Source organism: Gastrolobium bilobum, unplaced genomic scaffold (assembly GCF_033153095.1).
Source record: "Gastrolobium bilobum isolate Gb01-03AN ecotype WA unplaced genomic scaffold, APGP_CSIRO_Gbil_v1 utg382, whole genome shotgun sequence".
NCBI lineage: Eukaryota > Viridiplantae > Streptophyta > Magnoliopsida > Fabales > Fabaceae > Gastrolobium > Gastrolobium bilobum.
Genome location: NW_026897362.1, coordinates 84,857 through 228,294, shown reverse-complemented (window position 1 = coordinate 228,294; position 143,438 = coordinate 84,857). Strand labels below are relative to the sequence as shown.

The window sequence follows — 143,438 nt, the reverse complement described above, 5'->3', positions numbered from 1 at the left end:
AAGTGTATTGTTATTATGCATGTTGACATAAGATGGTAAAACACACATAACATGTGTACTAAATATTGTTTTTACCAATATCGTGTTGGCACGACATAAATTTAAAATTGAGTCGATCCAAATATGAATTTCTCATATCGCATCAATGAATCGTGTTGAAAATTATCGTCTCAAGTGCAGGCGAAAATGGTGTTAAGAAAAATATGAAAGATTGTAAACTTTTTTTATTTAACAAATGCTAAGCATGATATAAAACTATTTTCAACATCATTTTTTTATGTAAAAATATTTTTTTTTCTAATTAAAATAAGCGTTCCCTAACAAACGCTAAATAGGCTTTCAGGCCGACCAATTTTTTTAAAGATATATGACCCTAAAAAAAGGCTTATATCATCATCATGTACACACACCAAACTCATGCCTTATATTTGAGAGAGAGTCCAGGTTCGTTTTAAGGTAAAGTATAACAGTAATCTACTTTCTTTGTCCATTGCTGAGATGCCCTAGATATTTTAACTATGTCTAAGGCCCATTACAAGCTTTTGGGATTCCCACAAAAATTTATAGGCATGTTATATCATTATGGATCAATAGATTGTGCTTGCACGCATTTGAATACTGTTCACACTTTGTTTATAAACCCCAGACTCAAAGAATTTGCCAAAAATGTTGACCCTGAGGATAAAGTATTTGAGTTATGTTTATCCTATTATACATGAGATAAATAATTTTCCTATACACACAAAAAAGAATTGAGTTTCACCATTTTTTTTCTCTCTTCTCTTGTTTGTGGGTCTCACTTATAATTTTATTTTTATAACATGAGATAAATATTTTCCTACAACATAAGAAAAATATTTCTCAAAATATTTACGGTGCAAAGACAAATAGATTGTACTGTTTGTATGAGCTTTTTTTTTCTTTAAAATCTGTTTTTTTTTAGAAAAAAAATTTCAATTTTTTTATTTATTATAAAGCCTGTTTGGATGTTTGCTTAAAAAAAAGTATAAGTCTCAAAAATAAAAATAAATTTTTTTTTTAATCTACAAATTTTAGTGTATAAAAAAGCTGAAGTGAAAAGTTAAATATTTTTAAAAAAATATAAATAACTTTAACTTTTGTAAAAATCACTTCTAAAATAAAATAAAATGTATAAAAAATTATTTTTTATAAGTCAATTCAAAGTCAAAATATCACAAAAAAAATACTTGAAGAATGAGTGGGTTTCGGTAAGCAAGTATTGGGGGAACTAGCTACTTAAGCCATTATACGGTTATTATGGATATATTATGCAAATATTGCAAATAGCATGAATTGACCAAACTCCGTTTTGAAATTGTGGCAGCCTTGTAGGTCAATAATTTCAGGTGGAATTACGTTGGATGCACGTTTATAAAGTTTTGAGCTTAAATAATCTTTTACTTTAGTCCTTGTGGAATATTGCGTTGTGCGAAGCTTTGTCAACCACTTTTGACATTGAAGCAATAACTATTTTTAGTGGAACATGTTTATTAAGTGCCTGAAGGGCTTGGCGTTAGAGGATTGGAGTTTGTAGAAAAATAGGTGTACAGTGTACTATTCCATCTTTTAAGTGGGCTCGGACCTTATGAGATGATTTTGGATCTTTTTTTAGCACATTTTTGTGCTTCAATGAGTATACAGCACAGTGGGTATTTCAACAAAAACTTTTTTTTAAGAGTATATTCATATTTTTCGACTGAATGATGGACGTTATCGGTTTAAATTATGTGTTAGTTAAAGAAGATTACATAAGAAAAATGGTGTTAAGAAAAATTCTTCAAGAGGTGCAGTTCCCGGATAATTTAGTTAGTATTATTATGGCTGCAATTTCTAATGCTAATTTCAATGTCCTCTGGAATGGAGAGATGTCTAAAGAATTTCAACCTTCAAGAGGAGTCCGGCAAGGTGATCCTCTCTCTCCTTATGTTTTTGTTATTGCAATAGAAAAGCTCAGCCATATTATCAACGCTGCAGTTCAAGGTAACCTTTGGAAACCAATCCATGCTGGAAAAGGAGGGCCTGCTATTTCCCATTTGATGTTTGCTAACGACTTAATTCTTTTTGTTGAAGCCTCTATAGATCAAATCCAAATTATTCTCAAGTGTTTGCAACTGTTTGGTGATATCTCGGGAGAAAGAGTGAATCAACAGAAGACTAGTATTTTCTTCTCCAAAAATACTCCAGACAATGTAGCAGTTGAGATCACCAATGCTTTTGGGTTTAAGAGGGTGCGCAATGTAGGGAGACATTTAGGGGTATGGATGAAACATGACAAAGTGTCTAAGGAAGCATATGCTAATATTGTTGAAAAGGTTCATAGTAAGTTGACTGGCTGGCAATCAAAGTGCCTATCTCAAGCTGGTAGGATCACCCTTGCTCAGTCTGTTCTGTCGGCTATTCCTTTCTTTCAAATGCAATGTGATAAAATCCCAAGATCAATCTGTCATGAAATTGAAAAGTTGCAGAGAGGTTTCATTTGGGAAGACACATAGGAGAAAAAAAAAGATGCATCTTGTGAGCTGGGAGATTATTACAAAACCGAAGACAGAAGGAGGTTTGGGTTTGAAAAAGTTAATATTCATGAATGATGCTTTTGTAGGGAAGCTTGCTTGGGATATCTTTGCTAATCCAGATAAATTCTGGGTTCATTTTATTAGAGCTAAATATACTGGTCAGAATAGAGGGAATACTTTATTTAGCTGCAAAAATGGTGATTCTAGATTGTGGAAATACATATGCTCAATATGGAAAAAATTAGAAAATCACCTCAACTGGGAGATTGGGAATGGAACTGGGATTTCTTTTTGGAAGGATAAATCGATTCAAGATGGAAACAGGCTTATGGACATGACTACAGCCCCAATTCCATGGGAGGAAAGCAATAAAAAGCTTATTGAATATGTTGATGATCAGGGTAATTGGAACATTCAACTTCTTGATCGTCGTTGGCTTCCTTCTGATATTGTGTTATCAATTAGAAGCATTTTACCTCCCAATGAGCAGGATGGAGAAGATTATATGCGTTGGAATTTAAATAACTCAAATCAGATTTCATTAAAAAGCATTTATCAGACCCTTGCAGGTAACGTTTCTGATCCTCATGGTAATTCAGAGATTTGGAAAAAGGTTTGGAGATGGGAAGGTCCCCAAGTTGTTAGATTGTTCTTGTGGAAAGTTCTTCATAACAGATTGCCAACAAAAGATAGATTGAGCTCCTTTGATATAGGCCAATCTTCTTGTCCAATTTGTTTAGATGAAGCCGAAACCTCTCTACATTTGCTTAGGGACTGTGTGAAGATTAAAAGGCTTTGGACTGAATTAGTACCAATCAGATTTGGTAGTTATTTTTTTACTGATGATCTTCATGTTTGGCTGGAAAAAAATTTATCTTGTATGGACAAGTTTACAAACAATATCCCTTGGCGTATTGTGTTTGGAACCACATGCTGGTTGGCTTGGAGATGGAGGAATGATTTAGTTTTTAGCAACTCTGTTTCTTCTCATTTCTATAAGAAGAACACAGTTATTAGTACAGCTGAAGAATCCAATTTGGCTTTTCAATTTGCCTCTTGTCATCAATTAGTCAAATACAAAGCAGAAATTTTCATTAGCTGGAAACCACCAGAAGAGTATTGGATTAAATTAAATACTGATGGAGCTGCTAGAACATCTCAAGGTTTAGCAGCTTGTGGTGGAATTGCTAGAAATCAAGAGGGTCACTGGCTTAAAGGTTTCTCATACAGTATTAGAAATTGCAATGCTCTAAATGCCGAACTGTGGAGAATTCTTAAAGGTTTGGAGATGGCTTGGGAGTAAGGCTGGAAAAATTTAATTGTTGAATCCGATTCAACATCTGCAATCACCATTCTTTCTAGAAAGGGTGTTGCAGCCCGTGAGTCCCATTTGGTGGCTCGAATACGGACTTGGTTCCAAAAAGATTGGAGAATTTAGCTTGTCCATACTTACAGAGAAGGAAATCATGTTGCTGACTGGCTGGCTAATTACCCTCTGGACAATCCTATTGTTCCTAATATGTCTATTTTCTGTTTTCCCCCTTTTCAGATTCAGTCTGTTTTTATTGCTGATTTAGCTTCTGTTTGTAGGGCTCGAACAGTGTCTGTTTTGTAGTTTCTCTGCTGGGTTTTCTTCTCAGCGTACCAAAAAAAAAAAATTACATAAGAATAAAAGTCAACATATATGAGTGAAATTCATGAGATAAGAGTTTAGCTACCGATATGTCAAATTATGGACCCTTCAAATTGTATGTGAATTTAAATTGTGTGCTTTAATTATCTATTTGAACATCGTATTTTACAAGCAATTTTTGGGGGCGTTTTATTGTTAAAGTTATGGTAAAATCATTTTTCTCATGTGTGTTCATCAGATTTCAACACATCATAATTCACAGTTCCTACATTGCCCAACTACCGTCAGTGTTGAGTATACTCATCACAGTTCCTACATTTTCCAGTTCTTTTTTCTATTTCTTTTCTTAAAAATAAAATAAAATAAGAGTTAAATGTAATAGCAATTGCAGTGTTTTAAAAAATTAAATTCTTATTTCATGAAAACTGAGTGGAAAAAAAAAATGAAAGTTTCAAGTAAAAGTATAAATTTAAATGTTAAATTATGACGATTTTTACAGTAAAACACCCCACGTTAAATTCCTAATGATACGATTTGTTCTTTAAAATAAAGTTGACAGCAATTTAGTCTTTTAATAACAGAAAGTCAAATTAATTTATTTATTTTTTATAATGGTCATTGGGGTGTCTTTAATGGAACCTCTGATTTAAGGACAAAATTAATATAAATTATCCATAAAATGCTTTAGCCTGGAGACATGTTTGTATATCCTGCTTATGTAACTATGGAAACTGTATGGTATTTTAAAATGGAACCATGCTTCTCTCCATTTTAATCAACTTGCCTCTTGCTGGCGAAACATGGAAATAGGTAAGCGTGAATCGAGTGATAAACGAATCAGGAGTTTTTACCTCGTAGAGATCTGGGTTTATATGTACAAAATTAGTTGTTGGAACCGGACTTAAACTTGTATAAGAGCTTGTTTAATAAAAAGGTCTCGTGGCTCCGATTCAAAAGCTCAGCCTTAGAGATTCTTAGGCTGACCTATTAAACTAACTTTATTTTTATTGTATATTTTCTGTACTATTCATAATAGTCCTCTCTGTCTCCTCAATCCATTTCACATCTTCTTATCGGTTAAACACACTTTTTGAATGCTTTTGCTTTATATTATGTTGTTTGAATATATATTGAATTTATGAATCTTTGTGGAATTATTACTGCTATGGGTCGTATATTCTGTTTGAATAAAAAAAATTGTCTTATTTTTTTTAAAACAGGCTAAATCAGATTTTTATTTTTTATAAATAAGACAGGCCACTTGCCGATAATTATATTCATAATAAATAACAGACAAAGTCGAGCTAATACATTTAAATACAAATTTAATCTTTTAAGTCCAAAGTCAAATTTGACTCCGCCCGTTATCATCCCTAAAAATAGGGGCATTTCCTAAGGTTAATAAGGCTTTGGCCTTGCCATCGCTTAGGTTTAAAGTTATGAAATAAGAAGAGGATTAAATAAAAGGCATTTTATCGCTTACCAAAAAAAAAAGCATTTTGTCTAATGACATGCTGACAACAACTTCCTAACATTATTAAGATCAAAACTAAATAGCTACATAAATTTGAACAGTGGTGGGTGGGTTTCGTATGATTTCCATTAGCAAGAAATTGTCAACGTTATGGTTGATCTCTCATTTTTATAATATAGCAGTATGTTTCAAAAATAAAATAATAAAGGAGGTGTGGGCAGCTGGCAGCTGCCTTAACAAATTTTTTTATAAAAAAAAAAACTCTATTTATAAATATTTACAACTGTCTCATTTAATGTTGTTATTATAAGATTCAGAGACCTAATTATAAAATTCGATAATTATTAAATATAAATTTTCTTAAATATGAAAATTTGATTAGAAATTTTTAAAATAAAAAGTATTGATTTCAAAAAGAAGTTAACCTATTAAGACGTGTAGCATAATTTAACCTAAAATTCACCATATAAATTTAGTCAAACTAATTTGCTTATTACTGGTCAGGTGCAAAGATTAAAGTTATATCATTCTATTTGACCACGTTTTACCAATAGTTTGAATTCCTATTAGAAATTGCAAGTTATAACCTTTCAAGGCACATAAAAATGAAAAAGAAAGAAAGTAGTACAATAACTATTATTATTTGTTATTTTTAAAAAAATTATACAGTCTATGCTATTTGATTGCATGACTTGTTAACCAGTATAAGACAAATAAAAAATAATCATTAACAACTACGACTTCATGTGTTATAATAATAATAATACCAATTGAGTGACCTTCATCGGATACCACCTTCTCCCAATACGAAATCATAAAATAATCATAACTTGCAAGACATTGGCGAGGAGATAGACTTTACTTTAGATTCCAGTTTTTTCGATCACTATAATATAACAAATCAAAGCAAATTTACAAACGGTGCCCCCACCTTAACTCACACTCAATATTTTTCTTTTCCTACAAAAAAAAATATTTTTTAAATAAAAGTCCTCCACTCCCAACCTTTTTTTTTCCTTTTTTTATTTATTATTCCACCCTCTCTACGTTGACTCGAATACCAAACCCACAACCCCGGCTGCGTTCTCCTGCATCGCGGCATGAATCGTGTGCCTGTGCTCCCCTTCGTACGTCACGATCAACATCGCCGGATCATCCGGTGCACGCTCCACGTGTTTCCTCGCTGGGCACCCTCTCACCGTACTGCACTTATAATAGCCTCTGATTGAAAATAAAAAAAATTAAAATAAGATCAACGTCAGTGAACAAGTCTTTCACCAAAGTCAACACGATCAACGGTTACAAACATATCAATCATCAAAATCACTCACCGTGGGTACGGCGATCCCTTGATAGGTTTCTGACCGTATTTTCGCCACGAGTACTCGTCGGCAGGTATATCGGCGATCTTCGAACTAATCGCCGGCACTCTCACAGTCTTCTTCATCCGATTTTTCCTGAACACAAATTAAAAAGTGTTATTTTTATTTAATTCAAAAATAAAAAAATAAATGAACTATAATGCATTGATGCACGCACTGGTGTTTGCTAAAATGCGCTGGGGGTGCGGATGCGCTATATTAATGAGAAGTCAACAGTCAAAGCAATCAAAAGAGGATCAAAGTACCTAATGGTAATAATTCACTTGGTTGATTGGAACATGTACTTGATTTGGGAGTGAATTTTTTCACGTCAACAAGTAATCGTGTGGTAATATTATTTAATCATAACACTAATTTAAAAATTATATATTTTTTCCTCTTATTTCATCGTCACTTTTTCAGACAAGAAGATTAACTTCCATTCGATTTAATATTATTTTTGAAAAGAATTTAAAAAGTAAATTTTAAATCTGACCTTAATCAAATAAGTCAAGAAAGGATGAAACAATTTAATATTAAAAAAATAAAACCAAAGGAAGGTTCAGTTTGGCAAAGTTTGAATTTCTCTCAGTCTTCTTTGTTAGACAGCGATTTCTAAAAACTCGCGTCTCGACAAAGGCATCATTAGACACACAAGAACCCTATGTTGTTTTGTCACTGTCACGCGTGCTTTTCCCCATTTAATGCATTTTAACTGCACCACTACCAAAATCGTTGACTCCCAAACACGGCCTAGCCCCACCCACCCACCCACCCACGCGACAGTGTCACGTGATTAGTTGAAAAAACAAAAATATCTTCTAACAGTTCAACAATTTATTTTTATTTTTTTTACATTATTATTATTAATTTTTTAAGCCCAGGAGTCAACAACTCGTAATGATGGGAAAATATTGAGAAATTATGATTCGGTGAAGCGCGCTGTACCTTCTCTTGATGCAGTGGCACTTGCTGGAGCCGGAGATGTTGTCGGAGTGAGCTCGATGGTCGTGGCACCTTTTCTTGAACGGCGCCGATGACAGCGGAGGTTTTCCGCCGGACGCTGCCGGCGCTGCCGACTGCGTCAGGAAGATCGACGATCCCTGCTTGCCGTTGGAGACACTGCCGTCTCCGGTGATGGCGGAGGACATGAAAGATGAATTCGAGGAGACGCTGAACGTCTCCTTCGAGAACTCGAGCTCCATTGATTTGGCATTAGAGCTCAAGATGTGATTATTAGGCTTCGTGAAATCGAGCGTCAAGCTCTGCGGCTGCGCAGGGACGAAGCTCGCCGGAGCGGGGTGGACGGCCACCGGCGCCGGAGAAGTGAACTGCGGCGGCGGAGATATGTTCAACGCTTGCAGTTGCGGCAGCGGAGGGAGGGAGGAGGATGAGGTAGTGGTAGGCGAAGAAGAGGAGCGGTGAACCGGTGCTCGCCTGAACCGGGCGTGACCGGTTCGGTTTAGCAAGGAGATGAGTTTTTTGAACTTTAAAACGGTGCCGTCTGTGAGGTCTGTGTTTAAGTGAGTTGGTTGATGGGAGAGGATTCGGATCAGGTGCTCCATGCCATTGAGGCCTTCCGATGCAGCCTCTTGTATGGCCTTTTGCTCGTCGAGTTTCGGGAACACCATGAGTTCCACGGCCATTTTTTTCGGAGAAATTAAGGTTAACGTGAATAGAAACTCAGAATGTCATGAGAAGAAGGAGGAATATGATTTGTGATTGAAGAGAAGCGGTTTTGGAAGTGTAAACGGTTGAGGGGTGGGGTTAGATATATGGTGGTGAGGGTGACCGGATGACCGGGTAAGAGAGTGTGAACATTATGTCAATGTGAGTTTTTTTTTTTTTTTTTTCTTTCTTTAATACGAGAGGGGTGAGATTCTCGACTTTACTTACCATCATGATTTGCGTGACATTATTTTAATTTTATTGGTATTTTTTAACACCTCGATAATTTAAGTAAAAGAAGAAATAATATTTTCATAAACTACTATTGAACATGTATTAATGTTAGAGCAAGTAAGCTTTATAATATACTTACATAGTTTGCCACTTTGTAATTTTAGAATTAAATGAAAATTAATGATATAAATGAGGGGCAATAGAGTACTTTCTGTTCTATGGAAGGGACTACTAATGGACTTGGTCTTCAGTCTATTTTCTGTTCTTTCATGACAAATTTCTCGAAGGGTTATGAGTTACGACGGTTGACAAATCTAGAACATCTCGTTGAAAAGGAGAAAGGAGTTTCTATTTCAAAGTTTTTTATTTTTTATTTTTTTTTAGTTTCCACAAAATGAGTGCTTTACAATTGTTCTTGTTAGTTGTTATTATTATTTTTCATTCAAGGATATTAACAAGATTTTAAAAATTATTTTAACTTTTCTTGTGAGGTAATTAGATTCTCGCACCTAAAGCTGGCTGGTTGAGATCATTGCTACAATTTTTATTCAAGCAATGTTAAATACCTAAACATTTGTACCAAATTAACTTTTAAAGTAATACAAATGTAAGAAAAAATAATATTATTTAGAATTCAATATAACTTATTTTTTCAGAAATTATCTTTATGTAATAATACCTTTTTTCAAAAAACATGATGGTCGCAGAGAAAGAGAATTATAAATCCAGGAGACCTTTACCTGCAATTTTACGGGTTTGAATTCTTGAGACCCACCTGGTAAAGAAACTTACCTGACGACTAACTTCATCTTGTGGAATTAGTCTCCCTGCTAAGTCAAAGAAGAAAAAATAGTATATATTTTTCATTTTCTGTCCATCTAAAACATTTTAACTATTAACAATTAAATAGAATATTAGATTTAAAAAAATGATTTTTTTTTTTTTTTTTTTTTTTGGGTAGATAAAGACATGTTATTTAAATGGGAAAAAGAAATACCCAAAAACCTGTTATCAGCACTTACGTTTTCCATATATCAATGGTAAGTAATAGAGTAACTTTTGATGATTAATAAGATCACAATCACTTGCTGTTGACTTTTCCATAGTATAAACAATGGCAAATCATATATATATTTAAAGGAGGGTTATATTTATAAATTTTTTATTTATAAATTTATAAATTATACCTGGTAAGACTTCATTCAAAATTCAATAATATATTACCAGTAAGATATACTATAATTTGTAATAGTTTATAAATATAACATTTCAAATATAATTAAATGAGATGTATATACACAATTAATGAAAAGATTATTCTGACTTAATTTGCACGTAATAATCACTATATAATATATCTGCGAAAGAAGCCCATTATATAGCACTTGCGCACAACCATCATAAGATTGGTTTAACTCAAATAAAACATAAACCAATATTTCTACTTCATTTAAGAGTCAAAAAAAAAAAACGATTCCCCAGTCTATTACACTGCATTTGATACACTATCATTAGTTTGAGACAAATCTTAAGAAAAAGTACATACCTTGAAAATAAATTTTTCAATGAAAATAATTGAAACAATACAGCTTCATATAAATTTAATAGACTATATTCAAATTAACAAGTTATGAACATGCTTTTCAATATTTTAAATATGTATTTCAAATAGACCATGGCAAGTGTATGTTGAAAACAAACTTTGCAGGCCAGAAACAGGGTTCCCATTCTGACTTTTTTTTTTTAATGTATTGTCTGTAATTCTTCCTAATTAAAATTAAAATAATGAAGATGAAAAAAATCAAACATTTGCAGAGTTGTGAATAAAACCTCGTGCGCATACAAAATATATTAAGGATAATCTAACTTTTTATGACCATGCTTATCCGGCTTTATAAATAGTCAAATTCAATTATATATCAAGAGCGTTATCAATGACATTGCCATCAAGGAAACCATTCATGCATACTTTTTCTTTTACCTATATATTATAACTGAACATTAAGCAGACATGAAATAATAAACAAGTTAGAGTTGCTTTTTTTATTTGTTTCTTCTAGAAAAACTAGGGATAACTTAGAGTTTGAAATGCATTGGTGATATTTTAAACAAGCTGATTTCGTATCACGCGATATATTTTATATGTGTCAATTCTTCTAGACAGGGTAATTTAATAAAAAGTAAAAATATACCAACTATAAATCACAAATCAACATTTCATTCTTTTGCACTTTTTTCTGTCAGTTTTACCATACTAGATATTCGATTTGGTATCAATAGGATATGCATATCCTGGAATATCTAATACGTTAAAACTGATAGAAAAAAAATAAAAATAATAAACATGCGATTTAATTAATACTTATTCTATGTTCAAAATCATATGACGACGTATGAATACAGGATTAGATGATAGTGTGAATTTAAAAAAAAAAAAAAAAAAAATCTAAGAGTCATGTAAATTTTTTATTTTTTTTTTGCTGATAAAATATAAATCATAAAAAAAAACACCTAATACATGATTACAAGTACTCTTGGTTAATAAAATAAATAAATAGTTAAACTAAGGCAATGACTCCTCGAAAAAGACAAAATGTGTGATTACATAGAGCTAATTTGAACCAGGAAAGCAAGCACGAAAAATGGTGGGTAGTCTCGTTCACATGGCAATTGGAGATGAATCTTTTGTTATTTTAATCTGGTCCTCTATGTTTGACTAAATTTTATATTTTTAAATTTTAAAACTTATTTTTTTATTCACAGACCGTAACAGCTAGCACCAATTGTTTCGGGCATTGGGAATGAATCCTCTTATTTATATGGGTTCATTTAATCTTATGTTACATGAGAGATCTTCTCTCATGTTGTAGAGATACATATGGTGGGGTCCGCCATTTAAAGAAAAAAGAAAAAGAAAAAAAAGAAGTGTCATGATTTTCGATGAGTGTGTAGGAGATAAAACTACTCTTATGTTGCATAAGAGTAGTTTTTCCCTATTTATATATATATATATATGATTTGATATCATCAGGTAAAGCGAAAGATTAATAGTTGATAAACAAATAAATGATTCTCTTTTTCCCACCTTGTATTTTAATATGGATATTTTTTATCTTTTTCACAATTGATTTATTTTAATAAATCATAAAAGTTTATGGGCTGCTAATAGCCTATTCCGTTATTTAAATTAGAGAACCTAAAAGCAGAAGCAAGAAGGCGCAATTTGCTACCGACAGCACTCAGACCAGGAACCAAAACTTTTATGAATAAATGGATATAAATGTTAGTGTACCCAAAAATAATGGATATAAATGTTTATTGTATTATTTAACAATAAAAATAAAATATGAGTTCTATTTATCCATTTCATTTTTTCTTTTACAGTCTTTTTTTTCTTTTGGTAAAATTCAGTCTTTAAAATTAGTGTATATATATAGTATACTTTATGTAGGCAGTAACACTGTTAATATAGTTGAAAAAATTATCAAATTTTTATTATTAAAAAAACTTCTATTGCAATGACGGTTTTATTCAATAATTTACATTAAAAATTGTAAAGAGAAATTAATTTATAAAAATGATAAGAATGATTGGGCTGATGCATTGCATTCAACTCTTAGATAGTGCATTTGTTTGAACGAAAGAAAGTACTTACGCTATATTTATTCAAATATTTTTTACTTTCTTTACCAAATTTTCTATCTAACAAGTTATAACTTACAAACTTTCAAGTAGTATCTTTCCTTCTTTTTTTGACTGGAAAGTAGTGATTATTATTATACATTAAGAGATAGAAATGGTAATTAATTACCCCTTAGTCTTAAATTGTGAGTACCTTAACTAGAAATATAAAAGGGTTTGTCTATTCTTATGTTATAGGAGAAAGAGCAAGAGCATATCTTATGTTTAGGGGTGTAAATGGGCTGGGTTGGGTTGGGTTGGGCTTTGGTCTTTTTGGCCCAAACCTACGTCAAAAAAAATTCAGTCTATCTGACCTACTGGTCTATTAAAGGCTTTATTTGTAGGCCAAGCCCGACCCATTTTTAAAAATAAGAAAGTCTGACATAGCCTACAGGCCTTGTAGGCCTCCCACTGTAGATACTAAGAAAAAAAATAATTGTATAGAGCAAATAAAGTTCCATTCATGCATGTACTAGTACTTCTCATAAGAAAAAATGACAAACAATAAAAAGTCAACATAATACCACAGCCCTAGAATGTATATCATAGAGGAATAGAGTCAAAGAAATGGAGAAAATAAGAAAAATACAATTACCGGATGTTGAAATTAAGTTTACAAGATAATGTCATTTATCTAAAAATCTTTAAACCACCATCGAGACAAGGGAAATAAGAGTATTATTGAAAGATCTTCATCAGTAACATCATAATCCAGCAAGGTACCCATTACTCCATGTTATTAAGCTGCAACAACATGTAAAATTTGGAGACATTAGACAAGTTTTCCTTTCATAAAATAAAATAGCACAAAAAGTAAGAGATATTGGTATTTGGTACTTTGTGTCTTTGACACATAAAATAAATATTATTTTATTATTTTATTTTAATAAATTAAATAGGCCAGCCTACAATGCTGTAGGCCGGACTTGACAAAATTGGCCATGACCTATTTGTTAAAAAAACTTTTTTATAAGCCTAAGCCTACTCTACTTTTCTAAAAGGTCGGGCTGGGCCGGGATCAATGTAGGCCGGGCTGAGCCAGTCTGGCCCATTTACACCCCTACTTATGCTAAGACACAAAATGATGGGATCTACCACTAAAAAAGAAAAAAGAAAAGAAAAGAAAATAGCAGCACACTTATCGAAATGTCTATGACATATGATAGTAGTCTTCTACAACATGAGACTATTATTTCCCAATATAAAATAGTAGAAAGACATAGGTTTTCACATTTTGGCTAGAATGAATTGAGGAGCCATAAATTTTTCTCTTCTCCGCGGGTAGTAGTTCAAGGATTTCAAATAACAAATAATTCTTACATATTCCAAGTACATTCCTAAAAAAACAGATTATTTTAAAAACTTAGTTGATAATACGAGCATATGAAAATTTCCATCAAACTGCATAGGTGAAACTGGCAACAATTGATAACAAGTGGGTCATGAGTCATTTTTAGATAAGAATTTCTCATTCTTCGTGAACTCTTAAATTTGCATAAATACACTCTAGATCAACATAACTCTATATTTTATCACTCAGTATTTTTAGATTTTTAAATTCCACCCCCACAGGGTCAATATGAAATAAGGAGCATTTCAAGGAATATTATTATGTATAATTATATAGTTTGACTTGAGCATGTGAACTTTTAGGTGAGAGAATAAATCCTGCAAAATCTCTCAAATAACTCTTTTATGATCTGTATATCGCGGAGAACGTTGTATTTTAATCATTCACTTGTTCCAAATCCAAATTTATTAGTCGACAATATTATCTTTCTATTGAAGTCCACATTCATAAATTGGTAAAAAAAGTACACCACGCGATATTAGGGGCTTAGCCAAATAAAATAATTAAAGCTTATCTTAAGGATTAGTCTTTATATTTATATTCTATGGAATAGTCTTTATCATATGCACAATAACATGAATCAAATACGATTAATAAACACAGAAAGTCAACATTATTGTGTCTGCCCGTGAATATATATGTGGTTCATAAAGTTTTGTGTTTGTTTATTACAAAGGCATTGTTTCGTAATTTGAAAAATACATATATAGTTGCTTTTAAACGTTGACATTGGAGGATAATTATTCTATGTTTTCTCCTATGATAAAAAAGAGAGAGACATGGGTAATAGCGCACGGTGTCATATAATAAATTATGTAATACTTCATTTAAAAATCTACAATTCACAATAAATCTTATTTTGGGCATACAAGTACTTTATTTTTAAAAAAAAAATATTTATTATTTTTTAAGTTTACCAAATATTATGTAATTGCATAGCCATAAGATAAACTTTTAAATTGCATATTGTATTTTATATAAATATATTATATTTATTTTTTACCACACATATTATAATCATTAAAAAAAAATTGGACTGATGTTTATCGAAGTTGTGTCATTTCGAGTGTGTCGTAAAATTCACCTTAAAGCGAAAATGGCTACAATCTTTTATTGATTATTCGGTTAATTTATGCCACTAAACAACATTACAAAGGATATGATTGATGATTTGATTCCTTCTTCTTCTGTCTTTTTTTTTTTAATTAGGATTTGATTCCTATTTTCGTATAATTTGGAGAATAAAAACAAATATCAACTTCTATGCGGTGTTTAAGAGGACCCCTTATTCTTTAATGCAATTCCTGAGTTATCCTGTTACGTTTTCAAGATTCTTAAAAATCACATCAGAATCTCAGGCACAAAGTCTAACTTAGTTGTTATTTAAAATAACAATAATTAATCGATAGGATCTTCCGTTTTGTATTTGTCGTTTGTCCACCTCAACATAAAAGTAAATGTTTGAGATATTTTAGAATTGTTCTATGAACTTGACCTAAATGATTCATAATTAACTAAGGAACATTATTTATTGTGCACTAGGTAATTAAGTATTGGTATTGGACCCTTTGCAAGTTGCAACTCCAAGCATGATGAAGATTCCACATCTATATTTGTTTTTTCTATAAAAATCAATTGGTGAATACTTATGTGAATAAAGCACTAAGGTTAAACAAATGAAAGTTGTTAAATAGTAAAGTTAATGAGCATGAATTGCCACTAAAGGGGTCCGTAAACTCAGCTGTCAAAATGGCCAACAAAAAATATAAATTATTTTGTTTAACACTGTTTTGGCATCTTAATTTTAATGATTAATACATAAATGATTGTGGTTGCAATCTCAAATTAGGTGACTCGAGTGTTCCTTTGTTTATGCTTATTTTTTAGTTCTTTTTCTACGGATGAATGTTTGGCTAGTACTTGGGAATCAATTGCAACGGTGATGGCATTTTTTTACCGGGAAATTGTGTATATTGTGTCATTTAAAGTAAAATGATTGTGTTTTGGTATATATTTAGTAATTTTTTATATTCTCTTAAGAAAAAAAAATTATGGATAAGAGAAAAGATAAAAAAATTATCAAAATACAATCGTTTTATTTTAAATGACATAATATTATGTTATTTAATATGTCAAATATTATATATATATTATTTTCGTTTGTATTGTAATTAATTTGCTGAAAGAGAATCTTGGGGTCAGTTAAGTATAATTTTTTTTTTCTCAATATATATAGGGAAGAAAGGACAAAAAAAATATAGGAGAAATTTTAAAAGACAAAATTGTATACGTAGTTATATAATTATATTTAGCGAATAATAACTAGTGGGCAGGCACATCTTAAATCCCAAGAGTACTGCATTGTCTTTCAACATCTTAAATTTCTTATTATTGGTGGCTGAATTTTAATTTAAAGTACAGTCAAAGTTGTGTTGTAATTCCTTGAGTTACAAACTTACAATTTGTGAGTTTAATAAAGGGCAATATTTTGTTCCAACTTCCAAAGGCTATATTCTTATCAAGCAATACGATAAAGTTTCTTCTGATGCACATCTATGATAATCACATTGTTCTCTTTTTTTTCTCTCTCCTAATAAACTGAGTATAAAACAAATATTCTTACTTGAGAAAATAGGAAATAATTTAAGGGAAAATATTTTCTCTTTTGAAAAGAGAAAAAATTTCTCATGTTAGTGACTCATAACATAAGTGGGTCCCACCTTAAATTTTTTTTTCTCCACTATTTTGTGGGCCTCACTTATATTATGAGTCACTAACATGAAAAAAAAATTCTCCTTTAAAAAGAGAAAATGTGTTCACATAATTTAATGATTTATATTATAGTTTATCATAACTCTTTATAAAAGCGTTTATTAGGTGAGATGAATGTTTATGCTAAAATTTTTTACAAAAAAAATGAGAGGGTAACGAGGATCAAACTCATGATATAATACTTTGATATCAAATAAAAAATTAATTCAATTCAAAAATTTAAATTATTAAATAAATATTTTTTAAATAATTTATATTATACTCTAAGAAAAATAATAATTAATGAAATTATGGTATATAACTTTTTTTTCTATCTCATTCGCTTGGAAATGGAGGCCCAAACGAAGTACAGAGGTAAAAAAAATCATTTAATATTTGTTAGAGTACTACTGAATACTATGTGTACATTTGTTTGGATTTTGGAATGAATCATTACTTTTTCCTTTTTTCATTCGTTTGGAAACGTACTACTGATTCATTGAATACTATGTGTACGTTCAGACGTTAAAAAAAATCATTTAATATTTGTTTTTTTTTTTTTTAAATACCGTAATATTTGTTTTTTTAATACGAAATCTAATGGTACTTCATTAATTTATTTTTTTTTGAATTTTTCATATTATAAAGGAATAAGTTATTTTACTTATTTTTTTTTTATGTCTTGCCTACCACTCTTTAATATTGTTAGATCATAATCTCAAGTACCCTCATCATTTCTCTCTCTTACTATTCTGATTTAACGGTATTGGGAAGTGATAGGTAAAGGTAAGCAGAAAAAATAATAGGTAAAATAACTTATTCCTATTATAAATAAGAGTTTAGTGTTTGTCATCTAAAAAGATGATACTTTTAGGGCCCATTTGGATGGATTTTTTTCTCTTTAAAAATTGTTTTTTTTTTATAGAAAAAAAACACTTTTAAGAAAAAGTCTATTTGAATGCCTGCAAAACAGAAGTCGTAAAAAAAGTTAAAAATCCATTTTTTCTATAAGATAAAAACTTTAGCTTATAAAAAAAGTAAAAGCCAAACGCCAAATATTTTTTTAAAATATCAAATATTTTTAAAAAATCTAAATAACTTTAACTTTTGTAAAAATACTTTTAAAATAAGAAAGACATAAAAAAAACTTTTTTGGGAAGGCCATCTAAATGGGGCCTTAGACAAATGTAATATGTTTTTTAATTTTAAATTATAAAACTTTTTTTTTTTTGTAATAAAATTATAAAACTTTTCCTTTCTCTCTCTTCTCCCATAATTTATTCTTTTATCTCTCTTAAAGGTATGTCTCCTGAAAAAGAACACACATTTTTCCCTATAAATAAAAGAATAGTTAAGTCTCTTTTTGTTCTAAGTGTTAACTCATCTAAGACATAAATAGTTTTTTTTGCAATTAGACTATAGCGTCATTTTTTTTTTATAAATCACAAGTAGGGATGTGCATGAGTCGAACCGAACCAAATTAGTTTAAATGGTTCGGTTCGGAATCGGTTCGGGTCGACCCTCTTTTGAAAAGAAAAAAATTTAAAAATTTTAAAAATAAAGTTAAAAAAATCAAATTGGTTCAGTTTGAAAACGGTTCGGTTCGGTTCTTAAACTGTTTATAAAACCAGTTCGGTTTATGAACTGATTTTTAAAAACCGGTTATTTTAAGGGTGGTTCGGTTCGGTTCATGATTTGGTTAAGTTTTTTTGGTTATTTTGCACATCCCTAATCACAAGCATTTTTTTCGGTAGACAATTCTGTTAGAGGCAGATGCAAAAATGAAGGCTTAAAACTTCTCCAAAAGATAATACTATAAAAAATTGAATCCACGCTCTCATCTCCACCTGTTCATCTCCCATGTGCCATCATTTTGTTTCTATAGTATCATCTTATATAATAGAAAGTATCCATTAGAACTAAATACCAAAAGAAAAAGAAAAAGATGTGTTAATTTTAAAAGGGTTTTACTAATCTCCTTCCACAGAAGATAGTTATCTTATGTGGTAGAGAGAGAATGGGTGGGTCTCACCATTACAAGAAAAAAAAGAAAAAAGTGGGGTGCGAAAATCGAAGTGAGAGAAAATGATATAAGTTACCTTATGTAAAAGGAGAGTAATATTTCCCTTTTTAAAATGAGATAACCGTCTAATTTACATTCTTAATGACGGTTATCCTATGAATGGTTTTTTTGGTTTTATTGTATCTTCTGTCAAAAAGGATTTTCTTTGTTACCAACTTACTTTTATTTTATGGGAAATCATGTTCTCCGACAATAGGATAGCAAAAAAATTTCTTGCACAATTTCGTTTTTTGTGTCAATTAATTTTTTTTCTAATATAAAATGTGAGACTCACATTTAATTTATCTCTATTTTTATTCTCTCATGTTGTCATGCCACTTAAGAAAACATCAACCCTTATTTTGTTTATTGGTAATATTGTTGGATGGTTACATGGGCTTTGGGCTTTCTTGTTTAAACTTTGAAGCCGTGTTTTTCCTTTTGGTCAAAGTTGCTTCCAGAATTTTAACGAGGCCCAAACATGACCAGAAGCCTTGCAGGATTGTTATGCTGGAAAATACGACACGTTCAAATCGTAGCCCTAGCTTCAATACCTAGAAAGTAGAAACACACACATATGCAAGGTTTAAGCCCAACAATTTGAATCTTGGGCTCTCAATGATTTCCCAGGGCCTAGCTCGTTTATTTTACAAACATTTACTTGTTTATTCTTTTTTTTTTTCTTTTTAATTTATAAGAAGGGTGAGTTTGCACTCATGATCATTTAATCATAATTTCTAATATCATATGCAAAACAAATTCAATCTAAAGCTTAAGTTTTTAAGTAATATCAACATTAATAATTTTATGGTTCGCTTTTTCTACAGTCAATGTAGATAACTTATCTACAGTGAACCTAAAACGACGTTGTTTTGAGACGGAAATCAAGATATTTTTATAATTATAATTTATTTCAGGGTTATAATAGTCTTTTTCATTATAACTTTTTAATTTTTCAACTTAAAACGACGTCGTTTTGGGAGTGAATGTAGATAACATATCTACATTCACTTTAGAAACTTTAAAGCCTAATTTTATATTAGAGAAAAGATATACTTACAACTTGTTTTTCATTTACAAACTCTTATAATCATATCTTAACCATTGTTTTTTGTCAATCTGACGGTTATAATTTATTGAGAAATAATAATTAATTAATAATATAACCCAATAAATTATAACCATTAAATTGACGGAAATCAACGGTTAAAACGTAATTGTAAAAGGTTGCAAACGAAAATAGGTGATAAGTATAACCTTCATCTCTATATTATTATCTGTAAAATATATTTTTCTACCTCTCATTTAATTCATTCTACAACATACTACAAATAAGATAGCTTTCGAGACACAAGATTAAGCTGTAATGATTTTGAGTTATCGATTTCATGCTTAAATTGTCATTAGAGACTCGTTTAAATAATATCATGTTGTGGGCATCTCATTGAACTTTGAAGCAATCACATGGTGATGATGACTCCACAATCCCATTTAACCACTTCATCACTTGCTTAAAAGGTAAGTCTTAGCAGAGCCACAACCCCACGAGCTCGGCCTCTAGTCACTTCCTTTCCTCTTTTTCATCACTTGGCCATAAACAATTTGTTTTCGTTTACCAAATGATTTAGGAATGATTGACACCTAAATCTTAAGTATAAAGATTGATAAGGTTTAAATCCAAAAGTCTTTTATAAATTTAATAGTACACAGTTTTCTAAGTCCAGTTACTTCAAAGACAAGTAATAAGAAAGTCTTATAAATTTCTTAATTATAACATTGTTAGTTTAAATACACGTAAGTTAGGAGCAAACTTTCGGTGTCACCGTTGCACGTACCATTTTCTTTCAAAGTTTGTCACTTGTATTTATTTTCTTATTTTTCTTTTTTTTATCCCACTTTCATCTTCTCTTTTTTTGTGATTGGTCTTTTCTATTGAATAAATGGTACCACCGTGGCACTTTGAAAATTTTTGTAAGTTAGCCTGGTATCATATGGTCGCAATAAAATAAAAAAGCAGAGTGATAAGGTTGTTTAATTTCACCTTCCCTAATGAATTAAATCAATTAAGAGGGAGATTATTTGATTAACTTGAATATTTAATCGATTAAATCTTTAAGTCAACCATTTTTGTCAGTTTTAACCATTTAATCGATTAAATCTTCAAGTTAATCGATTAAAGATGGGTAGATTGGTAGATAGTTTCGAATAAGGGTCAAAATGGTTATTAATTAATTAATGAAGGGTAAAAGGGTCAAAAGAACCATGTTTCGTAGATGATTTTTGTTTAAATTTTGGAGAAATTAAAGGTAATAATCTAATGATAGGTTATTCTATCTATCTATTTTTTTTTTTGTCTATTTTTGCCTACTACTCTAAAATATTATATATCAGAATCTCGAGAAAAGAGAGAAAGATAAATATTAGTTAAGATTATGATATAATTGTATTTTCGAATGATAGGTAGAAAAAAATAATATGCAGAATAACCTATTCCAATAATCTATTATCCATGTTTGGTAGAAGATTTCTGAAATTTTATTTGGAAATGTGATTTCTCTGAGATTTTATTTTGTGAACAAAATTCAACTAAGAACATCATCCAACAATACCACTCACCCACGGTGGTATCAATCTTATTAAAATCGGTCCGGTCATTAATCCGATCGAGATATCGAGTCACTGGGTTACTGGTTCAACCAATGGGTCACTGGTTCAGCCGCATGACCCGGTAATTATTTACAATTTTATAATTTATATTAAAAAATTATAAATATGCTCAAATATTTTAAAAAAAATGATAAAAATATCAAATATTTTAATACAAAAAATAATAAAAATAATAAAAAATATTAATTTCAAATATTTTAATAAAAAATCAAACAAAAATATAATGATCGTGATACGGTGCTTTAGGTTCAGAAAACGACATCTCTAACTATAAATTAATTCAACATTAATATTAGTGTTGTAGGTACATAACTTATGTAAGTCAATAATAAAAAAATATATTCAAATTTGACTATTATGATTTTTTTTGAAAAAAAACAAAAATTTGGATTATTTTTTTTTGGAACCGGGCCGGGTCACCGGTTAACTGATCGGGTTATCGATTTTTATGAAAACCGGCCAGGTCGATCCGATTTTAAGACTATGGGTGGTATTATTGAATTCTGGAAAAAAATGAAAAATTTAACACATTTTTAGTAATATTTTCAATCAATCAAACATAAAATCATAAAAATTGATTCAACTTTCAGGAAATATTTTGATCTACGAAATAATTTTTTTATAACACTTTCAAAAAAAATTAATTTCTCACCATATTATGAGCGATCGTGATTTCCGAATAAAAATATTCTCACTCCTAAACAAATCATGATGGAATACTCGAAGTGAAAAAAAAAATGCCGAATTTGTACGGAAATGAGGATCCATTTCAAGTTTTCCCCACCACCACGATGTACAGACGTTGGTGCGTTCAAATAAATAAACACCAAACCAAACACAACCGTCTCTCACCCATAACCAAACAAAGACCTATTTATTTAATTTTCTCTTTTTTAGGGTAATAAAACTCTTGTTAAATAAAATCGATGTTGCTTGATTCGACACTTAACCAGGGGAGAAAATAACGCTCGCGTTGCGTTTACACTTTTAGATCTCAAAGACGCTGCAACCACCACCACCGTACCCGAAACGAAACACACCGAACCAGAGAGAGCGAGAGAGAGAGAGAAGACGAATCGTTTTGGAATCTATAGCCAACACGGCCTTGTCTCGAATGACATCCGTCTACGACGTCGTCTCATACCTCTAGCCAATCCTCAATCAAGGTTCTTCTTCTTTCTTCCCTCCAAACGCTGAGCTCTTGCTTATTTATTTATCATCGAATTTTTAATTTATTGATATTTTGCTTTTCTAATCGGATTGTTATGATGCGTTTAGCTGTTGCGGTCTTGCGGATATAGAATTGAATTTTGAAAAATCTTCTAACATAACACACGAGCACATTGCTTTTTTTAATTGATTTTTGCGGCTATGAATATTTTCATTTTTTGTTTTTGGATTGTAATTACCTTGTTAATGATTGTAACTGTGTCAAATTTGATTTGATTGGTTTGTTTTAGTTAGGTACGGTATAAGAGGAGGATCTGAATGGTGGCCAGGATTTGTGCGTGGTGATTTCCGTGGTTACAGTGGGTAGCAAAAACGGAGTGGATCGGAGAATGGAACGGAGCAAGAGCCGGACCGATCTACTCGCAGCTGGCAAAAAAAGGGTACCTGATTTTTACATTATGAATTTCAATTCTTGCTTGGTTAAAAGTGTGTATGTGTGTGTGTTCATATATATATATATTCTGAAGGAGAATTAGCTGCATCTCTTATGTTTCAAGAATCAGTTTTTTGTAGCTGGATTTGTTGGGATATTTAAGTATGATGAGTCTCATATTGGTTGATAATGACTTAAGTGAAGTGTATATAAGTGGAGGTACCCATGAACTCAATATCTTAAGGTTTTGGGTTGAGACATGGTATCGTACCCACTTGATATAATGGTGTAGCCTTAGCCCATTACTTTCCCTGGACCCACCTGACAGGATTTTGGTTCCAATTAGAATTAGTAATTGGATCCTGTGGTGTGTGCGGTGCACTTTAGATAGTAAAGTGCAGAGTTGAGAACAGTTAATTGAGAAAATCATCAGCTTAGTGTTTTATAACATACAAACATCTACATAACAAATCATAGATGTATGAGAATCTACTCGCTTAATTTTCTCATCAGATGGTTACCACATGCATTTTAAACTCTAAACTACACGACTCTCTTTAGAGGATTCAAATCCACCTAACAAAATAGTGCAAGATACTGAACCTTGTAGCATTCACCTGTTCCTTTTCTTTTTAGGAAGCTGATGTGTAGACTGGATTGGAATTTTTTTTAATGGTTCAGAAATTATATCATTTTATCTTTCTCTTCCTATTTGATTCCTTTTACTATTCGGTCTCGATGTATATGTGGTGTACAGTTATTAATTTTGATTCTCATGTTTTTGTTAGCTCCAACAATTCCGTCAGAAGAAGGACAGTAAAGGTGGTAGTAGCCGTGGAAAATCATCAAAAAAATCTGGTAAACCTCAGCTACCTGAGTCTGATGCTGATGCAGCAAGTAGTACCTCTGTATCAACTGGATCATCTCAGGTTACTGATGGAAACGTTGAATCTGACCATGACTCCAATGTGGTTATCACAGAATCATTAGAGTCCCAGTCTTTGGCAAACTCGTTAGCTTCTGACAGTATTGATCCTTCTGTTGACTCATCTTCGGTGGCCATTACATATGATACAGGCAATGAAACTGAATTGGATTCTAATACTACGTCAGCACTTCAGCTTGATGGGGTCCGTGAGAATGATTCTAGTTTGTCTGCCCAAGATCAAGGGGAAATTGCTCAGGATGTTGGTTCTGATGTGGCAAAGGATGTTTCTATGAGAACTTCAGATAGCCTGGGTCCTGAAGGTCGAACAACATATGATCATGCATCTGCACTTGCCATTTTGTACCCACCTGCTTCTGTCTCAACTGCAGTGGGTGATTCTGTTTTAGTTGAAAGAGAGGGTGAAAAGAGGGAAGAACCGTTGCTTTTATCTGAGGATATTCCCAATACATCTGTGATGGAAACAAGGGAAGATCAGGTAACAGATTTAGGTTGTGCTCTCTCTCTTTCTCTCTCTGTCCTACTCTTTCTCATTCTCCCTCCTTTAATTTAATGTTATACACTTATGTTTAGGTATTAGGGTATTAATTGCGCAGGCTGTGAAAACTGATATATGCATTTGATTTATAATTTATATTCTCATTTGTTGCTGGGTAGGGGCAATGCAGGAAGCTGATGGTTTGGATATGAAGAAATCTTGTCAAAGCACTGATGCAATTATTGATGGTCAAAAGGAACTTCCTCTGTTCAAGGTTGGTGAGAGTGATCAGTCTCTTTCAGTAATTGCTTTGGAGAAGACTAGAATTGGGGAGGAGGTATCTCATGAAGCGGAACAACTAGGCAAGTCAGTTGAATTATTCTCCTCTCTCGAGGACATTGTGTCAGATAAGCTTTCGGGTGCTGATGAAGGCCAGGGAGATGATATTGCAACTGCTGGGCCTTCTTTGAAAAATCTGGGCAGAGAAACATTACTGGATTCATCTTACGAAGAAATGCTTGTTCAGTCTAATCAAGAACAGATTAGTAAAGGGGTTCTGAGTGGACAGGATGGAGGGCTCCAGGAGGGGCTTAACCAGCAATGCACTACTGTTGGATCTGCAGTTGAGGAACCAACTCAGGAGTTGTTAATGGGAGCTCGTGAGGTTGATTCAGCCAGACCATTGGATTTCTCTCCCATTTTTGATGCAAGCTCAGTTAATCTCCTGCAGCTGGCTGAAATTGTCAAGGGGCTTAATGAAGAAGAGTATCAATTTCTGCTCAACGCAAGAGGACCAGTTTCTGATGCTCCAGATCATGACTTAGAAGCATTTAAGAGACTCAAAGAAGAATTGTTTCTTGCAAATATAATGAAAAATATATTCAACATTCAACTAGCTGAACAACTGGAGCTACAACTAGAGTCTGATAATCAGCGTTACCAGTTGATTGACAAACTATCTCAGCTCCATGCTACTCATAATGAAGTTAATGAGAAGAATCAACACCTTACTGAAGAACTTGCTAATTGCCGTGTTGAACTAGATGATATTTCTAGCAAGAGTGTAGAACTACATAACCAATGTAATACTGCCATGGCAGAGGTTGAAGCTCTTTCTGCCAGAGTAGTTGAGCTGCAGATTAGTTTTGAAATATCTCAAAAAGATTCATCAGATCTATGCACAGAGTTGGCTGAATGCAGAGGCTTGATCTCAAGTTTACAGGTTGAAAGGAAGGGCATGAATGAATCTCTTGATTTGGTGATTGCTGAGAAAAATCAACTTTTGGAGGAGAAGGAATTTCATCTATGTGAAAGTAAGAAGCTGGCATCTGAATTAGCTGACTTCAAGAGTTCAATGGAAGGAGTAAAGGTTGAAAGTTCCAACCTAACTGAAAGGATCTCTTTGGTGACTGAAGAGAGGAATAAGATCAAAGCAGAAACTGAGCATCTCTTGCATGAGATTGATAGGCTATCATTAGATTTGGTTGAAAATAAAGATTTGGTGGCAAGTCTAAAGGCAGAAAATTCCAACTTAAATGGGAACCTTGCATTGTCTGCTGATAAGATTAAAAATCTCGAAGACGAGAATCAACCAGTTGTTCTTGAGAATCAAATACTCTCTTCTCTAATTGTTTCCCTACAAGAGGAGTTATCTATAGAAAAAGGGGAACGGATGAGGTTTGAAGGTGACCTTAAAGAAGCCACAATGCGCTTGGAACAACTTTCCAAGGAAAATGTATTTCTCAATAGCACTTTGGATGAGCATAAGGCTGAGATAGAAGAAATGGGGAAAAAATACACTCAACCTCTATCTAACCTAGGAAATCAAGCACATGTTGCATGTGAACAAAGTAAGGGCCTTGAAATTGCAATTACCAATGAGTATGTGCATATGGATCAGGAGCCAGGCGAAGGTGCACTAGGGGGACCACCTGTGAATATACTTGAACACGAAATCTTTGATGATTCTCTTGGGTTTGTTTCATTGAAGACTTGCTTGGATGAGGTGGAGACAGTTTTGGTGAAGCTTGAAAAGGCAATTGATGAGTTGCATTCTCAATCAGTATCCTATGGCAGGTCTGGTGAAAAAGTTTCTTCGCCTGTGGTATCAAAATTGATACAGGCTTTTGAATCAAAAGTATATGAGGATGAGCATGAGGTAGAGGTAAGGGATTCCAGTGAAGTTCAGTCACCATCAAATGCAACCAAAGAGCAAATTGGAAACTTGAGAAAATTGCTTTCAAAGTGGAAGCTGGAAGTTCAGAGTGCGGGTGCATTGTTCAACAAGGAGAGAGATTGTAGGAAAATTGATGATGCAAAGTACAGTGATCTCAAGGACCAGTTTGAAGAATTGAAGCACCATTGTTCAGATTTGGAAGCATCCAACATTGAACTTACGGTTCAATATGAAACTGCAAAGCAACTTCTGCGTGACATTCAGGAAAAGAAATGTCATCTTGAGGAATTCTGTGAAGCTTTAAAGCAGGAAGATATCCATCTCAAAGCCAAAAATAGTGAACTTTATGAAAAGCTTGGACATTGTCAGTTAAAAATTGGTGAATTGCATACTGAAATGTATGATGTGAAACAAAGTTCAAATGAGATGGCTGCTGTTATTGGAAGTCAACTGGAAAATTTGCAGAAGGAGGTGACAGAGAGGGCAATGCTACTTGAACAAGGCTGGAATACTACTATTGCTGATATTGTTGGGTTAGTTGGGAAGCTGAATGAATCAGTTGGGGAAACTTTGTATTCAACCATCTCTTCTGACACTCATGATAGCTTGGATATCAGTCATAAGTTAGAAGTTTCTGTTAATGCAGCCACCGAAATGATTTTTGATCTTCGGAAGAAACTTGAAGCTACTTATTCAGAACATGAAATAATCTGTACGTCATATAAAGAAGTGAATTCGAAATGTGATGATCTGCTTGGGAGGAATGAATTGGCTGTTGGTGTATTGCATAAGATTTACAGTGACCTGAGGAAACTTGTGCTCATTAACGGTGGCTTTATGGATGAAGATAAGGTAGATGTTCAAAGTGAGGCACTGCCTGATCTACTGAACTATAATAGCTATCAGACCATCCTGAAACATGTAGAATATTTATTGAATGAAAAGCTGGAACTAGAGTCTGTTGCTACAACGATGAAGTCAGAATTGATGCACAGGGAAACAGAATTGGAAGAAATGAAGATGAAGTGTCTTGATTTAGATTCTGTTAGTAAACTAATTGAAGAGGTTGCGGGCGTGCTGAATGTGGAAAATTTGAAGATCGAAATGAATAAGTCGCCCCTTTCATGCTTAGGTTCATTAGTGTCTAGTCTTGTACAGAAAACCAGAGAGGCTGAAATCCAGTTACATACAACTAAAGAAGGCTATGGATCTAGTGACATGGAATTGGCTGAATTGAAGGAAAAAATCCATTATCTAGACAAACTACGTCTTGAGAATGAAAATGAAATCCTTGTTCTCAAGGAAAGCTTGCATCAGGCGGAAGAAGCTCTTGCTACTGCTCGTTCTGAATTACACGAGAAAGCAAAAGAACTTGAGCATTCAGAACAGCGGGTTTCCTCCATCCGGGAGAAACTTAGCATAGCTGTTGCCAAGGGAAAAGGGTTGGTTGTGCAGCGGGATGGTCTCAAGCAGTCCCTGACAGAGACATCCAGTGAATTGGAGAGATGCTTGCAAGAGTTGCAGTTTAAAGATACAAGACTTCATGAAGTTGAAACAAAACTCAAGACCTATGCAGAGGCTGGTGAGCGTGTGGAAGCTCTGGAATCTGAGCTTTCATATATTCGTAATTCAGCTAATGCTTTGAGAGAGTCATTTCTTCTTAAAGATTCAATGCTTCAGAGGATAGAAGAAGTTTTGGAAGACCTAGATCTGCCAGAGCAGTTTCATTCAAGAGATATAATTGAAAAAATTGATTGGTTGGCTAGATCAGTTGCTGGCAACTCATTGCCCGTTAATGATTGGGAGCAGAAGGATTCTGGGGGAGGAGGCTCATACAACTCATTGCCCATGAATGATTGGGAGCAGAAGGATTCTGCGGGAGGAGGCTCATATTCTGATGCTGGTTATGTTGTCATGGATTCCTGGAGAGATGACAGTCAGGTACAACCAGATTCTATCTCCAGTCAGGTACAACCAGATTCTCTCTCCGGTCAGTTACAACCAGATTCTGGGGATGATTTTAGAAAAAAGTTTGAGGAGTTGCAAAGTAAGTATTATGGGCTGGCTGAGCAAAATGAAATGCTGGAGCAGTCATTGATGGAAAGAAACAGCTTAGTTCAGAGATGGGAAGACCTTGTAGACAGGATTGATATGCCTTCACATTTACGGTCTATGGAGACGGAGGATAGGATTGAATGGGTAGGAAGAGCACTTGCTGAGGCTAATCATCATGTAGATTCTCTGCAGTTGAAGATTGAAAAATATGATAGCTATTGTGGATTGCTAAATGCTGACCTGGAAGAGTCTCAAAGGAGAGTGTCTGCTCTTCATGCAGACCTTAGAGCTCTTACATCTGAGAGAGAGCACCTTTCTGAAAAAATGGAGGCTCTGATATATGAATATGAGAAACTATCAGTGCAGAGAAGGGAAGCTGAACTTGAGAATGAAAAGCTGCATAGTGAAGTAACTAGTTTGAAGGATGAATTGGAACAGAAAGCTGCAATTCAAGCAGACCTTAGAGCTCTTACATCTGAGAGAGAGCACCTTTCTGAAAAAATGGAGGCTCTGGTATATGAATATGAGAAACTATCAGTGCAGAGAAGGGAAGCTGAACTTGAGAATGAAAAGCTGCATAGTGAAGTAACTAGTTTGAAGGATGAATTGGAACAGAAAGCTGCAATTGAAGAACAAGTTTCCACCCTTGATGACAAGATCAGAAAATTGAGAGACTTAGTTGGTGATGCCTTGTCAGAATCTGAAACAGAGAATATGGTTTCTGGTAGTACAGATATTGATTCCTTGGAAGAACTTCTGAGACAGCTCATAGAAAAGCATGCAAGTCTTTCATCAAAGAAACCTACATACGGGGTTGTCCATGATGGGCACAATTCACAAAGAGATGATGCTACTCTTCTTGAGGAAAGAAGTATAGATATGCATGATAAGGAGAAGGCAGATATTGATAGATATAAAAGAGATCTAGAGGAGGCTTTGAGTGGATTGGTGCATATGAAGGAGGAGAGAGATAGAACTTTGGAAAAGCAAATATCATTATCCAGTGAAGTTGAAGCTCTGAGTAAAAGAACTGAGGAGTTGAAAGAGCTTCTTAATCAGGAGGAGCAGAAGTCAGCTTCTGTTAGAGAGAAATTAAACATTGCAGTCAAGAAAGGGAAGTCATTGGTGCAACAACGAGACAGTCTAAAACAAACCATTGAAGAGATGAGTATTGAGATGGAGCACTTAAAATCTGAGATCAACAACCAGGAACGTATACTTGCAGATCATGAACAGAAGTTGAGACAGTTGTCAACCTACCCAGATAGGTTAGAAGCTCTTGAATCTGAGCGTTTGCTTCTGAAGAATCACTTGGAAGAAACAGAGCACCATTTACAGGAGCAAGAATATTCTTTAAAACTGATTTTGAACGCGTTAGGTGAGATTGAGGTTGGTGGTGAAGGTCATATAAGTGATCCGGTGAAGAAGTTAGAATGGCTTGGGAAACTATGCTCTGATCTGCATGGTGCTGCGGCTTCTTTAGAACAAAAATCCAGGAAATCTGAAAGAGCATCAGAGCTCCTCTTGGCAGAGTTGAATGAGGTTCAAGAAAGGAATGACAGTTTTCAGGAAGAGCTCACAAAGGTGGCAGCTGAACTTGAAGATCTCAGAAGAGAAAGGGATTCAGCTGAGGCTGCCAAACTGGAAGCTCTTTCACATCTCGAAAAATTATCAGCCTCGCGTGAGGAGGGAAAAAAGAGCCATTTTTCTGAGATCATGGAATTAAAATCCAGCATGAATCAAATTTGCAAAGGCTTTGGTGAGGTTCAGAATTTACTAGCTAATGCTTTTTTCATGGATTTGGAATCTTTTCAGAATCTGGAGGCCTGTCTTGAGTCATGTATGAAAGTAAACAATGCTGATGTGGTGGTTTCATCTGTCACCAAAGAGCATGATAGCATTTTACGCAGGGCATATGATAACAAGGTATTAATACAACATGGATACTCAACTAGTCATTTTTCACGTGGTCTATTATGAGAATGAGATATAGGAATTAGAACATAAATGTAATTGGCTGATATGTGACAATGATGTGTTAGCTTAATTTCTTGTACTAATTTTTTTTTTTTTTTGGGTTGGTGTTTTTTTTTGCCGGGGGGGGGGGGGGGGGGGGGGGGTGTGTGTGATCTGTGTTGTTGCATTATGTGCTATTTCAATGTTCTATTGATATATGATCATTGCTGTTCTCTGATGTATCTGCTTCCAGCCAAATGCATCTTTTTCAATGTTGGTCTTTTGTGCTTACGTATGTTATGGGACAAGGTTGTGTTCATGCCTCTGTTTGATGTTCTGTGACTGGTTATTTCAAGGGAGTTTCCTTGTCTGAGATGCTGAGCGAAGCAACAGCTTTGTTGCATCTTTGAGATCTTTAGGCTCATATTTTTTTATGTTTTCTTGTTGTTTCTGTTTCCTCAACCCTCATTCCATTATGTCATCTTTTTAAAAGAAAAATTATTTGATATAGAATTTTTTTAAATGAATGCTGACTTTTCAAACTAGAACAAATTGAGCAGTTGAGATATTTGTTGCCGAAAGATTAGTTTGGTTTTCAAGTTTTGGTGCTTATTTGTTGGTATCTTGTTGCCATTACTTTTTTTAGCAAAGTGAGATATATTTTAATGTGCTTTTATTAAGGTTTGAAAAAATTTCTTTGATTAATTGGAAATTTGGGTGCATTATTTTCTTAACATTTAAGTCTGTAATTGGAGGCGGAAGGTATTTATATTTTATATGGAATGTTGCAACTGTAGTTCCAACACACAAACTCTCTGCTCATGCTCATGTTTTAAGTTGATGACTCGGTTTGTCTCATTGTATTAATTTTTCAGCAAGGTGTAGTTGCATTTCTTGTTATTATTATTTTGCATAATATGAATTATTTTTCTTTCTAAATACTTGTCTCATTTCTTCTCCAGAAGAGCTCTTTGTCTGCAGATTCTTGGTCAGATTTGGACACCATTGACCACTTTGATGATAATACCGTTATTCGAATTTTTCGTATATTTGGGCATCAGCTGCAAGAGTTCTTGGTGGAGGTTGGTTCTCTTAAGGAAAGAATAGACATGCACTCAAGTTTAGCAGAGGAGCAAGACAAAACTATATCTAAATTGATGGCAAGTGTTCAAAGGGAAATAACTTCCCAAAGAGAGTCATATGAAACCATGAAGAAAGAAGTTAGTGAACGAGATGGGGAACTTGTTGTATTACGTGGGAATATTGCCTTCCTTTATGAAGCATGCATTAATTCTGTGATTGTACTTGAAAATGGAAAAGCTGAACTGGTTGGAAAGAAGGTTGAATCTTCTGATCTAGGGATTAACATGAAAACACCATTTGATGATGGAATATCTGAGGAATGTATTAAAACCATGGCAGATAGACTGCTGTTGGCTGCAAAAGGGTTTGCTAGTATAAGAACTGAATTTTCAGATGCTAATCAAAAGGAATTGAAGGGTATTATAACAAATTTGCAAAGAGAGCTTCAGGAGAAGGATGTTCAAAGAGACAAGATTTGCTCAGAGCTGGTAAAACAGATTAAGGATGTTGAAGCTGCTGCAAACAGTTACTCTCAAGATCTTCAATCTTTTAGGATTCAAGAACATAATTTAAAGAAACAGGTGGAAGTGACTGAGGCAGAGAGGAAGATACTGGAACAGAGAGTGAATGAGCTGCAAGATATGCAAGGGACTGCAGCTGAATTAGGGGAGAAAGTGAGATCTCAGACTGATTTGCTGGCTGCCAAAGACCAAGGTGGGCTTTGTGTGATTCCTTGTGTCTTTAAAGAAGTAAACTTGTAATATTTCTTTTATAAATGAGAACTAACAATATTTCTGGAACTTGATGGTTTATTTTGCAGAAATTGAATCGCTAATGCATGCACTTGATGAGGAAGAGATGCAAATGGAAGAATTGACAAAGAAGATTGTGGAACTTGAAAAGGTTGTTCAACAAAAGAATCAAGAGATTGAGAACCTTGAATCATCTCGTGGTAAGGTTATGAAAAAGCTTTCCATAACTGTAAGCAAGTTTGATGAGCTTCACCACCTGTCTGCAAGTCTCCTTTCCGAGGTTGAAAAGCTTCAATCCCAATTGCAAGAAAGAGATGCTGAAATTTCTTTCTTGAGGCAAGAGGTTACTAGATGCACTAATGATGTTCTTCTTTCTTCACAAATGAGCAACCAGAGAAGTTCCGATGAGATCTTTGAGTTCTTCATGTGGGTTGACATGATTGTATCTCGAGATGGGATGCATGATATACATCCTGATGTGAAGAGCAATACTCAGGTTCATGAATACAAAGAAATACTTCAAAAAAAGCTGGTGTCTTTATTATCAGAATTGGGGAATCTAAGGGCAACTGCAGAAAGCAAGGATGCAATGTTGCAAGTAGAAAGGAGTAAGATAGAAGAATTGAACCGCAAAGCAGAAACTCTTGAGATGTCCTTGCATGAGAAAGAATTGCAATTGAATTTGCTTGAAGGTGTGGAAGAAACTGGAAAGGAAGCTGGCACAAGCTCAGAAATTTTGGAGGTAGAACCAGTGGTGAGGAAATCAATTATTTTTATATTAGTTGAACCTCAGTAGGACAAGAATCTTATATTTAATCCAGATTAAATAAAAATAGTATTTGAACTGGATCTTCAATTGGAATAAAACATGAAATATAAAATTGTGCATTAACTTGTCATGATTAGCGACATCCTCATTATATTCTCATCAATTCAGTCAAATATATTCTATCAGTATGAAAGTTTGGTTTTATTGTAGAGTTATCTTGGTTATGATCTGTAGCTTTTCTCCTCTGACACATCGCATTTGTACTCAGATTAAATATGATAGTTAACATTCACTTTTCAAAACAAAATAAATAAAACTATTGTGTATGAGTAGTGATGAAAGGAAATTAAAAATATTTTCTTTTGTGGTCAACATGTTCGATTTGCATTTGAAGGGATTGAATTTATTTGGCTTTTTCAATAGATGAATGAGTGGACGGCAACAGGGGCATTTTTAACACCTCAAGTTCGCAGTTTGCGCAAGGGCAATAACGATCATGTTGCCATTGCTGTAGATGTAGACCCTGGTAGTACTAGTAGGATAGAAGATGAAGAGGACGACAAAGGTGATTCTGCACTACTTATCCTGTGTACAGGCTTCCGGTGCTTTCAGCAACACCCTATAGTTCCTTTTATTTAATTCTGGTTTTCCCCACTTTTTGTTGCAGTCCATGGTTTCAAATCACTCACATCATCCAAAATTGTCCCAAGATTTACGAGACCTTTGACTGACTTGATTGATGGCTTGTGGTAGGTATATTTTTCTGTGTTCAATGGTTTTAGATTTATTTTAATTTGATGTATGGCTTGCATTATTTTTGTGCAGGGTTACTTGTGATCGGACTCTGATGAGACAACCTGTCTTGCGGCTTGGAATTATACTTTATTGGGCCATAATGCACGCACTCCTAGCCTTTTTTGTTGTTTGAGGTGAGAGGCCCTCATTTGGCTGATGCTCGGAGTTGGCTTTGTATAATTAATTGGCCTACTTTATAAAACCCTAAGCGGGGCACAGGAGGTGCCACCTTATTGATTGGGGATAGTGCTGAATCCAATTATACTTGAAAAAAGGAATCAGTTTAGTTGTACAGTATCTCCCTTCCTTTCGCTTCTTCCTGTTGCAGTGTGAGGCAGTTACCTATAAACTGTAATAAAACGAGAGATGAAGCTTCCGGAAAGAGTAACAGGCAGCAATGAAGAAAAGATGCGAAAGCAGATTGCTCAATATTTCAAAACCAATGGATGAAGAACCTGCTACATAAACACCCTAGTTGGTGGTTGTTGTAAAGAACTTGATGCCTTTTACCTTCAACGAAATCAACATTGACTATCTTTTACAGGGATAGTCCCTGTACCTTAGGAGTCTTGGGTTCTGATGAGCAGGATAAATGACCAGTTAGGTATAGAAAATCATAATTCTTTTGTACTTTGATTAAGGTTTTTTATCTGCTTAGCCATAAGAAATTTCGCAGTTGCCATTCTTTTTTGTATTCATAGCATCATTATAAAGTATTTGGCAGTTTTCATGCATTAAAAAATATATATACATGAAAACCCAGAATGTATTTAGATTTTGACCCCAATACATTCTTGTGTCGTTTGCTTCAAAGTAGTAAATCAGCGTTCATTTTCTCCCAATGCTTTTCTTAGGGTGGGGGATTAGTGCAGGCATTAGCTGATAAGATCTTGTTAAATTTACTATTGTTCAAACTGATCAATATATGTATAGCAATTCTGTTTCACAAAATCTGCTCGATGTATCAAAAGGAAAGATCTAGAAAGCATTAATGGTGCATAATAGATTAAAGATATAAAAAGAAGGTAAAAAATTGCACTGTGTGATGATTCAATCTACGTAACACACATTTATTTATTTTATTTTTTATGTACTAGTTAGAGTTCATCTTAAAAAAGTTGGCTTGATTGAAAAAGTTCCTTGTGGCCCCAGATTAGATTATATTAGAAACTAAAACAAGTCGCAAGCTATACCTTAATTACTGATAAAATCAATTCAACATCAACAACACCAAATTAATTGGAGTCGGTGGTAGATAAACCCACATGAAAGATACAAAACGGTTGAAAAAAGGTTAAAAAAAATAAAAAAATAAAAAAATAAAAAGTAAAAAAGTAAAAAAGCCAAAAATAAATAAATAAAAATAAACAAATAAAATAAAAATATAAAATAAGATAAAATAAAATAACAATATATGTATATATAAATAAATAAAAGTAAAAAAGAAAGGGACAAGAAGAAGTGGGGGAAATGAAGGGGGAAATGACTAAAAAGGGACCATCTGGAACATAGGAATAACAGCGGGTCTAACCCTCCACCATACTTATAGCTTTTCTCCATTCCGTTCTAAGACATACTGTCCGCCAATCTATATCTCACTCCATTAAATCTTGTTTTACTACTTTCCCCCAAGTAATATAACATAATTTTTTTAGTTTACATGAGATAATAAATTAATTTTTAAATTATAGTTAAAAAGAACTTCACTCCATTTAGGCTAAGATTCTTTCTCAAAGTCACTCGTACCTTAAAATCAATATTTTTTATAGTTTTGCTAAAATAATATAATTTTCAATACTTAGCACAGGAAAATACAAACATTTTTATGACAAAAAAAATATTTTTTGAATATCAAAACAAATTTAATTAGGATAAAAGGCAATCATTTCCCCATATTTATTTGGTAAAGCGATCAACATTGCAGAATAGAGATGTAAAAGTTTCAGGTGGACTTTTCCATCACCCAAATAAGATTTGAATAACACTACTTATATCTGAATATAATTACAGATATTATTCACTTTCTTTTTTTGGCACTAAAAAAGGAAAATGAGTAAAAAAAATTTTGGTATAACCTGAAAGATATTTTTATTCAATTTTTTTCGGTCACCTTGTCCTTGGAGTACGGTTCTAAGGCTACCCCTCAATAGAACAACGGGTGCATTGAGTTTCGCTACCGAAGAAAGGATGAGACTAATTCTCCATTCGAGAAAAGAGGCACGTCCTCTGGCCTCCAAAGATTTTTCAAAAATTTGCTTGTGACAGAGTTTGAACCCTGACCGATGCAAATCCTTAGAAGGTCAGTTGTTGGAGGTTGAAAATGAGTAAAATTTTACACCACTCATATACATCCGTATTTTGGAGATTGAACATTCGTGAATGAATAGAAGTTTCATTCATCGTGCTTTTGTTGTTACAGTAAGGTTACAGATTTATAATATCATGTAAATTATTTATCATTAATTCACTTAGTATCTCAAAAGTATACAGAGTTTTAAAATCATGGCAACCAGCTCATCCATCATTTAGTGAATCCCATTGGCAAAATACCAATAATTTTTCTTGCATGTAAACTACAATGTAAATCCATAACATTATAAAAAGAAGGGGAAAATAATTCTCATGTTGTAGAAGAATTATTTCTCCTACTATAGACACAAGATACGATGGGCCCCACCATCCATTAAAAAAAAGTTGTGGCAAGCAATTTGATGTTTCAGTGGGAGAAATAATTCTCTTACAACATAAGAAAAGGACCCTAAAAAGAATATGGTGACTATATAAATTGCAGAAAGAACAGTGAACAACATATAAACCTATATTTGAATTCTTACAATCAGCCTTCCAAACAAAAATTTAGATACAAAGGTCAAATGAAAAATGCAAAAGCTGTTAAGATCTTCAAGTTTTCTTGTTCGGCTCAAAGACAAACTTGATAATGGAATCTTTGATGGACAACAATTCAGGGAACTCATTTTTGAGCTTGGAGGCATCCATTTCATTGTTACTCCTTGGAGCAACTATTACCTTTGCCTGTTCTTCCAAATTAAAGTTTTCCCATTTAAATTGAGGATCTATGTAATCCCTGTATAATTCTAATATCTCATTGTGGCTTATGACACCTGGGTTGGTGAAGTTCCATATCCCTCTTAAGTTCCTCTTAGCCATCTCAATTGATATAGGTAAGAGCTCATCTAGCACTGTCATGCTATTAGGTATGTTCACCACTTTGTTGTAACGACTAATCTTTGTGATGAAGTTTCTTGGATTGCTAAGATCTGATGATATTGGCATTCTAACTCTCAATGTGCAGACATTATCATAATCTTTTAGGAGGTCCTCCACCTGCATGATGTGTTTTGCCATGTTCTTAAATGGGATAAACATTGCAAGAAAATATGCATGATGTGATTTCATGGTTGAAAATTTCCCAATTTCTTAATAGATAATTGTTAATTGAGTGTGAGGCTTGACATGACAAAGATGACCATGTTTGTTGGTAGAGACAAAACCCTACCATGTCATAATGTGGTTGTGGTATTTGTGGATAAAGCACAGGTAAGTCAATAAAGTGTCAAACAGGAAAGAGTAACAAGCCAGTTAAATCTTAATAAATTAGATCAATGATACTACTATAACTAAGAAGAAGTGGAAATTTCAGACATACCATGGCCTTGGTCTTTGAATAGAAGGAACCAGTGAAATTTGGCTTGTCCTCCTCCTTGAACCCAATGCCTGATCCTAGAGGATGCTCTTTATCATACTCAAATATGCAACCAGTTGCAAAATTCATCATATATAAGCCATGTTCCCTGCAAACATCAGCCAGAGTTAACGTGCCCACTACATTAGTCCTTATTGTCTCAACTTTGTGTGATTCACACCAATCAACATTTGGCCTTCCTGTAACACCAGCTGCACTTAACACATGAGTTGGCATTACCCTGCTTATATCCTCCATAAGTGATTTCCTGTCTTGTAGTCTTCCTTTCCCATACTCCCAAGCAATTCTCTCTTCATCACAAAGCTTTCCTAACAACCCTCCTATCCAACCTGTCCTCCCATATATGAGGAATTTCAATCCTGAATTACTGCGACCGATTTCAGTAAATGACCTCACCAGCCTTGAGTATCCATATTGAAAGGACCATTGAGCTAATTCATCAGAGAGATTGATAGCTGAGAAACGTGGATGTGGGTTTAAAGCAGTAGACACATCACCCCACCAATCAGGGTTCTTTTTGTACCAATCAATTGTCATCTTAAGTCCTTCCTCCCAAGGAGTTCTCTCCTCCCAACCAAGCTGCTTGAGCTTTTGATCATTAAGGAAATATCTCTTGTCATTGAAAGGCCTATCTTGAACAAACTCAATAACTTCTTTAGGATTCAATTCAAAGAGCTTGCAAATGTCCTCTGCTACATCTAACACACTCCTTTCCTTCTGAGTGCCAATATTGTAGATTTGGCCAATCACTCCCTTATGAAGTATGACATCAAATGCTTCTGCCACATCCCCACAATGAAGGTAGCTCCTCACATTGGATCCATCACCATGGATTGGCAATTTCTCACCTTTCATAGCACGAAGAATGAATTTAGGAACAAGCTTTTCTGGGTACTGGTTAGGCCCATAAACATTATTGCCTCTAGAAGTTAAAATTGGAAGACCATAGGATCTATGGTAAGCCATGGCCAACATTTCTGCACCTGCTTTTGTTGCAGAATAAGGATTGGTGGGTAAGAGTTGAGATGCCTCATGATTTCCAATATCAGTCTCCAAATCAGTTTCACCATAAACTTCATCAGTGCTAACATGTATGAACCTTTTAACACAATTGGTGACCCTGCAGGCTTCAAGAAGCACATGGGTGCCATATATATTATTGTAGGTGAATTCCAAGGAGTTTCCAAACGAATTATCAACATGGGTTTGAGCAGCAAAGTGCATAATGGTGTCTATTTCCTCTTCTATCAAAATATGATTCACAATATCAGCACTAGCTATATCACCCTTAATGAATTTGAACTTTGGTGATGAAGTGCAAGACTGCAGATTCTTGAAAGTAGAACAATAGTCTAGCTTATCAAGAGCTACAATCTTGTAGCTAGGGTACTTGTTAATTAGCCTGGTAGTGACATGTGAAGCAATGAAACCAGCTGCTCCAGTTATGAGTATATTTTTTGGTTCATATATGCCAGGTTTTGATGACATCTTTCTTCTATGATTTGCTATATCTGCAATGTTCTATTACTGAACAAAAGAATCAAGGATTAATCACAACCCCAAAAAAAATAAAAAAATAAGGCATGACCTCCTGTAATAGAAAGGAATGTGAACAAAATAAACATATCAAGTAAGTAAAAATTTCTAGTAAGGGGCTAGGTCTGAAAATTTAAGAGATGAACATGGTATTGTTAATCAAAATTGACAATGCACAAAAAGTACCTATTTCACTTATTTAGGACATGCACATAACACTTTTGAGAATGCTCCTAGGTATACAATAAAAATGAGATTAAAGAAAAAAGGTAAAAGTTTTTATTCATGATTGTAATGCCTTAAGGAAGAGCAAAAACATAGAGAGACATTTTACTTACATTGAAGTTTTGTGGTTTGTTCATGGGATGGTGGCAGCGATTAGTGTGTGCAATGATCAGAAAAGAAGAGAGAGAGAGAAACGGGTAATGTTTGTTGGAGAATAACCGGGTCTCTCTCATGTTCTACTAGGGGCTATAACTTCAAAAACGTGGACTATGATCCGATAATTGTTTTAATTAAATGCTTAATTTGGTTTTCAAAAGGTCCCTCTCTCATCTTTTGATCTCTCAAGGCCATGAGCCTAATTTTAGGACTTTAAAAAATGTACTTTACAAATGATTGAGTGTTAAAAAGGAAAGGCTATGAATGGGTACAACTAAATAGTACATCATAAGAATTAGGGTATAAAATTATCAATAATTAAACAAGTGATGGGTACCTTATTATTGCTAAAAATTTACCTTTCATTGTTTCTCTATCGTGACTCGAAAGCAAGCTTTTGTATTGCTATGACACCAATAAGTATGTGACTAAAATAAAGTGGAATTACTTTTGGATAATTTAACTAATTGTTACATAAACTATCTAGGAAAATTATCAATATACTGAAGTAATTATAACTTCAGTTGTTTTTATAATTCATAAATCTAAAATATGATCATGTTATGCTAGTTACTCAAAACATATATATATATATATATATATATATATATATATATGAGGTAGGATCTTTGATACCTGTATCAAATTTTAAATTTGACACTTCATCTGAGAGCCGTTAGATCAAAAAAGATCAATGGTGTCACATGCTTACAAATCAGAGTCGTTGATCTTTTTTGATCTAATGGCTCTCAGATGAAGTGTCAAATTTCAAATTTGACACTGGTGTCAAATGATCCTACCCCTCTATATATATATATATGGTTCGCTTTTTCTGCAGTTACTGCAGATAAGTTATCTGTAGTAAGCCCAATATGATGTCATTTTGGGATGGAAATCATGGTGTTTTTGTAATTTTAATTTATTTCAGGGTTATAATAGTATTTATATTTATAATTTTTTAAGATTTCAATACCAAAACGACGTCGTTTTGAGAATAAATGCAGATAACTTATCTGCATTAACTGCAGAAATATTTTTCCCATATATATATACGAGGAAGGTTATACTTACAACTTTTTTTCTTACAACCTCTTACAGCCACATCTTAACACCGTTGATTGCTGCCAATCAACGGTTATCATTTATTGTGAATTAATAATTAATTAATGAGTTTAATTTGCGAAAATCATAATTGTTGATTGCGAAAATCAACGGTGTTAAGATATGATTGTAAGAAGTTGTAAGAAAAAAAATTTGTAAGTATAACCTTCCTCTATATATATATGTAAATGTTTTTCTCATGTTGTAAGAAAAAAAATTGTCTCATGCTACACACAAAAAAAGTGGGTGGAATCCACTTTTTTCGTTTCTCTCTCCTTTTCTTAGTGGATCCTATCCACTTTTTTGTATATAGCATGAAGACAATTTGTGTCATGCAACATAAGAAAAATATTTTCCAAATATATATATATATATATAAGGTCCTACAAATTACTGTCTCTTTTCTAGTCAGCGTTGATGGCGAAGATGTTGATTCCTTCTACAATATGGATACGGTCTTCAAAGCATGTAATGTAACCTATTTGAACTCATCACAGTTTGGATAACTAGAGCTAAGGTTTGTCTAAATTTTTTTCTATCAAAGTGAATTGTTTTATGGTAAGATTAGATTTGTTTTCCTTGATAGGGTAAAGTATTTAGATATTAATAGGTTGTGATATAGACCAAAACTCTATGATAAAAGTCACCGTGAGTATCTCACGCGAAAACTGAGAGAGAAAGAGGGAGAGAGAATGATGTTAAGACTACGGTGGCTTTGTATTTTGGGAGATTAATTGTTCATAAACAATATATTCAAGATGCCTCTTCAATGGCTAAAGAGGAGTATATGTAAAATTATATTCCCTAATCATAAGAGAAAGTCATAATTGTTTTGCACTATATACCCCACTGTTTGCAGAAGGCAAGCGCACCCACAATGCATGGTGTGAGGTGTGCTGGTTTAGGGGATAAGATTTTCTACTATAAGAATCTAAAAGTCTCACGTTAAAAATACAAGAGGGTGACCCTTTAAATGAGCTTGAATAGCTTACCCATAGAATTGGACAGTGTGGCCGGTCCAAAAAAAATGTATTATAACAATATAATTAAATATAAAATTTCCAAAAATATGATTCTCCCAGCTATATGAAGCTATACAAAATACTTCAATGACATCATGAACACACATTGCAATTATACAACAATACTAAGATAATTGTGGAACAGTAAGCAAATATTAGTGTTATGGACCCGTACAAGGGGTCCATTGAATGACAGACTCAATAATGAGCAATCCAAGATGTGAATCAATTATAATCACAGATAGTATCCATCAAGAATACCAATCCTAATACGACAGCATAGCGAGCAGGTTTGGGCCCCGTCAGAGGCACCAAAGGCCCATATCATACTACCCACATGTCATCTCTATAAATACAAGGTAAACTCTAAAGGTACGTTACGTTATCTCTCTTACTGTTATGCTGGTGTAAATGGGCTGGGGTCTTCCTTGCCCAAGCCTACGTAAAAAAAAATTCAGCCTATCTGGCCTACTGGTCTATCAAAGGCTTTTTTGTAGGCCAAGCCTGGCCTATTTTTAAAAATAAGAAAGCCTGACATGGCCTACAGGCCTTGTAGGCCTACCACTATAGATACTAAGCAAAGAAAATAATTGTATAGAGCAAAGAAAGTTTCATTCATGAATGCACTAGTACTTCTCATAAGGAAAAAATAACAAACAAGAAAGAGTCAACATAATACCCAGCTTTAGAATGTATATCATAGAGGAATAGAGTCAAAGAAATGGGGAAAATAATAAAAATACAATTATTGGGTGCTGAAATAAAGTCTACAAGAGAATGTCATTCATCTAAAAATTAGGGTTGGTATTGGTACTTTGCCATGCCATATAAAATAAATATTATTTTATTTTTAATAAATTAAATAGGCCAGCCTACAAGGCTATAGCCAGGCTTGACAAAATTGGCCTACGGCCTATTTGTAAAAAAAGCTTTCTTAAAAGCCTAAGCTTACTCTACTTTTCTGAAAGGTCGGACCAAGCCAGGCTTAATGTAGGTCGGGCTGGGCCAGCCTGACCCATTTACACCCCTAGCTGTCACTGTGCGCGCACACACACACCTTTGGCTAACGTCGTTAATAGTCTATTGTGCACAATGATCTGCTTGACTCAATGGTGTCTCTTCCATAGATACCTTGGAGAGGGCACTAAATCCAAGATTAACTTATCAGTCTATTGGGTTGGACATCTCTGTCTCCAAGATAGAACAATTAGCAATAATAATAACTGTCTTTATTAGCAATAACAATAAACTGTGAGAAAATTTGAGTAAATAAATAGTTACTGCCTTTATTGTTGCACTTTCTTTACTAGGTCCTTTTTACTATCCAACTGAGATCACCTTCGCACTTAGAAGATCACACCTCACTATAATCACGTCCTCCATAAGAGGTTTACCTACCCTTTTGAAGGAAAATTATTTGAGTGTAATTTCTCATGTTACAGGACATGTAACTTCTTCGGGTGCTCTCACATGAACAATGTATCACTCTTTTTTATTTTATTTTTTAAAAAATAAACTGTGGGGCCTACTACATCTATCTTAGCAGGAAACAAGGCTCTTCTCCAACAGCTGGAGAAGTATAAAACCCATATTATATATATGCATATATATAGGCAGGATCATCTTACACCGGTGTAAGAATAATAAATCTTACACCAAATCTTAACCATTGATTTTCTACATCTAACGGTTAAGATTTATTAGGTCTCACTCATTAATTAATTTTTAATTCCCAATAAATCTCAACCATTGGATGCACGGAAATCAATGGTTAAGATTTGGTGTAAGATTTATTATTCTTACACCGGTGTAAGATGATCCTGTCTCATATATATATATATATATATATATATATATATATATATATATATATATATGTATGTATATGTGTGTGTATGTTTTGAAACAATGTATATTCACAAAACTTTAAGCATAATTGAGAAATCCTTTAAAGTCCCCCCTTCCAAACATATAGAATAAAAGTCCAAATTCCTCACAGATAGTTTAGAAGTCAAGTGCGTAGGTGCTGAGTAAGAAGCGTTTAATGAGTTAGTTAGCACGAAAACAAGATATATATATATGAAGTTGTTAGGTTATGTAAGCAAACATTGATCCTGAAAGTCAAAATTGAAGAGTAATGGAAATAAACAGATACTTTTAACGTGGAAAACCCTTTTAATGTGAAGAGTAAAAATCATAGGACCAGATTTGAACTATCCCACGTGGGATTATAGACCCAACCAGTAAAAGGACTAAGAGGCCAAACGACCATTATTTCCATGAGAAGGAAACACAACTATCCCGCTTACCTTGGCAATTCTATAAACACTTTGACACACGACATTAGTTTTTCAGTCGATTACGGCCACACGATATCAGCTGCTCAGAACTCTACTACCCCTTTTAATAGCCAGTGGCTAGAGGACATACACATGCTTATGGCACCTACATGGTATAGCTCGACATTAGGCATCTTGTGCATGAGATCGCCTGCAAAGGCCATTCCTCCCCACCGATAAGAATAAACAACGCCACACTAAGGCAGCATAACCAGGTCGCTCAACTACTATATATACAGAGGTAATAAACCCAGGTATGATCATTTATCTATTTAGACCTGACCACATAAAATATCTACTGAGAGCATTAGAGTGTTTTGTTAGTACCTCCATTTGTCTCTCCAATCAATATCAAGTTGTAGAGACAGACCTCCCATCCTGTGGTGCATCTCGCTGCTTAGACATATATCTCGCAAGAGTTTCATCCTGTAGCACCAGCTCCAACAAAGACCCAGACACCCAATGGGCTGGGCTGAATTGTGTGTGATCCAACTCAATAGTTATTGGACTGAGCATGACCTAATCTAAAAAATTATCCATTATACAAAGTAGGATTACAAGATGATGTTCTTCTCTAGTACAATGCTAGAGGTTTACTCTTAATTCGTCACTCCTCAAGATGGATTGCAATTTTTTCTCTCTCATAATGAGGAATATTATCTCTTCTTGTAAAAGGATTTCTTTATATATATATATATATATATATATATATATATATATATATATATATATATATATATATTAGTAAGAGTTATTTTCTAAGCATGGAGACTTGCAGTTATTTATCTTCCCAGCAATATTTTACCTTCGACCAAACATAGACCTAGGGCATTTAAATCAATTTTTTGGTTATATTTTGGCCTACCAAACAACTTTTTTTTTTAACTTTTTCAGTAAATTCACTTTTCCACCATATTCTCAATAATTGTGATTCACATATAATTTTTTTTCTCCTCTACCAAACGCTCCTAGGAATATTCAAAAGTTGAACATGAAGGACATCAAAACTTGGACCCTAAAAAATAAGGCCATAACGAGTCCATGTGCAAAATAGGAAGAAGTTGTTCATGTGCCATAATCACTAATTAGTTAGCAACAATTTAGATCTTGATTAAAATTAATCATTGTCATTCATGTTACACCGACACTTCAAAAAAATTAAAGTATTGTGTCCGACACTTTCCAACACTTGACACTCTCCGACATCTATAATATTTGAAATTTCATTACATATCATGAAAAAAAATTGATCGATGTTTTACCAAACTGATATAATAAAAATTAAAAATGAAAAACGAATAAATTTTTCTGCAATGGCCAAGAAATTTTCAATTTGAAAATATAATAGTAAAAATTTATATTTTGTGTTTCTTTACAATATTGATAAGTATTATAAATTTAGTTTTATTTTTTTTATATTATTGAATATTAAATATAATATACGCTATATAAATGAAAAATAATATTTAATATCAAAATGTGTCCTAACATATCAAAATCTATTATTTTATAAAATTAATGTGTCGAAGTATCGTGTCTAATATCCCATGTTGATGTCGGTGCAAAATAGATCGTCACAACTCACAACAACTATGGTTAAATTAAGGGAAATATAAGAATCATGTTGCAGGAATGACACTGTTCATTCCTGCAACAAGGATACGGCGTCGTATCCTAAGGATACGGCGTCGTATCCTGATTTTGGTTTAATTTTTTTTTTTTAAGCGTGGAACCCACACTTAATTTGTGTGTGTAAAAAAATGCTCTTGTCATGTCAAATGATAAAAAGGGAACCCTTAAATTAATCCCCATAATGCTTAAGTGTAAAAATTACACCGAACAAATAAGTGTATATTTTTATATTAATTTGATAATATTTATATATTTTTACCCATGTTTGGTCAGTCACCGTTTGGCCTACATGCTTTCTAAAATAGAAAAATAAAAATAAAATAAAAATGGACAAAGCAAACGTGTCCTTAATATTAATATTAATAGAGATAGGATTCTTTGACACCAGTGTCAAATTTGAAGTTTGACACCTCATCTAAGAGCTGTTAGATCAAAAAAATCAATGGTGTCACATGCTTACAAACCTGAGTCGTTGATCTTTTTTGATCTAACAGCTCTCAGATGAGATGTCAAATTTCAAATTTGACACTGGTGTCAAAGTATACTGCCACTTAATAATAATAATAATTATTATAATATGAGGTTTTCCTCATTTAAAAGGGAGGAAGGGCTTTATAAGGTCTTATAGATAGCAAAGTTGTAAAGAGAACAAAAAATCGCGAAGGAGGCTGCTATTGCTAGGGTTTTGTTTTTCTCTACTTTTTCACCACATCGCTCGCTTCAGGTTCAGATCTCTTCTCAAAAGTCTATATTTTTTCACTTAGATATCCCTTTTTTTGCTCTAAATTCATTCCAACTGTTTGTTTTCTCCTCTCGAAATTTAATATTTCATTTTAAGAATTTTCAGCTTTGGTTTTTGGTGTTGGTAGCAGGATTTGTATGAAACCGAAGTTAAAATTTATTTAATTTGTGTATGTGTTTGTGATTTGCAGGTTCTTCTGAAAGACTGAAACGATGTCCCGTGTGTATGTTGGTAACCTGGATTCAAGAGTGACCGAGAGAGACCTTGAAGATGAGTTCCGTGTTTTCGGAGTTATTCGGAGGTAGCTGAAGAAGTATTGATTGATGATGCTGCAGTTTGTTTACATGTTTTGCTGAGTTTTCTTATAGAGCGGTTGTGTTTCGATGCCAACTTTTTAGAGTTGAATCGTAGAAAATCAACTACTTTTGATGGATAGGAGTTTATGTTAACCTTGGGTCTTGTTGACTTGGCTTAAATCGAGAGTGGGCTAGTTAGTTAGTGAATGAGTGAGTGAGAGATAATGTTGTGCTGTGTTCTTTGAGTAGCTTTCTAGGATAGAAATAAGCATATTTGTGACTAAAATTAATTAACTAGGATTGGTCACCAACTAGTATCATATTGATCAATATTGTTTTGGACTTTTCAGCTTTTCAGTTTTGCTTACACTGTATATTTTGTTGCTTCTATGCTTATTTAGAAAATAATTTTAACTTTTTAAGTTTTATGGATGTTATGTATGCAGTGTTTGGGTTGCACGGAGACCACCTGGTTATGCTTTTATTGACTTTGATGACCGCAGAGATGCACAGGATGCTATTCGCGAATTAGATGGTATGCTTAGAAGAATTATAGAAATGTATTCAAACGCCGTATACTTATTTACCTCATCCTTCTTATCTGCTAATGTATTATTGTTTTGCCCCCTTTTCCGGTCGATATGTTGAAGGGTTTTCCTCAACTCCCTATTTAAGTCTTCTTTTTCGTTTGAGGAAGTCATAGCCTATGGGCAAGCAGATGCTCTCTTTCTTCTACTTCTGCCTTGCAAATCTCTTAAAAGCAGGCCTGCAGTAATGGTTTTTTCGTTAGTCTTCGTCAAAGTCTGCTGATTTGTACAGTTTGACTGCATGTAAAGAGAATTAAGAATGTGAACAGCGGATTTGCACTGCTTTGGAGTGTTATCGCAAGCTACACATCTGTTGCATAATGGGTTTGTTTTATGAGATGTGTGCTACTACAATTAACGTATGGGCCATGTGAGTGCTGCCTGTGTTCTGTATATGTCCCCCTTTGAGCAATTTGTGCTCCATTAACTTGTTATCGACCAGTGGTCAAATGAACTTCTGAAAAATTATGGTAACACAATTATTGTCTTTGCTCCGAATGAAGAACTTGTTCCTAGTTATGCCTATATGATACTACTGTATTCTCATGGATTATGCCACAGTTTATCTTTTTGTGTTAATTGTTTTCTTTGTACTTGAAATTGGAACTATTAAGAAAGATCTCTCTAAATGGATTTATTGAAAATTTGGTTCTTGATAAAGCCCAGCGATGTCGTTTAATCTGTGTAGCAGAACCCACCTAGTGAAATAAGGTTTGGTTATTGTTGTTGTAGTAATAGTATGTTCTTTGCACTTGTTTAAGTGCATCTTATTTTTTTTCCTCTTATTCCTTTATTTTTTCATTCTGCTTTTCTTTTTTCTCTCATTTTTCTTTATCTTCACTTTATTTTTTTATTGTTTATTGCTATTTTTTAATTTCTAGTGTTATTTATATTTTTTTTTTAATTTCATTTATCCTTTTTTTTGTTTTTTATTTTATTTTAATCTTTCCATTCTTTTAATTGGGTTCATTTGCCACCGACCCCAACTAGTTTGGGATAAAGGTGTTGTTAATGTTGTTTAGGTGCATCTTATCTGTATTTTTTTACAAGTGATGCAAATATCTGGTTATAAATTTATTATAAACTAATCTAGTCTTTCTGTTAAACTGTTTAATATTACTGGTCTTTCTCTTCGCTGAGAATATCAGCCTAAAGATTCATGTGTTTACAGGGTTATGATTCTATTTCACCAATATTTTCCTGTTTAATACCTATCTGCTGAAGCTAATGTGTTATATTTTTAGTCAGGAGTTGTTTCCTTTGTTAGATTTGAACTTCAAAGCTCTAATGTGGTTACTGTATTCATTCTTTGTTAAATCTAGGGACCTGAATATCTATTCTTTTTTGTTGATGTTTATTTACCGGGCCTTCTTGTTTTCTGTTCCATGGAGCAGGCAAGAATGGTTGGAGGGTAGAGCTTTCACACAACTCTAGAGGTGGAGGTGGAGGCGGAGGTGGTGGTCGTGGAGGTGGTGGTCGTGGTCGCTCTAGCGGCGGTTCTGATTTGAAATGTTACGAGTGTGGTGAACCTGGTCATTTTGCTCGTGAATGTCGCATGCGTGGTGGTTCAGGAAGACGTCGTAGCCGTAGTCCACCTCGATTTCGTAGGAGCCCAAGTTATGGGAGAAGGTGAGATTGCTTTCTTATATTTATTTTTTATCCTGTGTGCTATTGTGTTCGTGCTTTTATTTTCCTGTAGACAATATTATATTGTGGTTGTATTTTTCTTTAATGATTATGCAGCTAAATTTGTTAGTTGATCTACCTGCTTTTTGTAAGAATGTTATGGCTATGATTTATAGTTGGAAATTTGGTTTTCTTATTAATAATTACAAGTAGTGAAAAATTGAAAGTATATGCTATTTGTTACAAATTTATACCTGGATTTGGCTACTATTTACGATTTAAAAGTATTTGTTTCATTTCTCTTGTACAATTGTGTTCACGCTTTTATTTTCCTGAAGATAATATTATGTGGTGGCTGTGTTTTTCTTTAATGATTATGCAGTGAAATTTGTTTGTTGGTCCCCCTACTTCTGTAACAATGTTATGGCTATGATTTATGGTTGCAAATTTGTTTTTCTTATTAGTAATTACAAGGTTTGAAAAATTGAAAGTATATGCTATTTGCTACAATTTTATACCTGGGTTTTGCAACTATATATAACTTAAAAAAGTATTTGCATCATTTCTCTTATAGTTGAATGTTGTAATATTAATGGTTCCTTATAATTTCTTTGTATCTTTTTTAACACCTTTCTTTGGTATGAATCAGGAGTTACAGTCCTCGTGGGCGTTCTCCCAGGCGCCGCAGTGTGTCCCCTCGTGGACGCAGCTATAGCAGGTCACCTCCTTATCGTGGGCGTGAGGAGGTACCATATGCTAATGGGTTAGTTTTCTTCTCTTTCTGGAATTTAGTTCACTTTTAAATCATATTATTTGGTGGAAAATGTTTCTTATTGAGGTTATTTATTACCACATTTGGGTGGTCCTGATTTTCCAATGCACATTTATTTTTGCTTTAAGATGTCAAATGTTTTGTTTGGTTTGTTATCTAAAAAGATTGTTTCTCTCAAGAGTTGAGTCTAATTTCTCTTGAAAGAAAGAATAGTAATTTAATGTACTTTCTCCCTGTTCTTGCTTGAGGCTCTGCTTTATGTGACATTTTCATATTTCTATGTCTGTTTAGCCAGAAAGGAATGACAAATAAACGTGATGACTGAAGTAGGTAGGACCTGAATTGTTCTTCTTCTTCTTCTTTTTAATAAAAAAGGGAGCCTGCTTGTCATATTATCTTCTTTTTGCTTTAGCTGACAAATTATTAATTCTGCAATCAATGTACATTGTTATTTGTTGACTCATGATGCTTCTAAATGGATATGCAGAAATGGCCTGAGGGAACGACGCCGAAGCAGAAGTTGAATTTTATGATTTGGTAACCGCAATTGTTTAGAGGATAGTGAGATTTTGTTAATCTAGTGGTGCTTGGACTGCAGTATGAGTCTGTTTTGTTGGGCAACGCCGAGTCTTGACCCTTGGATTGGATTAGTTACTTTCTTGATGTCTCAGCTTGTGTTTATTTTATATTTTTGCAGAATACTTGTAGTTTTCATGCAGGTAATAATCTTTTTAAGGTTGTTGCTACTAGTTTGTCAAAAGAGTTCCAGATCTTTTTTAAGTACACGTTTTTTTTGTCTGTTGAGGTTTCTTCTGGAATTTCTTTATTGGTATTCTGCTTCTTATTCACTGAGTTGACTGCTCTTCTTTGGGATTTTCAACTTTTGAATGGTTTGGGTTGTAGCCTGTGCTTCTGTTTCATTGGTTCTCAATTGTGATGTGCTCATCTCAAATTCTAGCGGCATTTATTTTTAGGGAAAATTTCACTTTCACCTGTGTGGTTACACAACATACGCCACGTAATGTTAAAAATTTCTGTATTATTTAACCCCTCAATGTCAAAAATGTCGTTCTTATAAGTTGTCTAATTTGAAAAATACCTGTTATAAAGTAAACACCGAATTGCAAATGAAATGTCAAAGATATCTACCCTAAAACAGTATTAAAATCTATCTTCTATAATTTTAATGCATTGATTTGTAGGCGATTATGAATTGTAAGATAAAAACAACAAAAAATTCTGAAATATGTAGGAAGTCCAGAAAAACAAAGTAACTCTACTAGATCTGAAGAATAAATTTTTGTAAATAATCTTCAAGCCTCAGTAAAGTTACGAACGAGTTTCATCATTTTTATTTAATTATTATGTAGGAGGATCTGAAAAAAGGGAAGGGAAGGAATAAGTGACTAAACTTACGTTTATACAATGCTCTTTTTATATATATATATATATATATATTTTAAGACTTTTAGACTTTAATTTCCCTTCCTCGAAATTTCATCTGAAAAAGGGCAGGGCTTCTCCTCTAATGCAAAAGTGGTCACCGTCCTTGACAGAAATTCTTACTTAAATGTTAACGTAATGCATGTGGCTGATGCACTTAAGAGGTATGAAGTTTCGTTGGTTGGAATAAAAAACAAGCATAACAAAATTAATAGAAAAGAGACACATCCATGGGTGTTGTGTATAAAACACATTTATGCAGTTTGTGCCCGTTAGAGTACTTACACAATTTGAATGCAGAAGCTAGCTGCACATCATTCGTTTTTTTCACCACAAGGGAATTTCAATATCCTGCCTAAAAAATTCATTAAAGGAAATGGGCTAATTCCATTATAAACCACTCCACGATTCATGGGGCAACAATATCTTAAAAGCAGATAAGCAAGTAGAAATGAGTGATGTAAACCTTCCTAAGTAGAAATGAGTTTAAAGATTGCAAATCAATGATTGGGGCCACAACGAATACCAAGTGATCAAGCCACGTGAGTTTGTCTCTGCTATTTGCCTGCCGACATCATTTTGTTTTGCAGAACATGTACTCATGCATGTAAAACACATGGAAAAATGCTTAGAGTATAAGAAGATAACTAACACTGTGTTTTGAATTATTAATAAATTAATTAATTTGATTTCAATTGATTTAATTTATAAACGAATTCATATGTTTAGAATTGAATAACTCATTATAAAAAAGAAATGATGAATTAATTTGCAGATGTATTTCCATACTTGAAACACATTAAAAATGAATTACATTCATGTTATTTTATAATGTTTTAGTAACATTCATAATATGACTTTCTATTTACAAGCAATGGGTCGAATAGGTATAATGGCTATTATATTAACTAGTACACCAAAAAAAAAAAAACTGGAGTAATTAGGACTATATCATCAATTTAAGTAATTACAACTAAGATTACATTCAATCAAATAGACTCGAACCCAATTAAATTTGATTGAATTGTTATATGTATAAAACTAAAATTAGAAGAACAAAAATAAAAATAAAAATTATCACTTATTAGTTAAGTCATTTCACAAAGTGAGTGGGGGCAATAAAATTTATTTGTTTACATTAGATAAACAAAATGAATGTACAAGATAGCCCTTTGACCAAATAGAAGGAACCTATGATTCAAGTATCAAGCAAGATTGGCTTGCACTGCACTTAGACCTATGGAATTGTAAATTAATAAACTGAATATGAACAACCAAATCCCAAATAAAACCCAAGAATAGATACTAACAATAAAATAAAAAAAGGGTTGTTTTTTTTTACAATGTAGATAACTTATCTTTATCTACATTGAGCCAAAACGATGTCGTTTTCAGGCGGAAATCAAGGTATTTTTGTAATTATAATTTATTTTAGGGTTATAATAGTTTTTTTCATTATAATTTTTTAATTTTTTATCCAAAACGACGTCGTTTTGAAAGAGAATGTAGATAACCTATCTACATTCACTTTAGAAACATTAAAGCCATAAAAAAAAGGGATATGTAGCTCTCATGTCACTGCAGATGGGAAAAAGTGCAGCAATATTTATTTTTCTCATGATACGCGTGTGGATCCTGATGTTTTTTTTTTAAGCCAGGATACGACCATGTATCCTAGTATTAAAAATTTGCTGCAACTTTTCTCATCAGCAGTGAAAGGAGAACCGAAGAACCCTAAAAAAAAAGAACAAAAGTGAAATATTTTCTGCTCTTATCTATAACAGAAAAGCAAGAGTTCAATATAATGACCAGGGACCTACATTTAATATTTGGGATGATTAGTGTTAAAACAGAATTGATATATATATATAGATGAATAACAGAGAAATCCTCTCTGGTACTTGAAATCAATCTAAAGAACTGAACTTTCTTTTACTGCATTGCTTGTTTTGCAGCTTGAATGCAACTTATTTTCCATTTTTTTTCTCCTTGTTTTGAATCAATACTAGCTTATCTGCTCCCCAATTAAATCAAGACCCACAAGGAGGAATGTCACCCCTTGGAAAAGAAGAAAGTAAAAGTGAACTCCTTGTGCAGATAACAAACTCCTAACAGAAGCTGTGAGGAGGAGGAATGCCAAAGTAAGCTCTTTCTTATATATTTTATTAGCTTTCTTTACATGTGCTCCATTTGCTTCTTTCAGTTTCTTAAATTGGTGTGACTCAACTAGTACACTGTCAGAAGCTCCTCTATGAATCTTTTGTTGTTGTTCTATTGACTTAGCTTCCCTTTCTGCTGCAGCCACTAAATCAGACTCTGATGACCTACCAGCTTTCTTTGTGACAACCCATTCATAAGAGCTTCCCAATTGGAAGAGTCCAGATACCATTGCATTGAACTTGGTGACAGACATTGTGTTTTCAAAAAGAAGGTAAGGAACAATAAAAGGAAAAGATTTAGGGGCTGGAAGAATGTTGAGGAATGACATAAATACAGGTATATAGCAGATCACCCATAAAGGAAGCTCTGCCTCTGGGACAAACATGGTTAAAGGAAGAATTATGCAAAATAAGGTGAATGAGTAAAAGGGAAGAATAAGTTTCCTCAACAGAAAGAATAGCAGTATTAAATTTGCTTTCTTCCATGCTGATATCTGCAGTTACAGAGAATTCAGGTCCATTAGGCTGTGCTCATATTATAAACAACAATTGCAAGTTATCAGAATTTGTTTTCATTTTTCATTATTCTATTTATTACTTCTGGATGAGTATCATATGTACCTTAGATTTCAAAATTGCTGGCAGACACAATCTAAAAAGTTGCATAGGACCTGAATGCCAGCGATGCTGCTGCTTCCTATAAGCTTCATAGGACTCAGGAACTTCACAAAGTACCTGAAAATTTACAGATTTCAGAATTCAAGAGTGCTTTAGGGATCTAAGGTGAAAGTTAAGCAACTAGTCATATTAGCATATATAAGAATATTATTCTAGAAGTACAATAACACAGTATGCTTGAGGGCAAGCTTTGGAGCAGTATTGAGGTTGCTCCTTGTGATAAAAAGGTTACGGGTTCAGTCTGGAAACAACCTCTTTGTAGAAATGCAAGGGAAAGACTATGTACAATCGACTCTCACCACTACCTTCGCAAGTTGGGGAGCCTTGTGCACCCGAGTTTGCCCTTTTAAGGACAGCAGTACAGTATGCACTGCAAAGAATGGAAATATTAACGGAAAAACAAGTCTTGTTATGATTACCTTTACATCATTTACAAAGATAAATTTCCAACCATTGAGATGAGCTCGGATAGCAATGTCCATATCTTCTACAGTTGTCCTCTCGAGCCAGCCACCAGATTCTTCTAGGGCTTTGATTCTCCAAACACCAGCAGTTCCATTGAATCCAAAAAAATTGAGAAATACCCCATTGACCTGTTGTTCTACCTCAAAATGAAAGCATAAATTAATGTTTTGGAGACGAGTCAACAAGTTCTCATCCTTGTTCACAAAAGCCCATCTAGCTTGGACAAGGCCTAATTCAGGGTTATCCTGTAATAAAAGGCGTGCACAGATATTAAAATATGCTAAACACAGATTTACCAAGAACTTTTAATGAATATGTTTGATGTTCTCTTCTTAACCTTGAAATATGGCACAGTTTGCTTAAGAAAATCAGGATTTGGTTGGAAGTCTGCATCAAAAATTGCAACAAACTCATAGTCTTTCACATAGTCACAGCTCATTGCAGACTTGAGATTCCCAGCTTTATATCCAGTCCTAACTAAGCGATGCCTATAGATTATGTTGATTCCCTTTTGGCTCCACTTTGTGACCTCACCCTTAATTAACCACTGTATGCTCTCATCATCAGAATCATCTAGTACTTGAATCAGTAAACAATCCCTTGGCCAATCAATTTGGCAAACTGCAGAAATAGACTGCTCATACACCTGCATAAAATCACCACATGCAAAGCCAAAGGATTAAAATAGCCTTAATTGTCCCTTATTGCTTATAAGATTGACAAATACTTAAAATTCCCAATGCACAAGGCAAACTGACTTGTGAGGGTAAGGGTGAGAATTGATTGTACGCAACCTTACTTTTGCATATTTGCAAAGAGACTATTTCTAGACTCGAACTCATGACCTTCTAGTCACAAGGAGCGACCTTACCGCCGCTCCGAGGCTCGCTCTCACATTGTTATGTAGGCTAAAGAGTAATTTTGCTTCTAATTCAAGAAGGTTGCATATAATTCCTAAGGGGTTTTTAAATTATATTGCGGTAATCCAAGGTAAATTACATTGTAAATTCTAGCTTGTCTTCTGATGACAATTTCCAAATCTTTTCCTGAGTAAATTAACTAGCTAAAATTAATAAATTGAAATTGCTGCTACATTAAATAATATCAACCGGTTAAGTTACCAGGTAAGGGACAAGAAGAAACAAAAGTTTGGGGTCTTACCTCCCTCTCGTTACACATGGGAATTTGAACCAGAACCATGGGATAGTTACATGCAGATCCTTCAATATCATCAATCTTAAGGGGATCCCCATCAATCTTTGGCTTAATCTTCCTGTATTTTATCCAGAAGCACCCCAAGCAAAGCATCATACGATCCGCGGATTGTATAAGAAACAAAACAACACAAAACTTTGAGAGTGCCTGTATTGGGGGAGCAATGTACTCAGCACGAAACCTTAACCAAACAACATAAACCATGTGCATCAACCCTTCCAAATCCGAGGTACGAGGAATGTGCAAACTGGGATTCCTAAAATGCCAACCTTGCAAATAAGCAACCACCTCAAACATCAGAACTACCAAAGAAGTCACAAGGAACACTTTGATGACTCTAAACAACACCTTCCCTTTTTCCAACTTCTCACTCTCCTCCATAGCCACACCTTTCCTATGAATCAACCTCTTCTTAATAGTTCCAAGCAACGACCACAGAACCGTGGCAAGCCAAGTGACACAGCCAATAGCACGATGAGCCTTGAGAAGCAAGAACCATGTGACTTGCTTAGCATTCTTGCCACGGTTTTTCTCAACTGGTCTGAATGCAGCATCAGCACCATTAATCTCCATAACAGAGAAAGTGGGGTTCTCCATTGTCACCACCACTGATGTTCCTTTCTGAGTATCCTTCATCCACCTATTGGAAAAATCAAAGCTTGGAGCCATTTCCTCTGTGATGAGTTTGGACACAGATTCACAACTTCACACAAATGGCAACAGTTTAATTACACCTATACATACAAATATGAAGTACTCAAGAAGACACCAACTTTATAGATCTTTCATACTACCCATTAAGATTAAGGACTCAGATCTAAAAACCCATGAAAATGAGACAAACCATTTTGTGAAAAACAGCTAAAAATTCCTAGTTGCTCAAGTACTATTGAAAGTTGAAACCATAAGAAGGAACCCTCTTGAAGGATTCAGCATTTAAGAAAATGCAGACACATAAAAAGTGAGAACGTGAATTGAGTGAGGGTCTTCTTTTGTAGTGTGAAGGAACTCATTGAAGGGCCCCGAACATGGGAAAGTCACATCTTATGAGGGAAGGTATCTGCAGCTGTCAGAGATGCTAACATCAAGTGGGGTTTCATGATCCACTTCACTAAATCCACATTATCCCAACCAAAGTTTAATTTACAATATATGAGTTTTTATTTAGATTCTGCAAATGTAATCAAAATCAAAAACTGAAGGATGAAACATTGGAGAAATGTTTTGACCAGAAGACAGCACTTTCTTATCTTTTCAAGATAATAATTTTAATGTACACCATTGCTCTACCCACGTTAGGAGTGGAAGATTCTCACTACAACATTGAGTTTACTTATATATAATACATGATCATAAAGAATTTAATGTTGATTTATTGTCAGAGTGAGTTTTTTATATTATTGCTAATCACATATTATTATTATCAGAGAAAAATATTTCTGTAGTTAATGCAGACAAGTTATCTGCATTTACTTCCAAAACGACATCGTTTTGGGATTGAAAGATTATAAAATTATAATTATAAAGACTATAATAATCCTGAAATAAATTAAAATTATTAAAATACCATAATTTTCACTCCGAAACAACATCGTATTAGGCTTGATAACTTATCTGCAGTAACCGCAGAAAAAATGAATCCTTATTATTATTATGAAAAAAAATTAATTATAAAAAAGACTAATTAGCAGATTAATTTTTTAATCATGAATAATTAAATAATAATGATAAACAAAAATAATAAAATAATGAAGTAGAGGGACGAGCAAGAAAGCGTGCAGTGATTAGGGAGGAGTAACTACGAAAAAAGAATAATCTCTCTTTATCAAAGATTTATTAAAGAGATATCCACATTTTAAGATCCATAACTTTTGGGTGATTAAACGGGTAGATTTGCACTTTATAAATGGTAACATAACTTAGTTAGAAATGGAAGCTTATCTTAGGAATATTTTGTTCATATTTACATTGTCTCTATTTAAAGCACAACGTGTAAATAGAAGGGCTATAATATAAAGATAATGTTTAATATATAAAATTAAATTTCTGATTATTGCTTTAAAACTTTTGTGATAAATATTCACGTGATTTATAAATTGGTATATATATATTTTTTATATAATAGTAGTCTAACAAAAAATTAGGACTCTAAACCGCGAGAATAAAAAAGGTATACTATTTTTTTTGTTTTTTGTGGTAAGCTACTATTTTTCTTTTAGTCATATAGTCAAGTAGCATTTGAGTTAAACTCTTGTATTATTTTATGAAATTTAAAAAAAAAATTGTTTGTTTGAGAAAATAGTTTGATAAATCTTTTAAAAATATCTTTCGTTTTTAATTTAGAAAATACATTTCGTTGATGTGACTTTTGTTACTATTCAAATTTACGAGAAGATCACATTTTAATATACTTCATTGAGTATTCCTCTATGTATGTTGAGGGAAACTAGATTTTGTGATAATTATTGTTGCCAATATACTTTCAATTTTTTTAAGAAATGATATTTGATTTTAAATTTGGTCCTATTTTCAAAGATATCATTTAAGAAATACAAATTTGTTTAAACTCAACGAAACACATTTTCAAATATTTCTTGAGTATTTCTATTCTTGACTAAAATTATGAAAGTAATAACATATATTAAAAAATAAAGTTATTAAATAATACCATTGTCTCTCTCTTTACACCAGTTATTAAACTCTTTTAAAGTTTACCAAAAAAAAAAAAAAAACTCTTTTAAAATAAATGAAAAGAGAAAAGAGCAAAGAGTAGTACAGTACAGCTTTGATGCTACATCATAATGGGAAGTGGATATGCTGTAGCGCCGACATATAGGTTGCCACCAGAATTCCATATTTAAGGCGAATCAAACCAGTGTAATAAAGTACCACCAGCATTACATGACTCACTACTCCTGAGTTTTTTTACTATTTTTTTTGTAATACTTTAATAAACTAAGAAATATTAATTATTTTTTCTAATTTTAGTATTGGCTTTTAATATTTTCATTAAGAAAATAAGAGAAAATATTGATGAAGTGAAAAGGTAAGTTTGTTATTTATTTAAAAGAATTTGAAATTATTATAATTATTTATGAACAAATCAACGACAATAAGAGATAAGAAAAAAAAATATTGGAATAAAAAGTAACAAAATTATCATCGTGTATTTGCTTACGAATAATTAAGATCATTTTACATAATATTCTAATGTAAATAACATTTATTACTATTATTATTATTATTGTAGAATTCTTATCAAATTATAGTTGGAATATGTTCCGCTATAATTCTTATCGTAAGGCATGGTAAAAATACACGTTGTAGAATTCTCATCCTCCACTAAAGCAAAAAGGAAAGAGAAGATATTCCAAGGTACCAAAGAAAATTATGAAAGGAAAAAACGTTGTTCTTTACAGCCATGCACTCATAGAGTCATAGTCATAGCCTTAGAAATGGAGATTTAGAACCTATTAAGAGCATTATCCGGCAGCATCTGAATATCGCATATATTTTTTTCTTCCTTCTTTCTACCATTCATCCTCAAATATCAATTTTGGAGAATGGAGAGGTCATCAGAGGTGCATTAATAAAAAGAATTGAATATAAATGAAAAAAAAAATGGATTTTATCAGAAATGACAATTTCAACACAACCTACTAATATAATATGAATACAATACAAAAAATTTATATTCGAGTTAACTCATTTTTTAATTTGTGTCGTGTTCGTGTTGGTGAAAAATGACACAAAAAAATGTGTCATATTGTGTGTCAACCTACAAACTCAAAATTAATCCAATTTAATCTTCTTGTAGATTATTCGTATCCTGTCATATTGTAAACATATAATTTGTGTCTTATCGTGTCGTGTCAACCCGTATAATGGGTAACACACTTTTAGTTTGATAAGTTATTCGTGTTTTGTCATGTTGTGTCAACCCGCATAATAAGTGACACACCTTGAAGTTATAGATTATTAGTGTTGTGTAAACCTGTAAAATATGTGGGTTATGTTTATGTCAAACGTTTTAATCCGATTTCAAATTCGTATTGTTATGAACCTTAAGGTCACCATCCCAAAAGTTAGCTCAAAGGTGAGAGTGCTCAAGGTCTTATAAGCCTCACGCTAGTTGCCTATACAACCAATGTAGGATTTGTAACATTGTCATCGCCTTTAAGGGCCGACATCCACGACGGCTTTCACTCTATCGACACTGACCCGGTGGTAGCCCTTTCCCTTTTGGCGGCTTCACTCGTCTATCAATGTTAAATACAATAATACCCCATGACACCTTAATCTAGTCAATAGATAGCTCTTTCCGTAATTTCAACTATCAATTAAAGCACCAATAATAACGGCTGAACCCTATCAAAGATGCAAAAAGGAACAATGAGTGGATGAAGAGAAAAATAAACGTTTTTGTATATTCATTCACATCTCAGTACACCAACTGTTCTTGCTTTTATACAACAATACCTTCTAACTTTTTCCACGTAACTAACTCTCAACAGTTATACCCACTCAACAACTCATACACAGGCCAAAGAGTTTACCTTGTAGAAAGTTTTCCAATGCCTTATTTCCTTTCCCCGCAAGAAAGTTCACAACATTTGCTTGTTACACAAGAAATGCTTACAACACATAACTATTTAATAATCACAATTGAATCATCAAGGATCCCATTCACCAATTGCTATAATCAAACCAAACTCATATTCAAGCAAGTTAATTAACTTACTAATATCCTTATGGTCAAGGATCAAAGGCAATCCAAGAAGCTTTCAAAGCTTAGTCTTCTACGATCGGGTCTGAGGGAGGCAACCTACATGATTATACAAACCATGTCATCAACAACTTGTCGAACAAGTCACAACCAAAATATATATATATAAACAGTTCTACCATTTTAATTATGATGCTTGAGCCCCCTCAAAAAATGTTAAGAGACATAGCCAACTTTGGTTTTCTAGAGAACAGCAGACAAGGCACGACGATGAGGCATGGATGTCACAGCACAACCTTAACTGAATTAAATATGTAATGTGATGTATTCATTTATCGCAACTCTGTTGCTCGATCAGTGCATAAAATTATAACCTTGTTTGCTCCTGGTCATGGACATATCGTGTGACATGTCGTTACCATCCTGCATGCGTTGCCTTTCCATATTCCTAACTAATTGCCATCAAATGTAGCGAAGAAGAATTCATTATTTAGCACTTATGCAACATGTTTGATAATCTGTAACTTCAACATGTCATGTTCCTCTTAGCAACACATACACACATATTATAGTAAAACTTCCTTTATAAACAATTAATATTTATCATTTATCATTACTTATTTTACACTACCAACTTTTAATTTGGATATATTATCATCATAATCTCCATATTTTTCTCGCCTTTCACTTTTCAGGCTCATTTTCCTTTTGGGCCTAACATGTGTGAAAATAGCCCAGCCCAGTTCCCTTTGGTTGTTTGAAAAACGGTGATAACATGATAACAAAGGATGAAGGCTATAAATATAGCTTTAACCCTTAGATTGGGAGCGCCATTTGCCGTTACTCTTAAACCCTCTTTGCAGCGTTCACAATTCTCACCAAAAAGGTCAAAATCCCTCTTTCTTCACTCATCGCAATCCTTCAGCTAATGCTAATGTTTGAGATGAACTTCTCGTGACGATGATTCAACTGCACAGGAGCTTGTTCTCCACCACCACCACCACCGCCACTTCTCACTCTTCACCACCTCTACGTCATTTCATGGTGATTCATTTTTCTCGCTCCTTTTTTTTTTTTTTTTTCTTTGCTCGTTTGCATGAAAGTCAGAAAAAAAATCAAAATAGAATTATTGTTGTAAAAGTGCAATTTAATTTTCTCTTTCTGTTATTGACATATTGTGTTTCGGTTGGGAAAATGGTGTGGCAGTTGCAATTCAGGGTGCTTCAGGCTTCCCCTAACTCTCACTTACCGCATGCAACTTTAGCCATTGGCAACAGTGTCCAATGCCAAACCGTAAGGGTAATAGCAAAGAGCCATTCGCACATTGGGCTAAGTTGCATTAGCCATGGTTCTTCTAGGTCCATGGCATCACTTAGGGGTTTTGCTTTTCCCTATATTGGGAATGGCATTGGAAGGAGTTTGATTAGTGATGGAGTTTTCCCCAAGAGGTTCTCCTCTGTCGTGGCGGATAACAAACCGAAGAAAACTGCGAAAGCAAGAGGTTCTTGTGACTCTGCGTCTAAAGATATTAACAACGTGGCTTCTGGAAAAAGTTTGGGTAAAGAAAAGAAGGGATCACTGGTATCAACACCGCCTGCTGCAAGTGATAAACAGGATTCCAAAGTTACGGTGAAAAAAAAGCAGTCAAAAAGCAAGAAAAACAGCAAGGCTTCCGCGAGCAATTCGTCGCAAGAGGTTGCTGGAGCTGAAGTTTCTAGAAAATCTTCCAAAGGGAAGAAGAAATCCGGTACTGCTAGTGATGTTGCACCTAGCTCCTCGCATAGCTTAAAGGTTAGTAAGAACAGAATGCCTATTAGTGTTTTGTGTCATTGAAGTATTGAAACTAACACTGCATTTATTCAGAAGAATTCAGCTGGGAGTGCTACTGAAGAAATACTGGATAATTCTGCTTCCACGGAGTGCCAGTTGAAGAAGAAAAGGGAAAACTCTGGTCAGGAAGAACAGGCGAAACCCCCATGGAAATTTACACAGAAGGCACTATATCCTCCTGCTGGAAAGTCTGTGCTGGTTGTGGAGTCTGTTACGAAGGCGAGGGTTATTCAGAGATACCTTGGTGATATGTATGAGGTCTTGCCGAGCTATGGTCATGTAAGGGACTTGGCTGCAAGGTCTGGTTCGGTGCGACCTGATGATGATTTTAGTATGGTGTGGGAGGTTCCATCGCCTGCCTGGACTCATCTCAAGAGCATCAAGGTTGCACTAAGCGGGTACATTCTCTTACCCCTCTCATCCACTTGCTTTTGTTTACAGCGGCACTGGTTGGTTGTACTAGTATGATTGTGTGTGGTGTATCTCGGTATTACAATTAGGTATAATTTCCAGGGAGCTAATATTGTTGGCTGTTCAATATTATGTTATTAGAGTAATGCAGATGCATCATGATTACTTGCAATGGATTGTTTCCATTCCATGTTGTTTTTATGCATAAGTTGCTGACAACCTGTCTCCTGCTTAATTCATTTTACGTTATTCCACAGAGCAGAAAACCTAATTCTTGCATCTGATCCTGATCGTGAGGGAGAGGCTATTGCTTGGCACATCATCGAGATGTTACAACAACAGGGCTCTCTACACGATAATATATCCGTAGCAAGGGTTGTCTTTCATGAAATAACTGAACAATCTATAAAAGGTTCTCTGCAAGCACCAAGAGAGATTGATGTGAATTTGGTTCATGCTTACCTTGCACGGCGGGCTCTTGATTATTTGATTGGGTTTAACATTTCACCATTACTATGGAGGAAATTACCAGGTTGCCAATCAGCAGGGAGAGTTCAGTCTGCTGCTCTTTCTCTTATATGTGATAGAGAAATGGAAATTGATGAATTTAAACCGAAGGAGCATTGGACTGTGGAGGCCCAATTTAAAAAAGAAGAGCAAGGATCAAACGAGGACCTTATTTTTCCTGCTCACTTGACCCATTTTGATTCACAGAAGTTGAATCAGTTTTCAATTACTTCTGATACTGAGGCAATGAATATTGAAAGCAAAATAAACTCAGCAGATTTTCAGGTTATTAGCTTGAAAAGAAACAAAACTCGAAGAAATCCTCCAACACCTTACATAACATCAACACTTCAGCAAGATGCTGCAAACAAATTGCATTTTTCGGCAAGTCACACAATGAAGGTACTATAATTTTTATCTATTCCTAGCCTATTTCCCTACTTGACATAGTTGCGGCTGTAATGGCTAGGAATTGTTTTTCCTTTGGAATTAATATTTAATTATGTTTAAATTTTAAATATATAGAATTACTTTTATCATTAATCTTTATTGCCTTGGCAATGCAGCTTGCACAGAAACTATATGAGGGAGTTGAACTGTCTGATGGTGTAGCAGCGGGTCTGATAACATATATCAGAACTGATGGACTCCATGTAGGTATCACTTTGGTTGCATGAATATGGTGAAATGTTCTGAACAACTCTAGATGCATTGTATATCAATATATCATTAATTGTCCACAAAAGCCGACCATTAATTGTCCACTTTGGATGGCATATTTAGAGTTTCTTTCTGTCAGTTCAATAATTTTGTCAGCAGATGATCATCTTAATTTTTAACACTTCACTTTGAATATTCTTTCTTAGATTTCTGATGAAGCTGTTGCTAATATACGCTCCCTGATCATTGAAAGGTGACGTGCACATCTCCATACATCTTTCTGCATATGCTTGCTATCAAGAGTTTCATTTTTTACTAATAGGTTGCCTGTCTGTGTGGTAACCTCTCATCGTTGATCAATCAAGTCAATACAGAAGTATTTTCACAGTTTTATTGTCTATGTTCCTGCACAACTCTCCTAAACAAATTTTTTATAGCATTCAAGATTCCATTGTTTCTCAGGATTTCCACTTTTTTATTTTGTAATTCAAATGATGGGGAATCCTACAAATCGGAGGTCCCTTTGATTCCTTGACTCTGTTCGTTTGTCTTTGATCTAGATAGTAGAATTTGGTCTCTTGATTCTTCTGGGGTGTTTTCATGCATCCACCCCCCCCCCCAAAAAAAAAAAAATTCTTATGTCTTTTGTTCAGTAGAGAAACATTGCACCTTAATAAACCCATTACATATAAAGCTCCCTCTAAGGTTAAGTCTTTTATTCGAACAATTGCACTTAATAGATTTAATATCAATAACATTTTACAAGTGTGTAGGCCATTTCAGGTTATTTCCCTTGATATAATGAGAATCTAGGTTGATCTTCTAATCATAAGATTCATAACATTTAAAATAAAGTTTGTGGGATTGGGGTGGGAGTGAGAATGAATTATTAAAAGTAAGATTATTATAGACTCCATGAATCTCAAGTGCTACAGTTTTACCCTCATGGAAAAAAAATGAAAACTAAACGTTATTATTCGATATGAAAAAATATGGTCTGAGGAAAGAAAGTGTAGTTCAGTTCTATCCACATGCAAGGCATTTATTGATACTTTTTCTCAATGCAACTAGTAACTTTGTCTGAAATTGCATTATTTTTTTTGAATTTGAATGCTTATTAAGCATGTTTTGATTGTTTTTCTGTGCACCAACAATAATTTACTGTATGCAGGTATGGACAAGATTTTGCCTTGCGAAGTCCACCGAAGTATTTCAAAAAGGTGAAAAATGCACAAGAGGCCCATGAAGCCATTAGACCGACTGACATAAGGAAGTTACCATGTATGATGCATGCATTTTTCATAAATATTTAACTTCAATGGGGAACTAAGTGTGTCAGCTAACAGTTACTTCTTGATGAGTTGTCAGCAAAGCTTGCTGGGGTACTAGATGAAGAATCCTTGAAGCTATACACACTTATTTGGTCACGAACAGTTTCATGTCAGATGGAACCAGCTATCTTTGAGCAGGTTCGAATACTGAATTTCCTTCAACATAAAGTATATGAACCTTGAAAGTATATTTTAAACTAGCTGCTTTTTTCTAGTTTGTGCCTGGATGATTGGCTATAGATTAATTTAGTATTCAAAATGATGCCATATTTTCTTTTTAATAGAAAAAGAAATTTATTAAGGAGGAAGACAAAGGTATGATGAAAGAGGATAAGACATCCTCTCAAAAAAACAAAACAAAGATAGCAAAACTAGAACATAGGAGATTGGAACATGTAACAAAGCATGCCAACCTCTCTGCATGTCTGGAAAAGAAACACCATGAACCAAGGTAGTCAAAATCGGGATTTTACCTAAAATTGGAAAGGGAATAAAAAATCGTAAATTGTAAAATCGTAATACAAATCGTAGATTTTACCTGCACTCAAAAATTTAAATTTTTATATACATATGCTTATGTATAAAAAAAAAATTAAGAAAAATAGACTACCTACCACCATCCTTATACATTTGCATATAATTGTCACACTCTAAGGGTCTAAGCTAATAAATCATTCAAGTTATTATCATCGAAGAAATTCTGTTCCACGTGATCTTCAACTACATCATTCAAAATTGTCTTCATCTAAACTTTCATCATGAGGTAAAGTTCCTTCATTTTCCACAATCCATTCATCTTCGGATGAAACATCAGCAATGTTATATTCAACAATTTTTCTAACTTGCTTAACATCATTCCAATAGTTAAAATCGGGATTTAAATCTTAAAATCGGGACTTAAGTAAATGTCTAAATCAGGATTTTATATTGGAAACGATTTTAAGTGAAATCTAAATCGTTTTAGCAAAAATAAATCGTTAAAATCGGGATTTTAAGATTTAAATCCAGATTTTAACTACCATGCCATGAAAAAAACACCAAAGAGTGGCTAAAAAGAAAATAACTCTATCCCGGATGAATTCTAGAGTTGAACGAGTGCCCGTTAAAATCCTAGCATTCCTCTCCAGCCACTAACACCAAAGAACCGCAAAGACAGAACAATGCCACAAAATTTTACCCTCTGTGCAAGCCAAAACCTCTGAAATTAATTAAGAAAAACTGATTCAAATCCTTAGGGCTGACCCAATATTTTCCAAAAATTCAAACAGTTATTCCGAAGTAAAGTAGCTGCAGAACGGTGCAAAAAGAGATTTTGATGTTATATTATTTTTTTTTTTTTAATCTTTGACCATGGTATCCCACAGGCATTGGAATGAGACGAACCCCTTGGGCATTGTCGCAAGTAGGAGATCCTCTCTCTGCCACATTTTTTTATAGATTACTTGTTGTGACAGTTTCTTCTATAATATATAAATACATTGGTAGTGACCGCAAGTGGTCTAGGTTGCTGGATTGCTGCCTCTAGCTACCTGGGCTTGTTTGACAGTATCTGTGGTTGACTTTGTGATTTGATGGGTTGCAACTCAGGTTGGCTAAAGCCTTATTCGGGAGATGTTTCCCCCGTATTATTTGATGGGGAGGTTTACCCTGGATATATGCACTGTGCAAGCATATCAGTAGTAGCTTAGCTTTCCTTTGTGATTCAGGTTTCTCATGTATCTTCTTGGGTTCTTTAGTCAGTGGCTATTTTGGGTGTTCTTAAAAATTAGTAAAATATCCACTTTCCATCTCTTAGCTTTCCAGTTTGGTTTGTTAGATTGAAAAATTTGTTCCTGGCGACTTTATTTTTCATAATCATCTATCCAGGTCAACTAATGGTAGATTATGTCCGTGTTCTAGAGAAAGATCATTAACATAATTCTCTGATTGTTGAAATTACATTTGCATTCATCTGCTGCAATCTGATATTATTTTTAACCAGATATGTTTCTTAAAGTCCTTTTGATTTCAGATACAAGTTGATATTGGAAATGCTGATGACTCTATTATGTTACGATCTGCCAGCTCAAGGGTTGATTTTCCTGGATACCGAGCAGTTTTTATGGTATGGTTAGTTCCAGCAGTAAGTGATATGTGAAGTGGTTTTACTTAGCCTTTTGATGATTTATAATCATTCATGTACCAATTGATAGTACCTGACAAATAATAATGATTTATTTGTTTATCACTGTTATTGTTATTTTCTATGAAATAAATTACTGTTCTTATTACTAGTAATTATTTTGAGTTTAAGTACCAGTTAGTTGCAACTTGGAAAATATCTATTATAGTTAGATTTCAAATTCAAAACTTTTTTGTAAAAATAATTTTTAAAGTTCTGCTATATGCTACAAGTATATGTCTGCTATCTAAAATCATGTTTTAACCTTGAACAAGATCTCATAAACTGAAGCGTAAAATGTTTGGAAAGATTTTCCATCTTTTTTGCTATATATATGCAGAGGTTACTCCAGAGTTTCCATATCCCAAAAGAAATATATATTAAAGTAAAGTACGTAGATGCATGTGGTTCTGTTTTGTGTGCATTGCTTGATAAAAGAGACATTAAGGATTTAGTGTTAGTCATATTTGAACTCAGATTGCATTTGGTCCTTTCTGTAATATTATGAACGATTGGGATACATTTTTTTTCTGGGCATCCTTGCTTCAAATTTATATTTTTGTTAAGTCAACTCTCCTAAAGTCTAAGCTGTCTGGTAGAGGTGTAGACCCAGGAATGTATTTGTATCTCTATCAATTTCTGCTGTGGTAGAGAATGTCCACATGTTCCTTTATATAACTAGACCACAGAAACGGATGTGTTTCCCGACTTATGTGTAGTTTTCCCCCACTTCTAGGACATTGATACTGAAGCCATTCAAGACAAAGACGGTGATGGATCCAATCGTGATCAAGCTTTTGGGGTTCTAAATTCTTTAAAGGTAATCTTTTGGGGAATTTGATATTTCTGTTTATGCTATTGATAACAATTTCATGCCTTCTCCACGTATGTGGCAGTCTCTGCCTTTTCAGTTTATTTGGATAGGATGCTGTTCTTGACTTCCTAATGGTGCTTTTCCATTGGTTTTATCAAAAGTGTGGCCTTACACAGATGTATAGACAGACCCGTGAGGGCCTTGTAATAATGTCTTCCTTTTTTCTTGTTTTCTCTTGTTGGGGAAAACCAACTCTCTTAAAAGCTTATATTATTGGGTGGAAGCTCAAGAATAGTTTTATATCTTTAACCTTCCCCTCACACAAGAGTCCTTTGGGCTTAAAACATGAACTATGTGCTAGCCCATTTTACCTTTTGCTGAAATTTAGCTTTATTTAGAATGGAGGTGACAATGATCAATCTTGACCACTTATTCCATGGAGGGATTTCGATACCATTTCAAGGATCACTTTTTCTAAAACGTAAGCTGTTAAGCGGAGGCTTCAGATTTTAAAGCCTTTTCCCTTTGCTAATTCTTCTCGCCTTGCCATAGGCTAACTTTTCTATGTCTCTGTTTTATTTTTTCAATCTATAAATTCCATTCATGATGCTGAAAGTTGTGTCACTCAACAGGATATGGGCATATGCCATTGGAAAAATAAGACTGATTCCTGATTGTTTTCTTTTTTTTTTACATAATTAAGCTTGATTTATGGCTGAGCATTTGTATTAATGCCATAAACTATGCAACTACATTTGTCGTCATTGACTTTTATTTTATAGACAGGGGATCTGTTACATCTTGTTCAAACTGAAGTTAATCAGCACCATACTCAACCACCTCCACGTTACTCTGAAGCATCATTGGTAAGTCGTCAAGTTTTTTCATTGAGATTATTGGAGTACTATAGACCGTAAGTATGCTGCTTTAAGTTGGTGCTGCTTTCTTGTCGGTCGTTGAAGTAATGCCCGATATTGGAAATCCTAACAATGGATTTTGTTAATAAAAGGGCAAACCCCAATGAACAAGGCTCCCTAACTTGCGAGGGTAGGGGTGAGGCTCGATTGTAACCTTACCGTTGCTTTAAGGCTCACTCTCAATGGGTATTGTTAAGAGAAGTTGCATTTTACCACACTTGGAAATGTGTTAAATACAGCATTTGAACAGTGCTGTTGTTAGGTTTAGAAATTTAGGTTTTCATGTTAGCTAAATGTGTTTAGGTCAATTGAAATAGTGTGTAAGTTAACAAATTTTCAATTGATTGATTCGTGTTATAATTTCTTGATTCAAGGCTTTTGTCAATTATTGCATTAATTCGGTGGCATGCAACATATTGAAAAGACCATTGACCTTTTTTTTTTTGTTTTCCCGTATCTATTTTTGGGTTCATCTACCACCGACCCCAATTAGCGTGGGTTAAATGTGCTGTTGATGTTGATATTCTTGGTATCTTTGATACTACAATGTTTACTTTTGTGAAGGATATTATTCTAACCCTTCCATTAGTTGAATAATCTTAGCTAATGAGCTTTACCTATTGCGTTTAGTTGAACTGTTGAAGTAATACCTGGTTCAGTTCAATTAGTCAGGGAACTTTATATTCTAATGCTTGTCTTTTGTTTCCTTGTAATTTTTTTTTTTAATTTTTTCTTCCAATAATGTTGTTCTTTTATGATATTTTTCCTTTAGGGGATGTTTGATATGGAGATTGTTTTAGAAATCCTAGGAAAGTGGGGTGGGGCAAATTTTTTTCCAATGTTTGGTATGAGGAAACTAAAAATATTCCTGGGAAACTTTTTTTCCCATCATTTCAGTCTTAACTCAGAATCCCAAACGAAAATACCATTTGATATATAGTATATTTATTTTTCCATAGCATCAGTATAATTAACCAACATTCCGAAAAAAATTTGGACCTACCAAACACCTTTCGTAACTTACCCGGGAAAAAAAATTTCCCACCATATTCCTAGAAATCTTTTTTTCGTAGTAAAAAAAAAATATCACCTCTACCAAACGCTCCCTTATAGTACAATATTTTTCCTTGTCTTTTGTGCTGGCAAAGAGGAAGGCATCGAGCTTTCATTTCTTTTGCACTGTTTCTTTTGTGTTTTCTTTTGAGGTTTTTCCTTATGATATTGCATATTATAGGTTAAGAAGCTTGAGGAGCTTGGGATTGGAAGACCTTCGACATATGCAACCACATTAAAAGTTTTACAGGTAGTTGACTTGTGGAACAGTTGGATGTCATAACCATACCATATCTTATTTATTTTTTTATCACATTTGCCCATCAATTTAAATTACAAGTTGTGATTTAGTAAGATAATTATACAAGTTGTTTAGGTTTTTGATTGAGCTGAAGCGTTTTCAAGTACTTAGTCACTTGGGCTTTGCTCAGCCGCTCTGATCAATTACACTGCACCAGATCAGATATTGGTAGGGGCTGAATTAATTGATGAGTCCTTATCATCCTATTAGCAGTCCCAAATCCCAATGATAGGTAGTATGTGTATGTTGTAAGGTCTAACATTTGCTTGTTCCTTCATGTTATCTGATTCACCATCATTGTTGGCTTCTCATTTCCTGACCATTTGAAACTATATAATCAAAGAAGTGTTGCTGTAGGTCTCTGGCCATTTTAGATAGCTTAAGAAGGCTGTGAAACTGAAGAAGCGACTGTAAAGCTAGAAGTGTTTTTTATATACACCTGAAGTTAATAATTCTCATTCATTCTGCGTAACTAAAGAACTTAATATATAATAGAAACCTTAAGGAAATAACAAGCCAATCCTCATGATAAATCCATAACTAAAATAAAAATTCATCAATCAATTCATACATATCATGGTTTGTGACTTCTAGTATTTGTTGAGCTTGTGATTCAGCTATTGTTCTCCATTGAAACAATTAGTAATTTTCCAATTATAATCGAGAACCTGATCTCGAATATGCAAAAACATCCTATTTTTTTAGCTCTTCTCCCTCTCTAAACTAGATATAATGGCTTTGTGGGATTGTCTTGTTACTGTTGTCTCTTTTATGTTTACTGTATCAAGCATGGAAATCCACGCTTATATAATAAATTAGAGTCCTCACACTTGAGGGTGAGATAATATCTTTACATACCCTCTTTTTTCATTAAAAACGTGCCTTTTCCTTGAAAACCACACATCCTTTCTTCTACTTTATTATTAATACTTCTAATATTTAATACTCTCAATTCACTGTCGTATTTTTCTCCTTATCAATTACAAAATAAAATTCTGATTATTTTCTATTTATCTCCATAATCTAATATTGCTTAACCTACTTGAATTAATTATGCATATCCTTTATAATTTTAAATGTTTTTTTTCTCTTAGATATTTTTCTCTCTTAATTTATTTTTTATAATTTACCTGAATATAAAAATTCGCACGCAATACATGAGATATTTGCTGGTTTTATGGACATGGATGCATTTACTTTTAAATATCAGTTTGAAACAATTCTAAGACCTCAATTGTTTGTTGCCTCAGGATAGAAATTATGTGACAGTAAAAAGTCGTGTTCTTTCTCCAGAATTTCGTGGTCGCATGGTAAGCTTTGAGCTTTTAAGTTTTGAATTTAATGTTCTGCAGGGATGAAATAATAGTTATATTAATATATTATTTAAATAATAGGTTTTATAATTCTCATTCAACATGAGAATTCAAGTTTTCCTACACACCCTTCGATTTCCGTGTTGACATGGGTCCTACGTATAATTTTTTCTAACACATGGGTCCCACATGCTTTTTATCTCTACAACATGAGATTTCAATTCTCATTCAACATGAGAATTATAAAACCCTTAAATAATATGCCCCCTACGAAGACCTCAAATAATGTCATTCCTGCAATTGTCAGCATGAGGTTATAGAGTCAACTGATTTTTATCATCTCTTTCTTCAGTTTTTTCCTTACTATGCATACATTTTATTTTGGTCCTCTAATTTCTAGCTATAAAACCTATGCTTATTTACAGATATAGCCATATAGGCCCCTTTGCATTTTGTCAATCAATAATAAATGTGGTTTGTCTGATGTATGACTGGTCTCTGGTCTTCTTACTATTATTTCCAGTTTTGTTTATATTATTTATACAGTTTTAATTAGGTAAATACTGAGAATACCAGCCTTATGACTGTTTTTTATAATGCTTTGCCTCAAGACCTCGCCGTGGTTTATCTTTGCTGTGAGAATATTTTCCTTGTTGCCTTTATTGTATCATTCACCAGCTTTGCTTACATATACAGTGGTCTTTCTTGAACCCATAAAAGAAATCCAAATTAAGCCAGTTTAAACCCTTAGGGCCTGTTTGTTTTTAGGACATGTTCAGTTTCTATCTTCTGTTTTCACCAATAATTACAAAAGGGCCACTTTGTTTTCACTTTTTTTTCCTATTTTCAAAAAGCAAGGTGGATTTTTTGTAATTATTAGTGAAAACAGAAAATATTTCCTTAAACAAAACAGATCCTTATCTTGTGCTGTCCTGATTTCCATAAAGAATAGGAAATGCCATTAAAAAAAGAGGGTGAATTTTGCATCATATGCAGATGTGAACAACTTATAAAATTATTAATGCAGTCTCCTTATTCTAATTGAGCAATAATCTCTAATCAATGAGTCTTTTATTTTCAATTCCTTACAAACCTCTTCTCCTGACATATAGGGTAATGGGATAAATGTGCCTTTTCTGTTTCAAATTTTGTACGACTTAATTCATGCTAGGCTTGTCCATTGTCAATTATTATTATTATTATTCTCTGTAAAATGTGAGATGAGCTGGGATTTATGGTTAGTATTTTATACCAATTTTTTGGGTGATATTTAGGTTTCAGCTTTTCTGTCACATCATTTTTCAGAGGTCACAGACTACAGTTTCACTGCCGACATGGAAACTGAGGTATCTTCTATGATTGTGTGATTGTGTCCCTTTCCCACTTGTTCTCTCCTACGTATTTTAAAGCTGGGAAAATGTACTGCTATTGTAAACTTACTAATTTCTTTTCACCTTTCTAAAAAAATTATTGACTCCTTTTCTCTACTATTTTTAATTTGATTCTATTGCCTACTGTCTGAGCTAGTTGGTTGTTGTTGTTTATTATTTTGTATGTTTATTTCATGTCTCATTCTTGATTCAGCTTGATAATGTTTCTGCGGGATTAACTGAGTGGAAAGGCCTCCTTAGAGATTATTGGACACGGTTTAAATCATATTGTGAGCGTACTTCTAATGTTCATATTCACCAGGTTTGACTTCTCTCTTTGATCAAGGGTTTATATCTAGTGGTCTGAAATTCTCATTTTCTTGATATGCTGTCTTGGTAATGTTGTTCAATGCACTTTGTATGTTTGCATATCCAGTTAGTGACTATGATATTCTGAAAATAAAATGCTACTGCAGCAGTGTTTGTTTACTTTATCTACTCATGAAATTGTTTTTTCACTCACAGGTTGAGAAGATGTTGGAAAAAAAATTTGGGGAGTATTTATTTGCCTCTCTCCCAGATCAGAGCCGGGTGTGTCCAAGGTAAGTTATGCCATGTAGTGGGTGGAATTAGTAAATACCAATGACATGTTGCAGGTCTTTGGCCACATGAAATCTTACATTGTTTTGTAGCTATTTCTTTATTAAATTTTTTGTTTGGCATTTTCGGAGAGTGCTGGATTTGCCGCTGGTCCTTGGACCAGTTTTTGTTGACTAGCTTTACTAGTTTTGGGAGAAGTAAAGAAGCCTAATTCTTGTGGAAATGTGCAATCTATGCCCCTCTGTGGTGTTTCTAGTTGGACTGTTGGAGCGTAGTTCTTGAATCTTTGAGGAGATTTCTTTGTATAAGTAGATACTTTGTGTTAAGATTATGTGTTTGGCTTCTACTTGGCGAAAAGCCCATGGTCTTTTTGCAGGGGTTTCTCTTACAGAAATGTTGAAAAATTGGGTAACTTCGCTACATTGATGTTTTCTTTGTTCTCTTTGTTTGTCCTCTTTTGTCTCTCTCTCTTTCTTTTTAATTTATTGCAAGGAGGATCTCTTATTCTCCTAACTCTTTCTAATTATCTTCTCTTTGTCTTGATAATTTTTTTCTGAATTTTTTTCTTGTATATATATATATATATACACACACACACACACACACACACACACACACACACACACACACACACCAACTAGTTTGGAATGAAGGTAATGTTGATGTTAATGACTTAATGTTGATGATGTTGATATGTACACACACACACACAGAGACTAGTCATTTGTAACTTTATTCAGTAAATGCAAATTGCAAATGATTTCTCCTTTGAAGATTTTTCCTATCTTTACTCTCAAATTTGTGTAGACGTACTATATCTTTTACCTTCACATTATTTTAATGTTTAATGATCATATAATTTTTGTGGACAATTTTGAAATTGTTAGATATATAATTGTTCTTATGCCTTTACTTAACAACTTAAACTTTTGGGATACTTGGTCATTGGCATAGTTCAAAGCCTCTATGACTAAGTAGTTAGGATTTTGAGCCTTGCCACCCTCATTCTTCTAAAACAAAGTTGAATTTCAACTAATGTAAAATTAGCTTGTTCATTGTTCACACTTTAAGCCCCGAGACTCTTGTTTGATGGGGTGTGCTAGATATTAAATCATCCATGAACCTTTACCTAATAGCATAAGCTTTTGGGATAGTTGGTAACTGACATAAATAACAAAATTTTTGAGGCAGCAATGTCTACTTTATGTTAATAATGGTAGATATTATATTTGCTTTAATTTTTTTTTTAATTGTTTCCAAGTTATTTAGCAGATATTGTTTAGGATGTCAAACTAGCGGGTCAGGTAATGCAATGAGTTGTAAATAGGGAGGTTCGAAATAGCGCATTAGCTTTTTTAGGACACAAATTTCCAGAACATCAATAGCTGATTACTAAGATGACTTTGGCAGTTGGACTCCATTTGGTCATGTAGTCTCTCCTACCCTTTAAGTTCTTTGGGCTTTTGAAGCCAGCTGGGCTTGAAGCTTGAGGAATGGCAGCAAAGCAAGTTATAACAAGAAGTGTGAAATTGTAACATCCCGAGCGCTGACGAGGGCGGGGAGTGATCGCCGGTGCAAAGAGGCGGGGAGTGATCGCCGGTGCAAAGAGGCGGGGACAAGGAGCGGCTCCTGACAGGCTTCCAGTTGGGGGTTACATGCATGGATGAATCGAATCGACACCCGAAAGAGAGGGATTCCAAAGGCTGTACAAGTATAAGACTGCACAGTTTGGGATAGCTTATAAGAATTAATTGGTACTACCTATGCTAACAAGATGCATCTGCTTTTCGGTAGCCCGAATCGGAAGAACTCCACAGTTAAGCGTGTTTGACTTGGAGCAATTCTGGGATGGGTGACTTCCTGCGAAATTTTCCCGGGATGTGTGCGAGTGAGGAAAAGACACACTGAAAAGTCTCGTGTTAGTATGTGGGGATAGTCATTGATTCTTGAAGCGGTAGGGCGTTACAAGTGGTATCAGAGCAGGGCCTCTCATCCAGTACGGTGTGGTTCGAGGACGAACCAGGCGGAAGCTGATGGGCATGTAACATCCCGAGCGTTGACGAGGGCGGGGAGTGATCGCCGATGCAAAGAGGCACGGACAAGGAGCGGCTCCTGACAGGCTTCCAGTTGGGGGTTACATGCATGGATGAATCGAATCGACACCCGAAAGAGAGGGATTCCAAAGGCTGTACAGGTATAAAACTGCACAGTTTGGGATAGCTTATAAGAATTAATTGGTACTACCTATGCTAACAAGATGCATCTGCTTTTCGGTAGCCCGGATCGGAAGAACTCCACAGTTAAGCGTGCTTGACTTGGAGCAATTTTGGGATGGGTGACCTCCTGGGAAGTTTTCCCGGGATGTGTGCGAGTGAGGAAAAAACACACTGAAAAGTCTCGTGTTAGTATGTGGGGATAGTCATTGATTCTTGAAGCGGTCAAGCGTTACAAGTGGTATCAGAGCAGGGCCTCTCATCCAGTACGGTGTGGTTCGAGGACGAACCAGGCGGAAGCTGGTGGGCATGTAACATCCCGAGCGCTGACGAGGGCGGGGAGTGATCGCCGGTGCAAAGAGGCACGGACAAGGAGCGACTCCTGACAGACTTCCAGTTGGGGGTTACATGCATGGATGAATCGAATCGACACTCGAAAAAGAGGGATTCCAAAGGCTGTACAGGTATAAGACTGCACAGATTGGGATAACTTATAAGAATTAATTGGTACTACCTATGCTAACAAGATGCATCTGCTTTTCGGTAGTCCGGATCGGAAGAACTCCACAGTTAAGCGTGCTTGACTTGGAGCAAGTCTAGGATAGGTAACCTCCTGGGAAGTTTTCTCGGGATGTGTGCGAGTGAGGAAAAACACACTGAAAAGTGTCGTGTTAGTATGTGGGGATAGTCATTGATTCTTGAAGCAGTCGGGCGTTACAAGTGGTATCAGAGCAGGGCCTCTCATCCAGTACGGTGTGGTTCGAGGACGAACCAGGCGGAAGCTGGTGGGCATGTAACATCCCGAGCGCTGACGAGGGCGGGGAGTGATCGCCGGTGCAAAGAGGCACGGACCAGGAGCGGCTCCTGACAGGCTTCCAGTTGGGGGTTACATGCATGGATGAATCAAATCGACACCCGAAAGAGAGGGATTCCAAAGGCTGTACAGGTATAAGACTGCACAGTTTGGGATAGCTTATAAGAATTAATTGGTACTACCTGTGCTAACAAGATGCATCTGCTTTTTGGTAGCCCGGATTGGGAGAACTCCACAGTTAAGCGTGCTTGATTTGGAGCAATTCTGGGATGGGTGACCTCCTGGGAAGTTTTCGCGGGATGTGTGCGAGTGAGGAAAAAACACACTGAAAAGTCTCGTGTTAGTATGTGGGGATAGTCATTGATTCTTGAAGCGGTCGGGCGTTACAGAAATGTTTTGACAAGAATATTGGTGGACAACATGTGGGGACACACACGAATGTGATACCATTGGTGGTGATATTTGTGGCATTAATGCTGGTGTGCTGGATTGTAGATTTCACATTTAATGGCTTTTTCGTTGAATTTATTGAGGAGGATTGGTATTCAGTGGGGACTTTGACAGCTTGATTTCTACAGCAGGTATGGGATTGAATGGTGGTATATATAAGCATATGAAGAGTTCACTATAATAGCTCAGATAGCCCAGGGCCATATGATTTGGCCTTAGTTTTGCACTATACATGGGGTTGTGACATGATATGTCTAGTAGAGGACTTGGATATAAAGCTTCATCTCTGTTACAAAAGAAAAAGCTTCATCTCGTGCACCAGGCCCTCATGATGCTATATTTAATTCTGCCCCACTATTTTAGCAGAAGAGAATAGAGATGATAACATGATAAGTTTGCATACCTTCACTGTCAAAGTATCAAAGTGGTTAAGAGAAGTACTTATGGGTTATGAAGTTATGTTGATTTTTCCATCATCCATAACTGTTTTCCAAAAAAACCCACTGAAATACATCCTTTACTATTAAAATGGTACTTGACAACCTTGAGGAATATAAAACACATGAATTTGTCTTGGAATTTTACCATTATACTATATTTTGTTTTGTGATTATGCTGATTTAGTTCAACATCAACAACACCTTTATTCCGAACTAATTAGCGTTGGTGGCGGATGAACCCAAATGAGAATATTATGCTGATTTAGTTATTTGTAGAAAATGACATCTATGGTAGAATTATAATATAGAACTATGTATATGTCTTCACCTAACAACTCAAGCTTTTGGGAGAGTTGGTTCATGACATGATATAAGATCTTTTATGACTAAGTGGTCTAGAGTTCGATCCTTGCTGCTGCCATTCTTCTAATAAAACATGGTAGGTGAGCTTGTGTATTGTCCTGTCCACATTTCAAGCTCAAATAGCTCTTGCGTAAGGGGCCATATTAGAAATATAATATAATATAATAAAACCATTCATATGTCTTCATCCAACAACTTAGGTTTTTGGGAGAATTGTTTCATGACATACTATATGCTGCTTGATTTGTTCGTCATATATTCTCTTGATATCTTTTGATTGAACTTGTTTCAGTTGTATGGAAGGCACACTGATTTTTAAAGTAAGTAGATTTGGTGCGGGCTACTTTATAGGCTGTGATCAACATCCGAGGTGCAAGTGAGTATTTTACTGCTTACCCAGTTTGAAGATTCCAATTTCTAACAAGCTGATACTTTTTTTATGCAATGTTGTACTTGTTGTTTGCTAGTTTACGCATTTGGAAGAATGGTGAGTTATATTATTGTGTTCTGCTCGATGTGAGGAAATCATATGATTGCGCGCTAGTTTGGTTCTAATAATAGAAATATATAATAGGGCCAAAATCTATGGCATTCCAAAGATATTTTATGTATGTACGGCTAAAGGAAATTCGAGGATACAAGTAGACATCATGATCATACATAAATCCACCCAAATAAAAGAGAAGAAATAAATGGCTGAAACAATGCACTTGAATCCACATTTGATTTACTTCCACAACTACACTTGTTCCTAATGATTTGCCTAAAATTTTCTACTGTTCATTGGCTGATCTTCTGCTCCCTCCAAGGCTCCATCATGTAAATGACCATTTGACTTTAAAAAGTAAAAGGGTGTTGTAGATATAAAAGGAATAACTGTTTTTTTTAACTATTATGACTGATTTATTTCATACTTTTTTCCATAGAATTAGTACTATTTATGTAGTAAATATAAACGTAGTGACTACGTAATTATTGCAGTTAATTTTTTAATTATTAGGACAGATTTATATTCTAATTATTTCCTTAGATTTAGCTCTATTTTAGGCAAGTAATTATTGATATATGTTGAGATATATAAAACCATTAATATAGCCTCACCCAACAGCTTAAGCTTTTGGGTTGAATTGGTTCTTTACAATATATGTCTACATAATGTAAATATATTCTATCCATTGATCATCATGAAATATTATTTAGTTTATTTCCATCTTCTAATTTGCTATCGGAGTCTCCCAATTTTTTCCATTGCCATAAGCATTCAGTTTTTATTAAACCAGCCTTCATCGTTGGGTTCACTTCGCCTTCATTGCGCCTTGCTTATTGTAACATGATCCAATCCATCTTTCAAACCCACACCATTGGAGCAAGGATGCCTGGTGTCACCTAGATCTCTGACTGGCCACCATCTAGAGCCCTGCCACCAGAAAAGCCTTCATGTTCCTCCACGTGCATGTGCACCTGCTGTTGCATGTAAGCCACGCGTCACCATAGTTGTCACATTGTTGTTGCTTGACCTTGCAAGCCGTCACTCTCTCTCTTGGTATTCCTCCTTTCTCTATAATTTTTTCTTTACCATGTCTGATATTGAGGTGTGGGATGATGCGGACTCCCTTATTATAAGGTGGCTATGGAATTTTATGACTCTCTACATGTAGAGGGGTATCTTTTTGGGCATTTGGGACTTGGGCACCTTTGGGTGAAATTGGGAGAGATCAGGGGCTCTCCAACTCCTCTGAACCTATCTTGCTTATTTTCTTTATTTCATATTTCCAATTCAGTTCTGTAATTAGGGAGTTTATGGGAGAAATGTGTCATGGAATTTACATGTAATTGATACAGTGATTTACTGAATTAATACAAATTGTCTCTGTTTCAAATCTATTTCTTGAATATGTGCTTAGTTTGTTACAGATACCCCTCTACATGAGCCTTACCCCTAATATACAAGTCGACAGTTTTGCCTGATCTTCTGCTGTTCATTGGCTGATCTTCTGCTCCCTCCAAAGCCCTCTTGCAACCAAGATTCCACCCTTTCCTTGAGACCAGCTTGGTGGAAAGCCCCTTCCAATTGTCGACAGTTTTGCCTCAACGAGTCCATGCTCCTCAATAGTGTCTCACGCCACCGTGTAACGGAGATGGCAGCTGTGCTAAACCTGAAACAGACGCTGCGTTGCTCCTCATGTGGTTCCCAGCAGCCGTTCCCACCGTAAACCAAGAAGACTATGATTTGTGGTTGGGAAAAAAATTGAGCTAATGGGTCCATGACAAACCTGATAGGCCCACTGTCGTTTTCTTGTTCCTGGTTTGCCAAGTCCGTGATCAAGTCCAGCTTGTTTGGACCTTGCTCATGTTTTTTGTGCTCACCTAACTCATACAAATTCATGGGCTCACAAGCCCAGTCTTCCAACAAAATAGAAACATATGAAAAATAACCATTAAATTGGGCCGAGATTTGGGCTGAATTTAGAAATTGCCCTAACTGCAACTTTGACCTAGTTGGGTTTCTCTTCTCCGTTGCATTTTGTTCATCCGTTTCACGTTCATCCCCAGCCACCATTGTACTTGCATTTAGGCACCATGCACAGCTTCCGAGGTCCAAATCCAGTGGCTCCAGCGACGAGGGTGGGTCAATCTCTAACGCTTTTGAAAATGGTAGTGCCGTCACTTGCGTAGCTTTCTTTAATGGTTGGTGTCGTACTGATTTTTTCTCAACTTTGACGTTTTCATTTTCTTCAACCACCATAATATCAGCCTCTTCATTTATTGTATCATTCTCAGATCCCGTAGCATCTTTCTCATCCTCTTCTGTCTTGTTTATGCCATCAGCCTTATTCTGTTCTATGCTCGTCTCTTTGGGCATGGTCTCCGTCTCTACAGTTTTTTTCTTCTCACTTTCTTCCCTAATTTCTGGCTTCTCCAACACTAAATGTTGCGTATCAGATTCTGGCTTCTCCACTTCCTCCTCTTCCAAACAGATCTCCGGCAGGTATCGCTGTACAAATGCTCTAAAATATATCCACCAATTTGCATTTGGATTGAGGCAACTCCAGAAATTGTACCAATTAAAAGCACGACCCCTGAGCCCTTTCACTGCCTCTATTAGCTTCTCTTCTTCAATAATTCCTTCTGCTTGGAAATATTTTTCCATATAGATGAGCCATCCCCAAGCATCATCATCTTCATAGAACTTGGGAACTTCTCTTCTCCATGGCTTTCTTTTCAATGTGGCCATGGTCTAAAGCTACCCGGATCGGATAGCTCTGGTACCAATTGTAACAAACTAAGCACAGATTCAAGAAATAGATTTGAAACAGAGACAATTTGTATTAATTCAGTAAATCACTGTATCAATTACATGTAAATTCCATGACACATTTCTCCCATAAACTCCCTAATTACAGAACTGAATTGGAAATATGAAATAAAGAAAATAAGCAAGATAGGTTCAGAGGAGTTGGAGAGAGCCCCTGATCTCTCCCAATTTCACCCAAAGGTGCCCAAGTCCCAAATGCCCAAAAAGATACCCCTCTACATGAGCCTTACCCCTAATATATAACAAACTCCCCTAACAAACTTGCACAATGTTCTCACTTATTCCACGTCAGCACCCACTCTCTACTTCTAACAGACTTATCATCTAGAATATTCTTTGCAATATGTGAGTCAGTAGATAGGGGTTGTATCAGTTTGCAATAATTGTATATTCTTGCCTACTGTTTGTAAAATGTGGGGAACCTTCTCTAGACCTATTATATAAAGTAGGGCATAGCCACTTGCTATGAGTTAAAAACAATGATTTTCACTACCAAATAAGGGACCCTCTTGGTTATCAACTATTATGGGATAATCAATCGATAATGGATTGAGTTGGACTCAAAATGAAGTGTAGCAAGGATGCTTCTACTTTGACCAGTTTTGTTGAAAGAGATCGATATTGGAGTTCCTCTTCGGTTTGACTGAGTATGATCTTATTAGGTTCAAATTTTGGGCAAGGAGAAATTTCCTGCACATTTTGAGGTGTTTTACACTATTCAAGAGGAGCGGAGAGTCATTGGGCTGTCATGCTTGATGAAAAACCCACTCATGGGTCAGCCATGATAACAACCAAATCCATTAAACAGGCCTCTTCATCCATTTCCTCCAAACCTAATACAGACATTGGAGTTGTAAAAAATCAGGTCACACCAAGACCTGTTTTCGACCCTACAGGAAGGAACATATTCTTAGCTCAATAGGTGTGTTCAACCACTACTAGGGAGGCCTCCAATGTAGTTAATGAAGTCCCCGCACTAAGCAAAGATGGGTTGGAGTGGCTCGAGAACCTTATTGATTCTCTTAGTTAGACTTCTAGTATTCTTCTCTTTCTATAACTGGTAAGAACCTATGCTCTAAATCCTTTTATGCTTCTATTATTGGCTCTATTGAATCATGGGTTGTTGCTCACTCCTTTGCTACTGACCATGTGACTTTTCTTCCTCACAATTTTGTGGTATCATGATAGGATTTAAACTCTTCCTATCGAAACAAGAGGAATTAATCTGTATATTAATTGAAAAGAGACAAACGATTACAGAAATATTAAAAGAGCCAAAGCTCCCAGCAATGGTGATCTCCCCATTAGCCCTTCCTACTCTTGTAGAAACTGAATGAAAACATGAATACCCTTCTAAGGGAATCTTCAGACTATTATAGACAATGGAAATAACAAACTACCACTAATTCTCTCTCTTCCCTGCCCATGTAACCCACACGCATAACAACTTCGTAACCAACCATTACACGTCATCTATTCCCTCCCCTTTCTTTTTATTCCTCCTCTAATACACTAAAACTGGACCATTCCACTTCTTATGAATGGGTTGAGATTCTCTCTTTGCCTCCAGCCCATGAACAGCCTCCAGCCCATGATCCATTGTTGTGATCCTATCAATACCTGCCTCTATAGATTTTGCCTTGTCCTCAAGGCAAAAATTTGGGAATTGTCCCTGTATATCACCTGCCTTCTCCCATGTGGCCTCTTCTACTGGTTTGGTCTTCCAAAGGACCAACCATTACTCATGCACTCTGCCCTGGTCCTTAAGATGGCGCACTGCTAAGACAGATTCGGGTTCATGATTATGGGAACCATCCACAGCCAGTCCTTCAGGTAAACTGCCCTCTGCCACAACCGTGCCCGTAGCTTTTCTAAGTTGAGACACATGGAATACCGGATGTATGCGGGATCCCGCAGGGAGCAGCAACTTATAAGCAACAGCCCCTATTTTGTTTGCCACCTGGAAAGAACCATAGAAACGAGCAGCCAGCTTTGGGTTTATGCGTCTTGAAACAGAAACTTGTCTATGGGGTCTCAACTTAACATAGACCCAATCTCCTACATCAAATGTCACCTCCCGTCGATGAGCATCTGCTTGCCTTTTCATGGAATTTTGAGCACGAGTTAAATGATACTTTAACTGACGCAGGGCCTCATCACGATCAAACAGAACCCGAGCAACAGCATCCACTTGAGTTTCACCCATCAAATAATGAGTAATGTTGGGTGGAGGCCTACCATAAACAGCAGAGAAAGGAGTGGTGTGAATAGAACTATGGTAAGAAGTATTATAAGAAAATTCAGCCCACGAGATCCAATAAGACCATTGTTTGGGTTGCTCAGATGCAAAACAGCGCAGGTATGTTTCAAGGCAACGATTAACAACCTCCGTTTGTCCATCCGTTTGGGGGTGATAAGAAGTACTCATCTTCAAGACGGTTCCTTGTAAACGGAATAGCTCCTTCCAGAAATTGCTAAGGAACAAAGGGTCACGATCACTGACAACAGAACGGGGTAAACCATGGAGACGTATCACTTCTTTGACAAATATATCAGCAACACTCTTAGCAGTAACAGGGTGTTTCACAAGGATGAAATAGGCATACTTTGTCAAACCACAAGAATAACCTCAAAACCTTGAGACTTGGGTAACCCCGTGATAAAGTCCATTGAAACATCCTCCCAAACGAGCTGTGGGATTGGCAACGGCTGCAGCAAGCCAGCAGGAGACAAGGTCTGATATTTGTTCCTTTGGCAAATATCACATGATCTTACAAACATCATAATACGCTTCTGCATTCCTTTCCAGAAAACTCCACCAGCCAACCGCTTGTAGGTCCTGGTAAAACCCGAATGTCCCCCTGTAGGAGAAGAGTGGAACTCGTGCAGCAAGGTAGGAATAAGAGAAGAGGTAGAAGACAAGACCATCCTACCTTTGTAAAACAAAAGCTCCCCATGTAAAGAGTAACCAGAGGAGGCGTTCTGGCCAGATTGCAAGGCTGAAATAATGTTTTGCAACTCGGGATCAGTTTGGTATTCGCTCTTCACCACACTTAAATCTAGCCAATAGGGACTAGATACAATATGAGACAATTCCAATTCCACAGGCTCCATCATTCTAGATAAGGCATCCGCCGCTTTATTCTCCGGTCCCGGTTTGTACACGACTTCAAATTGGTACCCCATCAACTTAGATAACCAGCAGTGTTGGTCAGAAGTAGTAATTCGCTGAGAAAGCAAGTGACGCAGACTTTTATGATCTGTATATACTGTAAAAGAACGCCCCAAAAGATATGGACGCCAATGTTGAATGGCAAGTGCAAGAGCCATAGTTTCTTTCTCATAGACTGACTTAGAAAGATTCCTAGGAGCAAGAGCCTTGCTGAAATATGCAATTGGCTGTTTCTCCTGCATCAGTACAGCTCCTAGTCCAACCCCGGAAGCGTCACACTCGATGATAAACTCCTTGGTGAAATCTGGAAGTGCTAAGACAGGAGCTGTGGTAAGAAGCTCTTTCAATTTTGTGAAAGCTACTTTGGTTGCATCAGTCCAAACAAAGCCATCCTTCTTGGTCAACTCAGTGAGAGGTTGCGCAATCTTGCCATAGTCTTTGATGAAACGGCGATAATAGCCCGTTAATCCTAAAAACCCTCGAACTCCTTTGACATTAGCTGGTTGGGGCCAATCAATCACAGCTTGCACTTTGGAGGGATCCATGGCTACCCCTTCGAATGAGATGATGTGCCCCAAGTACTCAACAGAAATTTCTCCAAAACTGCATTTCTTTCTTTGAGCAACAAGATTATTTTCCTGCAGTAAAAATAAAACATCTGCCAAATGAAGTAAGTGATCTTCCCATGAAGGGCTATAGACGAGGATATCGTCAAAAAATACCAACACATAATGGCGAAGTTTCTCCCGAAAAATAGAGTTCATGGTGGCTTGAAACGTTGATGGGGCATTTGTCAAGCCAAAAGGCATTACGAGGTACTCGTAATGTCCATCATGCGTTCGGAATGCTGTCTTGGGAGTATCTTCGCTTCGAACTCGAATTTGGTGGAACCCAGATTTCAAATCAATCTTTGAAAAGTATTGTGAGCCATGTAATTCATCTAATAACTCAGTAATAGTAGGAATGGGATACTTATCTGGGATTGTAACCTTGTTGAGTGCTCTGTAGTCAACACACATACGCCAGGAGCCATCTTTTTTTTTAACTAGTATAACTGGACTAGAGAAAGGGCTGACACTGTGTGTGATCTCTCCAGCATGCAATAGCTCTCTCACCTGCCTTTCGATCTCATCCTTATGGTGATGAGCATATCGATAGGGTCTGACACTGACCGGACCGGTTCCTGGGAGAAGGTTTATGGCATGGTCGTGTAGTCGAACGGGAGGCAGCCCCTGTTTTTTTGTGAAAACGTCCTGGAACCGGGTGAGGGTGTGATTGAGGACACCTTGTTGCTCCTCTGTCAGATGCGAACCCAGTAAGACAACAGAGTCGTCAGGTTTCCCCTTGACGTCTGCTTCGATGCCGTGTAACAGCCCCTGTAGAGACATGGGTTGCATCTCTTTACGCATCTGATAACCCTTCAGCTTGACCCTCCTTCCCTGACAAGAGAACTGCATCGTTTTCTTCTTCCAATCCTGGCACACTTCTCCCAAGGTTTCCAGCCATTCGATTCCCAAAATTAAATCGATTCCACCCAACTCCAGTAGGTACGCCCCTATCGTCAGTTGATATTGACCCAACTGTAGATGGAGTTTTGTGCATCTCCCTTTCGACGTTCTTCTACTACCGTCGCCGAGACTGACAACAAACTCCTTGGTGCTATCAATCAGAAGATTCAACGAATTCACGAGCTCCGCAGTAATAAAATTGTGACTCGCGCCACTATCGATCAACACCAAGATCGGAAACCCCTCTAGTTCTCCTTCATCCTTCATCGTCTTCGCTTGAAGCGTCTCCGTCATCACATCTTCGTAGTTGACGTTGTTGCACACCAATTCCCAATCTTCAGTGTCGGTGCGCTCCTCTATTGTACTTAGGGGTTCTGGTTTCCCAACGACGTCGTCCTCTTCCCAAATGAGCAATCGAAGTTGCTTGTCTGGACACTGGTGGGTTGGGCTGTAGTTTTGTCCACATTTAAAGCATAATCCCTTGGCTCTACGGTCCATCATCTCCGGATAGGATAAGTTACGCATTCCACGTGGACTGGGCCCATTTTTCCTATCATCAGGCTTATTGGGCCTTGTTGGGTTTATACCTAAGGTTGGTTTGGCTGGGGCTCTCTCTCCCAAACCGGTCTGAACAGAAACCAGCCCTCGCTTAAAGTTGTGGCTATGGTTCGTTTGCGTCGTCTTTCCTCCTTGTATCTTACGCTCCACTGTTCTAGCCATGGAGATCAGTTTGTACCGGTCCTGTGGCTCTAGGGAAAGGACTTCAAGTCGGATTTCATCTCGAAGGCCGCCAATAAAAAGACCCATGTATTGTTCATCAGGCATGGGAGGGATCTGGGCTGAGAGCATCTCAAATGCTTCCACATATTCGTCCACCGTACCGCCCTGAAGCAGCCCCTTCAATTGGGCATAGGGGTTGCCAAAATGACCCTCTCCATATCGATCGAATAGTGCGTGCTTAAACCGCTCCCAATCTAATCGAGCATCTGATTCTTTGAGCACCTTGAACCAATGCCATGAGGGGCCCTCCATGCAAATTTGGGTATATTGGACGCGCATGGTTACCGGTATTCCTTGTACTGCGAAATAAGCCTCCGCTCTAGCAACCCATCCCACGGGATCGATTCCGGTGAATACTGGGAGCTCTATGCGTTTCGCTTTGATCAGGTAATCATCGTGTTGGATTTCGCTGTTGAGTACTGTTATCAGAGATCCGTCATCGATCCGAGTCGCTGCCTTCTCCTTCGACGTCACGCTGCCCTCTCCCAGAATCACGGTTGAGTTTTCCGTTGCTGGTTGATTGCGTTGAAACCCATTTTTGACTTCAGCGTGCAATGCTTGCAGGCTGTTCACAATTTCTGCAACGCTGGTGAATAATGAACCGAGCTTCACAGAGTGGTCTGCAAGTTGGTTGGAGTGAGACTTGGTTGTGAGGTCATGGGAACAAAGAAGTGCTTCCTGCGATTTCAACGAATTTTCCACCGCTGTCATTCTTGCGTCAAGAACATCTACACGTTGAGACGTCATTCTGGTGAGCATACACTACTGTTCTTCCTCTCCAAAGAAAATTAACCCTCTCAATGAAAGCACCAATTGATAGGATTTAAACTCTTCCTATCGAAACAAGAGGAATTAATCTGTATATTAATTGAAAAGAGACAAACGATTACAGAAATATTAAAAGAGCCAAAGCTCCCAGCTATGGAGATCTCCCCATTAGCCCTTCCTACTCTTGTAGAAACTGAATGAAAACATGAATACCCTTCTAAGGGAATCTTCAGACTATTATAGACAATGGAAATAACAAACTACTACTAATTCTCTCTGTTCCCTGCCCATGTAACCCACACGCATAACAACTTCGTAACCAACCATTACACGTCATCTATTCCCTCCCCTTTCTTTTTATTCCTCCTCTGATACACTAAAACTGGACCATTCCACTTCTTATGAATGCGTTGAGATTCTGTCTTTGCCTCCAGCCCATGAACAGCCTCCAGCCCATGATCCATTGTTGTGATCCTATCATATCAACTGACTCCTGATACTCAAACAAAGTATAGTTGCATTGTGGTAATGTTAAACTCCAACCCTGCCTATACCTAAAAAGTGTGCTTCATGTTCCCATAATTCCACTAATCTCATTTACATTCATTAACTTACCAAAGATTCAAATTGTGCAATGACATTCTTTGATACTTATTGTGTCTTTCAAGATATCTCCATGGGGAGATTCGAGTTGCTAAAGAAAGGAAATACATGCTTCCAACCTCTACGTCGTTGTTTTTGGTTTCTATGGATGTTGCTGTTTAGGAAGGTCAGTCTTTCTCTTGTCCTCAACTTTAGGGGGAGAATATTCCGGAAGTAGAGTCCTTCATTCCTTTGCTTGAGTCAGCTCATGAGTTTTCCTTTGTTTGCATCAACTCTTGAGTCTGTGATTAGCAGCTCTACCTGGTACTTTACCTGAACCAGCAAAAGTCAACCGACCAAAGGCAAGTACACCTAGATTGATATATCAACGGAGGGAAGATCCCAAATCGGTCCAATACCAACCTCCAATATAATCCTTTTGGTTTTGAGCCTAATACTTTAAATATTTCTTTGAATGATTTATTCCTGATCCTACTGATTTACTTATTGCCTTGAGGAAAAAGTAAAAGGTCTTGCACTCAATACTCAATTTATCGCTTTTTTTTTTTTAATCTTTACATGTTGCACAAGAGTTTCATTTTAGCCCTTGATTTTATCAGAATCCCAACATTAGTACAAGAAGCATCAAAGGATAAGAAATGGGTTCCAAGCCATGAATGAGATGTGTGCATTGGATAAAAATGAAACAATTGTTGATAAACCAAGAGAAAAGCATCAATAGGGTGCAGATGGATCTATACCTTGGATCTTTTCTGAATTTGGGGACTGCTATTTTTCTTGTGTTCATTACATTTGAACTTGCCTTTTGTAATATCTTGTTATTAGAAATTACAAATGAGTCCATTACGAGTGGTGATTGCTGAAAACAGGTACATTGCCAAAACATTATATGGTGCAGAGGAGGAGGATGATACACCTGAGCCAAGCTCTAGAATAGAGGAACCAAAGCTCCTAGGTGTTAACAGTGGTTCAAATGAAAAGGTTTGCTTAAGAGCCGGGCCTTGGTTATATGTTATAATGGAATGGTGTAATTTATTTTGTTTGGACTGCTAAATTTGTCTATCATTGGCATTTCTTTTCCCTCAGGTTCTTTTAAAAAGTGGTCCTTATGGATTCTATGTTCAGCTCGGAGAAGACAAGAAGGGATATGTACCTAAAAGAGCCTCTGTCTCTCATGTATGTAACATTGACTCGTTCAAGAGGCTTTTGTTTAGCTATTGATGTGAGGTATTCTATTAGTTTGTATCTGAGAAAAAAAGAAGTTTGTGTCTCCCATGTTTCTTGCAAACTTAGACGTAAACAAGGTTGATTCCCACCTATTATGCAGTGTTCTAATAGTGGGCAAGAAGCTTGTATGTTCTTGAAATAGTTCGAAGTTTATGAGACTTATGGGTGATTAGAGAGGTGATCTAGGCGCAAAACTACTGTTGGCGCTAGTATATAGTCTTGTTAGTGGGAAATGACTTGAAATACTTTTTTAGTTATAGCTGTGGAAGTTAGGTGGGATGAGGGCAAAGCGTTAGTTAGGGTTCAAATTGATAGGATGGTGAGGTTAGAATTTGATGGTAAACAATGTAGAAGATAATAAAAGGGTTTAATGTCTCTCATGTTGTAGGAGATAAAATTATCTTACGCAAATGTTTTCTTTTTCTCTCTTCTCTTTACATGGCCTCACATGGGCGTCATACACTTTTAGGTGTGTATAGGAGATAATTTTATCTCTTACAACATGAAATACATCAAACCCATAATAAAATAGTATAAGCGAAATAGAAGCATGTTAAAGGAATGTTCACAACACTGAACTAAATCACTACTGTACTGAATTGAAAATTGAAATAAAACAAATAAGAGAATAATTATTCTGAAATTGTAAAATGAATTAAAATGGACTTGATAACTAAAAGACTTGATTGAAGTTAATAAGGGCGTGCTCTGTAAAGGTGAAATATGGACGGGGTACTTGCCTTGTATCAATAAATTTACATTTTAGGGAGGGAGTGAAAAGTGAAGATGAGGCGAAAAATAGAGTTATATTATTTAAAATTCAAGCAAAATGATATTTTGCTTAGAAATGTTAAATATAAGGATGGAATGATATTTAGGGGAATGCCAAATTTTGACTCATCTGTATTTTCTAGTTATTTGGAGGTATCAAAACTACTTTCATTCTAATTCCTTTTACATCTTCTGTTGTAAGCTTCCACGGATGAAAATGAAAATGAAAATGATCTTTGTACAAAAATTTCTCTGTTTGTCTCAATTGCCGCTTGTGCTCTCTCCAAGCATAGTCTAAAGTAGGCTTTGCAGCAAAAAAATAATAATGAAAGTAAACTAGTTGGCAATGTTCATTTTATATAATATTGGCTGCACACCTTTGAATTCACAGTAACTTGGGATTCAAACCCAAGCTTCATGACATCTAAAAAAATTTAAAAAATGTATTACTGGTTGAATTTATGATGATACAGACCTGGGAATTTGCAGACCTTTATTTGTTGAAAGCATTCTCATTTCTCAAACTAATGAGGTCAAGGTTATAGTTCATAGTGATACTGAAAATCATATTTGACGCTATACACCTTTATATTCAAAGACTATGTTATATTGTGCCTATTTGTTTCCTTATTGCTTGAAATTCTTCTCTCTCTCTCTCTCTCTCTCTACTCTGTAAATGTGGCTAATGAGTGAGGTTGCTATACATGCTTTTGTGCAACCTCTGGTTGATGCCTTGGCTGTTTTCTGAGGATGATGATTTAAGAGCTAATTGTGCAAGTATGAACAATTATTATATCTTCTAATAAAAGGAAAGAAGTCACAGAATTTGGGTTGTTTCAGATCAAGGATGTGAACTCTATCACCCTTGAAGATGCACTTGAGATGTTACAATACCCTTTGACATTGGTACGTTTCTCAATTTTCAATCTGGGCTATACGTACTTATTACGTTGATTTTTCATGCCAAATTTTAACAAATAGATAAAATTGTTGGTATTTTTTTTGATTTCAAAGGCTTATTTTATGTTATTTTCAGTATATACCGTTGAATTACAAAACAATGTTGAATTATTGTGAGATTTTATGAACACGATACATACAATGCAAACTTTCAATCAAATGAAGGAATTCTTTAAAATATCCAACCTACAAAATGATATTCATTGCTGTAATATTGACTTCGATTTATACACCAATATTTACAAATCTTATCTCTCTCCCTTTGTGTATATTCTTTAGTCATTGTTGAATTTGTTAATGTTTACTTCTGGTTAGGGTAACCATCCCAAGGATGGACAGCCTGTCATATTAAAGCTTGCAAGGGTTGGGTTTTCTGTTAGACATCGACGCACAATTGCTTCTGTTCCGAAGGTATGATTACAGTTTCATGACTTTTTTTTTTTTTTTCGATTTTATTTTCTTCCCTTCTTTGCAAACACATCAAGAAAAGCAGCTAAATCAGTTAGTATCCTATAGGAACTAATTAACTAAAAGCATTAATACTAAGAAAAGGAAAAAGAAAAACTTATAAAATCCCTTTTTTATCTCCTGCCTTTCTGTATTCTTCGATGTGTAAAGGTTAAATCTTGTTTATGTTAGAAATGACATAAGTTGGTGGATACATATTTGTTACTTTTTTTTCTGGTTTTCTTTGAGAAATTAATTCTTTGGTATGGTCAGTGAGGGTGATAGACGATAGTAAAGTGCTTTTGTTTTCCTTTGTTGTTTTCTTCTTGTCCTTTACACTTGCAGTGATTTTTTTCCCCACTGGAGGGTGGGGGCTTGAGGTTGAGGATTTAAATTTCAAGTGACTGGCAATTTAGTAAATGAGTTTTGATGGATTGTCTCTGATCTGATATATTATTTTACTTAATCATATTGAAATAGCCTAACGTCTAATGTGTCAACTGCTTATAACTATTAATGTATGTTTTGCAAAATTAATTGCGTACTATTTTCATTACTTGTACCGTCTTAACTGGTATGTTCTTTGACGTGATGTGGGTTTCTTCTGTTTTTGGTTTTTGGTTTTTGGTTTTTTTTTTTTTTTTTTTTGAAATTGGTATTCAGAACATGAAGCCAAGTGATGTCACCCTGGAAAAAGCCCTTGAACTTTTATCAGGTGATAATGTGAGACGAAGTGGTCGGCCAAAAGGCAAACCTAATAGAGTTGAAGAAGAAGCTGTTGAAGCTTTTTAAGTTTTGACCTCGATAAACGGCATGAGTGCAGAGTTTTGTTATGATTGGCTACATTAATATCTTCCCTTTAACTACTAGCAATGTTCAACGATTGTCCAACCTAGAGTCTGCAACTCCCAGTACCAGACGAGCCCTGGAAGATTCTTTTACGGAGCCAAATGTAAATGAATTTTTCTGCATGTCTTCTATTTCGGGTAACTTACTGTCTATAATGTTTAGGCCAATCTGATATTTATTTTTTATAGAAATATAATTTATTCTATTTGACCAAATCCTGAACGCTGAGATTTTAATAGGCCTAGGGGTTTATATTCTTTGGTCGTCTTGTATAATTTAAAGCTGATCAAGGGAGTACAGCACATTCACATATAGCTGTTTAATTATGTACTGTTATATCTGTCTTGTACATTCCCCTCTCTCTCTCTCTTGTAAGTATTAGATCCTATTAGGCCTTAGGAGAGCACATCTCTTATTATATCATAGAGGGGAGTGAGTATTCTATTACAGGGTGTTGAGTCCGTTGTTTCGAACTTACGCTCGTGTAAGTAGAGTATGACGGTGTATCTCTCTCAAAATGTTGATATTAGATTGTCCTCTCGGCCATCACTTGTAAATTGGCGATATTTTAATTTTAAATCATAAATCCTAAACGCTTATTGGGTAAGATGTGGAATAATATTCCCATCTGTTATTGTTTTTCCTTTTTAGATGTGGAACAATATTTCGGTCTATCCATTATTTGAATATTTTGGAAAAACTAGTGATTAGAGGTTTTTTTTATGGAGAAAATGGGTACAAATGTTTCATTCTTGTTCTTTCAAAGGAATGCAACGAGTCTTTATCTCATTCGGGGTGATAGGGTATACTAGATGAAACGAATTGAATGGAGTTGCCAGATCTGGATAATTATAAGCCGTTCATTTTTTTGGTTCCTAATTTTAGTTGCATGTGTCAAAATTGGGTGGATTCATCCAACATTAAATCTAGCAACAGGGGAAAAAATGATATTAAATAGACTCAAAATTGTGGACGAGGATTGATTTTATTGGCATATGGTATTGTTTTATAAAAATTAAGGAGTTCGATTTTTCGTAAAACATCTTTATTTTTTTTTTTCTATCTCCTACCCTTATCGCCTTTAGCAAAACAGTGAAATCCAACGATTAACGAATACCAATTTCAGTATTATTATATCAAATTATTATATCCGAAAAACTTTTCAGGTTAAAATCTAGTGGCAAAGCATGTAATCATGGATGATCTATGAAAAACCAAAATTAATAATTAATTATTTGCTTTTATTTTTTCATTCATAGTAAATTATGAAATCATCTGCTGTATCCTAACAAGAAATCACGGTAAAATATTCACTAATTACCATCAGTACTCATATAATACAAGTAAATTCAAAGCTCAAGAAAAACATAATCAAATTTTTTCAGATATTTAGTGTGACTATTATATAATATAAATTTATATAATAATATTTTTTTAATGAGGTAGGATCCTTTGAGACCTCGTCTAAGAGCCTTTAGATCAAAAAAGATCAACGACTCTGAATTATAAGTATGTGATACCATTGATTTTTTTTATCTAATGGCTCATAGATAAGGTGTCAAATTTGAAATTTGATACTGGTGTCAAAAGATCTTACCTCTTTTTTAATATATTAAAATAATGTATAACTTAATTAAATTTAACTGAATGAGATTAGACCTGATAAATTAATTTATTAGGTTAATCCTTTCCCATATTTTTCTTTGAGTAAATATCCTTTTTGGTTGAAATCGTGGTCCCTAGCAAATAAAAAAAGCTATTCGAGGTCCTTAAAGTATTCAAAATAGAATCATTTAGTTGAAATCATGATGCTTCATAAATTCAAAAAAGATCTACATTAATTCTCAAAGAGATTTAAAATGGTCTATTTTAAATTTTTTAAAGACCAGAAATAGCTTTTTCATTTGTGAGGGATAGACTCGTAAAATTTCCTTGGCATCGAAAATGGTATTTTCTCTTTTTCTTTCCCAAACCCTCTCATTCCTCAACTGCATCACGTCCTCTTTTCGTGAAACCCTCGCCGGTTCCGATCATTTCGTCCCTCTCAGTTTTCATGCCCAATTCGATTCCGTTTTCCGCGACGTCGTGTACGTGGTTCTCACGGCTAGTGCACGGCGAAGAAGGAGGTTTTTTTTATTGTTCTGGCTCTGAACCCCCAATCCACCTATTCGACCATGGCTTCTGGTTCACCTCGGAACCACATCTTCTCTAATTTCATTCCCAGTTTCCGAACCCTAGGCGACGTCGTTCACCAAACCCAAAACAAAAAAACAAAAAAAAATGGTACCTTTTTTTTTCGGGGGTTTTGTCCCTTCTCTGAGGGGATTTTTAGCTTCTTGTTTTTGTAAGCATGAAATTGCAGAGCATCAATATTCTGTACAAATTGTGAAAAACCGTTATATATTCATATATGCTTATGGAATTGGGGATTCGGTTTGAATATAATATAGTTTCTGCTTGCTAAGCATTATTGTAACTTTTCCCCAAGGCTTAATTTTATGCTGCTGCTGCATGTCTCTTCTTAGTCCATGGATTGTTCAGGGATTATGTTAACATCGATATTTTGGTTCTGTGGTTTGATGTGGTTGCTCGATGTAATCAGAACCTTTAATTTGAACATATAAAGGTTGGACATATGTTTGAGAGACTGCAGAGTGAGTGACCTACAACCAACTTAGGATCCCAATTGGGGTGGGTCTCTTAAAAACAAAAAAAAATCAAATAATAATAATAATAATTGAGGGAGAGAGAAATTGTAGTTTAATAGTGCAGGCAAAGTAACTTGGATTCAATGAAGCAATTCCTAGAGAGTAGAGACCGTGTAACTTGAGTTAAAAGTTATTTTGCTGAGACTCTTCTGTTTTCGCAATCTAAATTGAAATAAGAAAACAAAATCAATTCACATTACCAAATTGAGGAATCAAGCATACTATTACATCGATTCACCTAAGTAATTTACACTTTACACATAAATTACATTGGATTACACAAATTGTCAAAAATTGTGAAGAAATGCGGCTATAAAATTGTAGTTGTCATGATGTGGTTGCTAAAATCTCCTAATATTACAGGCGCAATTGCAGTTGCTGCTATTTAGAACCATACTCATGAATCATGATTATTCCATTGAATATAGTTTCTATTTTTCTGAAGGGGATTTTGTTTTGACTTGTCAGATAGGGCTTGATGTGTTCCTTGAACTCTCCCCAGAATAATGTAGCGGAGAACTACCTCCATCCTGCAAAAATAAATATATTCATGCAACATTTATTTTAACTCGTTATAAATAAGAGTCGATCCTTTTATATTAAATTTTTTAGTCCTTGTAGTTTTTAATATTTTTAAAAAAATCACTCTTCATTACATCCCAACTAGCGAGAGTCGGGATGAGATATATGAAACCGTATCCTTACATATTTGTAAATATATTGTTTTCCAAATTCGAACGCATGACCTTTCTGTCACATCAGCAATTTTACCACTGTTCTAGACTCGCAATTCAGTGTTGTAGGAGGATTAGCAATTTTCTACAAACCAGGTTAAACATTAAGTGTGAGAACTTACCAGCTGAAGAGAAACTTGGCTCTGATTGGATGGGCTTGTGTAGCCACTAAACACAGAATACTGATCAGAACTTTCAGCAAGTGCTCTTAACTTGTCTAGTTCTGGTAGCACTTCTTTGCCAAGATCAGGTCTATCTTTCCTTCTTAATTCAGCACACTTGAGGCCTATCTTTGCAAGGCTCAAGGCCTCCTCTACTGGCCAATCATTCACATTTGGATCAAGCATATCACCAAATACTCCCTTCTCAATGGCTCTATCAACATGATGAGTCAAACCCATTGGTGGTCTTGCTGTCAATATTTGGAGGAAAATGATCCCAAGTGAGTATATATCAGATTTTACTCCTAACATTCCTGTCTGCTGATACTCAGGATCTATATAGCAGAAAGTTCCAGCAGCTGATGTCATGCAATATTGTGTCACAGTGTCAGCCACAGATGGTGGAACTAGCCTTGCCAAACCTACATCACTTATCTTTGCCACATAGTTTCTGTCAAGCAATATGTTAGCTGGTTTCAAATCCCTGTGAACTAGAGGCTCAGGTTTTGTCTGGTGGAGAAACAACAAGCCACTGCCTATTTCAGCTGCTATTTTGAACCTAAGTTGCCAAGGAATTGGAGGACTATTTCCTCTACAAAAAAGGCGATCATCTAAGCTTCCATTAGTCATGTGCTCATAAACAAGGCAACCATACTCTGGACAGGCTCCTAGAAGGAGAACCATGTTTGGATGCCTAATGCAACTCAATACCTCAACCTGTAATGGGCATACAAGCAAGTTAACTAAGCATACAAAGTGTTAGTTATATGTAATTGATCAAGTCTCACATCACTAAAATTAGAGAATACCAAGAGAGGTTTCTTATACAGATAAACCTTTGTGTATTGTGGTAGAAGATCACCTAAGAGAGTAGCCTAGACAATTAAGAGAGGTTGTAACTTATAACTAGGCTATTAGATGGCCTAGTTTAGTGAGAAAATTTTCAAGTTGAGGCTTTCAAAGGTTGTATTATGTTTTAGCTCATGTTAAATATTAACTTCTTTGTTGTGCTTGTATTTCCTTCTTTTGTGTGCTTGTTATGGGTCCATTTGCCTCCTATCACATATATTTTAGCCCTTTTCGCCCAGCTTGACTTGTGCACTTTCTGAAACCTGAAATTCTCTTTGAGACCAAATTTTTGATTCATAGTATAGATTTTTAGTGTTTTAAATTGTTGATAAATGGACTCTACATCATATCCAAATTCAAAATCTTAAAACATTGAATTTATGGATCATTTCACTTATATAATCTACTTAGTTCATTCCTATCTGACATGAGACTTAATTCCTTACCACTCATTGTAACGTAAATATTTAAGAGAGCTTTGTTTGTCTGCTTACCTCTCTTTGAAACTGTGACCTTCCTTGTGCTGCATCAGGACGTAGAACCTTAACTGCAACAGGTGTATGGTCAAGACGGCACTTATAAACTGGACCATAACCCCCTTCTCCAATCTTCAGGGACTCTGAAAAAAAATTTGTTGCAGCTTCAATCTTCTCAATTGAATACTTTCTATACCTCACATTTTTGCTTGTTAAAGCATCAACTGCTTTTCTTTTCTCCTCAGCTTCTCTAAATGCTTTCATTTCAGCATTAATTCTCTTCTGGGCTTCAAATTCTGCAATCCTCTTCTGTGCTTCAGCAGCCTCAATGGCTGCTCTTGATTTAGCCTTCTCCTTTTGTGCCATTGCCAATGCAGCTTCTTCAGCTTGCCTTGCCTCCTCCAATCTCCTTTCTTCCTCTAATTTCCAACGCTGAAGTTCCACAGCCTGTGATGCATAACATGTTATATTTTCTTGTGCTTTTTTAGATGTATAGTGGATACTATTATTTCATACCTTTTGTTGTGCTGTGAGTGCTTCTTTACATGCTGTGCTATACATTTCCATTGTTTGCTTGAGCTCCAACTTCAGTCTCCTCATTTCAGCCTCCACATCATCCTATAACATGAACATCCACAACGGAGTAGCAATCAGGAATCCAAAACTTTAAACTTATAAATAACATTCTAAGTAACTAAAATACTTAGTTATTTGATCATTGATATCTCTTCACTCCTTGCATGGTAAAAAGTTACGTACAAAATAAGTAATTGATTGTTAAAGTAGAATAAGTACTGTGCAAAAAGTAATTAAGGGACAATATACCTATTGCATGCAAAACAATATACAACACAAAAGATGTTATAATTAATGAATATCAAAATTTTTAGTCAGCTGACGACACAAAAAACTTGTCCTATAACTCAGGCACTAGTGTTGTACTATTCTGTTTGTGTCCCACAATATGCATCAAACGTTATATGTTTATCTTAAAAAAAAAACATCTTGAAAATCTTCCTTTCTATGAGAAAATGTATTTAAATTATGAAAATCCTCATTGCTAGCAAATGAAGATTCACATTGCCTGCTTGTCCTTACCATGGCCTGTGATGTTGTAGAAGATGATAACCCCTCACTATCATGTGAGAAAGATGAGAATTCAGGAGAGCTGAAATCCATAGACCTCCTTCCAAAATGCATTGATTCAAAGCTTTGATTTCCATCTGTGTCAGAGCTATATGATAGCCGAGGGTTGGAAAACGCAGCATCTGAGTTGTTATTATATGAGTAAGGGAATAACCGGTCTGTGCTTGGCCTTCCAGAGCTCACAAAAGTTATGTCAGTATCTGGCAAGGAAATTTCCCCATATGACTTGTCATTCACACCTCTCCTAGTGAATGGCGACCTGCTTCCAATCCCATTTAGTTTTTACATGATCAAGAAATGTTACTTAAACCATGCAAATTAAGAACAAGTTGATACACCAAGAACAAAAAAAATATATACAAGGAACAAATTTGGCATGTAGCATGCAATGTCACTGACCTGAAGGATTCTGTTCCATCATGTGATCTACGTGGAGCCTCGAAGGATCGCCTTTCATGTCCTAATGAAAACAACATTTCGTAGTACAGAATTAATTCAACTCAAAAGCTTAAACTGTCGAGTGAAGATTATGTTAATGGTTTTATATTTCTATAATATGCCATCTCACACTAGAGTTTATTGAACTTGAAGAGTGAACAATACATAAGTTCCCATCTACCTATGCTTGGAAATTCTACAATATTTAATTTTATTAAATAAATGAGGGATGTGAAGATCGAACTTGTAATTAGTTAGAATTAATTCAACTCAAAAATTTAAGCTATTAGGTGAAGGCTATATTAATGGTTTTATATAAGAAAATGCACACACAAAAACACATATATAGATGTAAATCTAACCTTTTATACTATTAGCCGTATTAGCCATTGCCACACGTGTGTCTGGTTGGTCTGACCTATAAGAGGCTTGACTAAGCTGGCTTTGTAGAGGGCAAAAGGCAGGAGCAGGACGAGAAGCAGATCTCATTGATTGAATCTTTCCTTTAGAAACAACATATACTGTACAGAAATCCGGTGCCCCTTTTGATACTGTTGCTGGAATATCTGCAACCTTGAATCTTCTGATGCCAAAAACTAACCTTAGTGAATGAAATACATATAGATACCCAAGCAAGAATTCAAAAAAATGTTTATTCTTAGTAGTATACACTCATGCAGCAAGCCACATGACCAACGTTCAAATTACAAGGTGAAGTGTTAAGCTTATTGTGCACATCATGTATGACATGAAAAAGTTTTAGCTTTTCTAGTAGAAAGCTTGATTATAGGCCAACTTTGCTTCATTTTATATGATTCTATTTAGCATTCAGTTCATTGTTAATGAGATCATTTATAAGTTGCACTTTACAATCTCTATGCTTCTAATAACATATTATTGAAACCTTAAATTTACTCATTTATTCACAATGGAAAGGTAGGAGTTAAGAAGCAAAATTTGCAAAATATTCGCGCACAACCATCTGATGACTTAGATAAAGAGGGCCTTACCTAAGAAAACCAGTTTTGTTTGAAGAGCCTATGACCAAATGCTCAACTGCTGATTGAGCAGCATATTCAGTTAAAGCTTTGGACACGTCTACATCTTCTAGTACAATGTCCGTACAGTGTATCTATGGACCAAAAACCAGGAAGAGATGATAAGATGCTAAAAAAATGTCAAGAATTCTAAATGAAAACCATTAAGTTATTTTGCTGAGGAAAAACAGACCAAAAGATGGGACTAATGCTAATTGAACTTGTCAGCATTTTTTTTTTTGTTTCCCTCCTTGTTTTTCTTCCAAGAAAAAGAAAACAATACTTACATCTTTCCGTGCACAGAAGACACGATATGGGCGGAAAATTTCTTTGGTTTTTTCATCAGGGTCTTTGCAAACATTTACACTCTCACCAATACCATTTATCCCTGCCCCTGCAACCAACAAAGTGAGTAAAACAATATAGTAGCTAGCCAATGCATGCTAACAAATGTTCTTTTTTTTTTCTTCCTCTTTTTTTTTTTAACTGTTAGGATTGCCTATACATTAACAACTCATAGCAATATAGCAGAGATGCACACATGATAAGAGGAGGCATGCATGCTCATATAATCATCACCAGTTTCATAAGGAACTTAACAGTATGCATGAGGTATATATAATACTCACTTGGGGTAAAAATAGAAGGTGATGAAGAAAGAGAAACTGGCTTGTGCTTGACATGGATGAGAGCTACTTTTGAACCTTTTGTGAGAAGATGATCAATGGCCCATTTGAGTGCATTTTGGCTTCCCTTGTCTGTGTCTATTGCCACTGCCACTATTCCATGCACACCATCCTTCTTCTCACACTGATTCTTTTGCAACCACATTCCTCTCCTTTCCTTTTTTTTTCCTTTCAAACCCTTCTTTCAATCTTCAAGCTTTTTCTTCTCTTTCAATGAAAAGAAACCAAACCAAACCAAACAAAAACAACCCCAGAAACCAAAAGTCCTATCCTCTCAAATATTGTCCCTCCCTCAACGCCGAGAGACAAAAGGACTTTTGATGCATTTAATTTTGTGTACTTTGTTGTTCTTTTTTTCAGTTTCTTTTTGGTACGTACGTGTTTGAAACAATGAAACAACAAAAAGGACTTTTTGATGTGTTTAATTTATGTACTTTGTTCTTGTTAGTTTCTTTTGGTGTTTGAAACAACGAACAACAAAAAGAAAATAGGAAATAACCAGGTTGGTTTCCTCTAACTAGAATTAGCAGCCATTTTTTGGGTTCAATTTGACTTGTTTGAGCTTTTCACGGACGTAATGACCACACAGATTGTGCTCTCTCATCTCTCTCTCTCTCTCCCTCCATCTGAGAATAACCAAATTTTGCGGTTTACCTTTGACTCCGTTCCTCTTGGAAAACGGAATGTGGCATCCATAGCCTTTTCATGCATCCATTTACTTATGCATGCATGCAATATCAAAGGATAATTAGAAATCGTGCACGTGTGCAATCCCACTTGTTTATAAAATATCATCCAAATTGTTGATGGAGAAAAATAAAATGCATTCTTTTTTAACCTTATACATTTTTATTTATGTTTAATTAACGGTTCTAATTTATTAAATATATGAGTCATTAAACGCAAACAGATCAACAATTGCTTACACTGATCTAAATTGATCATCCTTTTTATAAACAAATTTAATTTTTGATAAATATCAATAAGTATCCGAAGTACTAATGGATCTCACTAATTCATTTTAGGGTTTGTGCCGCTTAACTTTCCCTATGAATAGGGTCTCTCAGGATTTGAATTTACTATTTTTTTTGGCAGGTTAAATACTAAAATTTAAGCATTGATCCAATCGTATGAGGTTTTGGTAAGGTTATAGGTTAAAAAATAAAAGGCAATTAAAGTTGCACGATCATAAAAATAAGTTATCTTATTATTGCACTTATTCTCTCATTCACGTATGTTATTTATCTCCTTATCTTTACATTAATATTTAAAAATGACAAACGCACATATCATTTTCCTCAGATTTTAATTCGAATTAGAAAGATCCCTTCTACACTATTAAAAGTGAGGAGTTATGATAGTAAAAATAAGAAGTGTCCACACTACTAGAAAATGTTTTTTTTTCGACGGAAAAATTCCGTAAAAAAAGGTTAAAATTCCGTCGAAAATGATGTTTTCGACGGAATTTTCGACGGAAATGAAGCCATCGAATATATCTTCGTGGGTAACAATTTTTTTGACGGAATTACAGATTCCGTCGAAAAATTTCGACGGAATAATTTCTGTGGGAAGTTTCGACGGAAAAATAATTTCGTCAAAAATTTTCGACGGAAAATGAATGAAATTCCGTCGAAAAATCTTGTCTCAATTTGTGACGGAAAATAAATTCCGTCAAAAAATTTCGACGGAAATGAATGAAATTCCATCGAAAATTGTTGTAATGGTTTTCGACGGAAAACTGATTCCGTCAAAAAATTTTGACGAAAAATCAAAAAAATTCTGTCGAAAATTGTTTTAATGGTTTTCGACGGAAAACTGATTCCGTCAAAAAATTTCGACGAAAAATTAATGAAATTCCATCAAAAAATTGTTAACAAAGTTTTCGACGGAAAATAAATTCCGTCGAAAATTTTCAATGGAAAAACAATAAAATTCCGTCGAAAATAGTTGAAAATGTTTTTGACGGAAAATAAATTCCGCCGAAAACTTCACAAATTTAATTTGTTTATTTATTTATTTTTATATAATGGTTTTCGACGGAAATAGAATTCCGTCGAAAAATTCATAAATATAATTTGTTTTTTAATTTTTTTTATTTAATGGTTTTCGACGGAAATAGAATTCCGTCGAATAATTCATAAATATAATTTTTTTTCTTAATTTTTATATAATAGTTTTCGACGGAAAATGAATTCCGTCGAAAACTGATAAATATAATTTCTTTTTTCTTTATTTTTATGTAATGGTTTTCGACGGAAATAGGATTCCGTCAAAAAATTCATAAATATAATTTGTTTTTTAATTTTTTATTTAATGGTTTTCGACGGAAATAGAATTTCGTCAAAAAATTCATAAATCTAATTTCTTTTTTCTTTATTTTTGTGTAATAGTTTTCGACGGAAATATAATTCCGTCAAAAAATTCATAAATATTATTTGTTTTTTAATTTTTTTTATTTAATGGTTTTCGACGGAAATAGAATTCCATCGAAAAATTCATAAATTTAATTTCCTTTTTCTTTATTTTTATATAATGGTTTTCGACGGAAAATGAATTCCGTCGAAAACTCATAAATATAATTTCTTTTTGAATTAGTTTTATATAATAGTTTTCGACGGAAATTCAATTCCGTCGAAAATTCATAAATATAATTCTTTTTTAATTTATTTTTATATAATTGTTTTTGATGGAAAATGAACTCCGTTGAAAATTCATAAATATAATTTTTTTTTGATTTATTTTATATAATGATTTTCGACGGAAATCGAATTCCGTAGAAAATTCATAAATATAATTTCTTTTTTATTTATTTAATATAATTATTTCGACGGAATTGATTTTCCCTCGAAAATGTTCGACGGAAAATAAATTCCGTCGAAAATTTAGACTTTTCTAGTAGTGCCAATTCATGGTATTTGAGAAATGTGAGCTTTATATCAGCCCAATAAATAATCTTGGATTGTTTCGCAATCCACGGACTCTCTGCATAAAAGAAAAACTAGGAATAAATGCCAGAAAAAATTAGTCAGGGTTTAAAGAGGAATTTAAAGATGAAATAAAGTAATAAAGAGACATCTCATACATCTAAAAATCAAGGATTTAGATTCTCTCATATGAAAAACTGATCATATTATTTAATCATAATCACTCATTGATGATGAGATAAGAGAGAAAAAAAATATATTATTTTTAAAAAATAATTCTGATCAAATAATATGACTACATGACCGATCCAAATCCAAAAATTAATAAGAGCAACCCACTGTTGCAAAAATAAGTTATTATTTCTGTCAAGTATTTTTCTATAAGAAATAAAAGTGAGTTTAGATAACGTGATAACTTGAAGCAAAAATATCAAGCAATGAGACCCACCAAGATTCTTACCTAGTGACTTTATAAAAATTAAAATATGTAGAATTGCATGTGAGGTTTCCTAACCTAGTGTAAGCCACACAACCCTGAAAAAAGTTGTAGCTAGACTTTCTCAAATAGAGTCAATCTACCCACAACAGAAACACCTTTTACATACAAAAAGCTCACAATATTTTCTTTATTTTTAAATGCAAATGATAGCTTGAAATAACATATATATGAAGTCTAAATGTTTAACAGATTCTTAAATTCCATCAATGCAAAAAGTAGTTAGTTCATACATATGGTTGCAAACTTAATGTGGTATATTCTCTAAGAGCTTTCATCTATGTTGACCTTTTCTACACAACTTGGGTGAAGGTCATAGTCACAAACATCACAAGAGAAAGCCCAAAACTTCCCCTGCTTTTTACAGGAATCACATACATATGCTTTGGCCATATCCAATTTCAGTGCATGCTCATGCTTCACATCCTCAACCTGTTGGGGCAAAGCCTCTCCTTCCTTTTTCAAAGCTGCTTCAAGGTCCCTTATCCGCGCTTCGGTAAAGGGGAAAGCTTCCGCACCATATGAAGATACCATAAACTTTCCATTCATAGTAATGACTTTACCATCTGATCCAATGAGGACTAAAGATGGTATTCCTTTGATATCAAAGATTCTACAAAGGTCATGCCTTGTTCTGTCCTCATATGGGATGGCAAGCCATGGCATACTACTTATGTTGACACTGAATTCCTTAAGGTCTCTATCAGTGGAGATCAAAACAATCTCAAAGCAGTGGTTTTTTGCAGCTTTGAGATTGTTGTATGCATCTTCAAGTTGGAGAGTGAAGGCGCGGCAGGGAGGAGACCAGTAAGCACAAAAATAGAGGCCTATTGTTTTACCTGCAAGTTCAGACACATGTACCTGCAAAAATAATATGTCATCTATGTGCTAACTATTACATAGTAAAAAACAGCTCCAATTCGAGTCCTGAGAATGGAAAAAATGGTATTGAGATCAGACAGTGCTTGAACTGGATTAAACTTGGATCAACATCAACAACACCTTTTTCCCGAACTAGTTGGATGTATACCAAAAAAAGAAAACAGCTCCAGAAAGGACATTATTAGGCTACCTTTCTATCATCTCCAGAGATTAGAAAGTTTCGTCCTTCATGTGTCAATAATTCTTCCAAATTTGATTCTTCATGCTTCCTTTTATCTATGGCTTTCAATTCCTCACGTCTCTTTCTTGTGAAAGGAAATGCATCAGCACCATAATCCTCAATGTACCCAATCAAGTCTTCTTCTTCAACCGTTATGCCATCTGAACATAATGGAATGAAGGATGGGATTCGATCAACTCCATATCTATCAATCAATCTTCTGTGCAAATTTGCATCAAATGGGACAGCTAGCCATGGCATACTCTTGAAGTGTTCTTTAAATCCATTCTCATCATGATCAAAGGAGATAAAGATGATCTCTAGACTCTTGTCCCTCTTTCTCAGTGTGTCATAAAGTTCAACCAGATGGGGAATGAATGCTCTACAAGGCCTGCACCAGTTTGCAGAGAAAAATAGGCAGATGGTTTTTCCATTGCATTCTGACAAGGGTACCTAATCTCATTATTCAAAAAATGGCATTATATTAGCTACAATAACCATGATCACAAACTAAGCAAAATGAGGCCTATTGTTAAAAAAGAGATGAAACTTCCCATGTTTGAAAATAAAACTACTACTGCTAATTAATCTAAAGTTGATTTAGATAACCAGAAGTCTATTGTCTTCTCACACACACACACACACACACACCTACCTTCCCTTCACAAGACAGAAGGAACTCAACACCTTCAGCTGCAAAGATCTCAATAATTTTATCCGTGTCAATAATATATTTGGCTTCAAAATCTAGCCCTTCCATCAGAACTTAAGAAAGTAACAGATGTTCTCCACTCTCCTCCCTTCTCCCTTATAAGTTTATTGAAACCTGTTTAATCAAGAGAAGAACATGATTCTTGAAAATAACATCCAAAATGGAATCCATAATATTGGATGGGCACACAGACTTGTAGGCAAAAGAAATTCAGATTCTGGGCAAGGGCATCAAAAGTTCCCTGAAGCCCTTCTCCAACTAGGATTGGAATGAAGAAATCAAGTAGCTATTTGAACCAACTAACCACACTAGTACAACAGCAATTCCTCAAGTGGGAAGTGGATTGAATAAGACTAAACAGAGAAAACAAGAATTGACAAACAAGCATGAGAAACAAATATGGGGATATTCTCCAGAAGAATGCTTTTCAGTCTTTACATATGGCTAAAGGGTTGCTTAGACACCTTCCTAAATGGAAGGGTATTATCCCATTCTCTAAACAACATCACTCCATTTGGGTTCCTCTATCTCATCATGTGCAAAATAATGGTTTTGATTAATGATTTAACTATACCACAGTATGTAGATAGGCAAATATTCAATCCCTTCAAAAACAAAAAATAGAAAGATAGAAAAAGATAAAGCTTGAAGAACAAAAGCACCTAATAACATAATTTTTGCATAGAAGTTTTAAGAGCTATTAATTCATCAACAGCATAGATCCCATGCACCAAATAATCAAATTTAAGGAAAATTATTGAAAGGTTATATTACAAAAGCAATGTAAGTGCATGCTGTACTTCAATAAGAAAAGAGCAAGTACCTTGCAGCAGCAGAAGACAAGAAGAAGAAATAGAGAAGGGCAAAGAGCTTTTGCTTTAATATAATTGGAAGGTATCAGTGGCTCACGCAAACTCAACCGACATCAATCTTGTCTTAGTATGGATATTGTAATTTTTTTATAGAAAATATGTAGCATGAGATTTATAAACATTAAATATACGAGTTTTGTGTCTATAACATATATTTTTTGGAATTTATTTATCTTATGTTCTATCAGATAGTTATTTCATGCAACACAGACAAGATAGAGAGTTCACTATTTATTTATTTTTTAAAAAAAATTATGGACCCACTGCTTTATCTTTAATACATGAATTTTCATATTTTTTATAGTAATTTGTGGATACGGTAGTTGAGTAAATTTATTAGGTGCCTCGCCACTATTAAAGTTGAAAGAAAAGGGTGGATATTAATATTTATTGTACTTCTTTATGATTAATCTGGCATGTATCTCATTCATTACATTTATTATTATTTTTTTGTAGACTCGTAACATTTATTTTATCCTTACCGTTAATGTAACATGAGTGTTATTTATTTTCCTATTAATAAAAAGGTAAATACAAGATTTCTGTTTACCAAAAAAATAAAATACAAGATTTCTTCAAAATCGAATATGACATATTTGCTTTGGTCATAGATTTAAACTAGTATATTACCCGTGCGATGCACGGGGAAAAAAGATCAAAATTTTTGTCGTCGACCGTGATTGATTAATCGCACTACAAATTTTATACTTACAAAAATCTGTGTTGCTATTTTATTCTATATTTCAGGTGAAAAAAATTACATCATTGACACAGAACTTTGCAAATATCAACCACAAAAAAAAATATGCTATTTAGAGAGATAATTAATTTTGCATACAACTACATCATAATACACCATAATACTTTATAATACACCATGTTAACATGAGGAAGGGATATAAAAAAATGCATACAAATCATTGCTAACTATAACATTCATCAACAAAATCAAGGTAACAATAACACCAAGCAAATATGAATTTAAAAGATCAGCTTTTACCTATAATATAAAAACGCAATTCATTCAGTATCATTTCGTAGCAATCATTGGAGGGATGAGTTCAACACTTACTAAATATTTCATTTACTACAATCAGGTTTATAAAATAAAAATAAATAATTATTTTTTTGCAAGGATTAATGTCGTTAGTCATTGAAATTTCACAAATTTATATTTACAAAAATTGAAATCAGATTTAGTAATTTAATTATAAAAGAAGAAGGATAAAATTTCAATTAAATTATAAAATGATATTGGCGGGTCGGCCCTCCGGGCCGAGCCTAGTTTTCCACCTCTAACTGTCAGCATTTTATATAAATAATTTTTTTTGCAAGGATTAGTATCGTTAGTCTTTGGAATTTCACAAATTTGTATTTCCAAAATTTGAAATCAGATTTAGTAATTTAATTATAAAAGAAGAAGGATAAAATTTCAATTGAATTATAAATATATATTGGCGGGTCAGCCCGGCCTCTAACTGTCAGCATTTTATATAAATAAATTTTTGTGACAGATGGTCTCCAAATTAAGCTTTTAATTATATTGGACAATTTCCAAAACCATTATTCCTCAAATTAAGCAACGGTTTGATGACAGATGGTCCCCAAATTAAGCTTTTAATTATACTGGACGATTTCCAAAACCATTATTCCTCAAATTAAGCAACAGTCATTAAACCTGAGAACTAATTAATTTCTACGTTGAGTAAACAGTAGATTAGATGCAGCGTTTTGATGATAGATGGTCCCCAATACACCATCGTTCCAAATTCAAATTTAAATTCAAAAAATGACAATGTAGAAAGAAAAGAAACAGAAAGAAATAACCTGTTAAGATTTGTTGACATATAAATTTCCAAAACGATATGCTATCAGTTGTTAGTATGTGTTTTTTGAATTATTCAATGAGTCGGATTATAATTTTTGTTTACTTAGTCTTTGTTTGAGTAAAATCGAACTTGTAAAATTAAACTTTTAAAAGACGAACCAAAACATAATCAAAGATTGGATTAATCATTTGATTATTAACATTTATTGCACAACATGTAACACTACAATTTTTGCTTTTAATACTAATTAACGTCGTTATTGATACTGGAAGATATAACTAATTTTTCAGCAGAGTACTATTTTTTTTCGCTAGAAGTTTTGAATCAATGTTAAAAAAAAAACAGTAGGAGAGTACTGGGATGAAAATTCTGTTGTGGACATGTACTTCTCCCTTTTTAAGTTTAGCTATAATCCTCAAAATGACAACACAAGATACCATTAAGGTTTCATTGAAGCCCAACATAATGATGCAACATATCACATTGGAAGTTCACCACAAGCAACATACTTCATTCTTATAACAGTTTACCTCCAGCACAATATCTATCAAAAAAAACTCCTAGTTCTTCTTTCTATTGTGTGGCGGTTCACATACATCCAGAGGGCAATTTATCTACTAAGTCAGCCATATTACAAAATATCTCCTAATCATATAGCCACATATATCACAACTACACAAATTCATCAAAATAAAACATATTTTTCAAAATACAACATGCTTCAAATTATACTTCATGTGATAGTTCCCACAAGTGCACAACATCCATAACCACATAACAGCCCTATTCTTGCCCATTGCATCCTTCAATGGCCTCTCCTTTGTCATTTTTCTCTCCTGCTATAGCAGCCCTAAAAAGGGTGAGATTTTTAATGTCAATAACCCATGGAATTCTTGAGGTCTTTCCCTCATCAACTCGGATTCTTCTCTGCCTAAGTGCCTAAGAAAATATTGGCAACATATGAACAGAAGAAAAGATATAAAGCTTCCCTAATGACATTATAACAGTTAATAAACAAACATATATGCATCATTCTCTTCTCATTACACCTCCATGAGCCTCTCTTGCTCAAAGTAGGACATCTCTTAAGAGGTGTTCCTCATCTCTTTACCTGGCGAAGGACGTATAAGTACTTTGCGCAGCATATCTTCATTCTCTTAGCTGATCTTATACTTTTCTCATATCAGCTTTTAGAGATGCACACCTGGCAGCCAATCTCAAAGCATAGCAATCAACTATTATTGCTACATCAGTCATTTCTACATTAGGAGACATACATTCACTGTTAATGCCTTAATAGGTACCAATCACATATTTTTATATGCAGAAATTAAGAATAAACAAAGGTCATTACCATATCAACAATTCACCATATTCATACATGTATGTAATAAGTACTGGAAAAAAAAAACACTTCATCAAGAACATTTCATTTCTATGCAACAACTCTTCCACGGTTTCAAAGGCTCTCTCTATAGCCTTCTTTCAGACCCACTCCAGTTTTATGATTCCAAGATTGAATACCCAACCTACAGCCTATTCTTGCACTTAAGTTAAAGAGGTTCTAGTTTTCCTTCAAAAGAAAAAGAAGCGGAGTTCAACAGCGTTCATCAATATACCAAATTAGATAGGAAATGTACATCACATTTTATCATCAATATACCTATTAAAAAAAAAAATCGAATAAAAAACATAATACAGAAGTAAAAAATAAAAAATGTTTCTTTAAAAAAAACATACCCCTAAAACATTTTATCCTTCCCAGTTGAACTATTATGATGTTATGAGGAGTGTCGTTGTTTGCCAAAAAAGATTGCATCTCATCCACATAATGCTCCCACAAAGTGCACTTCAGCTTGTGACCTCTATATATGAGTTGCAGCAAGTAAAACATTATACACGAAATATATAATATATAAGGTAATAGACGACAACAATTTTTTTTTTACTCTAACATTTTAAATACCTCAGGTTGTCAAGCTCCAACAACACCATTTTTGTCTTCCTACCAGACACCACACTTTCACAAACTTCACCAATTCCTGAGATTAAACCAATGACGTCTACAAAAAAAAAAGGGCAGCAAAGAGTTTGTAAAAAAAATGGAAAAATAAAAGAATGAGAAACAGTGAGGAAAAATATATTACCCACTCCAATGAGTAAAGATTTACCTCTTGTGCTGTCGAACCACCCTTAGCGCCTTATAGGTCCAGTGGTCCTTCTGTACAGAAAATATTCATACATTGAAAATCAATGCATAGAGATCATAACACAGATACAAAATGGATAAGTTCTCCATAGTATAAAGGGAATCAGCTGGTATTTCAGAATGTGAAACTACACCAATAATAGATAGGCATAAAACACTGCCCTTAAGGTAACAACATCATGATAATTCATGACTAATACTGCAATGAAAAAGTAAAGAACTAAATGTATGTTATCGATTTGAAGGCCATGCTGATGTTGTGCTACATATCCCTGGAGACTTGTGAATTGCACTGCCACTGCCTTCAGAAACAGAGGAACAGGAAACAGTAGTAGATTGTTTATTCTCCATACAACACTCCTCTGATTTCACCTCAGCCATATCCTTCAAAACCATCACCAAAACCCAAAATCCTAATCAACAAACCATTGAATATATCTTAAACACAAAAAACAAAAAAAGAAAAGAAAAATTCTCCAGGACCCATCACAGAATAACCATCTAAAACCCTAAAAACCTAGCTCACGTTGCAAAATTTCCAAACTTTCGCAGGGAAACACAAATATAAACATAACCCAGATCTTAAAATCCACTATCAGATAAAAAAATACCGAACCCATCTTTGTCTCCACACCCGAATCGATTCAAATTCAATAGTAACTGATATTAAGCTACTTAAAAAAAAGTACGACAACAGCAACAAAATCGCAACGGAGAAAAAAAAAATTAAAAACGAAGACGAAAAGCAGCAACAAAATAAAAAACGACGAATGATATGAAATGTGGGAAAAAAACAACGACTAAGAACGACGAATGCCAAAAAAATGACGAACAACAGCTCGGAAAAACGCTAAGAACACGAAGAACAGGAGAAAGAAGAAGATGTGAGCAATCTGGAGGAACCACTAAAAAAAATGAGAAGGTGTGTAGGTTTTGTTAAACGTTTAACATTCCAAGGGAGAAAGTAGGTGAAGATTAATTAAGTTGTCAGTTTTTAAATTTTGAAAATAAGATGAGCTGTGTGTTAATTTTTAAAATTTGAAAATAAGATGAGTTGCGTCCCAATAAAGATGAGAACAGATCTGCACCATTGATTTTGGACAGCAAATCGTGGCCATCAATTTTGAGTCCAGATTATAATTTCTTTTTGAATTTTTTTATTCCCTGAATTACCCAAAAAGGAAACTTTTTGAATTGTGGAGTGTGAAAGCAAACACGTGTCAGAAGGAGAAGCAGCCACGTGTCAGAAGTTGCCAAAGAATGGCTTTGTCTTAGAATATAAGATTCTAGTCAAAGTAAATTTTTGAAAAATATTTAAAGGTCAGAGAACATGCCTCTTTTTTTGAGAAAAAATTAGTCTTATTTTTCTTCCAATAACAAAGTTTAATGTATCTATTGTTCCAACAAGGAGGTGGTCAGAGAGGATACCTCCATATTCATAAAAAAAAAAAAATTATATAGGCTTAGGGAAAAAAATAAAGCCTACATAACACATCTATTTTGAAAAGCCTATATATCAACCTCGTTGAATATTTAGTATCATATAACGGTGTTTTTGTTATTTAAAATTGATATATAATATTTTGGTCAAAAATTTTAATTTGTAGAGAAAGATTTATTTTTCATTCTAATTTAAAAATATTTTGAAGAGATTAATTGGTAGTTATAGGCAATGTTATTAGGGAGAGATTATATTTACTACCTCTTTTTCTTACTACCTCTTACTACCAAATTTTAATCGTTGATTTTTGTCAATCTAACAGTTATAATTTATTAGAAATTAATAATTAATTAATAAGTATGATCCAATAAATTACAACTGTTAGATTGACGAAAATCAACGGTTAAGATTTAGTAGTAAGGAGTAGTAAGAAAAAGAAATAGTAACTATAACTTCTCCCATGTTATTAAACCTAAACCAGTCATCGACTCGATAGGGGTATCAGGTCACTGATTCAACTAGCGGATCACTGGTTAAACTACTTAAATCGAATTTATTTAAAGATATAATAAATATATAAGGAAAAAATGTTTCTGCAGTTAATGCAGATAAGTTATCTGCATTTATTCCCAAAACGACGTCGTATTGGTATTAAAATCTTAAAAAATTATAAATATAAAGACTATTATAACCTTGAAGTAAATTAAAATTACAAAAACACCATGATTTCCGCCCCAAAACGACGTCGTATTGGCTTACTACAAATAACTTATCTGCAGTAACTGCAGTGCAGTAACTGCAGTGCCGTAACTGCAGAAAAAAACGAACCCAATATATAAATAAAAATTATATAATAACTAAAATAAAGGGGTTTGATTTTCTCATGTTGCATGAGAATTCAATTCTCATGTTGTGACTCAACTAGTGGTGGGACCCACATTTATTAAAAAAAGAAAATAAAAGTTTTGCACGCAAATCAAAGGGTCACAACATGAGAATTGAATTCTCATGCAACATGAGAAAATGTTTTTCCTAAAATAAATTGAGTTAGTGGTTAACTTGTCACTCCCCACTAGGTGATAGGTTCGAATCCCAAAAGTATAACTGTGATGAATCATTTTGCAACAATTTTTAAAAAGCAGTTCAACCAAAAAATTGATATCAATTTAGCATCGGTTGAACTCATTTTTTGACCGATTCATCGGTTCTTTTCCGAATTGCATGTAAGATCGGTTAATTAATTGAACCAGATCGCTTAGAGGTCCTGGTCCCGATTCAACTGGCCCGGTCGGGCCAATTTTAATAATACTGGTTATATGAGTTGTTCTTATTAATTCTTGTGTTATAATTTCTTAACCCATTCATGTTTGATATATTGCAATTGATATTGTAGCAGGTCTGAGGCCAAACCAAGTCTTTTAATTTTAAAATATATGCTATGTTAAACCTATAATTTAGCATCTAATAGACTAACAAACAAGATTATGCTCGAAAATTTTTATACAAATTTAATCTATTTAAGTTAAATCTGAGCCCAACCCTCTTCATTTACACACTTGTCTTAGCATTTTTTTTTCTTTTTCATATTTGATTTTCTTATTCGTTTTGATTTTTTTTTTTATTTCTGTCATGATCTGCACCTACATTTTCATTTAGCACCGAACACCAGTGAGCAAATACAAAATCATTTAATTAATTATTAACTTTAAGTTTCTCATAATAAAAAATTTGTATAAATTAAAATCATATATGTAAAATATAATATTATAATATTATTAATTAAAATAATAAATTCCTAAAACATGAATCGCGGTTCTTACCTTCTTTGAAATTTTAGCTACAATAAATCACTAGCTCTTCGCTTCCTGAATTTGACTCCCGGCCCTCAGTATATATTATAATTATACATTACATGAGTTGTTTAAATTAAATATACATAATTATGAGTTTTTGTCTAATAAAAAGTATTTAGTTCATATTTAAATTTCTTTATTTCTTTTAAAAAGTATACTATTTTAAAATTTATATCGGGTTAAAAGTGTTATAACTATTTGCTGATCTGACCACTAGGAGTTGTCCTGATCACATATTGTTGAGCCTGATCTAAATGGTGGATTCAACGGGAACTTCTACTTTGATGCGGGATGATATATGCAGGATAAGTTCTCCAATGTCATTGTTGCGTGATTTTGCTGGAACATGAAGGGGTGAATATCTGGAAGGCACTTCGACACTAAAATCAATGTTTATTTAATAAGTTTAAAGCATGTTTGGCTTGTTTTATTTTTAACTTCTCTTTTCCTTAAAAGCAGAAGTTTAGCCAAATGTGTTTTTATAAAAGCTTTTATTACAAGAAGTATTTTTTTATAATGAAGAAAAAAGCTAAAAGCTCTAAAGAGAAGCTTTTTTAGTATGTATGCCAGTTTTTTTTGAAGTCCTCATATTTATTTACAGTTTTACTCTTATTCTGAATTTGTATTTATAAATTTTATCCTTTATCTTAATAATCCATTCTAATAACAAATTATTTTATCTTCCCTTCTTCAAAATCTTCGAAGAACTTTATAAAATCACCAAACAATTTTTAACTTTTTTTTTAACTTTAGGAAGTATGCAAGTTCTCATCAAAGTAATAAGGCTTTACAAAAAAATACAACTATCCATCAACTAATGCAAAATATCAATCTAAAGACAATCCTATGACAATACATCATAGGAGTGTCTAACTCTGAACGTGCCTCCTTCCCTTTGAGGGTCCATCATCGACTAATAAACTACCTGAAATATGTCCCCAAAAGGGGTGAGATACATGTCTCAGTAAACTCTGGGTTCTTGGAGTATTTCTCCATCCAAGAGTTCAATTTCTACATGAAAGGTCAGATAGCATAGCATAGAAAACATCATATAATTCACAACATACATGAGACTTCCAAGAGCTTGTGTTCTTAAGGAAAGTCCATAGGCACCCTTCCAAGAGCTTGTGTCCTCAAGGAAGGTCAATACATACTCTTCCAAAGGCTTGTGTCCCCAAGAAAGGTCCATACATGCTAGTCCAATCGCTTGTGTCCCTAAGGATAATACACTTCTAATGGCTTGTATCCCCAAGGAAGGTACACACATGTAGATGTTCATTGGACAAGAACCATAAATCCATCATCACCATATACATAATGTAACATCCCGGGTGCTGGCGAAGGCGGGGAGTGATCACTGGTGCGAAAGGGCATGTACAAGGAGTGGCTCTTGACAGACTTCCAGCGGGGGGTTACATGAATGAATCGAATCGACACCTAAAAGATAGTGATTCCAAGACTGTGCAGGTATGAAACTTCACATTTTGGGATAGCTTATAAGAATTAATTGGTACTACTATATACAAACAAGATGCATCTACTTTTAGCTCGGAATGGAAGAACTCTATAGTTAAGTGTGCTTAACTTGCAGTAATTCTGGGATGGGTGACCTCCTGGGAAGTTTTTTTGGAAAGTGTGCGAGTGAAGAAAAAGCACACTGAAAAGTCTTGTGTTAGTATGTGGGGATAATCATTGATTCTTGAAGCGGCCGAGCGTTACACATAACTACATTCATCTAATCATATTAAGTATCTACATTCATCCAATCATACACACACATAACCATAATCCCATTGAACTATGTTGGAACAACCAAGAGGGAGTAAAATCTCAAGAAAATAAGGTTTGCCTCTTGTAGACCTTTCTTTTTCAAGTTTCTTCAAGTGCAAGCAATCTCTTCAAAAGTCCTTTCACACAATTAACACTTATTTCAAAGATGTTAATTCAATTAATAACATAAGTCACATAATACAACATCAAGCCAATGTTTGACTATCATCCAAAACATGAGCTTCAAAGACTTACCGTATTCTTGACAAGTCAAGAATTAAGGCATCCACCCATAGATTGGTCCAATGCTTGATCCAATACCAAGTTATCACTTGATTTCCAACTACATCATCAACAAGCATAACCATTACTACCAAACCCTATTTCAAGTCTTAAGACACAAGAAATCCAACACTTTATTCATCCTAAATTTCGAATAATACAAGGTTAGTTCAAGTGATTATTTCAACACTTTTCATCATTAAATTTGACTCCTAAACATCTTTTACAAGGCAACCAAAGTCCATTTCCATTCTCATGACTAAAATCACTAAAAATCATACTCTTCCCATGACTAAATTTTTGAAATGCCTAAGGTGATATATTCATGATTTTCCCTCAACAACACACTTGATTTTTAAGACAATACCATCCATTTTACACAAGGTTCCATCAACATTCCACACCATTACTTGAAGCACAAGAAACTACACTTTTATGACTTGATTTTCAGCCATTACACATAAGTGGTCTAAATGGTTGTTTCAACACTTTTTCACCACTAAATACAATTCCTTAATATATTTTGTGAAGGCACCAAGGTCCATTCATATCATAACATCATCAACCAAACCAAACATTATCAAACTCATACTTTTTTCAAGACCTCAGTTTCGAAATTCACGTAGTCTAAATTCTATGATTGATTCGTCATTATAAATACTCCATAATCATACTTTTTCAAAGGAACTAAGCCTAATTCAAATAACAACACAAGTTGGTCGTTATTCACCTCAAGAACACTAAATTCAAATCCTTAAAATCATTCATGAAAAGTTAAGTTTCTTACCTCTAACTCATAAAGGAAGACTAGTGAAATGGTTCTCCAAGCTTGGAAGCAACAAAAACTCCTATTCTCTTAAAAGCATTCACTTTTTTTTCCTCTCTATTCTCTTCACATGGTTCCATAGGCTCTACACATTTTTATGTGTGTGTAGGAGATAAAATTATCTCCTACAACATAAGAAACATTAATCCTATATATATATATGGTTTAACGGATGTACAGTGACTGCACCTAAGAATTAGTGCAGTCATATAAAATTACGTCATTTTATATTGTAAAAATATTAAATATGGGGAATCATAACCATATAAAAGTGTAAATAAATGTAAAGTATTAAATATGGAAAATCATAATCATACAAAGGTGAAAATAAATATAAAATTTCCATTTTCTACAATTAATTTTGAACGTAAACTCCCTTTATCCCACCCAAAACGACGTAATTTTTAGGTAACTTACAAATATTTATATGCAGTCACATTACAAATCATTTTGATATATATATATATATATATATATATATATATATATATATCACAGGATAGCGTTTGTATGGCATTTTAATAACATAAAAATTTATAGCAAAGTATGTATTTTTTAAATTTTCATAAAATTGAAAACAGTTTAATTTGTATTTTGAAAATATAAAATTTTCTTTGAAAAGATAAAAAGTCAAAAGAGATATAAATAAAAAAAATACTTATATAATTGACATATATTATTATTATTATTTTATTTTTATTTTTTAATTTTTTGATTATTTTTTAATCAATTAATATATTTTTATTGTCAATTGCTGCATTTTTTATTTAAATTTAAATGATTTAATATTAATTTTCTAAATTTAATAAATATCTACTTAATTTGAATATTTGGTGCTAAGGTGGGTGGAGACTTAATTTTATTATCCAAAATTGAATTTATTACATTATATATTTTTTTTCAATATTTTTCTCGTTGGATCCAATGTCTAAGCTTCTTCCTTTTTTTTAATGGAGAAAACAATACAATAATATATCCACAATTAGTTTTAATATATTGATTATATTGTGGTTATGGTGTAAATTTCTTAATTGTCATGGCATGATGTTCTTATTTAATTTTTTTAATGATAAGGGATGAAAGATTAGCACAGAAGGCTAAAAATGTAAAGGGCTTATTAAGTAATAGAAATTTATACAGAGCCAAAATAATTGAAATGAAGATATTGTGAAAATGAATAAAAAATATAAAACGGATGGCACTAGGATGTGCTTATCCACTATTAGCATATCTACAAGTGAGCACTTTTGGTTAAAGATTTGGTTTAAATTTCATAAGAATTTAGATTCAAACTCATTAGCTGATACGAGGACTTTGTTGATGAATGATATATAATTCTTCTCAAAAATTCTTAAAGAGGTTAGAGGTCTTCCTTGACCCTAATATGATACTGATGTCTAATCCTATTTAACAAAATAACCCATTTCCACACATGGGAATGTAATATATATATATATATATATATTTTGTGGGAAGACATAATTTTCATTATGTGCTTCTCTCTCCAATTTGGCTTCTTTGCTTTATAGATATGTGGGTAAAAAATAAATAAGCAATAAAATTTTGCAAAAGATTACGAGAAGAGAGAAGGGGAATTTGTCAAACATTTTCTCTATTTTCCATTCACCATAACGTCTTTTTATCCATATTCAAAATTACAACTTCAAAAGAAAACAAAATTGCAATTAACTTTGGGCTGCATTACCACTACTGTGCTTGAACTATTACAATAAGCCCAACTCATAATCTCCTAAAATATTTGGGCCTGCAAGTATTCTTTTCAGCCCGTATCTCCTCAATTCCACTCTGGGCTTGGCAATTAATATGAGTACTGTAATCATTTTGCATTGAAAAGAAAAACATTTTTCATGATTTATAAGTTTTCAAGTTAATTACTAAGATTATTGTAACCAGAAATAACATTATTTTCATACAAATATATATAGATGACTAATCACCTCATTTACTTAATAAACTTAAATGCCAATAATTAAAAATAAAATATGCTTCTCTATCCCGCATGCATAAGTCTACATCTAATTTAATATTATTTTAAGCTACCTAAACAATGGGACCATCATTTATTGAATATGAAAAAAAAAGTCTCTTATTTACATTATCTCTATCTTTATAATTATTTCTATCCATATCTCTCTCTTTTTTCTTCCTTTTTTTATAAAGGAATAGGTACTCACTCCACTGGAAAGAGCAACCAACTTTTGAATAATGTAGGGGTAAATTTAACAGTTGAAAAAGTTGATCAATATCAAGACATAATAAAATGCTTTTGGAATACCAAAACAACATAATAAAGATGTTGAGCCTCATAATCTAGAACCTCCAATTCATCCAATGTACCCTTCTGAGTCATAATCATATTGAGTTGTTGAAATATGAATATGATCCCAAATTTATAAACTAGTGACAGAGAAAGAGATCAAGTCATCATCAGTCATAGTCCTTGAGTATAAATCTCCTTCACTAACATAAGAAGATGATTCATCTTCACTATCCTTTTCCTTCAGTTCCTCAATCTTTGCCACTGCTTCCTTCCAATCCCACCTACTCTCAACACTCCATTCACAGCAATACATACCAATCCTCAACAGCTTCAGCATCTCACCCTCACCATTCCTTGTCCCTATGATATCTTTATCAAACACCTCACCTGTCCACTCTTCACTTATAACTGAGTTCACCCAAGTTGCCAAATCAGCATTTACACCTCTCCCATGTCTTAGATAATTTGCTGGGAACTTCCCTGTCAACAGTTCCAATATAAGGATCCCCAGACACCAAACATCAGTTTTCTCATTTGGTCTGTCAAATTGGTTCATCTCTGGGGCCTTGTAACCTGCCATGAACTGCTGAGCATGGCTCTTGTTCATCACTGGCACAAGTCCATACTCTGTCAAACGTGGCTCAAATGAATGGTCCAACATGACATTGGAGGATTTTAGATGACCATGAGGTAGGTTTTGTCCTGGGAACTCTCCATAGAGATAAGCTAAGCCCCTTGCTACTCCTCTTATAATTTTCAAACGAGTTGACCAGTTTAGCACAGAACCCTTTCTACCTGCAAATCAATGTAAAAATTGTTAATCTTCAATTTTCTTTAAAACATTAAACTGTACTCAAGTTCAAACTCTTGATTACCATGTCAATGATAATTATTCCAAAAACATAAGCTACTTTTTGTAGATATCTCTAACAAAAGTTGTCAAGATTGATGAATATGATTAATTCGATAATTGATTGAAGCCAAGTAGAGTGTATACCTATAACTATTATATTTGTTACTAATATAAAATAAAATGCTGGCATACCATGTAGATGATCAGCCAAGCTACCATTTTCACCAAAGTCATAAACCAAGAATTTCTCTTCTTTTCTGTAGTAGAATGCAACAAGAGGGAGTAGATTAGGATGTGTCAAACTTCCAAGCCTTTGCATGTGCTCAAAGAACTCATGTTTCCCAAGCCTGTTCATGTACCTAAATCTCTTCACAACTACAGTTGCTCCATTCAAAACCACAGCCTTGAAGGTGGATCCAAAACTGCCACTACCAAGAACATCAGCTGAGGCTCTAAGCATGTCTTGCAAATCAAACCCCCCTCTATCTTTCTTAACAAAGTTCAATACTTCATGATCATCGTTCGTGAAATCACCTGTAAGATCAATGGATTGTGACTCCTTGAAGCCTGCATTGTTGTTGAAATTAACCTCATGGTCCATTATGGGTTGAAGGCTTTGCCTCCTGCGCCAATGGATAAAGAGAAGTGCTACCATTGAAGCCAAGGCAACCACAGCCACCACTACAATGGCAGTTATGAGGATGCGGTGCTTCTCTCCCTTGCGTTGGGAGTTGGGCGCAGAAATGGTGGTATTGAAGTTATTGTTGCAAGGGCTGCTCATAGGTTTTCCACATAGGCCGTTGTTGCCTGTCTTGCACAAGAAAAATTAGATACAACATGCGGCTAAGATAACATCCAACAAGATGAAGAAGAAAAAGAAACAGTATCTACTATCCAATCTATAATGATATCCTCCTCCAGAAGAAAAGAAAAGAAATGCATCTAAGATAACCTTGAGGAGTTTTTGCGCATGAATGGATGATCACTGATGATTTTTACTGTAAAATGCTGATCCATATGCTGGGCCGGCGGGGGAGCTCATGGCGGAGAAAGACCACCAACCACTTTAAGGCATTAGGTGCATGAGTCCTTTCACTTATTTAGTGTGGTGCTCACTTAGTCTATTCTATCAAGACCTTGGCTTCCTATATTTTTAAATACTCGGATCACCACAGGCCAATACACCATTGGCTCTGATACCAATTGTTAGGCTGAAAGGGGGAGCTCATGGCGGAGAGAGACTACCAACCATGGACTAAGTGAGCAACAATATTAAGTGGGCTTAAACACCACAATCAAACCCAAAACATTAAGGCATTAGATGTATGAGTCCTTCCACTTATATAATACTCACTCAGTCTATTCTTAATCAATACGAGACTTAACTCACTCGCATTTGGATTCATCAATATCAGCATATACATGCATTCAATACTAGTAAGTACTAACTTTTTCTGTGTCAGCAAGTTATGCCTCTCTTTTTTATTTCATTATCCTAATTATCCTCTGAGACTTTTATTCCATTACCTTTATTATCCTTCAGTATCCCCACGAACTAACCGGGAAAGGGTATGAAACTAATCTTGAGTCATGAAAATTATCCTGCTTTAACCCAAAGGTCTTCTCAAGCATTCAAATCCCTACTTTTTGGGTTAGGAGGAAATTGTGCCTACAAAGCTTGGTGTGTGTGTATCAATTTCTTGTTTGAAAAATCTCATAGAATATTACATCAACTAGAAACAAAATATCTATTATACTTATATTTATCTTGCCCTAAATAAAATAAAAAGGGTCACTCATAACAAAATGAAATTGAGGATCAAACAAACAGAAACGATTTCAAGATTATTATACTTACCAGCAAATGAGCTAGGATCCTGGTTGCTTAAGCCTTGTGGTATTGGACCCTCCAATTGGTTGTTGGATAAATTAAACACTCTGAAATCATTTTGTTGAAATTCTGGTATGTTACCTCCAAAACTATTCCCGTGTAAGTCCAAATCCAAAACTCCAGACAAATCAGCAAGCGACTTTGGAATATGACCTGTGAACCCATTTTCGGCCAAGAATACCCTTTTAAGACTATTCATGCCCACAAAAGCATCATCCGGAATTTCACCAGAGAATTTGTTATTGGACAGGAACAATGCCCTTAACTTCACAAGCTTCTTGAATTCAGGCATTGAACCTTCAAAACTATTGTTCATCACACTAAAACTTAACAAATTTGACAATTCCAACAAGGTTTCTACGTCAACCTTCCCACTTAGTCCCATATTCTCTAGTCTCAACCCATGAAATATCTGGTTTTTGCATAACAAACCATTCCAGTTGCACAAATTTAAGTCTGTGCCCCAGTTGTCTAAAGCAGTGTCATTGGACAAGAAGCTTTTGAACCTCATCAAAATTTGACCATTTGTGTCATCACCCAATGATGGCACAAAACAAATGGCCAACATAAACAGCATGAGAAGGCAGCAATAGTATGCTCTTTTATGAGCCATTATCAATTATGGAATTTTGGCTGATGAGGAATGAAATAGAAAGAATGAAACATAAAGAAAAGAGGAGAACTATTGAGAGTTGAAAGGGATTGTGCATAGGAAATTAAGATTAAATGGTTTAAGGGGTGACATTGACAAAGTCCTAGTTGCAAAAGATGAGCTGGTTAAGGCCGGCCATGCATGAGTATTGAATTGGACCTCATTTTCGATGGCACTTTTGTTTCATAGTGCATAACTGTATATTATATCTTTGGGCTGGTTATAAGCTGTGTTTTTTTTTTCTTGTTGATGAGGAGAATTATGTCTTGTTTGCATTGGCCGTCACTTAACAATTAGTAACATTTTTATGTGACTTTTATTTTGTCTGGTGTGCTTGTTATGTTCTTAGGTTACTATGGTTGTAACTTGTATAAGCCAAGCGTTTTATGTTGGATTCTGCGCTTTCTTTAACATCATGGATGAGAACTAAGAACTTACCATTTTGCAGCATTAGTATTATCCAACGTACATACGCGAGTAACCAATCATTAGAGAATTCTTATACTATAAAAGACTATGTATCCAATCTAATCGGGCTTAAAGTTCTTGAGTTTGATTTTTGTGAGTAAGTAATTTATAAATTTTCATTGAAACTTGTTACATACCCTTAATATTTTGAGTCAATTTTCCTTTGTATACAAAACAAAATGTTAAAAAAAGGTAAAACAATGTATAATTAACAAAAACAAACTAAACATGTGACTGTCATTAGAAAAGGTTATCTCTGGCTGTGTACGTGTGCACCACCCTTCTTAACTCTGCTGACATGGATTGAACGTAGTGGCCGTAACAGACCCACGTGTTAGAGTGCAACTATTAAGTAGTGGCCTCACTTTGTACCTTGCCCCGTGATAGTGGCAAACTTCACCCCTTTATATTCAATATTCCACCTGGCCTTTGCCCAATATGAACACGTAATTGGTTACACTATAATCTCATGTACTGAATTAAATTATTTTAAGAAAGGATAATTTTCTTAATAATTTTTTGGTAAACTTTAATATATTTTTTTTCCTTTCAACTTGGAGGAGCTTGAGCATGGAGATATCATTATTCGACATCATCAAGTAACAATAATAATTTTGTAGTTACATTTCATAAACTGAACATTACTATATAGTATATGGGTTTTATAAGAGTTATGTTGTAGAAAAAATGATTGTGTAATATTATAGAGATTCGTTTTGTGTTCTGTAATTTTTCTTTTTTCTTCAAAAAGTATGGATTCCACAAAATGTTGTGTGTGTAAGAAAGTTTGTTATGTCATGTTAAATGACAAATGCAAAGCCCGTAGTATATTTGTACAAAAGAATACAATAATAATGGCATTCAAATGAAAAGGGCAACCTAAATATTTTTCTGTCCATAACACAAACGGGGATCTCATATACCTTTTATTCTCAGCTTCATACTGAAACCACTGGTAACAGCATAAAGAGAAACACCCACGAGACAAAGCAAGGTTTCTACCTTTTCCTGTGTTTCTTCTCTTACACAAGTTTTCAACTCATTTTTCTTAAACTGATATTAATATTAACTAACAACAACAAAATAAACATAAAATTTGCCTTGTTGCCTCTCACAACTCCCATTTCCTCACAAAAAAAATTGTTTTTTTTTTTCTCTCTAGCTGAAGATCCTCCATAACAAACCCAACTATGAATCCCTCCAATGACACAAGCATAGACATTGAAAACCACCCAAATGAAGAACAAGAAGACCAACCCAATGTTCCCTTGCTCCTGCGGCCATCTTATGCTAGATCAAAATCTATGATCTTCGATGAACTGAGAAACTTTCGCATAAGCCTCAAATGGTGTGCTCTTGACCACTCTTCATGCGTTGGAAAACTCATTTCCTACGTTTTGTTCATCTTCCTCGCCATCATTGTCCCTCTCCTCACATCCCTCTTCATTCAAGTACCTGCCTCTGCCCCTGAAGATGATCCCATCTCCTTCAACAAGCTAGTCCAATTACCAGAATCTGGCCTCGCCATTATTGCCTTCTTCACTCTATCCCGTTTCTTCCGAAGGTAACAAAAGTCCTTAGCATTTGCGCTTATATGCATTCTTGTGCAGAGAATTATGCATATATAAATGGCATTTATATTAGAATTATAATATTATTGCGAGAGAAGTATAAAAATTATTAACGTAACTTCACCACCTAACAGCTTAAGTTTTAATTTAATTAGTTATTTATATAGTATTAGAGCCTAGTATTAATTTTCAATGGCGGAGCCACTTGGGAGGTAGGTGGTGCCTTGGACCTAATTTTTTAAAATGGTATATATTTTCTTTAAATTTTTTGATACAATATTAGTTGGATTTTTGAAAATAATACAACCTTGACACTACATGACTGGATCTTTTGGCACTACCTTACTTTTTCCCCGGCTCCGCTACTATTAGTGTTATGGGTTCGATCCTTATCGCCCACATTTCATTAATAAATAATTAAGTGAAATTTCTTAGCTCAAGTATGTGGGTATGTGCATTATCCACCTTTTAAGTCCAATGTGCTCTCGTGTGAGGGGGCATGTTAGAAAAGTATAAAAATCATTAAGGTAGTCTCACTCAATAGCTTAAGTTTTTAGGTTGAATTGATTCTTTACATGGTATCAGAATCTCGGTGTTACGAGTTCGATCATCACCGTCCTTTATTTAATTAATAATTAATTAAGTCATGTGGCGTTTCTTAGCAGAGGTAGTGACCTGTGCATTATTCACCCTTCAAGCTCAGTGGGCTCTCGTGTAAGAGGGCACGTTAGAGATATATAAAACCATTAATGTAGCCACAACTTAAGCTTTTGTGTTGAATATTTGATTCTTTACAATTATAAAACCATTCATATATCTTCACTTAATATATTTAATAGTCCAAGTTTTTAGAAGAGTTAGTTCATGACATCATAAATCAAAGGACTGTAATGATATAAGTGTTACTTAATGAAATTTTGCATATATTGCTATAAAAATATAATATAAAATTATTAATGTAATTTTCATCTAACAACTCAAGTTTTTGAGTTAAACTAGTTTTTTTATGGTATTAGAGGGTGATCACAAATTTGATCCTCTCTGCGCTAGATTCTCCTAATAAATAATTAAATATTGTCTCTCTTACAAGTGCGTATTAAATATAGGAAAAACTTCAAAAAAAACCCTATAAGTTCCTTTAGAATCACTTACCCCCTCCTAAATTTTTTTAACCATTTACACCCCTTCTTAAAACTTTTTTAACACTTAGCCCCTCTAACTTGATTTTCCATCCAAATTAAAGTTAACGGTGTTAATCTAAAAAAAAAAACCAAAACTACCCTTGAAGAAAAGCAACACACAACACTGTACCTTACCGCTGCAATAGATAGTCATTGAGGAGTAGAGCCCTAATCTTCTGACGCTCCACCGCCCCTGCTTCTGATTAGCCGCTTATATAATTCGGGTTCTGAGAGAAACACACAGCAATCAAAGATTTGGACTGGTAAATCTCCATTCTATCTGAGTATTTGGACTGATATATATATATATATATATATATATATATATATATATATATATATATATATAGACGTTGTTACGAGTTCTTGAATCAGCGTGTATGTATATATATTGAATCAACGTCTATATATATATAAGCGTACGAGTTCTTAAATCAGCGTGTATATATATATATATATATATATATATATATATATATATATATATATATATATATATATATATATATATAGGGAAATATTAGTATATATATATATATAGGAAAATATTAGTCTCCTTTTACATGAGGTAGCTTATCTCATTTTCTCTCACTTCGATTTCCGCACCTCACTTTTTTTTTCTTTTTCTTTTTTCTTGTAATGGTGGGACCCACCTAGTTTCTCTCTACAACATAAGATATCTATCTTATGTAAAAGGAGATTAATAAAACCCATATATATATATATCATTTAGCAACGAGTTCTTGAATCTGAATCAGCAATATAACGAGTTCTTGAATTTGAATCAGCGAATAGACAATTGCTGTCCAGTTTTTCTTTTTCTTTTTTTGAGATTAATATGCTTGAAAAGAGATTTTTTTGAAGCTTGTTGTTATTTTTCCAGATTTTTTGGAAACCCATTTTTTTTTGCTGTCCAAATATGTTATCTTATGGATAATAGTTAATGAGATTGGTCCTTTAATTGATTTTTTTGCTGTCCATTTTTTTTACTTGCTGAAAATATTTACACCTTTGGTCCTTTAATTAATATATGGAAGCATTGAAATTGGTTCATCTTTGACAAACGAAAGGTGAAACATATAGTGGGCTGGAAAAAAAATTACAAGATAACAAAAAAATCCATGTTAAATGGTAGTTTTCAGTAGATCATTGACGATAGTTTGTCATCTCTTGCTAGCAATAAGGTGTCGAGGGGTTAATTCTTTTTTTTTAAGGGTAGTGTTGGTATTTTTTTAAAAGACTAACACCGTTAACTTTAATTTGGATGGAAAATCAAGTTAGGGGGTAAGTGATAAAAAAGTTTTAAGTAGGGGTGTAAATGATTAAAATTTTTGAGAAGGGAGCTAAGTGATTCTGAAGAAATTTATAGGGGATTTTTTGAAGTTTTCCCTTAAATATAAAATTGGTGTAGCCTTATTCACTCTTTACACCAAACTATTATCTAGTAAATTTCTCATGTAAATGTTTGTTTTGATTAAGAAGTATAAAAAGTATGATACAAGCCAATTGATTCGATGATATGGAAATAACAGTTGAGAACATCTTGTAAATGGATTATGTAAGCAGTAGAAAGCATGTACTTCTGAGTTGTTTCAAGTTCACAGCTTATAAGTGCATATTTGAAACATGATTAAAAATCATATATTAATATCTTTGACAATTCATTATGTCCTAACAGGTATGGCCTTAGGCAGCTTCTGTTCTTAGACGCATTGCAGGATGACACTACATATGTTAGACGCGGTTACACACGCGAGCTTGAGAAGGCATTCAGATACTTAGCATGCATAATGTTACCTTCCTTCTTTGTAGAACTTGCACATAAAATCATATTCTTCTCCGCGGTCAAAATTTCAGCACCATATATCAGCCCCGGGTTCCCTCTGAACTCAATTGTGTTTGTGTTGGTATTGGTTTCTTGGGTTTACAGAACAGTGGTGTTCTTGTTGGTGTGTGTGCTTTTCAGGCTAACCTGTGAGCTTCAGATACTGAGGTTTGAAGGGGTTCACAAACTTTTTGAAGGATGTGGATCTGATGCAGGTGTTATATTCAAAGAGCATTTGAGGATTAGAAAGCAATTATGGGTTACAAGTCATATGTATAGGTTCTTCATACTTTGGTGCTTAATTACAATTACCGTTAGTCAAGCGGGTGCTCTCTTGCTGGCTTTAGCTTCCAACTCTGATAAGACCTTCTTCAATTCTGGTGACCTTGTGGTAAGCTTTATTTTGCATTATATATATATATATATATATATATATATATATGGTAAAATCATTTTTCCGGTTGTTGGACGTCCAACAATAGATCTTACACTATTGATTGGTTATGATTTTCCGCATTTAGTACTTTTACCAACATTTGTATGATTATAATTCCTCGAATTTATTTGCTAGACGTCAAGCGACCGAAGAAAAGTAAAGACATATATATATATATATATATATATATATATATATATATATATATATATATATGAGGTAGGATCCTTTGACACCTCATCTGAGAGCCATTAGATTAAAAAGGATCAATGACTCTGATTTGTAAGCATGTGACACCGTTGATCTTTTTTGATCTAACGGCTATCAGATGAGGTGTTAAATTTCAAATTTGACACCAAAGTCAAAAGATCCTGCATATATATATATATATATACTTTCTATTAAAACTCGACTAGTGATAGTAGGAGTAAGTGTAATGCTTATATGCAGTCTTACCCTGTTTCCGAAATTTGAATTCATAATCTTTCACTCAGTAAGCAGTTCTATCACATATGTATCTGTCCACATGTGATGTTTTTTGATGGACTACTTATACTATATAAAAATTTCTCCTAACTGAGAGTGGCAATTTTGTTACGCAGATTTGTTCAGCTGTGCAGTTAAGTGGGTTCTTGTTGTGCATCCTAGGGGCAGCAAGAATCACACATAGAGCTCAAGGAATAGTGTCAATTGCCACAAGATGGCACATGCTGGTGACTAATGCGTCTGCTGAATCAGAACAACGCAAAGCTCAGATTTCTGAGGGGCTAGCCAGTGGCAGTGATTCTGATTCCTCAGATATACACATATCAGTAATCCCACAAAGACTTTCTTCTTTCCAAATCAGGCAATCTTTAGGTGAGTTTTATCTCTAGATAAAAAACTTTGTCGTGGGGTATAATTCAAGCTTATATATATAAAATGGGATAGAATATTGTATCTATATTGTTTTCTTGCTTACCTTAGCTACTCATTTTTAATACCATTGAATCAAAATCTCACTCTTTCTCTCTTCTCTTGAGATTTTGATTCAACGGTATTAAAGATGAGGAGATAAGATAATCAAAAAAAAAAATAGATAAAATAATTTATTCCAGATAGAATACATATATAAGAGGCATGTTATCTGTGCACCAAACCTTATTTTTCTTCTTTGGAGAAAAATAAATCATGTAAATAAATATTACCCAAAGTTCCTATTTGTTTAGTTTTTTACACAGATAATACACATGTTTGTGGATCATATATAAGAAATAATATATAGCTATGCATAATAATGAGTATTAGAAAGAGATATTTTTTTGGACCGAAGTTAATAATGTTACTCATTGAGCTCAAGTGAAGTTTTTATTGTGTTTGATTTTGCAGTAACATATTTACAGCACAACCATGGGGGAATAACGCTGTATGGATTTACACTTGATCGAGGATTGCTTCATACTCTGTTTGCTTTCGAGTTTTCTCTAGTGCTTTGGATTCTGAGTAAGGTAGTTGTCTTGTCCTAAGTCATAACCAAATATTCAAGTCCAGAAAAAGCCTTGCATGAACCAATGAATGTATATCAGTATATCATATGTTTGTTCCTTTTCTTTTTCTTTTTTCTTTTTTAATTACTATTTTTTAAATTACTTCCTATGTATGATGTTAATAAACAAAAGCTTTCATATGAAAGAGAGCTTCTGCACAACTTAGTAAAATTGAAACTTGGGGCCAACTATTTCACCCTTTGCTCATGGTAACACTCTATGACTATAATTTGTGTCCCAATCACAAGTTTTTCAGTTGGCAGTATAAACTAAGGTTAATGGTTTGTAATACTAATAATTTTAGAATTGAGAAAACCTCCATTCAACCTAAATTTTATTATTTTAAAAAAAATCAAAACTTCAAAGGATTACGTTTATATATAAGAGTTATAAAAAAAAAAATTGTTCATGTACCTTTTTCTTATTTTGTTCAATAATCATTATCATATTGGACATTGGTCATTGTAACAAATCGTAAAATGTTCAACTTCTTATATATTTTTTTTGTAATCTTCAACTTCTTATATTATAAATATGGGAAAAGTGTTTAGCCTTTTAAATGACATAATTTATGTCATTTGATTCTCACAAAGAGGTGTAGTCCCATAGCCGGCTCAAAGAGTCAAAGTTCGTGGAGATATCGGAGGGAGCCAACTCGTCTCAAAGAGATAATTAGGGTTGGGTAACTCCAAAAAAAAAAAAGATCCACACCTTTATTCTCTCTCTTCTTTTATCTATCTTTTTCTCTCACTTAAAATGACACAATTTTACCTTCTTACAAATATTCACTAAGCATTTGCAAATAGTCAAACTTTTGAATCACAAAAATTATTCTTCTATTTATTTTATTGTATTTGACCAAAAAATGGTCAGATCCTTCAATTAAACCACCATTCAGATTATGAGTCATCAATTTTTCAGTTCAGATTTTACAATTATGAACTATCAATTATGTATCAAATAAAAATGTATATTATCTATAGGGCCGTTACATTTACCAATCTCATTATCTTTTTTATTGTTGTTAGATTAGATTTAGATCAATAACTGCCTATTCTTTTTTCTCTCTCTTCAATCTCATTTTTTTCATCTGAATTTAATTCAACTAAAAATGATAAATTTAAGTTGATGTTGAGTATGACCGTCACATAATTTCTACGGACCTATTAAAACAAACTTGACGTAAATCAAATTTTAATTTTTAAATAGATATCACTTTTCAAATTTGATACATTAGTTTCACAATTAGTATTTTCATATATCCAATATTTAGAGTAAATAGTCTTTTGAGTCCTTGACAAAAAACACGGTTATCACTTTAGTCCCTTACAAAAAGAAATTAGTCGTCTGGTCCCTATGAAATTTAAAGTAGATCCATTTTAGTCCTTTTGAGGGACTACTGTGGATTTTTTTTGAATTTGTGAGAGACCACGATTTTAACTAAATGGGTTCATTTTGAATTTCTTAGGGACCTCGAGACTATTTTTTTTTTGTAAGGGACTAAAATGGGGACCGTGCTTTTTGTTAGGACCTAAAATGGTATTTACTCCAATATTTATGAAGCACCGACACTTCAAAAATCATGACGTGTCGTGTCTAACACTTTTTCACACTTACCGACACTTCGACACTTCCCAACACTACAATACTCGTTGTAAAGACTCAAAAAAAGTTCAAAAGTTACATTGCATTACATTTTGAGCTCCAACTATTAGATTCGTTAGATTACGATTACAATTTTATTGAGTTTAATATAAACATTTGGGATATATTATTTTTCTTTACAAAATTGATAGGTATTATAAGTTTAACTTTATTTTTTTGTTTAATTATATTGAATACTAAATATAATATACACTATATAAATTAAAAATATTATATAATATCAAAACGTGTTTTAACGTATCAAAATTTAATATTTTTAAAATTAACATATTTGAGTGTAGTATCGTATCTCCGTCGGTGTACCATAGTCGAATATGAAAGTATGCAAGTAGCGTTATTTTGGGCCACAAGAAAGTATTATTTTAATATAAATTGAAAGGTGTTAAGTCGATTAGCATTCAAGGGACTTCATGGCCCAATGGATAAGGCGCTGGTCTACGGAACCAGAGATTCTGGGTTCGATCCCCAGTGAAGTCGTTTTTTTCTTTAAAATTTGCCATCCCCAATTATATTCCTTTTCTTTTTTCTTTTCCCCAATTATATTCCTTTTCTTTTTTCTTTTTTCTTTTGTTGCAATGGTTTGCCCTCGATGAGAACACCCTTGCAATTTTATCTTTGGCCCGAAAAAGGTTTTTAGTATTCCTTTTCTATTTTCGTGTGGAAAAACATTGAAAACAGTAATAGAAATTTGTAATGAGTCGTTCAATTTGTAATAGAAAACACTGTGCTTATTAATAAACAGTGAGTGAACACAATTATAAACAGCATTCTCTGCTATCATTCACTAACAATGATAGAAAATAATTACAAAAAGCAAATTGTAATATTTTTTTTTGGTTTTTATCTTGTTTTCCAATGTTATTCTTCAGTCGACAGCCGAAGACTAATTCTTTTGAGGCAGGAGATCACATTAAGTGAGTAAATCTCTCCCAACAAAGCCTTTTCTATGAAATCGAACCCCCGTCAACATATTTAAGGAACCCAGCTATCTACCAACTGTTTGTTGGTGCAAATTGTAATATTTGTTTACACTCTACACTCTTGGAGAAGATCACATAGTTCCTTAAACCCATTTGGCATTGCGTAATAGTATAATTGCATTGAAATAGAAGTATGTAAAAGTCAAAATAATAGGGGAGGAGGAGGCCGAGGTCCATGCTTACTCTTTCTTGGATTTGTTCGTTCGTGTATTAAACACGCATTTATAAATTATTTGCCGTGAGGATTGTTTTGTATAAATTTATCCATCGTTTCCTCTACCAAAATAAAATAAAATTAAGCGTTTATATTTTTTGAACAGTAATGGAAAATTGCATTGAGCCTCTCTATTTTTTGAACAGTTTCGAGAATAACGTGAAATTTGTAGCTAGTAGATAAATTAGTCTTCTAACAATTTACTAATCATAAGAAAAGCAGAGTGAGTGAACAAAAGTATAAACAGCATTCTCCGACGCTGCATTCATTCACTAATAAGGATAGAAAACAATTATAGAAAGCAACTTGTAATGCTCAATTACACTCTTGGAGAAGATCACATAGCTGCTTAAGGGTACTTGAAAAACTTCCCAGGCTTGCTATGAGCTTGTCCCCTTGGCGTCTTGTGAATTCAGTATGATAGTCCTCTACATTCTGTGGTCCAGCTACCTTATAGTTTGCTGATTCAGAAGCAATTGCTTCAATCTCTACTGCCAGCTCTTGCAATTTCAGAGTCATTATTTCCTCATTTTCTTCCCTGCAAATTGTTATGTTTTCTACACCAGTGGGTTTTGGCCTCTCAATGCCATGGTTTTCGTGAAGCTCTACTTCAGCAAGGCTCTTCAGTGGTATCTCTATGTTACCCTTTGGAGGCTTTTCTGCAGTACATTTCAACTTAGGTTTCTCTTCTAGAAAGTCTTTCAAATACTCTTCTTCTAAATGATGATTCTCGGGCTCTTCTTCATGGCTTTCCACGGGCCTTTGTTCAAGAAAGCCTCTTTGATCCTGTTCTTCACAGAGCTTTTCTAAAGACTCCACTGGCATGCATTTCTTAGGCTTTTCTGCATGATATCTCTCAGATTTACTTCGTTGCCTTTTTCTTTTGGACCCTAATCATTAAATTCACAAAAATTCATCATTTGAAAACTCATAAGCAGTCAAGAGACAGTGGCATACAAGTTACATGGTAATGCTCCTGATTGGACAAAGATCTTAGTTTTAATAATAAAAAATGAGACGAAGAAAAAAACAAATGAAATTATATCATGTTGATCAAAACATTCCATATGCGATCATTTAATTTCCACAATCCAAGAACAGATTAAGTAAATTGGCACCAAGATTGACAAATTGGATATTACTACAGATCATGTTGAGATATATAGTCCCACATTAGTTGTATGAGCAACTAATGTGGAGTTTATAAGGCCTTGGGCACTCCCACCCTTTGAGCTAGCTTTTGGGGCGGTGTATCCCAAGGTTCTTTACATGGTATCAGAGCCTCGTGGTCCCGGGTTCAAACCCCGCCGCCCCCCACTTTCTCTTGTGGAATTTCTTAGCACAAGTAGGATGGGCTTGTTGCATCATCCACTCTTCAAGCCCAATGGGCTCTCGTGTGAGGGGACGTGTTGAGATATATAGTCTCACATTGGTTGTAAGAGCAACTAATGTGGAGTTTATAAGGCCTTGGGCACTCCCACCCTTTGAACTAGCTTTTGGAGTGTGTATCCCAAAGTTCTTTACAGATCATTTTATATTTATGCTGCCTCACAAAATCATTTAAGTGCCAAATCACTCTAGGTTTCCATGTATCGTGGTTCTTCACAATTCACAGCAAGTTTATCAATGTTTTAACCTTGAAATTATTAAAAATTTATGCCCAAATACAATTTGTAGGAACCAGACACAGTTTTTTCCTCAACTTGCACTGGCCTTGTGTTATACAGAAAGAAAAGAGAGCCGAAATTACTGTTAACTGCTCAAAATCCAATTTTTGACATGTATAATCTGGCCTCGTGTCATATAGGGTACGTCTCAATCCGCCTTTTATTGTGCCTTTATTTAATTAACGAGAAAACAATTTTTACATATTCAACTTATATAACTGCCCTAATTGTTAATTTAGGTTTATTTATTTGAAAGAAAAAAAAATGAGGACAACCACCCCAGTAACTACAATTCCTGCTTAGTAATGTCTGGTGAGAAGACACTAAACACTGATGGGCCATTAATAAATTATCCAAGTCCATTAGTTAGGAATTAGTTATATATAGATATTTAGGGTGAGGTTTCTTTATGCTCATTGTTATTTGTAATTCGGAAATTAGGAGAGGAAATAGGGATGCTGGAGTTTTTCCCCTTGTTCTTTCTATGTTTGTTATTACTTTTCAGCAATTTAATTGTATTTTTCAAAAATACCATCAGTTCTATTTGGGATCCATCAAACACCAACACCAAGTTATGCAATTATATATTTGTATAGATAAGGCTATTCATTTATTTCTCGTGGAATATTTAGAAAAATATCTCAAAATATCATCATTGTATCTAGATGATCTCTTAAGAGTGGTTTCTATATTTCATTATAGGGATTAACGTTTCTCCTCCAAAAGGAAATAACTTGGCAACTCCAAAACGATGACGTTTTGGGATTTAGAAAAATCTCCCGTGGCAAAAGGAACACTTTTCCCTTCATTATATTGGATAATTTGTTTTCTTGTTTAATTAAGATTATGAGTCTATGATAAGTATAATTAGAAGTTAGCACATTTTATTTTGTAACACATCATCACACCATATATCAATATTCTATCCTATTATTCAGAGTTTGTTTTCTCTTTTCATCATTCTCTACTTAAATCCCTGTAATTTCAACAATTTCTTTAAAGATCCCATAATTATCAGTGTTACTCATTGAGTCCACATTCTCTAGTAAGTTAGGAATTGCATGTTTAGATCTAATTTCTTTAAATTTCATAATTTGTTCTTTATTTGATTCAGTTACATAATTAGTTACGTTTCAGTTAGGTTCTATTTTTCTGTTGGTTAGCTGTTAGCTTCATCCATTCGCCAACCTATATATCATATCATTATACTCATAAACTGCACAATTCAGTTTTAGATTCAATTAAATTCAGCATCAGTAACGAAAGTGCTAACATAATCATACCAATGTGTAACAAAACAGATAACAGAGCGTACCAATTTCGACGGTGAGATCACGCGCCTCCTCATTCCCCGGTTCAGGATCGCTTTGGGGTTCAACCTCGCCTCGTTCTTCACGCGCCTTCACAACTCGATCAATCGCCTTAAACAACTCAGGGTCAAAATTCTGTGGCAACCCGAGTTTGTTAGCGTTAGCCCTAGCCCTGTGCGAGCACGTGATCTTGTCGTATTCGGAGAGCAACGCGTCCCACTTCCTCCGGCACTGGCTGAGGTTCCGACCGACGCCCAAGGCGGAGCAGTTTCCGGCTATGATGTTCCACAGCTGGTACGAGGATAAGGCTGTGGAGCAGTCGGCTTCCACCGCCGCGATCTCGTTCACCAGAATCAGCGATTCGGTTACGCTCCAATCAGGTGCGGCTTGAGATCGCGTGAGTCGACCACCACAAACTGAAACCCTATCGTTGCCGTTATCGTTCTCCTTCATCTTCAGCACCTCGGTTTGTTCCTATCTTCTAAGGAAGACGCAACCAGAAGATGCACCATTGTTGCACCCACCATGTCCAAAATCCCTCGATTCCGATTCCGATTCCTTGTGAAACGGCACCGTTTCTTAATCGGTTATTCATTTCCAAAATAAAAGTAAATAAATATAACAAAATAAAATAAAATTTGTGCATCAACAATATACGAGATTAAAGCATGATGACCATAATGATTACAAAAATGTTTATAATGAAAGAATATTGTATACTACTTTCATTTTTTATGAATTCATTGCGTTAAGTTTTTTCATGTATTTATCAACTTTTAGACATTTTGTTGGTCTTTGAGACACGAGTGTATGCTTTTCTTTTATAATATAAATTACTTTTTTTTTTTAATGCTCCATTCTTCATCATTTCAAAAATGATCATTGAATAAAAGTTGTTGGTAAATTTCTTTATTATAAGATATACGAAGTTTATTTAAAAGTAAAACATTGAGACCATTTTATTGTCAAACACATTTTAAGTATTAACTTTTAGGTTTAATGATACTAAAAACACTCATAAAAATATAACTTCTTGTATTTATTATTATTGGAGTCTAGCAAAATTTGGTTGTCAAAGTGATCAATTGATGTGATAAACACATCATTAGTTCATAATATATATAAAAAATATACAAGCTAAATACTTCATATATATATATATATATATATATATATATATATATATATATATATATATATATAGTCACTGCAATTAAGGATTGATGCAGTCATATAAAACTATATCGTTTTATAATGTGAAAATATTAAATATGAAAAATCATAACTATACAAAGACGAAAATAAATATAAAACATTAAATATATAATCATACAAATGTGAAAATAAATATAATATTTTCATTTTCTATAATTAATTCTGAACACGAATTTCTTTTATCCCAACCAAAATGATGTAATTTTTAAGTGACTGCATCAATGCTTATATGCAGTCACATTACAATTCATTTTGCCACCAACACCAACACCAAGAAAGGCAAAATGATGCATCACCACCAACACCATCCCCGCCAACACCATCACCGCGGTCACCGCCGTCACCGCCATTACCACCGTCGTCACCATCGCTGCCGCCACCGCTGCCAGCATCATCGCAACCGTGATTACCACCACTCCCACCACCGGTTCTGCCTGATGAATTCAAGAACCGTATCACAGAGTTGAACGACAGCGACATTCAATTTGTGATGAGCAAGAAACTCTTCCAGACAGATCTGACCCCGAATCACGACCGTTTATCAATGCCGATGAAAGAAATTCGTTGTGATTTCCTGACTGAGGCTGAGAAAACAACATTGGATGAGAGAGATTGCGCTGAAGGAAAACTTGTCGGAGTTGAAGTAAAGGTGTTGGATCCATCTTTTGCTGAGATCACATTGTCGTTGAAGAAGTGGAACATGACAAGCACGAGCATCTACTGTCTCGCCAAGAACTGGAAGAGTGTTGTCACCCGTAACAGTTTGCAAATAGGCGATCAGTTACAGATATGGTCTTTCAGAGTGGATGTCAAATTACATTTTGTTTTAATTAAACTCTGAAGAAATTTAGAGCATAGCCATGTTGACACTATTGTCCAGGTATGTAGGTGATATATTAGGGAATATAGGTGACAACGAAAGAATGAAAAAAAAAAATCTTTTGTTCCAGTTGAATTTTTAATAATAATAATAAAGAATTTGGTTTGTATGTTTTATTTCAAGTTGTACTTTTTTTGTAATGTAGCTGATGCAGGATTTTTTGTGATGGAGTACTAAGTGCTTGATATATTTTTATTTCTAAAAGGGTTTTTTTTTTTAAATAAAAGTTTTTTTGAGAATTTTTAAATGTTTGGATAATAAATTAAAAAAAAAACAAAATTTAAAATAAAAGTTAAAATATTGTTTTTTTAACTAGTAGTTGGTTGCTTTTGAAAAAAAGCAGAAATTAAAATATAATATATTTTTTTTGAAAATAAGATAATATAAATTTTTAAAATACAATTTTAACCTCATCCTATCCTCCCTATTTTATCTCTCCTTGTCCCACAATCATATTATTTTATCTCTTTTACTTTAATTTTATACGAGATATATTATTCTGCCTACTCTTATGTTGCCTACCCCTTTCAATATTGTTTGATTACAATCTTATATTTTAGATACATCGACAAACGTACTTTTTATTTATTTTTTATTTATTAACACATGATGGAACCCACCATGTGCTGGGTCTATGACATGAGAGGAATATCTCCTACAACATGAGATTAGATGCTCCCTATATATATATATATATATATATATATATAGGCTTTAACGTTTCTAAAGTGAATGTAGATAAGTTATCTACATTCACTCCCAAAACAACGTCGTTTTGGGTTGAAAAATTAAAAAATAATAATGAAAAAACTACGATAACCCTGAAATAAATTATAATTACGAAAATACCTTGATTTCCGTCTCAAAATGATGTCATTTTGGACTCATTGTAGATAAATTATCTACATTGACCGTATAAAAAGTGAACCCATATATATTCCCAATTTAACGAAATAGAAAAGAAATAAAACAACGGCAAAAGACTAGATTAAAGAAAAGACTATTGACAGTGGTAGAATTATGTTCATTACATTGCAAAAGTTCCCATCTATAATAGTAGTATTTGGCGTGGGAAAACTACATCCATTTTAATTCACTCCATTTTTGCAACATTAGATCTTACCAAAACAAACCCTTTTTTGTCCATATCTATTTATAACCTATATGTTTTCCAGACATAACAATACACAGCTTTTGCAATACTATAATTTCTGTGTGTTTTTAAGTAGTTGTTGCGTACTAGAAATTAATCTACCGAAGAATGTAACTCCTTGTAATCAAATTGCTCATCTCCCTTGCCTTCTGAAGCTTCAAGTTTTTCTCCCTGAGCAGGTCCATAAGCCCAACAAACAACAAGAAAGTAGAGGTAGTTAATTAAGCCTAAGAAAGTGAGCAATGCATAATAGTAATTGAGATGGCCCCTGTTAATGTTAGTTGCTAACCAGCTCTCTTTCCCTCCCATACTAGTGACCTTCTCCACAATGTTCACCAAAACACTTCCCACTACATCAGCAGCAGCTAGTTCTAGAGTGAAAAGAGCCATTGCAAAACTTGACATGCTCTTTGGGAAATAACAGTAGAAAAACTCAACCTGCCCAACTGGGTTGAAAGCCTCAGCTATTCCCAGCAAAACAAACTCTGGAACTAGCCATAAAGCTGACATGTTAATTATAGCATTAGGTTGGTACTCAAACCCTTCTTCAATGGCTACACTTCTCCTCACAGTTTCTACTATAGCTGATGTTGCTTTAGCTGCAATTACAAACAACAATCCTATCCCCATTCGAACTTTACAACTGAATCCTCTTGGCTGGCCTGTGTATTTTGCTAGTATAGGCACTACTATGCGGTCATAAATTGGAATGACTATTGATAATGTGATTACCATGATAACAGTGAAGGATCCTGCAGGCATTTTGAAATTACCAAATAACCTTCTTTCCATGGTATTTGCTTGGAGAGTGGAGAATGAGCTCTGGGAAACCATCAAAAAGATGCCCGTTGACCACATTGGAAGGACTCTCAGCAAAGCTTTCAGTGACTCCACTTGTCCTACTGTGCACAGGTTCCATGGATTTGAAACTGATCCATCTGGGTTCAAGACTCTCTCAGGATTTCTTATTATGCAAGCTTTGTTCAAAAACCTAAAAAGGAATAAGATGTTATTTCACCCTAAAAATATTCAGTTAACAAATGTAGGACAGGAACATAGATAAATGACGAAATTACTTTGCATTCCCAGAAGAGTATAATTAGGCAAAAATGAAGAAATAAGACTAACAAATTTCCTTGAACATAGATGTTCCTTGATTGGGCCTCGCAAGCCTGGATCAGTGGTAAAATTGTTCGTTTGTGACCGAAAGGTCATGGATTCGAATCCAGAAAACAACCTCTTTGCAATTATACAAAGGTAAGGCTGCATACAAGGATTGCTCTCACCTCATCCCCGCTAGTCGGGGTTTAATGAGGAGTGATTTTATAGTTAATAAATGATTGTCATATAGCCAATATATAATGATAATTGGAGATATCATTTGCTGTTTCTCACATGGAATTTGATGGGGAGAAAAGTATTTGAGAAGTGAAATTAGAGAGGAAATTAGATGCTTCGTGCAATATGCAAAGCTTATCCATGAGAGCAAGCATAATCAGTAAAGTACCTAAGGCTATCAGTGGGGACCATCGGCTCCGAATCATGGCCTTGATAATACTGATCAATGTTGTAATCAGGAAGACTAAGTTTTCTGTTCTTTATGGCCACCACTGCTACTTGTACAAAACTAGTGAGTAAGCTATGAGTTGGCTTCACTTTGACATAGTATGGTGAACCAATAGCAAAACTGAAAGCCGATAAGAACATTAGCACTGCAGGTACTCCAAACCCAATTTTCCATCCCAGATTTTCTTGAATGTACACAATTACACTCAATGCAAGAATGGTTGAAGCTCCAATTGAGGTATAATACCAATTAAAGTAGCTATCTAAGAGCCTCTCATCATTGGAATTTTCTTTAATTGCCAGTTGATCTGCTCCAAAAGCTATGGAACAAGGTCTAACACAACCGGCTCCAATGGAAATTAATCCTAAGGAAAGGAACAAAACAGCTAGTTGGGCTGCTTTAGCAGAATTGCAGACTAGACCCAGTGATTCACAGGAAGGTCTCAGCTCTGGGATCATGGCAGTTAACCACAAAATGGTTAAACCCTGTGGTAGACAAGAAATATTAGAGCACCATTCAAAAGGTAACATCAAAAGATTCATTTATCTTATGTTTTGTTATAAAGGAATGAAGCTATTATACACCCTTTGAAAGAGTAGACAAAACCAAACCATGGCTGAAGACTCTAGCCTATTGCAGCTAAAGCAATTACAAATAGAAATTAGTGGGTTTAAGCTATAGCCACAAACAAATTAACTATCTGCAAGAAGTTCAAAGGCTCTCATTTAAGTAGAAGATTATGCAACCATGTGAGTGTTTTGGTATCCTGGATTAGTTTTCCCGAAGCAATTTGTTTTTGGCATCAGCGCAAAGTTTTCCACAACTCTTTCAGTCATGATATGAAAGAAAAAGCTGACCAAGAAATATTTTCATTCCTAATTGCTCCAACCAGCAAGTTCTGATCTTTATGGGGCAGAAGTATACTTTTTAACCAAAAATAACAAATTTATAAATTTATGAATCAGGTCTGAATCTCAGAGGCAATTTTAAAAGTGTTGTTGTTATTTAACCAACACTTCCATGGTTTTAACAAAAGCCAATGCTGCTACCAAAATTTTAGTGACTGACCATACAAAATGTAAATCTCATGTGCAATTTGCTTTTTCACACAGATACAAATTGTTAACAGTTACCAACTTAAGAAAGAAAGCAGAAGCTATATCCTCCAAAGTCTAAATAACCAAATCCCCTAACAAATACAAAGGCACGCAGCATGCACCTACATTTATGAGCGAAAATTTTGTAAAATTCTGCTACTTTTCCTAATCAGTAAAGCCCAGCCAATTATATAAAAACAAATAAAGGATCATCCTTCACTACTTGAATTACCCTTAATCTTCAGCCACAAAAAAAAAAAAAACTGAACTTCAATCAATAAGCACTAGTATTTCAATGTACACAAATTGAATCAAAACTATTACTTTTTATCCCCTTTTCCAAGACCTACAGAAAAAAAATTATCCCAGGAAGTAAATACTATAAAGTTGCAACTTACAAGAAGGCTTGAAAGGGAACCAATGAAAATGACACGGAAGCGACCCAAGTAAGAATCAGAGAGGAAAGCCCCAAAGATGGCCAAGATGTTTGACATGGCTGACCAAGTGTAAAGAACATTCGTGGCCTTTGCAATAGCCATGTTATAATTATTTATCAAGTATAATATCATGTTAGGCATGATCCCATAACTTGCCACCTTCTCCAGACACTCGTTCACTGAGAAAATCCAAAAGGGTCAACAAACATAACCCAAAAAAAAAAAAAAACAACAAAAATGAATGAGATAATGGAGTACTTACCTATGATGAAGGGCATGGTCCTCAAGCCACCCTTTCTGGGTTCAGAACATGAGTAGGTACCATTTTCTAACAACTTCTCATCTGCTGCAGCAACAGCACTAGAACACTCCATTTCTTTGACAACTTAGTTTGCCTTCGATGATGTTTTTGAAAACACAAATGTTAGATAGAGTGCAAGATTATTGTATATCAAATGTAGAAACAAGAAAAAAATATCAACCGCATAGACACGTAGCCCGCAAGATATCAAAAAATAAATAGCACAGGCACGCATCTCACGAGTGGAACTTTATTAATATTTTAAGTATTTTTAAAGTCCTTGTGGTCCAAATTCGAAGGAAAATAATAAATTCACAACGAATCGTTCTTTATTAAGGGTGCCTTTCATGCATATTTAATAACAGCATTAAATAGAATAGAATTGTTGATGACTCAAAAAAGACAATTATTTTTTGTGTTTCAAGCATTGGTGGAGCGGAATTAGGATCTGGGATTGTCCTTTATGTTTATAGAAACAGGGAACTAATTTTTGTTATATAAAAAGGAATCGTCTCCTCTCAAAATTTTATATATACATATATATATATTGAGGTTATACTTATTATTATTTTTATTATTATGTTTAATTACTAATTTTATTATTATTGGAACAAAATCAAAGCAATAGTTCTCACTTGATATTATTTTATAACCATTGATCTAATTTTGATCAAACGATAATAAAATTGATAGTTACAATAAATAAATTATCTCATGCAACATAAATATAAAGACTATTATAACCCTGAAATAAATTAAAATTACAAAAATACCATGATTTCTGTCCCAAAACGACGTCGTATTGGGCTTACTACAGAAAAAGCGAACCCTTTAACAATGAGAAAAATATTTCTGCAGTTAATGCAGATAAGTTATCTGCATTTATTCCCAAAACGACATCGTTTGGGATTGAAATTTAAAAAAATATAAATATAAAGACTATTATTACCTTGAAATAAATTAAAATTACAAAAATACCATGATTTCCGCCCCAAAATGACATCGTATTGGTTGGGCTTACTACAGATAATTATCTGCAGTAACTCAAGAAAAAACGAACCATTTAACAATGGGAAAAATATTTCTGCAGTTAATGCAGATAAGTTATCTGCATTTATTCCCAAAACGACGTCATTTTGATATTGAAATTTTAAAAAATTATAAATACAAAGACTATTATAACCCTGAAATAAATTAAAATTACAAAAATACCATGATTTCCGCCCCAAAACGACGTCGTATTGGGCTTACTGCAGATAATTATCTGCAGTAACTGCAGAAAAAGCGAACCATTT

General features: G+C 34.3%; 12 protein-coding genes and 1 non-coding gene across 16 annotated transcripts; 5 read left to right on the top strand and 8 right to left on the bottom strand.

Annotated features, from left to right (window-relative positions):
* Positions 1–6,430: 6,430 nt before the first annotated feature.
* LOC133306259 (probable WRKY transcription factor 17) lies at positions 6,431–8,731 on the bottom strand. The gene is made up of 3 exons (XM_061506557.1): positions 7,951–8,731; positions 6,973–7,098; positions 6,431–6,862 (listed from the first exon to the last, which is right to left on the bottom strand). Exons 1-3 carry the CDS (start codon positions 8,646–8,648, stop codon positions 6,685–6,687), a joined length of 1,002 nt encoding a protein of 333 aa, XP_061362541.1. The 5' UTR covers positions 8,649–8,731; the 3' UTR covers positions 6,431–6,684.
* Positions 8,732–22,325: 13,594 nt separating this feature from the next.
* On the top strand, positions 22,326–34,725 carry LOC133306260 (trans-Golgi network-localized SYP41-interacting protein 1). Its single transcript, XM_061506558.1, has 12 exons — positions 22,326–22,582; positions 22,881–23,026; positions 23,808–24,443; positions 24,634–24,843; positions 25,042–25,756; positions 25,805–28,560; positions 28,615–30,600; positions 31,593–32,427; positions 32,534–33,219; positions 33,658–33,799; positions 33,902–33,983; positions 34,060–34,725. The coding sequence occupies exons 2-12, from the start codon at positions 22,976–22,978 to the stop codon at positions 34,160–34,162; spliced, it is 8,202 nt and encodes a 2,733-aa protein (XP_061362542.1). The 5' UTR covers positions 22,326–22,582; positions 22,881–22,975; the 3' UTR covers positions 34,163–34,725.
* A 2,203-nt stretch (positions 34,726–36,928) lies between these two features.
* Positions 36,929–39,241, bottom strand: LOC133306273 (trifunctional UDP-glucose 4,6-dehydratase/UDP-4-keto-6-deoxy-D-glucose 3,5-epimerase/UDP-4-keto-L-rhamnose-reductase RHM1-like). The gene is made up of 2 exons (XM_061506571.1): positions 37,697–39,241; positions 36,929–37,374 (listed from the first exon to the last, which is right to left on the bottom strand). Exons 1-2 carry the CDS (start codon positions 39,239–39,241, stop codon positions 36,931–36,933), a joined length of 1,989 nt encoding a protein of 662 aa, XP_061362555.1. The 3' UTR covers positions 36,929–36,930.
* Positions 39,242–46,398: 7,157 nt separating this feature from the next.
* LOC133306258 (serine/arginine-rich splicing factor RSZ22A-like) lies at positions 46,399–50,585 on the top strand. 3 transcript variants are annotated; one of them, XM_061506556.1, is made up of 7 exons: positions 46,399–46,488; positions 46,697–46,807; positions 47,249–47,337; positions 48,784–49,018; positions 49,665–49,778; positions 50,083–50,117; positions 50,275–50,585. In XM_061506556.1, the coding sequence occupies exons 2-6, from the start codon at positions 46,719–46,721 to the stop codon at positions 50,090–50,092; spliced, it is 537 nt and encodes a 178-aa protein (XP_061362540.1). In that variant the 5' UTR covers positions 46,399–46,488; positions 46,697–46,718; the 3' UTR covers positions 50,093–50,117; positions 50,275–50,585. The 3 variants fall into 3 exon arrangements, with proteins under 3 accessions (XP_061362540.1, XP_061362539.1, XP_061362538.1); XM_061506555.1 differs by having other exon boundaries at positions 50,079–50,117; XM_061506554.1 differs by lacking the exon at positions 50,083–50,117.
* A 2,636-nt stretch (positions 50,586–53,221) lies between these two features.
* Positions 53,222–56,416, bottom strand: LOC133306266 (probable xyloglucan glycosyltransferase 5). Its single transcript, XM_061506563.1, has 5 exons — positions 55,694–56,416; positions 54,870–55,178; positions 54,487–54,777; positions 54,011–54,124; positions 53,222–53,883 (listed from the first exon to the last, which is right to left on the bottom strand). Exons 1-5 carry the CDS (start codon positions 56,414–56,416, stop codon positions 53,236–53,238), a joined length of 2,085 nt encoding a protein of 694 aa, XP_061362547.1. The 3' UTR covers positions 53,222–53,235.
* Positions 56,417–61,332: 4,916 nt separating this feature from the next.
* Positions 61,333–92,760, top strand: LOC133306257 (uncharacterized). Of its 2 annotated transcripts, none has more exons than XM_061506553.1 (22): positions 61,333–61,517; positions 61,680–62,264; positions 62,340–62,701; positions 62,972–63,623; positions 63,788–63,874; positions 64,088–64,134; positions 65,053–65,162; positions 65,250–65,350; positions 67,224–67,316; positions 68,110–68,193; positions 68,970–69,053; positions 70,339–70,407; positions 71,709–71,768; positions 73,046–73,117; positions 73,356–73,463; positions 73,667–73,743; positions 78,314–78,397; positions 89,038–89,149; positions 89,255–89,344; positions 91,007–91,072; positions 91,442–91,537; positions 92,237–92,760. In XM_061506553.1, the coding sequence occupies exons 1-22, from the start codon at positions 61,434–61,436 to the stop codon at positions 92,363–92,365; spliced, it is 3,252 nt and encodes a 1,083-aa protein (XP_061362537.1). In that variant the 5' UTR covers positions 61,333–61,433; the 3' UTR covers positions 92,366–92,760. The 2 variants fall into 2 exon arrangements, with proteins under 2 accessions (XP_061362537.1, XP_061362536.1); XM_061506552.1 differs by having other exon boundaries at positions 62,337–62,701.
* Positions 92,761–95,594: 2,834 nt separating this feature from the next.
* Positions 95,595–100,802, bottom strand: LOC133306261 (U-box domain-containing protein 52-like). Its single transcript, XM_061506559.1, has 10 exons — positions 100,597–100,802; positions 100,259–100,400; positions 99,945–100,066; positions 99,309–99,517; positions 98,896–98,953; positions 98,455–98,755; positions 97,867–97,968; positions 97,369–97,797; positions 95,987–96,742; positions 95,595–95,660 (listed from the first exon to the last, which is right to left on the bottom strand). The coding sequence occupies exons 1-10, from the start codon at positions 100,800–100,802 to the stop codon at positions 95,595–95,597; spliced, it is 2,391 nt and encodes a 796-aa protein (XP_061362543.1).
* A 3,452-nt stretch (positions 100,803–104,254) lies between these two features.
* Positions 104,255–106,789, bottom strand: LOC133306271 (probable nucleoredoxin 3). Its single transcript, XM_061506569.1, has 4 exons — positions 106,715–106,789; positions 105,835–106,005; positions 105,150–105,632; positions 104,255–104,938 (listed from the first exon to the last, which is right to left on the bottom strand). The coding sequence occupies exons 2-4, from the start codon at positions 105,937–105,939 to the stop codon at positions 104,342–104,344; spliced, it is 1,185 nt and encodes a 394-aa protein (XP_061362553.1). The 5' UTR covers positions 105,940–106,005; positions 106,715–106,789; the 3' UTR covers positions 104,255–104,341.
* Positions 106,790–109,375: 2,586 nt separating this feature from the next.
* Positions 109,376–122,611, bottom strand: LOC133306254 (pollen receptor-like kinase 5). The gene is made up of 8 exons (XM_061506549.1): positions 121,966–122,611; positions 120,300–120,914; positions 119,393–120,049; positions 111,068–111,214; positions 110,559–110,655; positions 110,333–110,457; positions 109,766–109,851; positions 109,376–109,531 (listed from the first exon to the last, which is right to left on the bottom strand). The coding sequence occupies exons 1-8, from the start codon at positions 122,609–122,611 to the stop codon at positions 109,376–109,378; spliced, it is 2,529 nt and encodes an 842-aa protein (XP_061362533.1).
* A 1,594-nt stretch (positions 122,612–124,205) lies between these two features.
* On the top strand, positions 124,206–129,840 carry LOC133306276 (uncharacterized). Its single transcript, XM_061506573.1, has 4 exons — positions 124,206–124,682; positions 127,549–128,086; positions 128,734–128,989; positions 129,500–129,840. The coding sequence occupies exons 1-4, from the start codon at positions 124,309–124,311 to the stop codon at positions 129,634–129,636; spliced, it is 1,305 nt and encodes a 434-aa protein (XP_061362557.1). The 5' UTR covers positions 124,206–124,308; the 3' UTR covers positions 129,637–129,840.
* Positions 129,841–131,726: 1,886 nt separating this feature from the next.
* Positions 131,727–131,799, top strand: TRNAR-ACG (transfer RNA arginine (anticodon ACG)). Its single transcript has one exon. It is a non-coding gene; the product is annotated as a tRNA-Arg (tRNA).
* Positions 131,800–132,658: 859 nt separating this feature from the next.
* LOC133306267 (uncharacterized) lies at positions 132,659–136,069 on the bottom strand. The gene is made up of 2 exons (XM_061506564.1): positions 135,499–136,069; positions 132,659–133,406 (listed from the first exon to the last, which is right to left on the bottom strand). The coding sequence occupies exons 1-2, from the start codon at positions 135,944–135,946 to the stop codon at positions 132,832–132,834; spliced, it is 1,023 nt and encodes a 340-aa protein (XP_061362548.1). The 5' UTR covers positions 135,947–136,069; the 3' UTR covers positions 132,659–132,831.
* Positions 136,070–138,634: 2,565 nt separating this feature from the next.
* On the bottom strand, positions 138,635–142,248 carry LOC133306272 (protein NRT1/ PTR FAMILY 1.2-like). Its single transcript, XM_061506570.1, has 4 exons — positions 142,105–142,248; positions 141,804–142,021; positions 140,249–140,793; positions 138,635–139,732 (listed from the first exon to the last, which is right to left on the bottom strand). The coding sequence occupies exons 1-4, from the start codon at positions 142,214–142,216 to the stop codon at positions 138,835–138,837; spliced, it is 1,773 nt and encodes a 590-aa protein (XP_061362554.1). The 5' UTR covers positions 142,217–142,248; the 3' UTR covers positions 138,635–138,834.
* Between the last annotated feature and the right edge of the window lie 1,190 nt (positions 142,249–143,438).

Coding starts and splice junctions, on each gene's coding strand:
- LOC133306259 (XM_061506557.1), bottom strand. CDS start 8,648: ATGGCCGTGGAACTCATGGTGTTCCCGAAACTCGACGAGCAAAAGGCC. Junction 7,099..7,950: donor TGCCACTGCATCAAGAGAAG/GTACAGCGCGCT, acceptor ATTTGTGTTCAG/GAAAAATCGGATGAAGAAGA. Junction 6,863..6,972: donor AAGGGATCGCCGTACCCACG/GTGAGTGATTTT, acceptor ATTTTCAATCAG/AGGCTATTATAAGTGCAGTA.
- LOC133306260 (XM_061506558.1), top strand. CDS start 22,976: ATGGAACGGAGCAAGAGCCGGACCGATCTACTCGCAGCTGGCAAAAAA. Junction 30,601..31,592: donor GCAGGGCATATGATAACAAG/GTATTAATACAA, acceptor TTTCTTCTCCAG/AAGAGCTCTTTGTCTGCAGA. Junction 33,800..33,901: donor AGATGAAGAGGACGACAAAG/GTGATTCTGCAC, acceptor TTTTTGTTGCAG/TCCATGGTTTCAAATCACTC.
- LOC133306273 (XM_061506571.1), bottom strand. CDS start 39,241: ATGTCATCAAAACCTGGCATATATGAACCAAAAAATATACTCATAACT. Junction 37,375..37,696: donor ATTCAAAGACCAAGGCCATG/GTATGTCTGAAA, acceptor CACATCATGCAG/GTGGAGGACCTCCTAAAAGA.
- LOC133306258 (XM_061506554.1), top strand. CDS start 46,719: ATGTCCCGTGTGTATGTTGGTAACCTGGATTCAAGAGTGACCGAGAGA. Junction 47,338..48,783: donor TGCTATTCGCGAATTAGATG/GTATGCTTAGAA, acceptor TCCATGGAGCAG/GCAAGAATGGTTGGAGGGTA. Junction 49,019..49,664: donor AGCCCAAGTTATGGGAGAAG/GTGAGATTGCTT, acceptor GGTATGAATCAG/GAGTTACAGTCCTCGTGGGC.
- LOC133306266 (XM_061506563.1), bottom strand. CDS start 56,416: ATGGCTCCAAGCTTTGATTTTTCCAATAGGTGGATGAAGGATACTCAG. Junction 54,125..54,486: donor TCTTTGTAAATGATGTAAAG/GTAATCATAACA, acceptor GTAAATTTTCAG/GTACTTTGTGAAGTTCCTGA. Junction 53,884..54,010: donor CAGCAATTTTGAAATCTAAG/GTACATATGATA, acceptor CTGTAACTGCAG/ATATCAGCATGGAAGAAAGC.
- LOC133306257 (XM_061506552.1), top strand. CDS start 61,434: ATGATTCAACTGCACAGGAGCTTGTTCTCCACCACCACCACCACCGCC. Junction 89,150..89,254: donor ACAGTGGTTCAAATGAAAAG/GTTTGCTTAAGA, acceptor CTTTTCCCTCAG/GTTCTTTTAAAAAGTGGTCC. Junction 89,345..91,006: donor AAAGAGCCTCTGTCTCTCAT/GTATGTAACATT, acceptor GGGTTGTTTCAG/ATCAAGGATGTGAACTCTAT.
- LOC133306261 (XM_061506559.1), bottom strand. CDS start 100,802: ATGTGGTTGCAAAAGAATCAGTGTGAGAAGAAGGATGGTGTGCATGGA. Junction 98,954..99,308: donor GGCAATGGCTAATACGGCTA/ATAGTATAAAAG, acceptor TTTCATTAGGAC/ATGAAAGGCGATCCTTCGAG. Junction 95,661..95,986: donor GCCAAGTTTCTCTTCAGCTG/GTAAGTTCTCAC, acceptor TTATTTTTGCAG/GATGGAGGTAGTTCTCCGCT.
- LOC133306271 (XM_061506569.1), bottom strand. CDS start 105,939: ATGGAAGGGCTAGATTTTGAAGCCAAATATATTATTGACACGGATAAA. Junction 105,633..105,834: donor TTCTGTCTTGTGAAGGGAAG/GTAGGTGTGTGT, acceptor TAATGAGATTAG/GTACCCTTGTCAGAATGCAA. Junction 104,939..105,149: donor TCTCTGGAGATGATAGAAAG/GTAGCCTAATAA, acceptor TTATTTTTGCAG/GTACATGTGTCTGAACTTGC.
- LOC133306254 (XM_061506549.1), bottom strand. CDS start 122,611: ATGGCTCATAAAAGAGCATACTATTGCTGCCTTCTCATGCTGTTTATG. Junction 120,915..121,965: donor GGATCCTAGCTCATTTGCTG/GTAAGTATAATA, acceptor TGTGCAAGACAG/GCAACAACGGCCTATGTGGA. Junction 110,458..110,558: donor TTGGAGCTTGACAACCTGAG/GTATTTAAAATG, acceptor ACTCATATATAG/AGGTCACAAGCTGAAGTGCA.
- LOC133306276 (XM_061506573.1), top strand. CDS start 124,309: ATGAATCCCTCCAATGACACAAGCATAGACATTGAAAACCACCCAAAT. Junction 128,087..128,733: donor TCAATTCTGGTGACCTTGTG/GTAAGCTTTATT, acceptor TTTGTTACGCAG/ATTTGTTCAGCTGTGCAGTT. Junction 128,990..129,499: donor CCAAATCAGGCAATCTTTAG/GTGAGTTTTATC, acceptor TTGATTTTGCAG/TAACATATTTACAGCACAAC.
- LOC133306267 (XM_061506564.1), bottom strand. CDS start 135,946: ATGAAGGAGAACGATAACGGCAACGATAGGGTTTCAGTTTGTGGTGGT. Junction 133,407..135,498: donor TGATCTCACCGTCGAAATTG/GTACGCTCTGTT, acceptor TTTAATGATTAG/GGTCCAAAAGAAAAAGGCAA.
- LOC133306272 (XM_061506570.1), bottom strand. CDS start 142,216: ATGGAGTGTTCTAGTGCTGTTGCTGCAGCAGATGAGAAGTTGTTAGAA. Junction 142,022..142,104: donor GACCATGCCCTTCATCATAG/GTAAGTACTCCA, acceptor GGATTTTCTCAG/TGAACGAGTGTCTGGAGAAG. Junction 139,733..140,248: donor GTCCCCACTGATAGCCTTAG/GTACTTTACTGA, acceptor ATTCCTTTTTAG/GTTTTTGAACAAAGCTTGCA.